At 47.3% G+C, this 122,018-nt stretch overlaps 12 protein-coding genes and 3 non-coding genes across 20 annotated transcripts; 9 read left to right on the top strand and 6 right to left on the bottom strand.

The window, feature by feature from the left end:
- The first annotated feature begins 5,472 nt into the window (after positions 1-5,472).
- trnap-agg lies at positions 5,473-5,544 on the top strand. Its single transcript has one exon. It is a non-coding gene; the product is annotated as a tRNA-Pro (tRNA).
- Positions 5,545-12,015: 6,471 nt separating this feature from the next.
- trnap-cgg lies at positions 12,016-12,087 on the top strand. Its single transcript has one exon. It is a non-coding gene; the product is annotated as a tRNA-Pro (tRNA).
- A 101-nt stretch (positions 12,088-12,188) lies between these two features.
- Positions 12,189-12,260, top strand: trnap-ugg. The gene has a single exon. It is a non-coding gene; the product is annotated as a tRNA-Pro (tRNA).
- Positions 12,261-15,993: 3,733 nt separating this feature from the next.
- Positions 15,994-19,873, bottom strand: rrp36 (ribosomal RNA processing 36). The gene is made up of 8 exons (XM_041035444.1): positions 19,644-19,873; positions 18,012-18,445; positions 17,381-17,513; positions 17,230-17,296; positions 17,029-17,133; positions 16,816-16,893; positions 16,329-16,446; positions 15,994-16,171 (listed from the first exon to the last, which is right to left on the bottom strand). Exons 2-8 carry the CDS (start codon positions 18,424-18,426, stop codon positions 16,020-16,022), a joined length of 1,068 nt encoding a protein of 355 aa, XP_040891378.1. The 5' UTR covers positions 18,427-18,445; positions 19,644-19,873; the 3' UTR covers positions 15,994-16,019.
- A 3,081-nt stretch (positions 19,874-22,954) lies between these two features.
- On the top strand, positions 22,955-39,165 carry tp53bp2b (tumor protein p53 binding protein, 2b). Its single transcript, XM_041035382.1, has 18 exons — positions 22,955-23,002; positions 28,543-28,690; positions 29,076-29,189; positions 30,171-30,247; positions 30,567-30,668; positions 32,226-32,406; positions 33,572-33,783; positions 33,880-34,044; positions 34,205-34,424; positions 34,562-34,684; positions 34,879-34,985; positions 35,122-35,518; positions 35,670-36,448; positions 36,570-36,707; positions 36,915-37,048; positions 37,316-37,482; positions 38,069-38,268; positions 38,608-39,165. Exons 1-18 carry the CDS (start codon positions 22,994-22,996, stop codon positions 38,647-38,649), a joined length of 3,315 nt encoding a protein of 1,104 aa, XP_040891316.1. The 5' UTR covers positions 22,955-22,993; the 3' UTR covers positions 38,650-39,165.
- A 406-nt stretch (positions 39,166-39,571) lies between these two features.
- On the bottom strand, positions 39,572-48,440 carry gtpbp2b (GTP binding protein 2b). Of its 2 annotated transcripts, XM_041035401.1 has the most exons (13): positions 48,397-48,440; positions 47,312-47,538; positions 46,434-46,460; positions 45,486-45,670; positions 45,073-45,184; positions 44,738-44,935; positions 44,293-44,467; positions 43,606-43,825; positions 42,887-43,022; positions 42,528-42,586; positions 41,945-42,116; positions 41,365-41,529; positions 39,572-41,289 (listed from the first exon to the last, which is right to left on the bottom strand). In XM_041035401.1, exons 2-13 carry the CDS (start codon positions 47,501-47,503, stop codon positions 41,095-41,097), a joined length of 1,836 nt encoding a protein of 611 aa, XP_040891335.1. In that variant the 5' UTR covers positions 47,504-47,538; positions 48,397-48,440; the 3' UTR covers positions 39,572-41,094. The 2 variants fall into 2 exon arrangements, with proteins under 2 accessions (XP_040891335.1, XP_040891336.1); XM_041035402.1 differs by lacking the exons at positions 46,434-46,460; positions 47,312-47,538; positions 48,397-48,440 and adding an exon at positions 45,773-45,981.
- LOC121180202 (nuclear factor 7, brain-like) lies at positions 47,434-51,339 on the bottom strand. 2 transcript variants are annotated; one of them, XM_041035413.1, is made up of 3 exons: positions 51,104-51,339; positions 48,397-50,071; positions 47,434-47,538 (listed from the first exon to the last, which is right to left on the bottom strand). In XM_041035413.1, the coding sequence occupies exon 2, from the start codon at positions 50,060-50,062 to the stop codon at positions 48,419-48,421; it is 1,644 nt and encodes a 547-aa protein (XP_040891347.1). In that variant the 5' UTR covers positions 50,063-50,071; positions 51,104-51,339; the 3' UTR covers positions 47,434-47,538; positions 48,397-48,418. The 2 variants fall into 2 exon arrangements, with proteins under 2 accessions (XP_040891347.1, XP_040891345.1); XM_041035411.1 differs by lacking the exon at positions 47,434-47,538 and having other exon boundaries at positions 48,146-50,071.
- A 629-nt stretch (positions 51,340-51,968) lies between these two features.
- ero1b (endoplasmic reticulum oxidoreductase 1 beta) lies at positions 51,969-87,492 on the top strand. 3 transcript variants are annotated; one of them, XR_005893933.1, is made up of 17 exons: positions 51,969-52,469; positions 54,978-55,097; positions 56,317-56,400; positions 56,636-56,677; positions 58,205-58,287; positions 58,676-58,749; positions 59,151-59,271; positions 59,482-59,528; positions 59,836-59,847; positions 59,959-59,985; positions 60,828-60,920; positions 61,175-61,421; positions 61,616-61,685; positions 62,046-62,132; positions 62,269-62,402; positions 62,738-63,570; positions 87,454-87,492. XR_005893933.1 is itself a non-coding variant. In XM_041035424.1 (16 exons), the coding sequence occupies exons 1-16, from the start codon at positions 52,305-52,307 to the stop codon at positions 62,796-62,798; spliced, it is 1,467 nt and encodes a 488-aa protein (XP_040891358.1). In that variant the 5' UTR covers positions 51,969-52,304; the 3' UTR covers positions 62,799-65,631. The 3 variants fall into 3 exon arrangements, 2 of the variants coding, with proteins under 2 accessions (XP_040891358.1, XP_040891360.1); XM_041035424.1 differs by lacking the exon at positions 87,454-87,492 and having other exon boundaries at positions 62,738-65,631; XM_041035426.1 differs by lacking the exons at positions 51,969-52,469; positions 87,454-87,492 and adding an exon at positions 53,337-53,464 and having other exon boundaries at positions 62,738-65,256.
- gpr137bb (G protein-coupled receptor 137Bb) lies at positions 67,116-71,365 on the bottom strand. Its single transcript, XM_041035457.1, has 7 exons — positions 70,964-71,365; positions 69,383-69,432; positions 68,935-69,157; positions 68,584-68,733; positions 68,319-68,447; positions 67,724-67,845; positions 67,116-67,274 (listed from the first exon to the last, which is right to left on the bottom strand). Exons 1-7 carry the CDS (start codon positions 71,363-71,365, stop codon positions 67,157-67,159), a joined length of 1,194 nt encoding a protein of 397 aa, XP_040891391.1. The 3' UTR covers positions 67,116-67,156.
- LOC121180182 (nidogen-1-like) lies at positions 74,345-92,647 on the top strand. The gene is made up of 20 exons (XM_041035377.1): positions 74,345-74,592; positions 80,298-80,600; positions 81,356-81,585; positions 81,741-82,441; positions 82,541-82,681; positions 83,019-83,270; positions 83,387-83,587; positions 83,679-83,912; positions 85,678-85,815; positions 86,488-86,616; positions 87,283-87,426; positions 87,532-87,660; positions 88,956-89,198; positions 89,309-89,481; positions 90,465-90,591; positions 90,683-90,854; positions 91,151-91,308; positions 91,395-91,518; positions 91,839-91,951; positions 92,512-92,647. The coding sequence occupies exons 1-20, from the start codon at positions 74,386-74,388 to the stop codon at positions 92,628-92,630; spliced, it is 4,038 nt and encodes a 1,345-aa protein (XP_040891311.1). The 5' UTR covers positions 74,345-74,385; the 3' UTR covers positions 92,631-92,647.
- Positions 92,648-95,752: 3,105 nt separating this feature from the next.
- Positions 95,753-102,018, bottom strand: tbce (tubulin folding cofactor E). 2 transcript variants are annotated; one of them, XM_041035421.1, is made up of 17 exons: positions 101,899-102,018; positions 101,537-101,660; positions 101,129-101,213; positions 100,855-101,019; positions 100,674-100,759; positions 100,399-100,498; positions 100,120-100,222; positions 99,828-99,904; positions 99,627-99,719; positions 99,421-99,485; positions 99,061-99,125; positions 97,703-97,855; positions 97,398-97,536; positions 97,001-97,069; positions 96,821-96,880; positions 96,550-96,641; positions 95,753-96,300 (listed from the first exon to the last, which is right to left on the bottom strand). In XM_041035421.1, exons 2-17 carry the CDS (start codon positions 101,649-101,651, stop codon positions 96,205-96,207), a joined length of 1,563 nt encoding a protein of 520 aa, XP_040891355.1. In that variant the 5' UTR covers positions 101,652-101,660; positions 101,899-102,018; the 3' UTR covers positions 95,753-96,204. The 2 variants fall into 2 exon arrangements, with proteins under 2 accessions (XP_040891355.1, XP_040891356.1); XM_041035422.1 differs by having other exon boundaries at positions 101,973-101,991.
- Positions 102,019-102,189: 171 nt separating this feature from the next.
- On the top strand, positions 102,190-107,353 carry rbm34 (RNA binding motif protein 34). The gene is made up of 11 exons (XM_041035434.1): positions 102,190-102,401; positions 102,950-103,106; positions 103,224-103,351; positions 103,538-103,754; positions 104,967-105,026; positions 105,244-105,287; positions 105,645-105,728; positions 105,829-105,892; positions 105,986-106,028; positions 106,120-106,238; positions 106,568-107,353. Exons 1-11 carry the CDS (start codon positions 102,379-102,381, stop codon positions 106,934-106,936), a joined length of 1,308 nt encoding a protein of 435 aa, XP_040891368.1. The 5' UTR covers positions 102,190-102,378; the 3' UTR covers positions 106,937-107,353.
- A 468-nt stretch (positions 107,354-107,821) lies between these two features.
- On the bottom strand, positions 107,822-111,468 carry tomm20b (translocase of outer mitochondrial membrane 20b). The gene is made up of 5 exons (XM_041035454.1): positions 111,235-111,468; positions 109,710-109,756; positions 108,926-109,007; positions 108,660-108,802; positions 107,822-108,487 (listed from the first exon to the last, which is right to left on the bottom strand). Exons 1-5 carry the CDS (start codon positions 111,356-111,358, stop codon positions 108,443-108,445), a joined length of 441 nt encoding a protein of 146 aa, XP_040891388.1. The 5' UTR covers positions 111,359-111,468; the 3' UTR covers positions 107,822-108,442.
- Positions 111,469-112,632: 1,164 nt separating this feature from the next.
- LOC121180203 (E3 ubiquitin-protein ligase TRIM21-like) lies at positions 112,633-115,782 on the top strand. Its single transcript, XM_041035414.1, has 2 exons — positions 112,633-112,668; positions 113,899-115,782. The coding sequence occupies exon 2, from the start codon at positions 113,908-113,910 to the stop codon at positions 115,549-115,551; it is 1,644 nt and encodes a 547-aa protein (XP_040891348.1). The 5' UTR covers positions 112,633-112,668; positions 113,899-113,907; the 3' UTR covers positions 115,552-115,782.
- Positions 115,783-117,545: 1,763 nt separating this feature from the next.
- Positions 117,546-119,507, top strand: LOC121180204 (E3 ubiquitin-protein ligase TRIM21-like). Its single transcript, XM_041035415.1, has 2 exons — positions 117,546-117,642; positions 117,774-119,507. Exon 2 carries the CDS (start codon positions 117,783-117,785, stop codon positions 119,424-119,426), a length of 1,644 nt encoding a protein of 547 aa, XP_040891349.1. The 5' UTR covers positions 117,546-117,642; positions 117,774-117,782; the 3' UTR covers positions 119,427-119,507.
- Positions 119,508-122,018: the final 2,511 nt, after the last annotated feature.

Here is a 122,018-nt window from a genome sequence, read left to right as displayed (position 1 = left end):
CTGAGCTGCGATGGTCGCCAGCGCGAGGTCAGGCTTTCCCTCCGCAGACACGCCTCCTGCGAGCCTCATGCATTAGACCACACAGCGGCTGACACAGACATGAATGGGAATGAATTTAATGACTGTACATGTGAGCACAGAGAGGAGGGAACCAGCTGAAACATTTACCGACTTTTTCAGATTCAGTTATTCTACAGTGAATACAGTTGTTTACAGTGGTTCCACAGAACCCAGCCAGAAACCCTGTTCTGTGTCTGTTATGTGTTTAAGGTCCTCTCTGTCCTCTGTCCTCTCAGACTCTCACATCTTGGATTCATGAGCAGAACACAAAGTTTTGACCACTGATAAATCACTGGCACCACTGCTCTTAAACCATCTGACTCTAACTGAATCGTTCTTACATCTAAAACAGGCAACACACACTGAACCAAAGTAATTGCCCAATCTGTGCATTATACTCTCAGAATACCACCAGTTCTTTCTGTGCTTTGTTCTGGTGGCCCCTCTGTGCTTTGTGTGGGCAGCAGCCAACATGATCATTATGCAATCTCAGTGGGAAGACGGGCTCACAGCCCCAGAGGTGCTGCGGTTAAACTAATGTGCTGAAGTGACTGTAACAGCTAGGAGGAAGACCAGCTTGGTCGGCCGGACTCAGCCAAGAACTGAAACCCGTTCAGGATCTGTCAGTCCAATCTGAAACAACACGGTTCACATGAAACTGAATCAACAGGCTCCACGTAGCCTCGGCAGAAACCTCCGAGCATCTCAGACTTTTGGATTAACTTCCTTCTCCTCGTATCTCTGAGCGTCAGTGCAGATGTGGAGGTTTATAACACCAAACTCGTTATCAGCACCTCCTGTCCCCGATGCTTTTAAAGTCCTGCAGGTTTCTGATGTTAGCTGCTGCTGTTATTTTCACGTTTCCATAGTAACAAGGGATTTTTACATCTGACAGGTGGAAATGGAAGAACTAATAATGTCCTGAAGGAGAGCCGGGCATGAGTGACAGGAGAGGACAACCTCAGATAACCCCGACGGTCTGCTGTCAACAGAGGACAAGCTGAAAGAAACGGTAATATTTATACCACGAACACACACAGGAGATAAATTCATCAACTGACAGTCAGATGTTTCTCTGTCCTCCTGAATCACAACTAAGACTGTCTTTGAGCTTCCCCAGGCAACACACACACACACACACACACACACACACACACACACACACACACACACACACTCAAACATACACCTTCCTGACTCCTCCGGTATGCTGGAGATGGGTGGAGGGGTAAAAATGTTAACTTAATAAAGACGGAGAATCGAGCTTCTGTCCTCCCCGAGGACGCGTATCCTTCCTAGAATGCAGTGCGGCTGCAGACACAAGCCCTCTGTCTGTGCCGGCGTTCCCACCGTCAGGAATCACATGATGGAGGACGGCGTGGGAACTGAGAGCTGCAGACACACTAACACAGGAGTAACCTGAACACAACACAGACAGGCTCAGTGTCTGAAAGCAGCTGCTGCCGCGGCGCCCTTCGGCAAGGCACCTCACCTCGCTGCTGAAACCTCAGACTCGCAGACCAGAACCTGTGAGCGAGTCAGTGAGTGGGTGGGTCCCTTCAGTCCCTGCAGCGGCGAGGGGACCCGCTGGCCGAGTCAGCGGCGGCAGTTTGCTGTGGTTGTTGCTCTGACTGAAGTTACAGTGATAGCAAACTGTCGCACAGTGATGACCTCACTGAAGATTAGCAGAGCTGTTTATAATGTGAGGCAGAGACAGAGAATATGCAGGAATGTGCTGTGAGTATGCAGCGGAGCTTTGATCCAGCTGGAAATGTCCACTGGACATCTGGGACACTTTGTCTTTCTCATTCTTTCTTTCCTGTTTTCTATGAGTTGATTTTAAATTTGTACGTCGGTTTTTTTCAACATGTAAACAACACGTTTATAAATTAATTAATTAATTAACTCAGCTGAATTTACTTCCCACGGACTTAAAGAAACTTTAACATACGGTTTCAAAGCCTCAGCCCATGAGAAACATTTCACCTTCGCCTTCAGCAGAAAACTCCTTTTTCCGTTTCCACAGAGTGAGAGCAGAATGAACGAGCTGCTGGATCATCTGCAGCCAGTTCTGCTAATTATTACCAGATGTTTGGCTTCAGAAACCGTCATGACTCTCTCTCACACACACACACGCACACACACACACTTACTAATGTGTGTCACAGACAGTCACTTAACAGGCATCTGTGTTCACATCCAGCAGAGAGGGGAAGACATGAGGGTGAGGTGTTCCTGCTTAGCTGCCATTTTTATACCCACCTTAGCGTAGACCAGTGGTTTCCATCCTTTTTGGCTTGTGTTCGTTCGTTTGTTCGTTCGTGACTGTAGGTGTTCAACACAACGTCATCATATCGTCCTTCTTTCTGACCCCACCTGCAGCCACATCACCAGCTGTTACCAACTGACAGCAGTTTCTGATCCGTTTCCTGCCTCTGCACTGCGCTGAGTGCAAGTCAGCTGGAGCAGTCACAAGATGAAGGATTCACGAGGATAACAGGTATGGTATTGTGTGTTATCAGTGTAAAACGTTAGAACATGGACACTGTTTCCAAAACTGGATCGGTGCCGTGATGTGTGAGAGTCTGAAGGCTGCGTTAGATCAGGTCTGGAGCCAGCACCCTGAAAAGCAAAGGAAGGCTCACAGCAGTGCTGTGGCGGCAGGTGAGGATGAACATTAGACGTGACACCATGAATACACTGCCTCTCTTTAGCTCAGACGGAGTTCAGACGCTTCAGTGAAGAGAGGAAAAGACAAAGGGCCGCTTGCTTCTTGTCCTGAAAAATCCTCAGTCAGGAGGCCACATTAGGAACCCAAATATTTTGTGGGTATCATTTTTCCATTTTGGACAAATACTCTATGTGCAATGATTCACTGTCTATATGAAAATAATCTTTTTTTTTTTTACAAGCTCCTTCATGTCTCTAAATCAGCAGAGTTGTGTATGGAACAATAAGGCACGCACAGTGGACTCTGGTCTCTGCCATATGTGAGGAAAGAAAAACAACAATCTGTGAATCGATAGCATAACCACAATCTTCAAACACTCCCGAGCTCATAAACCATATTCTTGCAGTGAACTGTGTTCCATGGTTTTTTTAAATGCACAACATAAATCATGTTCTGCATCTTAGCATACAGATTTTTAACCCACAGCCAAACAAAGCTGTCTGAGGACGACTGGATCTCACATGACAGAAGTTATTTTTGCCCTTTGCTGATGTCTCCGCTCGTGAATTTTTAGTTTACAGCTGCACATCTTGATCGCATTTTTCTTTTTACTGCCCAGCTAAACAGAAAAGGGGACGTGGGGCATCCCTGGCTCGCACCGCAGCCGAGCTCTAACTCTAACTGAAGGAGATTGTTGAGGGACTTTGTAGCTGCAGCATTCCTGCATGATAGAAACATATTACAGGGCTGAGACAAGGCCTGGGAATGGAGCCAAAGGTTTTGGGTGGGGTGGTGGTAGTCGGGGGGTGGGGTGGTGGTAGTGGGGGGGTGGGGGTGGGGGGGGGTCTGGCAGTGATCCTAACAAAACTGTTCTCATTGGTTTTAAAGTGTTCAATCTCCTCAAACAGAGCCCAGCGATTCCCTCACATAACTTTATACAGCTGCATCACAGGCACAGTGACAAAGCAGTGCTGTCAGACACACACCACACATACAACATGTTCACCGTGTCATTCGCAAAGAATGAAGGATATGATACTTATTTTCTCACTGACTTTTAACGCATTGAAATCGTCATGCAATGGGATTTTCAGTCGTTCCAAAGGCCCAGCGAGTGTCATGCAACTCGGTCAACACGTCGACGATCATGTCGGCTTTTATTTTGAGGAAGGAAAAAGTGAAACCACAATATTGCAGTTAGGTGGTTTTTCCACGACAATAGCAAACATTGTGATGGCAGAGGGCTGGGCCCGAGCCGGGTATCATAACAGCCGTCCCCAGGGAGGAGAAGAGAGACGTTATTGTCTGAGGAGGCTTTAAATTATTCATAAGGCTGATCCATGAGGCTGCAGAGACCCCCACCCCATTCCTCAGCATCTCATCGAGTCAGGTTTGTTTTTGACCGGACTTCATTTGAGTTCCATTCCACTGCATATTTTGGTGTATTATTTTTTTCCATGAGCGTTGTGGAAACAGAGGATGGTGGTAAACTGGACACGCAGGCCCAGACTAAGATCCTGTATTCTGGCAACCACATTAGGGATTTCCATGAATTCTGCTTTGGATATTCATGGTCCCCAAGGGAGGATTGATCCTTCAGATCTTGGTAGCCCCCCCTTGAGGATGAACTTTTTGATTTTCATGACGCCATGATCTTTCCTATAGGTCCACCATCAGGACAAACTTACAGCTTCACTGCTGGTGTGGCTAGTTACTGCGCTCCAAGAAAGAAGCTTGTTCTATCATCTAACAGCATCTGAAAGTCGTCACCCTTCACATATCTAACAAACGAAACCGAGGTAAGTCCATGAGGGGGAAACGCAACACACAGGAACATGAACAAACACAGGGATATGACGTGGTGCAGACCTGAGCATGGACACAGGAAACAGACGAACCAACAAGAGCACAGGGAAACGACAAGACTTAAATACACAAGGCAATGGACAACAGGTGGAACCAATTAGGGCGGGGCAGACAATCACAAATGGAGGGAAACAAGACAAAGACAGGAAGTAGAACAAGACAAGATACACAAGGGCTATGATTTCAAATTAAAACAGGAACTATGAGCAAAACTTAACAAACTAAACAAGAGTCCAAAAGTCCACAAAAGACAGTTCAAAACATAACAAAAGGGTCATGAAAACAGCCCCTCAGGGGACAGGAAAAAGATTCAAATCATCAAGTCAAGTCAAAAACATAAGAACCAATAACGATAGAAAACAAATGGCATCAAAGTTCTGAAGAACACAGATCAACATCTATCAACATCTAATACACTGTAAAAGTCATGGACAGTCACAGGTCATGTCCATGTGTGCAAACATTTAAAGTTTAGGAAGAATACGTCCTTTCCCTCTGGATTTTCATTATATCTGATCTTTAACATTTTTAACAGCTTTATTCATATTTAGACTCACATCAGCATAAAGTTGCATTGTGAAAAGGTCACCGATCATCAGGAGACCATCCCGCCCCGGACAGAACGATGACTGGCTTTGAGCTGCTTAGACAAGCGTTTACTCAGGGGAAATCTGCGATAACAGTGAGTCGATCCAGTGGAATGATATGATTAACAGGTTCTTATCAGACCAAAGCACAATAAACTGGACTGTCTGTAAATATTAGTGCAGAGAAAAGAGCTCTCATGTTCTCTCAGGGACTTCTTTTCCCTTAGTTTCCTGCACAGAAATTTTACCTAATGTGGTTCCTCTACAAACGACAACCATGGAAATCTTGGCTCGTTGGTCTAGGGGTATGATTCTCGCTTAGGGTGCGAGAGGTCCCGGGTTCAAATCCCGGACGAGCCCTTGGTGCTCCTTTTGTCCTTGAATGAAGGGTGTCTCTGATTGCAAAGTCTTTCACATGGTGCTTTACCAAAGTCTGTTCAATAAAACACATGATCTGCTAGTTTTTGTCAGAGACATCAGGTCCCTCTTCCAGGCAGATGTTTACTTCATATCAGCAAAAAGATTGGAAGCAGAGTAAAATGGCTAGCCAGTTTTCCTCAGTGTGAGACAATAAGAAGCTATGCTGGCAGATGTTTTTAGTCTGCAAACCCACAAACACTGCTGGTTTCTTTGTCTTGTCTCGTTGGTCGAGGTATGATTCTTGCTTTGGGTGCAAAAGGTCTCGGGTTCAAATCCTGGATGAGCCCTCGGCACTCTCGTCTAATATTGTCGCTTTGACAAAGCAGTGGAATGAAGGGTGTGTTTCACCCAACATACAGCGATCAGGTGTAAAACCATGACCACTGACAGGTAAAGTGAATAGCACTGATTATCTCTTCATCGTGGCACCTGTTAGTGGGTGGGATATATTAACATTTTGAGATCTGTTTAACCTAAAAAAGTCTGGATGTTCACAGACAGTTAGCCTAACACACATCACTTTCCTGCCTCCAGTCTTGTTGTCACTTTTTTTTGAAACAAGCAAAAGCAATCACAACAAGTCCTTCAGTCTTTGGTTGCTTGTCCCAGATACAGTCCATAGGAGCAGCAGGACACTGGACCTTCGTCATCCTTTGGATTCAAATCCTGGACGATCTGCTTTGAAGTCTCCGTATTTGATCTGTTAATGTGGCGCAGCCCCTTTCTGGATCCTTTCCATTCTGCTAATTAGGACGGGTGAGGAAGAGCTTCCTCCCTTCCTCACCCGTCCACCCTGTGACCTGGAGCCTGATTACAGGCCACCGGCATTAGGATGATCAGTGATGACACAGAGGTGAGTTTTAAAAAGACTGGATGTTGTGATCTTCAGATCACAGTTTTTATTTGAATCGAACCCCAGAACCATAACTGTCCTCTCCTGCCCACATCACTGTGTCATTTCAGAGCAAAAAGCCATAAAACGCTGCAGCTGAAGTTTACGGTCCTCCCATGATGCCCTGGGGCAAACAATAAGGAGCATAAGGGACTGTGGGCTTCAAAGAGCTGCCAGCACAACCAGTAATGTAATTACAAAGCTCCACTGCCTTTGAAAGCTGTTTGATCGCTGCAGATACCTGATGGCGACGCGAACGGAAAGCGGAGAATCAGACTGCTGACTGGGCGATTTTAATCCGGGAGACAGGTAACGTTCCCCTGACCCGCCCCCTCAGTAAAACATCCTCAGTCATTTCCTGAATGTTGTCCATCACACTGTGAAACAGGAGAAAGAGACATGGCTGCTGGTGACTCTACATGAACAAGGATCACCAAGATCTGCAGCGCTGTGTTGACTCAAAGTGTTTTACAGTCACACCTGATGGCTCAGCAACACGGGAACACAGAAGATACACAGAGCGAGAAGATTCACTCAGCTGGTATCTGAGTGTTTGGTTCTCCCGTCACTGGAACCTCAACAAATCTGTGACCCATTATGAGACTTAACCGAAGCCGCTTCACCTCAGGGCTTTCAGAGCGAGGGGCTTTGTGTTGGTGAACCAGGGAGGACACTGAGGTTTACCAGAGCACGGTTTGCTAACTGAAGCCTCACTGATCCCCAGAGCTCACAGCGAGGAGGACGAGGTCAGGACACTGCATATAGGATTGCATGACGCTGTGCGTGTGTGTTCAATGTGGGAGTTTCCATGGTAACCTCTGAAACAGCTGTAGAGATTATGCTGTCAGAGCTGGAGGCCGGACTCGTCTGTTCGAATCTATGATGAGGAAGATGATGATGATGATGATGTAAATCATTGTGACGCTGCTCTGTAACCACAGAGTCACAGGTTTGAACCTCCCAAAAAAACGGGGACATAATGTAACACACTACACTCACCGGCTCTCGCTGTTTACGGGTTTACAGAGGAATCAGATAATGAAACGAGAGGGTGGCAGTGGATCGTTGGCTCAGTCGCGTCCTGTAGCCTGAGGAGAGCTTTGGTTTAACAGGCAGATGGCATCACTGGATCTTAATGAAAAGATGAGCTGCTGAGCACTGAGCTGCGTTCCCAGCGGGGCGTCGATGAAAAGCCGCAGATGAGCTGGTTATTGATCTCTGAAGGTCAAAGGTGACAGCTGTGGCGTGATGGAAGTCCATCGGAGGAGGCTTTCAATTATTAATAAACTCACAAGCCTGTAACCTGACCGGGTCTTACTCTGTTCAGATTCATGTAGTGAATGAAAACAGGCTGGAGATCACTGCTGCCAAATTCAGAAAAGATTTTCTGATCTCATTCCTGCTCCCCAGACGCTGTACCCTTTATTGGAACGACCATGTGACCTCTCCTGCGGCGCCACCCTCAGGCCGAACAAACATTTTCAACCTCATTTTCAGACAAAAGCCAAAGGCGGCCAAGAAACGAGGGCAAAAGACAGAAGAAGAAGAAGAGATTCATAGAGTTATAGAGCTCTGCTTTACACTGAAACAGTGTTAGGAGAACAGTCGTCTGGTTCCCAGACTGTGGGACAGGACTGAATGCTGAAGGAAAAAAAAAATCAGCTTCCACAGGAGGACATGACAGAAAAGGGTCAGGATCCACTGATGCAGAGAATAAGCAAATATACCAGAGGAGACTGAACAGGTATAAACCACATGGTGCTCACTCTCAAAGGGCCTGACAGCTGCTGAGTGTAAACACAGGCTGTAACATGGAGTCAGACAGTAAAAGGCAGAGTTAAGACATCGACTGCTGCACTGACTCACTCTCACCTCGGCTCAGATGGCTGCAGATAAGAAGAAGAAGAAGAGGAGGAGGAGGAGGAGGAGGAGGAGGAGGAGGAGGAGTGTTGTCGTCTTTAAAGCGTCCTATGGAAACACAGCAGCAGACGTCTGACTCAGGAGAATTAAACCCTGCTCCTGGACCCATAAAGACCTTTAATGAGTCTGCAGACTGCAGCCTCCCGCTGCTCTGTCTTATCACAGCTCAGCCTTTTCCCTCAGGAGGTGTCAGGTGTCAGGTGGCTGTAGAACCGTACATGTCCAGGGGAACTACTTTTGTTTTAGCCTCGTCTGAGGAGGCTCACACACACACACAGTGTCCACATGTGAAGCTTCGGCGACCAAACGTTCATCAGAGAATCAAACACACTCCTGATTCACAGGGTTTCTCTCCTCAGCCTGTCTGAAGCACTCAGAGTTCTCTGTCCACAGTTCGAGACAAACGAGTCCCTGCTGATTTCAGCACCTGAAATCCTCACCCAGCTTTGTCCATCAGTCTGAGACACAGAGGCGGCCATATTTGTTGGCAGACCCAGATGACACAACGGTTAGCCTAGCTTAGCATAGCGGCCAGGGGAAACAGCTACCTAACAACACCTCTATAGCTCACTGCGTAGCACGTTACATCTCGTTTCTCTAACCCACGCACAAAGAGAAATGGAAAAAACGAATTATGTGCAGGAACTATAACAAACAGCGTACACCTCCGCCCAGCGTATCCCTCCACCCAGCACACTTTCTCCAGCTCTGGTGTGGGTTGGCAGATGCAGTTGGTGAGCTCAGGTTTTGGTTTTGGTGTCTTTTTGGTTTCAAATCTGGCAACGACACGACTTCAGGGAAGGAGACTCGGCTGTTTGTGTACTGGTGGAATTGTTAAGAAAACAGTCGAAAACATGGAGGAAGTGTTGAGTTTTCACGGGAGAAATCAGGAGTAAACGCCTGGCTCTGAGAATTTACAGTAAATACATCACAGATGCGACACAGCCACGTACAGGAAGTACAGGCACAGGAACGACTCAGCAGCAGTTTGTGTCCCTTTGACAAAAACTATAAACCACATTGCTGCAAAAACAAAGTTCCTGCTGAGGCTGCAGGAGGAAAAGCTTCCCTGTCAGTCAGACCGTGTGACCTTCAGCAAACGACTGGCTGCTGCATCACAGTTCATCAGTCACATCTGTGACTCAGACTGTAAATGTCAGCTGGAAACCTGAGACAGATGGAAAAAGGACTTTCATTCTTCAGAGTTAAATTAGAGCTTTTGCTAAGAAAATAAAGAAATGGATCCATCCAGTTTATAGAAACTGACACGCTTTCAGCCAAGTTTGAAACTTTATTTCCATTAGTCACTTTTAAATCTTGTGGTGCAGGAAAGAAGAATGAAAGAGTTTCAGAGATTAGTATATTTGGTATCTGGCTTCTGCAGATTTGTTGATAAAAGTCCTGTTGAATTGTCCTGGATCACAAAAATGAAATCTCTGAATTTTATCTTTGCTGTGTAAAGTCAGAAATCTCGGAGGGAGGAAGTCTTCAGATGTGACAGAATATTTTCTCTTGTCAAGATGCATCATGTGTGTTTGGCCGAGGAAGGAAGTGAGCCTCAGTTTCACCTGACAGGTTTTTTACCTGTATTGGACTTTAATCGACCGTCTGAGGCTCTTCCTGTGTTCTGCATGGTCCGTACACGGTGCTGGAAACTTGCTGATGCAGTGACTTCTTGAGTTCAGTCAACTCAGTTTGACATGCAGGAGTTTCTGCGTCTCTCAGTGTCTTTACTGCACAAACGGACTGAGTTTACGATGACAATGTCTTATGACACCAAAAACTAGCAGCTAAAAGAGGCTAAAGAGCTGCAGGGATATCAGAAACTTTTCACATTAAATTTCATTCAGAAACTGGATTTGACTGCAGTGAGACCTAAATCACCTCAAACCAAACAACTCGGGAAAGGTTTTCATTTCCACAACAGTTTCATTAAGTTCAGAATTAGATTTAATTCTAAACTACAGGGAGATTAAATCAAGGTCGACTCTCTGGGAGATTTTATCAGCAGCAGAGTTTCACTCAGAGCTTCGACTTTCCAGATGTACATGAAGGACAAAGGCTATGACGACCGGAGGGAGACAAGGGGTTTCCCATGACTCTGTAAATGTCCAGTAATGTCTTTCACACACAGTGCTGCCAAAACAGAACATTCACTGACATGTAATAAGGACACACCCTGAGTCCAGTCAGCGTACGGTGCTGCAGAGTGGACAGGAACCGTGTCAGGTTCTGCTTTGGAGAGCTTTGATGCCGATAAGAAGACAAAAGAAATGAATCGTGTCTCCTCTGTGTTGTCGTCCTGCTGTGGTTTGAATCCACAACAACATGAATGTGTCTCTCAGGCCTCTGAGCAGTGAGAGTGAGACACTGCCAGAGGTCAGGAGGTTCATTCCCTCTGTGACCAATCAGACTAAACACTCACTCTCAGTGCTGGGAAACACTTTGAAGGAAACTCTCCATCTCACTGGCTGATTTCTGGAAAGTAAAATCTCCTTTGCTGAATCCTCCTCCCTCCCTACGACCCACTGGACCGGACACATCTGCATCTGAAGGGTTTTCAGTTTCCAGTCTGTCCAAAAACTCTTTTTTCCTCTCGCCTCACTTTGGAGTCAAGCTCTGAACCAGAAAGACGGACTTCATGTTGATCAGCTGGAGTGTGGAGGCTGCACAGGACACAGGAATATTTGGGATGCTTTTATTTCTGTGTCTCCAGAGAAAGACGTTTGTGGATGAATAACATCAAAAGAAGCAAAACAAGTTGGAAACATACTATTTAAGATTGTTCCCTTATAAAGTTCGTGTCAAAATTCAGTTCAGGGTCATTTGATCCAGATATCAGTAGAAAATCCAAGATGACATCGTGTCACACGTTAGACAAAGACTCAGGAGACATTTTGAATTCAGCATCATGCCTAAGAACAAGCCTGCTGTCAATGTCCAACGTCCCCCACCACCTGAGCCACACTCTGTTGGACTACCTGGTGACTTCTGGGAAATGCAGTGCAGAAACAGGACAGAACCGCCTGCTGGGAAACTCCCTCCCTCTCAGCTACATGTGGTTTTTATTTCGACAGTTTTCTCACTGAAGTCTCTTTAACAGATTCTCTCCTTGTTTTACACGACGTGTTGCGGCGCGAGCGAGACGCTCAGTTCTCTAATGAACCGTCTGGACTGTTTCTCTCTCGTTTATGGAGTCGTGAACAATTATGGCTACAAGAAGCAATCCATAAAAACAATTACAGAGCTTTAATGCAACGCGTTAAAGTCGTTTCCCAGGCCTCACTGCGTGCGTGTTGAGCCTTTTCTGTTTCAAAAACACTTTCAAATAAAAGACTTCGGTCGCTCTCATTGGACAGGGGAAGATGACCTCATCCTCTCATGACCCAAAATGCCAGATCATGACATACATCTTTTTTTTGTCCTTTATCTTCCTCTGCTTCATCATTCCATCAAATGAAAGGAAGCCACATTTCTCAGGACCTTTGTGTGGACAGGAGCTGTGTAGCCTAGCGTAGCACAAAGCCTGGAAGCAGAGGAAAATGTCGACCCTTGTTCTGACCAGACTCGTCCTTTGGTTCGGAAAGCGTGACCCACATGGCTCGTTGGTCTAGGGGTATGATTCTCGCTTCGGGTGCGAGAGGTCCCGGGTTCAACTCCCGGACGAGCCCATGAAAGCTAAACTCTGCGTGACTCTTTATTTATTTATAAGGTCATTGTTCAACAGTTACTGACACAGTTCGGAAGAGGGGTCACACTAACTGCCTGAAGTGGCTCGTTGGTCTAGGGGTATGATTCTCGCTTTGGGTGCGAGAGGTCCCGGGTTCAAATCCCGGACGAGCCCGATGTAAGAGCAACTTTCTTTAACAATAACCTGAACTTGTTCTTATAAACATTTGATAGATCAACACGACCTTCATCTGGAGCAGTCTCTGAGTCCACCTGATGGATCTCAGTCCAGTGTTCTCTCTCTTTTAGCTCTGTGTTTGGTCTCCACCAGCTCCTGAAGGAAATATCAGGCTCTTTAGCTGCTAAACCCTGGACTGTGTTCACCAGCTGCTCTGACTGGGTTCCTGGGTCCTGGGTTCATACCCGGGACGAGTCTTTGATTCGGAACAGGCAGCAGGGGTTGATCGGATGACTGTCCTCTGTCGGGTGTTATGCAGCGCTGCCTGTTAGATCAGTCGCAGCTCACGCGGCACTAACAGGGATTAAACTTCAGCTTTTCATGGCGATGCCATTGACACTGTTGACGTTTAGTCCGTTTTCACAGCTCCTCTGTGCACAGACCTCCTCCGGCCTGCATGTGCCCGACTGGCTGCCTCTCCATTCAGCCCTCCTCTAATTAATTGAAACGCTCCGGAGAAAAGGCAGCTCATAATCTGCAGAACAATGGCCGACAAACGGAGCAGGGAGCTCGTTCACGCCGATGGCAGCCTTCAGCGGCTCGCTGCCAGCTGCAGCAGCGCTCAGCCTTTCAACCATCAGCTCTTCTGATGAAGTGCTGAAGGACTCGCACTGCCTTCAGCCTGCATTGTTTCCCCTCCTCCTTCCCAAAGAAAACAGTCACTAAAGTCTCATTTGTTGCCACTTCTCTGTGGCGGGCGTGGCGCTCGATGGAGCCCTTGTGTGTCGATAAAGGGATTATGAGGGCTTAATTGAGTGTGCTAATTGATGGGACAGTGAAAGGGGCTGAATGGAGCTGAGGGGCAGATGTGGTGTGAAACCCCTGGCTCTTTCTAAAGAATACAAATCAGCAGCAGAGGGATCTATTCTCTATAACACTCAATTATCCCTTTCACGCTGCGAGCAGGGGGCCGGGCGAACAGATGGTTTCCACACTGAGAGCTGTATGGAGGCCATCACTGCCTCTCTGGGCACCTTTTCTTCAGCTCCGATTCACCGTGGAGCGATGGGCTTTTTATTGGCTATTCATGACGCGCAGGATCTCCGTGGAACAATGGTCAACAACAGCCGCCATGAATCGGTATGAGAGCGGAGATTTGGGTTTGGTCCCGGGGAGGCGTCCGTTGTGCTTTGACACTGAAGAGAATGGAGAATGAAAACTGTGGAGGGTGTGTTCACCTGGGAAGGAGGAGGAGGAGGAGGAGGAGGAGGTGAAGAGTCGGCACACCGTCTGTCGATGCACATTTCAAGTCAAGAACAGTGAAAAGAGAAAGAAGTTCAGGATAAAGTTTCTGTTTGCGTCTGATCCAAAGGTGTTTTGTAGAACTTGTAATCGATGAGTTTGGGGAAACTTTAAAGGTGCAGCATTTAACAAAATCTCCCATGATGCCCTCCTCCAGCATCGACATTGTCTTCTCTGCGCTCAAAGAAAAGCTTGGTCCTGATTGGCTGATGTCTGTGGAAACAACCTGCAGGACGTGTTGTCTGCGACGTGACGCAGAGCGAGTGCAGGTGTGTTTACTGCTCATGTTTCCAGAGGCCGTTTCACTCTCAGCTCCATTTGTGATGTTATGTGCTGAAACTTCGCGGGTATGGAAGCCCAGAAGGGACAATACTTACATGAATTTGTGGCTCAGAATAAATCACGAAAAAAAAACCTGGACTGAAAAAAAAGCAGCGTTCAGTTCACTTTCCTCATGATGCACATGAGAACTGTCAGTGACATTTTCAGTTTAGTTTTCATTCATTATTTAATGATGTATTTCTTTTCCAAACGTGGATTTCTACATTTGAAAAGTGTAAAATCCCGTTGAGTCGGTCTGATGAAGCAGAAAGATGAAATCACACACCGACCGTTTAAAGCAGCAACATGAGTCTTTCATTACGTTCATAACAGCAGCAACACAAAAGGGAAAGTGGAGGTTGATGGAGAGGGTGGGGGTGTGGGGGCTGGGGGTGTGTTTGGGTGTTGAATGGAGCTTATTAGCTCATGAATATAAGGCCTTATATTATTGCCCCCTGCCCCGCCCTCCTGCCCTCCTGCTGTGTGGAGGCGAGCAGCTCTGATGGGATGAATGCCACCTGTCAGAGAGCAGAGAGAACAGGATTCAGGCAGCGTGGAGAAAAGCATTTAGCACTGTTCTCATTATACACTGCTAACTGACTTTTAGAGACGTCAGGGGCCCCGGGATGAGACAGAGACAGAGACAGAGACAGAGACAGCCACTGTTACCAGCAGAGAATCAGCAGCTGATGAACCTTGTTACAGATCAGATCAGGAGGTTTTCACTGATTTTTTTTTTTTTTTTTTTAAAAACCTTTTAGTTTTAAAATCTATTTCTCAAACTTGTTTTGACTCTGAGTCTCTTCGCTGTGGGAGAGCTGCAGAGTGTGTGCAGTTGTTTTCCAATGACAGACGCAGAACGTGGAACAGCTGGATTCAGTCTCCTCAGCTGGTGAAGGACTAAACACGTTAAACAGCTTCAGACGTTTTAAAATGTCAGTTCTTAGTCACACACACAGGCTGAAGCTCTGAAAGGAGGTGAAATGTTCTCATGGTGAATCAGTGAAAACACGTCGGTTAAAGAGTGAGAGCTGAAGAGGCAGTGGAGGTGAAAGCAGTAAAAGCAACTGAAGTGGAAGAGAATGTTTGGTTTTATTTTCCATTCACTGGATTTTATATAGGTTTATCTTAACATATTCATATTATTAATCTGATTTGGGAAAGTAACAGAAATTTTTATCAGCTAATAAAAGAGTAAAAACTGAGAGGTTTAAAGTATCAGAAGATGGAAATACTCGAGTAAATTTACTCAGTTACAGGGAGACGTGGTGTGGACGGGACGCTGACATCAGACAGTGACTGAGCTCGTCCTCTGCATCAGCAGCCAGAATCGACCCCGTGGCTCCCTCTGCTGTTCATTCTAACACACTGCACAGTACAAAGACGCGCAAATATTATTTTATTTTTTTTAATCATCAGAGTTTCTGAGGTGAAGCAGATGTTTCCAGTAACATCTGTACAGCTGTGACTGCACAGTTCAATCATGGAGTTTTGGTATAAAACTACTTATAAACTGCAAAAGGACAAAAGCGTGTCCGATGGCGTCTCCCATCGCTCAGACGAGCAGGAAAACAAGTTTCACACAAACTCTCCGTTCCATTCCCTTCTTCCCAGACAGGAAGCTGATTCCTGTAACAACACGCAGACTTTGACGCTGCAGAGACAGATAATGCAGCAGTTTGCTCAGTTACATTATTTCACGTAGTTTCAACTTGCTGAAAGTTCACACCATCTTTTTTTTCTTCACAGCGGCCATGTTTGTTTCCTGTTCGTCCGCCAAGTTTAATTTTCTGACACTATGTACATGATGAATTTCACCAGTTCATCATCAACGCTCAGATGTCCGAGCATCACTGAACGCACCAAGGTCATTTTTTCAAAAGAGGATAAACTTAAAATAAAATAAAATCGAGTGAAAGTTCATCCGACTTACTGACCTGCCGTCCCCGAGCTTTCAGCTGACTGTGGCAGCACAAAGTGTCTCAGCCAACACAATTAACTCGTACAGTACAACAGCTCCACCAGCAGGCTGCAACCGGTCATTACAGCCACCAAATCACTGAAGTATGGAGAATCAGCAGGTTCTTCCTCGGGTGGTTTTTTCGGGGGGGGGGGGGGGGGTCAGTGAACGCCTCACGCAGCCTTCTTGTTCTGCAGCTGCCTCGGCAGCTTCCTGCGGTCCTTCACGGCGTTCCTCTTCCTCTTCTTGCTCAGGAAGTTCTCCAGTTTGCCGCTCTTCTTCAGCTCCTGGTACTTTTCAGCCAGCTGCAGCTTCTTCTTCTCAGCTGGACAGAAACACGACAGAAGATTCATGTTTGAGTTTTTACAATGTCAGAAAACAGCGTCACGTTCAGTTTAGAATGAATGTATAAACAGTGGGACAGGAAGTGAAAGGCTGAAGGGACCGATGGAACCGGACGTTCAGCCTAAACGCGTTCTCACATTTCTTGAGGAAGAAGGGTCGCGTGCCCTGATTGGCTTGCTCTCTCTGTTGTCTCTTGAACTGCAGCTCTCTCTCTCTCTGCTGCTCTTGGCTCTTCCTCGCTCGCTCCTGGTTTTCCTGCAGAAAATCACGGGTCACACATTTAAAACCGACGCCGACACATGTACGATGCTCACACTGCGCACAGGAAGCCTGCTGCTCAGGTTCCCCACTCAGCTGAGATGAGTTTTCCAGTGAGTGTGAAGTTTTGGAACCTAATGATGATTTTAGGTGAGAGAGATGATGGAGGACAGTTTAGTTTCCCAGAGGGGACGGACGGATGGACAAGGACAAAAACGGTTGTTTTCAGCAGAGGTCTCTGATGGGACATTTGACATGGGGCAGAGGTTTCCGTCGTCCTGGACCTGGCAGGACAGCACCCGTGTGTGTCCTGATCACCAGGCTGAAGGACTGAGGTGTGTGTGTGTGACGGCAGCTGAAACTCACCATCCTCTTCAGAAGGAACTGCAGTTTCTCCTTCCTCTGGTGGCTCTTCTTCGTCCTCTTCAGCTGCTTCTGGACGACCTGCAGACAAACACCACACCAACATGGTTCACGTTCAGTCCCCCCTGATCACACCTGTGTCAGGCGGGACGCCTGACACAGGTGTGATCAGGTGACCTGCTCCTGCAGCGCCTCACGCTGTGAGTGAAGCCTCACCTCTCTCTCTCTCTGTTTGATGTCATTAATGAATCTATACGTCTTCTGGAAAATCTCAGGCTCGTATTCTCCTGACAGGTCATCAAACCGAGGATCTCTCAGCGTCTGCGGCACAAACAAAAAACACAGAAGACACCGGATCATTTAAAGTGACTCCAGCTGAGCGGAGGACCGACGCTAACACAGGCTTTCCTCACTCACTGGTTTCCTGATGGGGACGACCTGACGGAGGAACGGCGCTGGTTTCTTAGCTGAAATCTCTGTGGGTCTGAAACCACAAACACACACGGTTAAAAACAGTGAGTGGTAAAGGTCAGAGGCAGGCAGTGCCGTGCAGGCTGACGCTGGTCACCTGTTCTTGTTCAGTCGTCTCTTCTTGCTGGTCTCTTGTCTCTTGTCGCTGCCGTAGGCGACCTGGTTGTAAACTTTGGTTCCCACTTTGTTCTGTAGCTTCATGATGTCCTCAAAGGACATGTTGGACAGTTCTGGGGGGGTCAGAGAACTTGTTACTGGACATTGTTACTGTGCGTGGGTTAAATCTCAGGAGCAGCTTCAGGATGAACCTGAATCATATGATGTTTCACATCTGTGGGTCCTGCTTCAGTCTGACCTGCTTCCTCTCTCACTTCATCACACAGATAAACATGTTGCTGGTGATGTAACTGTTTCTCATCACAGACAGAAACTGCTGCTCATTTCATGCCTGATGCTGACAAAGCTTTTTCGTACGCACTCGTTAAAACAACGCTTCACACTGATCTGAAACGGAAGCAGACACATTTCCACGACCTGCTCATCACAAACAGGAAACCTTCGAAGCAGAGCGAGGGTCACATGACTGATGATTCAGGTGTTCCCCGTGCACCTGTGACTGTAAATAACCAGGAAACTAACTGGGCTCTAACTGCTCCTTTGGTCACAGCTCTTCTCTGAGTTCTATGCACCAGTTAAACACAGACGATGGAAAAGAAAAGAAAAATCACCTTTTTTAATGTCTTCTCTTGTCTGGATCTCACTGCTGCCACCAGCAGCCTCTGGCTCTTCGTCATCATCATCATCATCATCCTCCTCCTCCTCCTCCTCAGAGGCCTCACTGTCACCGTCCTCTTCTTCATCTCCCTCAGCCTCCTCCTCTTCTTCACCATCATCCGACTCTTCCTCACCACCACCTGATTCCTTCTCATCTTCTTCCTCTTCATCACCATCCTCAGACCCTTCCTCCTCCTCCTCCTCCTCTCCTCTGTAGTACGGTTCTCCCTCCACAGCCCCTCCTCTTCCTCTCTCAGTGAGCAGAGCAAAGTTCTTCTCCACGTCAGAGTCTTCATCATCGCTGCTGTTCGCTGTCCTCAGCTTCTTTGAGACCCCCGGCTCCCGCCGCTGCTTCCCTTTCCCCTTCATCTTGGTTTCTGTGGCTCAGCTGTGGAAAATAAACGAGGAAGAATTAGAGTTGATGCTGGTTCAGGACAGGAAGGTGGGTCTGCAGCTGAAGAGGCAGGAAGTGGTACAGGTAACTTCTGTTTATGTGTTGTGGAATAGACCTGGGGATTTTGGGCCTCAGTGCATTAACTGCTTCATCTGTATGACAAGGTGTTGTAATAACGCTTCCCGCCAATAGAGGCAGCACTGAGCATAATGCACTGCCGACAGTAAGAGAAGAAGAATATGGCGCCATCTTGGAATTTAAATTGTTTGTGTAAAGTTTCATGAAATTCACCTGAGCTCCGTCGGCATTTGTCAAGTTTTTGTTAATTCACACTCACCTGACATCGACCTAAATATTCCCGAACTGTTACTGACACGTTCAGCCGTCCGCTGGTGGGTTTGTATTCTCAACATGCGTCTGATAAGCAACTTTATTAGCACCGAAGTGATAACTGCGTCAGCGCTACTAACCAGCTGGTCAAACTAGCCAGTAATGCTACTGGCTAGTTAGCTAGCTAGTACTGGCTAGTTAGCTGTTTATAAACTTACGTTGCCCGAATTAAGTTTAAACACATAATGTGTCTTCTATCGCGGAGCTGCTAGTGCCGGTAAACCTTACCGGGTATTTAACCTGCCACTGTTTGATACAAGCTAATCACAATTACCGAAGTTCTCTGTAGTGCTATCAATTGTAAACCAAACTCCATGCAAATAAACTAGCATTTTTAATACGTTCGTCAGTGCATTAGCTACAGATGAGAGCTACGGTTGGATTCGGGCAATGTCGAGTGATTCCGCAGATTCTTTTACCATAAAAATCCCCATTTCATGTTTGTTTGTTTGTTTGTCTGCCAGTGTCTTAATAAAGTTGTTTACTTGGGCCGAGTGTAAAACGTACGATGGAATATTTTCTTCCTTTGCCAGTCATATATGTGCCGATTTAACAACTGTGATCATATGAAAAAGAAGAAGTTCACATTAGGAGTTTTATCAACAACGTGCCTTCACTGAAACGCAAAGAAAATGTAAACCGGCAGATTTTCCGTTCAGTCTGACTTGACGTTCTGCTCCGTAGCGAGACACCAGGAAGCGCATCAGAGTCACCGTAACCGGGAGCTACGTAACATGTCTCCCACTAAGCTTCATTACAGACTCACTCCTCAGAGAATCAGGTAAAATAAAGGTTATTATACCTGGATATCAAGAATTCAAAGTCCTGTCGCGCAGAGCTCCATTATCCACGTGCGTCCATGGCTGCAAGTGTCACTACAGTGAAATAAACAAAGCAGTTCCGGTTTCAAAATAAAAGTGTTAATGACTTGTTCGACGGTATTTGGACAATAGAAGGAGCAAATATGCCATCAGAAACTATTAGTTACATCCAGACCCAGGTTTACTATCGCCCCGTGACCAGTCGGGATATATTCCCACCTTAATGGCTATTTTTTTGTACTGTTGTATTTTGTATGTAAAAAATCACTTAATGACTTCCTCTCAGGGACACGCTGACATGCGCGGTGCTGCCCTCTGCTGGTCCGGCTCAGCTGTTACCGCGTTTTGTTTTATAGTGAAACGTTTACACTCCGCTTAGTGTTTTTGCTTTGACTTAATAAGGCAAAGGCTGGTAACTTCAGAGAAGTCTTCCTGACATTTATTATTCACTGTCACCGCGTTTGTTCCTGAAGTTCCTGAACTGACAATTTACAGTTTAACAGAAGATATAGATAAATAATTAAAAACAAATGTTAAATGTGTTGTTTTCCACAGTGTACAAAAGTTTTATGCCCGTTACATGTTTAGATTCTTCTCCATCATCAGTCCCATCGGGAGGAGTCTGATGGTCCCAGAGTCACCCTGCAGCAGATGGTCTGGCCCCCACAGAGACCTGATATCAGCACCATGGAGTCAGTCTGGGATCACATGAAGACACAGAGACACTGAGACAGACTAAATCCACTGAGACAGGTACCTGCGAAACTGAGCAGGTGTACTGAGGAGAACTGGTGCTGGTTTAAAGGTGGAGGGGGTCACAGGAAATCCCGAGCTGATTTTTTTTGCTGCACTTTGGCCGTTCAGCAATGACTGAAAATAATTAATGGTGTTAATGTTGCAGGTGTTGTCACTTTACTTTTAGAGCCTGAACGTTTGCGTGGCACAGTAAATATGAAGTGACTATATTCATCTTGTTTTCCAGCTCCAATGTTTCAGTTCAGTATTTTGTTCAGTAGTTCAGTAAATGTTATTCAATTCAATTCAATTCAATTCAATTCAATTTTATCTATATAACGCCTTCCACAATCAAAATTGTCTCAAAGCGCTTTACAGAGACCCAGAGCCTGACCCCAGAGCAAGCACTTAAGGCGACAGTGGCAAGGAAAGACTCCCTTTTAACAGGAAGAAACCTTGAGCAGAACCTGGCTCAGATGGGGGACCCTCCTGCCGATGGCCGGGCTGGGTGAAAGGAGGAAAAGGAGGAAGATAGGACAGCTAGGAATGGAGGAGAGGAGGAGATTCATCATCATTATTCATCCTTATGACGACAAACCCTCTGTTAAAATGTCGTGCAGACACAGTTACTAATGTTTTGGGGTGAAATGCACCTGGAAGCATCTGTTAGCACATTAAGTCACAGATTAATATGAATATGAAATTTTCTGCAGTTTATCTGTGACCTGGTTTCGTATGATGTGAATGTAAACACACATTTATCTCTGGACAAAGATTTGTCCGCTGTTAAAATGTGGTGTCCTGTGATAACTGTGGCTGTTTTAGGCTGTCGATCATTGATCAGTGAGCAGTTTTATGCCAGTTCTGGATTTTAATACGATTTTTACATCAACCAAAATCAGGTTTCATGTCTGTTTATTTTATTCGTTCAAATTTCATTTCCTGTGTTATTATATTATTATTTTTTTGTCAGGATCCGGATGAACAGACACGCGCGTGTTGTGAGGACATTTTTCACATTTTCAGCGCAGGTGTGTGTCTGTGAAGGAGGGGTCCACACACACACACACACACACACACATACACACACACACACACACACACACACACACACACACACACACACACACACACACGAACGGGAGAAACGAGGAGGAGTTTATTCCCGTTGCCAGGAGATCCCGGTGAACAGCATCGTCAAGTTCGAAATATTAAACCATACGATGGATAAATCGCCCTTCAGAATAAAAGCAGGTAGGTGTTTATCGTTCACTGGTAAACAATGATAGTATTAAAAACCTGACGATACAGACACAAACAGCATCTGAGCTGAAGGGTTGCCATGGTTTCTGCTTTTCTGCACATCAGACTTATGTACCTTAGTTAATTTCTCTTGAAAACAAACTTGAGATTGTCATTAATTTCCAGGCTTCATTAAGAAAAACAAACTTTTTCTTTAATTTTATTTGTTTTATGTCCAAGTTCCATTTGGACATTGTTTGTATCTGCCTGTTCAAATACTTCAATAAATTAGATTTAAGATGTAATACACAAAAAGCTATTGTCACAGTTTTTAACAGCACTCAGTCCCACGTTGTTTTTAAATAGTGTATTTTTTATTTTTTTATATCTATGACTTGATGTGTGACTGTGGGTCCTGGCCAGCAGCATCCTCACAGCCTCCTCCTCCAAGCTGAAGTCAGCTGAAGGCTTGAGTGTAAACTTTTCCTGATTTTGTTAAAACTTTACTGTTTCAGTCCCAGTGTTCGTTTTCTCTCTTTCTTTTTGTAATTATCATGTAGTGACTCCGAATTTGAATTTCACTTCATTTTTATTATTAATAAGTTTTAAAATAATTAATTCATTCTTTTTTGTCTATCATCTACCATTTATTATCAAAGGTCTATTTATCGTGCTCTGATGTAAGTGGTGTTCGCAGGTGTCACAGTGATGGTGTACTGGTGCTACAGGTGACGCTCTTATTCTGAAGAATCATAGAGGAAGTGTGCTGGCTCCGGCTGATGAGCGGTCTACGCTGACTGAATGCTCAGTCAGACTGATCCTGGATGTGGATCAGGATCAGGGCTCAGCAGGAGAGCCGCTTTGTTTTCTGCTCCCGTCTTCAAAACCGCTGAAGTTTAATTTTAAACGCCACTTCCTGCCGCCTCGCGCCGAGCCTCTCTGAGCACATCGTTCCTGCGTCTCTGCGGAGGGGACCGGGCACGAGCCGGACGGAAAGGCCCGCAGGTTCACCGCAACAGGTCGAGGAAGAGGAGAACCAATGTGATGTGAATACAGCGAAGAGGAGGCAGAAAGAGGAGGAGTGAAGGAGGAGAGAGGAGGAGGGAGGAGAGAGGAGGAACAGGAGGAGGAGAGAGGAGGAACAGGAGGAGGAGGAGAGGAGGAACAGGAGGAGGAGAGAGGAGGAGCAGGAGGAGGAGGAGAGGAGGAACAGGAGGAGGAGGAGAGGAGGAACAGGAGGAGGAGAGAGGAGGAGCAGGAGGAGGAGGAGAGGAGGAACAGGAGGAGGAGAGAGGGTTGGTGCTTTAATGGTTTCAGCTGCAGTCTGGATGCGACAGAGCGGAGAACAGCCAACATGATGCCGGTGAGTGTAACAGTTCATGAATGAACACATTACTGTCATCCATTCATGCGTTCAGGGGTTTTCATCTGTGACTCGTGCTCAGGAGCAGTTACCTTCATGTTTTCATTCGTTCACACACAGTTAAAGCTGAACCTGCGCACGCGGTGACATGTTAACGACAGAAGTTTGTTTAGTGGTTCGTTCACCTGAGGACTCAGATCCTCTGATACTGACTGAAGGGCTTTAATCTGTGACTGCAGCGGATTCATCTCAGGGAGTTTTCCTTCATGTTTCAGGCTGCGTGCAGATTAAGTTGTGATTAACGGAACTTGAACCTTCCAGGTTTGGGAGACCATTTTAATTCCAAACATTTTCTGTGTGTTTTAATGGAACTGGAACGGGAGCAGGTCTGCAGCCGCCATTTAACCACTGAGGCAAAGTGTCAGAGACAGTTTACACCCGTGGACATTTTTATTTTATAACCTGATTCCTGGATTTTTAGACAAATGAATAATTGTGTATAGAGCAAGTGAGACACTGTCCCCGCTGGGCATTTACACCTTTATGTCGAGTAATAAAATTTGCTGAATAAATGAAAAAGGAGGACATGAGGGACGTCGACCTGAGACATCAGTTTTTCTGAAAACGTGTCCATGGACGTGTAGTTCTCACGATCAACACGGTCACTGTCCCACAGAAGTTCCTCTCTCAGCATATTAATGTTATCACACCTCTGTATCTCAGGTCTGATCATTTGTTGTTCGTCTGTATGTTTTTATGATGTAAAGCTTATTATTTCATTACCAGTTAAACTGGGCCAGTTTAACCAGTACAGCCACAGAGCTAAAGCACGAGAAGCAGAGACGGGCCAGGGACCCGGCTGACCCGGGGTCAGCCGGGTCAGACCTCTGACTGATCTCAGGTGAGACAGTTTTGTGTTTGTGAGCTGCAGCAGTGCAGCAGGAGCAGACGCTCTGAGATCAGCTCTGTATATATCAGCCCCTTTAATAGAACCATTGTCTTCACTTTGAATGGAGCTGCTCTGCTGCGCTATGAGGAACAGGAGGTGACCTTTCCATCGACAGTCACTCACCTTTACCGTGTGGGTTAAACAGTGAGAGACAGGAGCGTGAGGAGGAGGAGGAGGAGGAGGAGGAGGAAGGTGTTTTTATGAGGAAGCAGCACAAAGAGGAAGAAGTGAACTTCACTTTCCAGCATCAGTGTTTACAGACGCTCTTTGTGTTAATCAGACAGGAAACTCTACCTTCCGCTTACTGACTGCCACGCGCCAGGTGAAGCAGGTGCAGATCTGTGTGCGTGCGTGTGCGTGTGTGCGCGCGATGCCTGACTGTTTCACACAGGCTTCCTTTAAAATGCAGCACACCCTGATCATTAGAGCACGTCCCCATCATCTTCCAGGCAGGGCTCAGCAGAGCTCGCGTGCTGCTTAGTAACTGTTGCCACAGTGACCAGAAACACACGCACACACGCACGCACGCACGCACGCACGCTGTTCAAGGTCATGTGGGAACTCTGTTATTTTAGTATTCCTCGGGCGGTGAGGAGCTGAAGCAGGAAGTGGACATGAACATCCTGATGCTGAGGCTGTGTGAGATCAGCCCGCTGTTCCTGCGTTACACCGCGACTTCACGCCACTGTCGCGCTGACGTCACAAACCACACAGCCCACCTCAGACCAGGTTCGGCTCGCGGACCCGTCCTGATGGCGCGGGTCCGGGTGCGGATTTGTCTCAGACCTGAGGGTCCTGACCAGATAAAACACGCCAGAGACTCAGCAAATGAAAAACGAGCTGACATCAAACTTCTGTGACTGTGACACCTGGAAATATCCCAGTGAAACCAACAGGAAGTTCTCTGGGTGTTTCCGTAGCTGCTGACAGTCTGTGAGGACACATGTCAACATTCAGCCTGTGATTGTACCGCGGCCCTGAGGTTTGGAGGCTTCTCACAGAGCTGGTCAGACTGCAGGGGCCCTGTTAGTCCCAGGGGCCCTGTTTGTCCCAGGGGCCCCACTGGTGCAGTAAACCCGTCAATCTCCTGCTTAAATAAGTGTGAATCATCCTAACGTGAGTTTATCAAACCGCATGTTCCTGTTTCTGAGGCTCCGCTGTGGATGTTGTTGACGGTGGTAGTATCCTGAACAGCAGGCAGGGGTTTAGGGCTCTGCGTGCGTGCGTGTGCGTGCGTGCATGTGTGTGTGTGTGTGTCGTTAATCCAATATTGGTGCGTCACGTGACGCTGTCGGCCATATGGCTCCAGCCGTCCACACCGCCTACAAAACATTTTGGATGTGACCTGCAGCGTGCCAGCTGCCACCACGTTTCCCGGGACAGGGACAGAGCAGACATCAGGACTGAATGAAGACATGAATCACCGACTGTCCTGTTAGGGGACATTTATATAAACTGATCCGTGTGTTTCCTTCTAACAATCTGCTTCATCAGCTTCATCTTTTCTCATAAAGTTTCAACACGTTTTGTAAATGAAAGAAAAAAGTTTCACAGTTAAACTAAATAATTTATAACAGAAGATCGTTAATGTCCTGATGCTTTCATGTAGTCACAGAAGGACAGTTCACTCACAATGACTGATTGGACAGGGAACATCATAAACCTGAGCAGACGTGTGACCTCAGCTTTACCTGTGAAAAACCTCCAGCCTCAAAACTGATCGCTGAGTGTTTTTCATGAACTGAAACAGAAAAACAAGGATAAAGCACCAGCTGATGATTAAACCGAGGCAGCTGAGGGGACGGATCAGTGGCACGAAGAGCGTCTGGAGCGTTGGACGGTCATTGTTTTGAAGAAGCTGTGGACGTCTCTCAGACAGTAGCTGGGTCCTTAGCGTCCTCCCTCGCAGCGGTGGGGGGTTGTTGGTGTTAAGCAGCGTGATGCTGCGCTAATTCCTGCAGGATTAAGAGCTGCAGCCTCAGGAGTTTCAGGAGGCCTCAGCCTGCTGGCAGACAGACAGGCAGACAGACAGACAGACAGGCAGACAGGCAGGCAGACAGACAGAGACACACAGACAGACAGGCAGGCAGACAGACAGAGACACACAGACAGACAGGCAGGCAGACAGACAGAGACACACAGACAGACAGGCAGGCAGACAGGCAGACAGACAGGCAGACAGACAGAGACACACAGACAGACAGACAGGCAGGCAGACAGGCAGGCAGACAGGCAGGCAGACAGACAGGCAGAGACACACAGACAGACAGGCAGGCAGACAGGCAGACAGACAGGCAGGCAGGCAGGCAGGCAGACAGACAGACAGACAGAGACAGACAGACAGACAGAGACACACAGACAGACAGGCAGGCAGACAGACAGACAGGCAGATAGACAGACAGACAGACAGACAGACACACACAGACAGACAGACAGGCAGGCAGGCAGACAGACAGGCAGGCAGGCAGACAGGCAGGCAGAGACACACAGACAGACAGGCAGGCAGACAGACAGACAGGCAGGCAGACAGGCAGGCAGACAGACAGACAGGCAGCCAGATAGACAGACAGGCAGACAGACAGGCAGACAGACAGACAGGCAGACAGACAGGCAGACAGACAGACAGACAGACAGACAGACAGGCAGGCAGACAGGCAGGCAGACAGACAGACAGGCAGCCAGATAGACAGACAGGCAGACAGACAGGCAGACAGACAGATGTGCTGGGACTCTCAGGTGAGGTGTGTTATGCCTTTTCAGAAGAAAACAACATACTGCTTTGGATGAGGTGAGCTACAACACCGTGGACAGATGGGGTCTGTGGCTGAATCCAGTTTGAAAAGACCTGGATGCAGGACGTCAGGTCAGCAGGTCCTCTGACACCCTGGTAACGATGACTGGGTTTTCCTGTTGGACGTTGTCTGAGCTTTGTCTCTTATGAGACCCCACTTTGCTGAGTATTAGCACATCTTTTTGTCCCTCAGACATCCCCACTCTGTACTCAGGACATATTGAGGTCTGTAACCAGTCCTGCTGACGACAGGAGGTCTCGCTCCTCCTCCCTGTTGTCGTCCTGAGGGACAGACAGCCTCACCTCCTCCGGCTGTGATTGGCTGCTGTGTTTTCTGGCCGACCTTGGCGCGGTGACTGACGGCAGTGACCCACTTCATCTGCATGAACCTGAAGGAAGAAAGCGGTGCTCCAGTTTTGCTTGTGAGCTGTATGTAGGACACTGTGGGCGTCTCACTCAGACTAATTCATCTCTGTCTCTGAGCCTCTGTTGTCTTTACTATTCTTTCTGACGGGGAGACTATAAGACGTCGCCATGACTTTGACTTTATGTTTACCAGAACGCTGGGTATTTGAGCTGTAACAGCAGCACAAGAAATCTCCCATGAGCCACCTGTGCAGACCAGCTGATGGACTGCAGCTCTTCGGACGTGGTGCTGCAGCTGAACAGCTCTGAGCCTGTGGCTGCCTGCTCACCGTTCACAGCTGAACTGATGTGTGACCTGCTGTTTGAAAAGTGGCAGCAGGAAGTTTCAGCTGGATGTTTGAGCTCCTGGATTGTGACTGTGAGCTCAGAGAGAGGAAACCCTCTCTGCCTGATTCACACTCTGTCTGCTTCCTTTAAACGAGAGATTTCACTCTCACAGATACAACAGATCAGCAGCTCATCAGCTTCCAAACTGTCCCGTTGGCTCCCAGCCTGATTTTCTGTGGCTGGAAAAAGGAGCGATGGAAGCTGTGATGACAGAACGAGCTCAGAGACAGAAACCAGGAAGGGCTGAGAACAGAAGGAGCTGGAGGCACAAATACCTGCACTTTCACTTATCAAGAAACCACGAAGGTCAGTTTGCACGAGCCCGTGGAAGAAACGGTGCTCGGATTATAATCACACCATGTTTTCCTTGTCTTTATTTACCCGCCCATGCTCATGAAAACAGAAAGGTCGAAGCAGGAAGCTCATTTTTCAGGACAGACTGAAAGGAGACAGCAGAGGAGAACCAGAGACACCAGCTCAGGACTGAAAGGTTGAAGGTTCAGATCCTCGGTGTAGAAGGAGCTCTGCAGCCTGCGACGAGCCTCTGAGCAAGTCACGCTCGTTTCCACTCGTTTCCACCTTCACTGGATAAATACAGGCTGGGAAACGCTGAGCGCTGCCTCCATGCAGGTTGGCGGGCTGTGGGAGGCCAACTGGCTCTGGGCCTGACCGCAGATACCCTGCTGGAGTAACAGATGGCCCAGTGCATCATGGGAGTTATGTCCACAAATATCTGTTATGGTCTTAAATAGCACGGAAAGCTGCCATGAAGGTGAAGAAGGCAGGGTTTGTTTTTAACTCGGCTGCAGGTTGTGTGCAGCACATCACACACTGGTTTATCTATCAGCACAATCTGTTACCTGCGTTTTTATTTTTATGTACACCACGTGATCTGTTTACAGAGGTGTTGAGCTGGTTCAAGTGTTGGAAAATGCTGCAGCAGTCAGTCAGCGGCAGGAAATGGATGAATGGATGACTGTACGAACCCTGGACACGTGATATAAGCCCACCTGTATTTCTTGTGGTGCGTCTGCTCTGTGTTTGTAGATGTTCCTCACCGTGTACCTCAGCAACAATGACCAGCACTTCAGCGAGGTTCCCATCATGCCGGAGACGTTGTGCAGAGACGTGGTGGAACTCTGCAAGGAGCCCGGTGAGGTCGATTGCTACCTGGCCGAGATGTGGAGAGGCTCAGGTGAGCTTCCGAAAATAAGAATGTTTTTGCTGATAACAAAAGCGTCCGTACTTCTCCTTCAGCTGCCAGAGCCTCAGTGAGGTCCAACTCTGATGCTGGACATAAGGTCTGGCTCATAGTCGGTGTTCCAGGTCATGTTAAAGGTGTCAGATGAGGCTGAGGTCAGGGCTCTGCACGAGCCAATCAAGTTCTTCCACACCAAACAGGGAAAGCCATTTCTTTGTGGACCTGGGTTTGTGAACAGGGGACATGTCAAAACAAAGTTGAAAGAAAACTTTTAAAAATATTATTTAGATGCAGACACGTGTCCACATACTTTTGGCCATATGTTAGTCATCAAATGTTCTTGATGTGTCAGAGTATGTTGTGTTTTCTGACCAATCAGAGCGTGTCGTTGGAGAAGGCGAGCGGATGATGGAGGTGTTGCAGCGATGGGGGCAGCAGAGGGGGGAGGTCCGTTACCTCCTGCACCATCAGAGAGCTCCGGGACGAGAGTCAGGTGAGAAACACCCCAAGTTAGGACAAGATTTCAACAGTCCACTGCGTCCCCGTCCCCAGAGGTTTGTTACCACACCAGCTGCAAAACTTTGTGACTTTTTAATTTGCTGAAGTTGTAGCTGAGAAACTGCAAACTAATCTTAATTAGTATTAAAAGAGCTCGTCAGGAGCAGGATCATCATGGAGAGATGATGACAGACAGCAGAATGTGCAGAGGCACCAAACACTGTTGGAGGAGAAGCTCCCTCCAGACAGACAGTGAACCAGCTCTGGTTAATCTGGGACTGATGTGGAGCTCAGATCGCTGAGCATGAAATTCTTTCATCAAACTTCTGCCGTCAGTTGCGTTTTCACAGTAATCCAGCTGTTTGTGTGCGCGGCGAGGCTCCGGTAACACATGGTGCAGATCAGGCCGTACAGTAACACAGGAGCGTCGGTGTGTAAATACTGTAGATGACAAACTGTAATCAGCTTAGGACTGAAGGGATTCGGGTGTGCAGCTGCTGGACTCAGGGGGTGGAGGGGGGTGGGGGCAGATTGTTTCCTCCATCACATCATGTTTAACCTGGAGGGTCACGTCACAAAAGCCTGATTTCAGAAATACTGTAAACCCTCTGCAGAAAAGACATGAGGTCAAAGCATGAGGCTGGTCGATCTGTTTTTTCTCGTCATCAAATCTCATGTGCCAAACCAACCGTGTGTTAGCTGTGGTACGACCAGTTGTGATGTCTGTGATTCAACCATTGATTTCCCAGGGTTTAGGTCTGCAGTGGACGAGGACACGTAAAACGGTGCGTCATCAGCGTAATGACATGTTTTACATCCGAGACTGATGGAAACGTCATTTAAGGGTGCTGAGCGGTGGACTGACACGCAAATATTATCATCCACAGAGCCACAACACAAGCTCTGCAGTAAATGTAAAGTCAGGACTAAAACCAACTGCTTTTTTTTTATATATAATTTGATTTTTTTTGTCCAGGTGTGTCCCGAGCCTCAGATCAGATGATGAAGAGAAACCAGGTGAAACTTTCTGTGGAGGGATGTCTGGAGAACGGGGTGAGAGACTTTTACTCAGTCAGATCAGACGGACCTGTCTCTGTGCACCCCGCACAGAGACAGGTCCAGGATGTGTTTAGCTTAGCTTAGCACAAAGACTGGAATCACAGGGAAACTGCTAGCTTAACTGCTATCTTAGAAGAAAGCTACCTGTCAGTACTTCAGAGTCAGTGGGTTTACCTGGTTTTAGCAGCAGGTAGAACTTCAGCTAATGTTGAGTGAACAATATACAGCAGACGAACAACAATGACGTGAAACAACTATGAAAACACAACAACAGATCTGTGCTGAAGGCTGTGTGTGTGTGTGTGTTTTGCAGATTTCAGCTCCTCGTCTGGATGTGACGCTGAGCGAGCTTCAGGATCTGGCAACCCGACAGCAGCAGCAGATCAACGCCCAGCAGCAGCTGCTGGCCTCCAAGGTACGACACACCCAGTGCACCCAGCGCACCCAGCACACCCAGCACACCCAGTGCACCCAGCACACCCAGTGCACCCAGCGCACCCAGCACACCCAGCACACCCAGTGCACCCAGCGCAGACAGAGTCCAGTCCTACAGATACACAGAAACCCAGCACACTCAGCTTCTGCTGCTTCCTGCACTCGCTCTGTCTGCCGCCACCACACAGTCAGATTAAATTCCCTGCAGGCCCTGAATGAATGTTTGATTTTTCACCATCTCATCTCATGCATTTTTTCACTCCACTGTCATACGTAATTCTCCCTTTTACACGACATGTCCTGCACAGCCTGCATACAATCTGCACATATTCTCAACACTCTGAATATATAGTTGAATATATGTATAAGTGCACTGGCCATTCAGACTGACTGTTATTACACTAAGTTAAACCAGAGTCAGAATTGTTTGTGTGCACAAACTCGGCCAAATAAAACTGATTCAGATTCTGACTCTGTCTCTGACTCTGACTCTGTCTCTGACTCTGACTCTGTCTCTGACTCTGACTCTGTCTCTGACTCTGTCTCTGACTCTGACTCTGTCTCTGACTCTGTCTCTGACTCTGATTCAGATTCTGACTCTGTCTCTGACTCTGTCTCTGACTCTGACTCTGTCTCTGACTCTGACTCTGATTCAGATTCTGACTCTGTCCCTGACTCTGACTCTGACTCTGTCTCTGACTCTGTCTCTGACTCTGACTCTGTCTCTGTCTCTGACTCTGACTCTGACTCTGTCTCTGTCTCTGACTCTGACTCTGTCTCTGACTCTGACTCTGTCTCTGTCTCTGACTCTGTCTCTGACTCTGACTCTGTCTCTGACTCTGTCTCTGACTCTGACTCTGTCTCTGTCTCTGACTCTGACTCTGTCTCTGACTCTGTCTCTGTCTCTGTCTCTGACTCTGTCTCTGACTCTGACTCTGTCTCTGACTCTGTCTCTGACTCTGACTCTGACTCTGATTCAGATTCTGACTCTGACTCTGTCTCTGTCTCTGACTCTGTCTCTGACTCTGTCTCTGACTCTGTCTCTGTCTCTGACTCTGACTCTGTCTCTGTCTCTGACTCTGACTCTGTCTCTGACTCTGACTCTGACTCTGTCTCTGTCTCTGACTCTGACTCTGATTCAGATTCTGACTCTGACTCTGACTCTGTCTCTGACTCTGTCTCTGACTCTGACTCTGACTCTGATTACTGAGCTCTGTTGTCGTGGTTATTTGTGAACTGGAGAACTCACTGAAGGCCTCAGTATGTTTGAACTGAAGTTCTCGATGGACCGTCAGCTGTGTGGAGGAGTGAAAGTGGGCAGAGTGTGAACTTCTCTCCCAGGCTCTCTTTTTCATTCTTCTGTTAATTTTCAGGTGAACAACCAAGCACAACACCATGAACGTCTCTGAGGAGACACTGAGACTGTGCACCATGATCCACATCTGTCCAATTTCCCATCTCACTGGATCAGAAACATTGAGCAGGATTCCCGTGTCCTGCTCTGGAGGCTTCACCTTGTGTTTGCTGGTCGTTGCAGGAGCAGCGGCTGCGATACCTGAAGCTGCAGGATCAGCAGCAGCAGCAGCACCAGGAGGCGTCTGAACAGGAGCGTCTGCGGCAGCTCAGAGAGAACGCTCACAACCAGGAGGCCAAACTGCGGCGGGTCCGGGCCCTCAGGGGCCAGGTGGAGCAGAAACGCCTCAGTAACAGTAAGCTAGGTCAGTGTGCAGGAGGTCAGGGCGTTTGGTCGTGTGGGTGGACAGAGCTGGTGAGAATGTTTTTCAGAGTTTTTATGTTAAACTGTGGCTGCAGCAGAGGAGAATCCTGCAGATGAAGCATGGATATCCTGTCTCAGATGATGTATCAGTGTTAACACACGAGTGGAAAAACAGTTTGCAAAATCTTCATCAAGGTTCATTAAGGACAGCTGGAACAAATAATCGGAGGAGACACGTCAACGGTTTCTGTTCTGGATGTAAATTTGTGATTCTGTAAACTTCTCTGAGGATTCACATTTACCACAGGGAAGGTTGTGGTGGGAAAAATGGGACTTATTCAGCGAATCGTTCATCAGAAATCTGAGCGGCATTAGACAAAGAGCGTCAGGCTTCGCTCTGCTGGCCTCAGCTTCAGCACTCAGCTGTTTACTGTTACAGGAATTCTGGGTAATGAAGTTCAGACGTCTCCTTTTGTTTTGCAGCTGAAACAGACTCACCACGTGCAGTTTGTAATCAAACAGCAAACTGTGAAATTAGCAGCAGCAGGATGTGTGCAGTGTTGTCGTTCCACAGACACGTGTGTTACCGTCAGGCAGCACAGAGCAGATTAAACTGAATTAGATCCGATGGATCTGACCCCGACTCTGGGTCATCATTATGGAAATTACAGGATTTACATTAAGCTGCTTGTCATTTCAAATGCAACTGTGACGATTTCATCCAGCTCAGCTGTGTGTGTGTGTGTGTGTGTGTGTGTGTGAGCACAGTTCAGTGACTTAGCGTCGAGCCTCAGGTTTATCTTTTACTCAGATCGTTCCTTAAATCAGAATCTTAGACTCATAAAAATGTCGGCTTAGCATGAAGTCATTTGGGGCAACATTTTATTTATGGGTCTGTATTTTCCAGCTAATTTCCTAAAAGTTAGCCGCCATTTAACGGTAAAGTACAGGAACATTTCCTACTGATATAAGGGAAATGGTGAAAGTGTTAGTTGTTATTAAAAACCAGAACAATGAAATAAATAGTTACCTGATTTGTCGTCGTCTTTTACATGAAAAAAAGGTTTGTAAGAAAACATTAATCAAAAAAGGTAAACAAACTGATACCACGGTCTGCACATGTTCATGTGTTCATGTGATCGTGTGTTCATGTGTTCATGTGTCAGTGGAGGAGATCGACCAGATGACCAGTCTGTTCCAGCAGAAGCAGAGGGAGCTGCTGGTGGCTGCAGCGAGGGTGGAGGAGCTGAGCGGCCAGCTGGAGGTGCTGAGGAGCAACAGGCTGGAGCCTCTGCTTCCTCCTCCTCCTCCTCCTCACCACCTCTACAGCACCTCCTCCTCCACAGCTGAGCTGGAGCGCCTGTACAAAGAGCTGCAGGTAAGATCTAAGGCGAGGCCAAAAAAATGAATAAATGAAGCTTCCTTTCTTACCTGTACTTCACTTCCACTGACCCGACACCTTCCTCCCTCTCAGCTGAGGAACAAGCTGAACCAGGATCAGAGCTCCAGGCTGCAGCAGCAGAGAGACAGCCTGAACAAGAGGAACCTGGAGGTGGCAGCGATGGACCGACGGCTGGCCGAGCTCCGGCAGCGGCTCTGGAAGAAGAAGGCCGCCCTGCAGCAGAAGGAGAACCTGCCAGTGAGTTCACGTCAAAAGAATCGATCAGCTAAATGGAATATTTTCAGTATTTACCATCACAATGTTTCACAGTTTCACAAAAACTAGCGTCAATCTGCAGAGATTAAACCTAACACCAACCAAACAGGCTGCAGCAGTCAAATGTTTCGGTTCCCTCCAGGTGGCCTCAGACGGCGCGGCCCCTCAGCATGGCGTGACCTCCAGAGTGGCGGCGGTGGGGCCGTACATCCAGTCGTCCCCCACAACGAGCTCACAGGGGCCTCCGGTGCCGGCCCGCCCGGAGGTTCTGGTGAAGCCAGCGTACCCAGACGGCACAGCCACCCTGCCTATGCCTGACTTGTCCCTGAAGCCGCCTCCCAGACCAGTTAAACCAGCCTCAGGTACTGAACTTTAAGTTACTCCTAAAGTTTAATTAGAAAGAAAATGAGTTTTTTTTTTTACTCTTCATCCTCCGTCCGAGCATCACGTGGACTGATGCTTACAGTGGAGTGGGTTTAATCTTCTCTGCTCTTCACAGGTTTCAACACCTCAAAAATAACCAAACTCTCTGACTGGAGCAGCTCATTATCCGAACCCAGTGGGGGGTACAGCCACTCCTCCACCCTGCCTCGCATGTCCAACCGCAGCTGCCGCAACTCAGGTCAGTCAGGACAGTCTTTGTTCAGACAGGACAGAATGTTCCTTTATTCTGTTTTTTTGTTGTGGTTAAATTCTCATTTGGCAGCACAGACACAAGTATGGACCCTGAGGAGAAGGAGTGAAGTAACTTTCTGTCAGTGGATGGAAACTCTGAACGTCGGTCCTGTGGTGATGATGATTTTTTATTTCCTGTAGGTGGTGAGACCCTCAGAGAGCAGAAGGGCCTCTCTGGGTCTGATGTCCCGCCCCCTGTCCCCTCGCGGACCAGTCACACCTCTGAAAACCTGCTCAGGGACAATCAGGTGCCTCTGCATTCTGACTCATTCTCTGTATGTATCAGGAGGCCTGCTGTATACCTGGATCTGTATACGGCAGTTTTCTCTCTCAGCTCAGTATAATGCTCTTTGTTTCCATGTCCTCTCTGTATTTCACCTTTAGGCCTCAGGTAAAGGCCTGTCCAAGATGGCGGTGCCGCCACCAGTTCCCAGTAAACCCAAACCGTTCGCCTCCTCGGGCCCACCAACCTTCTCCAAACCCCCCTACAGCACCGGCACCTTCCCGGGTAAGGTGCGGTCAGTCGGGGGCCACCTCAGGGCTCCAGGAGTCCTCTCCAGCCACAGCAACACACTCCCTCTGCCCAACAAGCAGGAAAGTCCTCCGGCCGCCGCCGTCCGACCTTACACCCCCGACCTCTCAGATGGCCCCCACCCTGTGCTGCAGAAGCCTCAGACTCTGGCGGCTTCGTCCATCTACTCCATGTACACCCAGCAGGCCACGCCGGGGAAGGGCTACCAGCCGGGTGGCCAGGGCACACTGCCCCGCAGTCAGCCCCGAGGTGATGCACTGACACAGCCACTCTGACTAATGCTTGACTTGACGTCTGTTGTGTTGCTGTTGTGTTTTTCACAGTGGAAGCGATTGTCGATGAAGCAGATGTTGGTTTTGTTGGCATCGTCTCTGACATCAGTGTCTCTGCCTCGTCACAGTGTATGGGAAACCAATCCCCACAGGCAGCGGGGGGCACCAGTCTGTCGGCTCAGACAGCGCCGCCGTGAATTCTGGGTCCTGTGTGTCTGATGGGAGTGAGGCTGACAACAGTTGCCTGAGTAACGGCGAAGGTGTTAGTGGCGATTCAGCAGAACGTGCTACCCCTCGACCTCTGAGCCCCACCAAGCTACTCCCGTTCCTGTCCAACCCTCACAGGAACCCCAGCGACGCCGACCTGGAGGCCCTGCGCCGCCGGCTGCACCATGCCCCCCGGCCCCTGAAGAAACGCAGCTCCATCACGGAGCCTGAGAGCCCGGCCGGACCCAACATCCAGAAACTGCTGTACCAGAAGACCACTCTCGCTGCCATGGAAACCATCCCCATGGAGACAGTCGGTCCAGCTGGGACATACATTCAGCCCGGGTTTCACGAGGACGGGATGGCCAGTGTGGAAGTAACATCGAGGGTCGACGACAACGCCGGCTTCAACCAGCCGCTCGCTGATAGCCCAGAGGACTGCCTGACCCCACCCCCCTTGCCCCCTCGCTCACCCATCCCTGATCCCACCTCTTGTTGCTCCCTGCGCCCCCCTGTTGAAGACAAGAAGGAGGAAGAGGAGGAGGTGTGTCCATCCGCCTTAGTCCATCAGGACCACTTTCCAGAGGAGTTCCCACCTTATCCGCCCCCGCCGTACCCCAGCTGTGTGGAGGCGGAGCAGGGAGACGACCCCCTCAACCTGCAGCCGCCGGAGGTGACAGGACAGGTCACAGTGCCGCCGGTGAGTATTATAATATAACAACGTATAATCGATTCTGACTGAATGTGGACCCTTTAAAGGGTCAGTTCACCTAAACCATAAAAAACTTATTTCCTCTCTCTCCTTCTGCTCTTTTTTTCAGGGTAAGAGGTCAATCCTCCGAAAAGCCGGCTCAGAGCGGATTGACCACGGCATGCGTGTCAAGTTCAACCCTCTGGCCCTGCTACTGGACTCTTCTCTGGAGGGCGAGTACGACCTCGTCCAGAGGGTCATCTACGACGTGAGTTATGCCCACGTATGGTCTCACTCTGTGGATCCATCAGGGAGATAATCGCTCCACTCCGACACAACTCTGGGACAAATCTACTTAAACCTTCAGAAATGCAGAACATGTGCTGATATAAGTGAACTGTAACAGCCTTAAAGCTCAGATTTGATCAGTAATCATTATGTAAAGATGCTTCTGTCAATGTCCACGTGTCTGCAGGTGGACGACCCCAGCATGCCGAACGATGAAGGCATCACGGCGCTGCACAACGCCGTCTGTGCCGGCCACACTGAGATCGTCAAGTTTCTGGTCCAGTTTGGCCTCAACGTCAACGCTGCTGACAGTGATGGCTGGTGAGTCTGAGGCGGAGCAACATCATGGTGCAGTCCTGCCAACATTTTCGATATAGCCGCGGTGGTCGCGGTTGGTAGGAGCAGTTCAAGGTCTTTTTTTAATTAACATGATGTGTACAGCTGCTAACATCTCATCCACACTTCATGGATGTATCTACGACATCTCCACTGTTCACCCCTCCTACAAAACTCTGAGTTTCCTTGGTTTCCTGGTCTGAATCACTGAACAATGTCAGTTTGAGCAACTCTTCCAAACCTTTTCTCCAGGACTCCCCTTCACTGCGCCGCCTCTTGTAACAACGTTCAGGTCTGTAAGTTCCTGGTGGAGTCCGGGGCGGCGGTGTTCGCCACAACCTGCAGCGACATGCAAACAGCTGCCGACAAATGTGAAGAGATGGAGGACGGCTATGCCCAGTGCTCCCAGTTCCTCTACGGTGAGACATCTTCACAGTTATGTAACATGTTAACAGATAATAGAACTAAAGAAGGCTGGGGTGGTCCACGATGGGGTTTTGGACCTTTCAGTAAGATCTTCGATGGTGTCAGCTGAGGGGACATTGGAGATCCCTGAGAGTTCAGGCAGGGAGACCACAGGAGATTCCAGAGTCCATGAGGGGCATTGGCTGGTTCTAAAGTGAATTTTGGAACACTTTAAAGGGGTTCCAGCGGTATTTAAAGAGCTTCCTTCCTGAATAGGGGTTTTTAGCAGAATCCAGGTAGTTCCCTGGGCCTGCAGCAGGTTCTGTGGATCATTTTAGAAATTCTGTTGGTCCAGAGGAGGTTACCAGTTCATGTAGAGGTCCGTGGGGGTGTTTTGTGGTTCTTTACGGAGTTTCAGAAGCCACCAAGGGTGCTTCAGGCTAACTCTATGAGGTTCTCTGTTTTCTTAAAATTACGAAAACTGAATTCACTCAGGTTATTCCAGTAGGAATAAGGATTGAATCACGGATTCCTGCGCCTTTATTACAGGTCTAACATTGGCATATTTAAATGGTTCTCCCCCCATCTTTGTGTTGGTAGGCGTTCAGGAGAAGATGGGCGTGATGAACCGTGGCGTGGTGTACGCCCTGTGGGACTACGAGCCTCAGAGCGCCGACGAGCTCGGCTTCAGCGAGGGAGACTGCATGACGGTGCTGAGACGGGAGGACGAGGTGGAGACGGAGTGGTGGTGGGCGAGATGTGGCGACCACGAGGGCTACATCCCCCGCAACCTGCTGGGGGTGAGTCTGTGACAGTTTATACAAACGTTTCAGACTGAAGCTGCTGAGACGCTTTGGAAACTGTGGGAAAATAAAGTAAAATAAAACGTTAAATTAGCTGCAACAGTCAAAGGAAGATAACATCCTGCTCTGTTCATTAAACTCCACAGGGAATCGAACCATCAACCCAGCGTCAGTCTGCCGTTTCCTCCATTGGCCCCTAAATCTCATCCCTTTTAATCAGGTCTAAAAGCAGCTCTGAGAATCCCGGTCCTCAGCTGCCTCATGAAGGACGCGTCAGTGCTTCATGTTATCTTAATGCTGTTGTAATGAGAAGCTCTTTCCCCTTTTGTTTCCCAGCTGTATCTGAGGATCAGGCCGCGGCAGAGGAGCCTGGCGTAACCTGACGACTCGAGAATCCTTCAAAAGACCAGAGGAGTCCTGGAGGAGGACGAGCAGACGAATAACGTGTCAGAGGAACTGCCACTGCATCTCTGGCTTTTCAGCCTCAGCACAAAGAATGTGACAGCGGACTGTTGGAGAGCAGAGACAGAAGAGACAGTAGTTTAGATGAGCACATTATTAGTTCACCAGAATTTATTGGCAGATGTTCACGTTTTTCTGATGAGTCATGTCAGTGATTGATCCTTTGATTTCCTCCAGCAGAGCAGTTTTCATTCTGTTGAACCGTGACATCTAGAAGGGGACGATTCAATGTCCAACAAATGTCCCAGAGGTTGGAACTGAACCTGGGACGTTGCATTGGACCCACAAGGCCACTGTCTTTCACTGTCATCATTAAAGTATTTAAAGGTAAAATCGCTTTGGTGTTTTTTAACTGAGTGCAGCATCAAAACAAATATTACCGTTCTAACCCAACAGGGATTTATGGGATTTACCAGGCGGACGTGTGAGGAGCCCCAGAATTAAAATTTTTTATTTTTTACTTTTTTTTTTTTTTGAAGAAACAAGAAGCATGAGAAAATAACATTCACACAAAATAATTAATAATTGTAGGAACAAGATTAAAAATATCTCCTGTGTGTTTGGAGGCTCCAGAGGAAAAGCACTTGTTTTTTATTTTGAAGTTTGTTGTGATACAGCACAGAACTTTTTAAAAGATGTTTTTCATTCAGTTTAAAATCAGCATCTGCATCGATTCACTTCGTTATTTTCCTGATATACTGGTAGATAATTACATTTTCCAAAATAAAAGCCTGATCAGGCAGGAAGCAAGTTGTATTTTCTTTTGATGGAGCTGTGGTAACCCCCCCCCCCCCCCCCCCCAACACACACACACACACACACACACACACACCTCCATCTTTGTGCTAAGGCTCTGTGGAGAAAGGACGATTTAAATAAAATTCAGTTATTAAAAATGAAATTATTTCACATCTTCTTGTGAAAAGAGAAGGAACTTAAAGCCACAGAGACGAGGTCTCAACGCGTCACTGCCACTGTAATAGTTTATTGATCTGATGGAGGGAAAAACAAAGAGATAAATCCAGTCTTTAAAGTCAAAATGCTCGGCTGCAGCGTTTGCGTGAGGCCGCCTCACTCCGACCGCTCAGCACAGCGTCCACGTCGTCCTACAGGGTCAGCAGCTTCCAGCACACATGCAGAATCAGAACAAAAAGTGCAAATCAACAGAAACTCCATCTGAACAGTAAGCAATTTCAAATGCTACACAGGATCCATGGAAAGTACATTCGATATTTAGGTTTACAGTTGCACAGAACCTCAGAAAAATTCGATTAAAAACTGCGTCAACACGTCACTGATTACAGATTTTCTACCTGAAATGACAGGATTAGTTTTTCTGCCGGTCAAAGAGCATGCAGGTTACGTTTGGCTGCATCAAACCTACAAACGTTTACATGAACGGACGCTCAACAAACTGGGAAACGAGATGCAGGCGGAGCGGTGAGGCTGTGACGAGCCGAGAACCTCGTGTCCAAACGACGAGTCGCCGCTCGATGACGAAACTTTTCATTCCCCAGAGACACATTTACACCGAAACGTTTCTCTGACGTTCAGCAACCGCGACAGATTTTCAGTCAAAGGTCTGAGCAGCCGGAGACAAAATGGACCGACGTGCGGCTGGACTGGGGTTTCACGGACTGATCCAGAGCCTCAGTAACCGGACACACAGGATTCGTCCTCAGGATTAAAACTGAATAAAGTGCAGAAACACAGAGCGTCGTCACACAATGAGCGAAAACATGAGCTCTCGGACCATGCCGAGTCCTGGACGTGTCCAATGAGTCTTTTTAAACTTGTGGACACAAATTAGTAATTTATGCTCTATGATCAATAAATCCCACACACGTGTTAATAATATGTCAAATCAAATGAAGTGTCCAGAAACATCAGTAAAATGCATCCACTCGTCTTCCTGAGTGGAGGCTGGGGGACGACGCACACTGATCACTGGAGTGAGAGACTGGCCCTGGAGAAATAAGCACCGTTCCTCAAATCCTCCCAAACCTAATCCTGCTGCCGTCTCATGACAACCGCTCTGATGAGAAGGAGCCTCTTCAATCAGTCTGTGGCACAACATCAGATTAACCGACCAGGCTTAAGTCGCTGAGGTCAGGCAGCTTTAACTCGAGACACGAGCGTCCTCTGGGAGGAAGATGGCCACGACGACGATGATGATGATGGACTCTGTAACATCGCAGCAGGAGGGAATGAGGACAAAACTATGGACCCAGGACAGATTAACATGCGGACATGTGACGGGAGAGTAGGAGGAGGAGCATCGATGACGTCCGACCGGTCAAAGTTCTCACGGAGCTCGACATCTGTCGATCCTGTGATGGAGGATGGAGGACGGAGGAGTCTCTAATGCTCCTGCAGGTTCTGATCGTGGTTCTGGTTCTGGTCGTGGTTCTGGAAGGGGGGCAGCAGGCGGCTGACGTGGCCGATGCCTTTGGTGACGCCCTCCCTGAAGAGCAGCTTGGCGCCCAGTCGCAGGTACTCTGGGTGTTTGATGAAGCGGAAACGAACCACGGCTCTCTCGCCCGTACGCAGCTCGTCCTGCAGCAGCGGAGAGAGGAGGTCACATGACGAACGAACAACCGACCACACGCTTTACGTCGCCGACACACCCACCTTTCCATGAAGGCACTCCACGGTGGCCGTCTGCCTCACGTTGCCGACGTGCACGGTGACCTGTGACCCCCGGCGGAAAGTCTTGGCGTGGAAGAGCAGGACGATGGCGGCTTCAAACTGGCAGCAGATGGTCGGGTTCATCTTGGGACTCACCATCACCATGCCCTGCAACGACCAATCAGATACCAGTGTGATCACGTGCTGACAAAACCTGCACACGGTGTGCGGTGGGAGCAACGTGACTCGCCACTTCCTGTCTCAGACTCATGGACTTCCTGTCTCAGACTCATGGACAGTGACTTTAATTTAATCAGAAGACAGAAGCCTGTAAGTCAAGGCTGAGGGACACAGGTGAGTCCTGACACCTTCATTCATTCACTGATGAATGAATCAGGAGCTGGAACGAATCTGAACTGAATCAAAGTCCCGCTGCAGCTGAGAGCGCGATGATTGGCTGAGAGGCCGACATCTGCTGATCGATCTTTGTATTGATCGACTAACTGCTTCAGATCTAAATCACATGATCAGACAGCAAACGTGCAGCTGGGTAAGAAAACTTTCAGGCCGCGTGACCTCTGACCTTGCGCAGCAGCGAGCGGTCAAAGTTTCCCAGAGCCAGCGTGGCGGCCTGTCCGGCTCTCAGCACCCTGCAGGCCGAGCGGTTCCTCTGGATGCTGCCCACCTTCAGACGCAGGAAACGGCCCTCGTCCGTCGGACCGACCACCAGCCGCTCGCCCTCCCGACACACGCCGCTGAAAACACACACGGTCGGTCTGAGGCACAGCTACACTCCTCTGAACCCCAACGCAGACCCACAGAGACAAACTCAAAGTGTTTGAGGTGTCATGTGACCCAGGAGCCTGATCACGTGACTGACGGAGATTTAGGGAAAAATACATTTGATTTCTACATTTTAATATTTTGAGAAAACAAGTTTTAGTGTTTACGAAATAACGTCGATGATCAAAATGTTACAGCTTTATTCTCCAAATCTATCCCAAAAATATTTATTACTGAAACGGATCATTTCAAAAACGCTTTTATTTTTTCGGTGGTTTGAATGTTGTGTGTCTGATAACTACGCTCTGCTGATGAATATGAAAACACAAAACTTTTTATACTTCTCAGACTTTTTGGATCCTGGATCTCTGAGGTCTCCTCACCTGTACAGAGTTCCTCCCACCACAGTCCCAACATCAGGAACCGAGTAAATCTCATCCACCTGCAACACACACACACACACACACACACACACACACACACACACACACACACACACACACAGACACAGACACACACACACACACAATGTGAATCTGAAGTCAGGTTCGTTTAACTTTTCTAAACCTGCTCTGGTGTCGATGATTTTCTACCGACATTTACACAGAGAATCTGGCTTTAACTGTATTGTTGAGTGTGAGTGTGTGTGAGTGTGTGTGTCTGTGTGTGTGTGTGTGTGTGAGTGTGTGTGTGTGTGTGAGTGTGTGAGTGTGTGTGTGAGTGTGTGTGTGTGTGTGTGTACCTGGAACTCTGTGAGCTGCTGCATCAGCTCCTCCTGCTCTTTGCTGTTGCTCAGTGGAGGGAGGATGTTCAGGAAAACCTTCAGGAGGTCCAGACTCTCTCCGGACACAGTGGACAGGGTGAAGATGGGTGTGATGCTGCGTGTGCGCACATACACACACACACACACACACAGTGTTTCTAATCATATGTTCGACTGTTGATTTCACTTTAGTCCAAATAAGAAGTTGATGTTTTGACATTAAAATGAAAAAGAGAAAAATGAAGCGTTCACTCGAGCGAGGACAGACAAATCCTCCGACAGCAGGTCACCTGTGCTCTGACTCTGCCTCCTCCCACAGCAGGTCACCTGTGCTCTGACTCTGCTTCCTGCCACAGCAGGTCACCTGTGCTCTGACTCTGCTTCCTCCCACAGCAGGTCACCTGTGCTCTGACTCTGCTTCCTGTCACAGCAGGTCACCTGTGCTCTGACTCTGCTTCCTCCCACAGCAGGTCACCTGTGCTCTGACTCTGCTTCCTCCCACAGCAGGTCACCTGTGCTCTGACTCTGCTTCCTGTCACAGCAGGTCACCTGTGCTCTGACTCTGCCTCCTGTCACAGCAGGTCACCTGTGCTCTGACTCTGCTTCCTGTCACAGCAGGTCACCTGTGCTCTGACTCTGCTTCCTCCCACAGCAGGTCACCTGTGCTCAGGTGGGTGTCCTGTAGCTGCATCACTCACCATGAGGACTGCGTGAACTGCTGCGCGGCGGTCACGGCGTCGTCGGGGTTCGACACCACCATGGGGACCTTGTTGCAGCCCGGCTGCTTCAGGACTCGCTCCAGCTGCCGGACGGTCCGGTCCACGGTGCCGCGGGAGCACAGGTCCACTTTACTGACCACGATGAAGATGGGAACCTTCAGCGCCATGGCCAGGCCCAGGTGCTCGCGGGTCGTACCGGCTGGAGAGCAGACATCAAAATAAAATACTTCATTACCCAGAAGCCATCTGACACGTGTCAGCAGAGAATCACACACTAACAAAATATTCATGGTTTTACTTTGGGTTTGTTTGTTTGTTTTACAGTTTTATAGCTTCTTGTTTGTGTTTGTTTGTTGCTGTCACTCCACCTGTGAGCGCGTCACAGCGGCTCACGTCTGACCTCTGCTGGTGGCTTTTAGGTGATGTTTTTTTATTTCTCCTCCAGCACCGGAGGCAGAACAAAAGCTGAAGACTCTTTTAGTGAACGAGACATTTTACGTACTGTGAAGACACGGGACAGACCGGATCATTGCAGTGTCTCATTGTGGACACTGATATCACCATGAAGCCACCACGTCCTGTCGCCAGAGTCTACGTAAGCACAGCTGTGAATGTTCAGTGTGATGTTGCTGCTTCCTGTGGGTGAAGTGCGTGGCGGCGGCTCACCGATGCCGGTGTTGGCGCTCACCACCAGCATGGCGAAGTCGGGGCAGTAGCTAGTGAGGCCGAAGATGGTGGTCTTCAGGTACTTGTGGTGTCCGGCCAGGTCGATGAAGGTGATCATCTTGGAGGAGCTCTCACAGATCTCCTCAGCCGTCCGGGACTCGCTGTAGTTCACAACCTGCACGACGCGACGGGACGAAGGCAACGTGTGAACAGAATCAGCGACACGCAGGATTTTACTTCAGCATCAGGTCTGTAAACTCACATGGTTTCATCTGAGGAGCTGCAGCGTGCTCAGTAAGGCCTGTGCTCATCTGCTCATTACATTTTTACATATTCATCTTTAAAGGTTTTGGCCTCAGGTGTAATCCAAATTAGAAATCATAAATATTAAAGTAAATTTGAAGGAAGTGCTCTGATAAGTGATTTCGCTCGTCGGTGGGATCACCTCTCCTTTGCTGTTGAAGCCCAGGATCTCGAAGCTGATGCTGGAGGTGCGTCCAGTCTGAATCTCGTGCAGGTGTCTGAAGAGGTTGAGCCGCGCCCTGCCGCGCCCATTGTCCAGCTCGCCCTGCGTCAGGACGCCCAGCAGGGTTGACTTCCCGGAGTCCACGTTCCCCAGCACAGCCACCCGCAGGTCCAGGAACTGTCCCGGTCCGAAACGAGAGGTCAGAGGAGAAGCATCACGTGTTTATGTTTTGTCTCTGCACAACAAATTCAAGCTCTGGGTCTCTCGACTTTCATCAGGGTGAACAGGGATGGACGTGGAGGACAGAATCTCACCTGCTGATCATCAGGAACTTTTCGAACGAGGACTTCTGCGATTTTCCGAGTGTTTCCGTCCAAGTCGTAGTCCACCTCCCTCTCTCGGAGGAGAGTGATGTCAGCCCCGACTCTGGTGAGACAGACGAGAGGAACCGAACCTGATCACAGCCTGATAGAAGAAGCACATCAGCTCGTTTTTTATGTCTTTGCATTTAATGCAGACCACTTTCAAAAGTTAACACCAGTTTCTTCGACTGAATCTTCCAGTTTCAGCTGATTTCAGTGAATTATAAAAATGATAAACAGTGATATTAAAAAGGAGATGAATATAAAAGAATAAAATGCAGTGAAGGACACTTTCTTCCTCAGTGGACACAAACCACTGAAGACAGTCACTGAGTGCTCCTGTATGACCGTATGAGGTGACCTACTTCTCCGCCATCCTCTTTAAGGTCCTGAGCGAGGCCTTCATGTCAGCCTCGGTCAGGCCGACCAGCAGGCCGTTGTCTTCCACTCCGATCTGGTAGACGGCCTCGCCGCGGCCCTCCTGCAGACGCCACTTCAGCTGCGTGGCCAGGTGCTCAAAGCGATACTGCGTGGGGTTCACCAACTTCAGCTGCAACGACAGCACAGAGACAGAAACGCGATGACACAGCAGGTAAGTGTCCACTCAGCACACAGTTTCGTCTACAATCTATTCATAGTGCAAAACAATTACCAGAGCTGAAACCATCAGTCCATATAAAACAAAGTTTGTCCTGAGGGTGACACTAGAGAACCACTGATGTCTGAGTACACAGGCTGAGAGCTGGACTGACGGCTGACACGCCATCGCTGAGCCGTTGTAAACCTTTATCAGGATAAAATGCTGCAGCTTTACTGATCTACATGTAGTTTTTACAGCCGTCCATTGTTTGATGGTTGTGTTTTTCCTCTGACCTCGGCTCAGAGGCAGCGTGAGTTAAAGTCCCGGTTAAGATAAGAAGGGTCCAAAGTCTGAGGTGGTTTTGCTGCAGGGTAATAAACAGTGTTGGGTGAAGTGACAGAGACATTGATCAGAGGGAGGAGATCACTGTCCGTTACAGAGATGTAACAATTGGTCGATTAATCACTCAATCAACCAGTTAATGGTTGTGAACCAGTTCAGGTCCACATACAGTATGAATTTTACATAAGGTCAAAGGTCAGGAACAGTGGTTCTCAAATCACATACAAAAACATTTTATATGAAACATTACTGAACAGAAAAAGGCCTGTGAAGATGAAAGCAGTGCTGCCCAGTCAAACCTTAATCCTGAAACTCCCCTAACATGTCACCACATCCTCTCAGAGACGTGTTAGAAACGTGTTCTGCAGAGTGGGAAAAACCAGTCAGTTACCTTATACTCAATGTTTCCTTCTTCAGCCTGGAAACAGACGGAGACGGAGGAGAGATGAGGTTAGTTTACAACAAGCTACTGTCAGAAAGACAACTCATCATGTTTGTGTTTGTTTCTTGTTTGGTGTGGACGAACATGACCCATCCAATGACTGTGAGTCAGACCTTATCACCCTGCATCAGTGCTGGACCTTGTTAATGCTGTAATGGGAGCGGGTTCAACATCTGTAGTCAGTGTAGTAGTCACTGTGTGTACGTGCTTTCTGGCTGTAACTGAACTGTTTTTTATTTTGATAAAGGATAGGTTATTTAATTAATAATGCTTGACTTGGATCTTTTCCTATATCAACAGGATTATCCTCTCATTTCAGCATACAGTTAATTCGCCTGGTGCCTCTTATTCCATTAGAACAACATGTTTATGCGACTGTTTGTCCATATTTCTACCACCAAACTTTAGTCAGTGGTAGCTTTAAGATTTAAACTATTCCAAATGTTGGACGCTAACAAAAGTAAACGACACACATGTAGTTGCCGAATTATTAGTTGGTCATTATTATTTCAGAAAAATATATTGCGTCTCCCTCTATGGCCTCTGTGCCCTGACTTTAAACAAGAATGTTTTTAATTGTCAGATATTTGAGTGCAGTTTGGCGGGACGTTTTCAACAGACGAGAGAACATCGTATATTGGTGACTGGGGCTCCTTAATGAAGTCTAACTCGAAGTCTTTCGGCGCCATGTCATGTTATAGATATTTTATTAGTGTGGTGTAAACAAACTGTCGCAGAAATTAGCCTGCGACTAGCTCCACTAGCTAGCTGGCTACTTTAGCGGGCTGGATGTCCCGATAATCCCCAGGCTAAAGACCGGTAGCTACCTCCGGTGGTAAATACGGTGGCGGCGTTTTGTTGTTCCTGTTGTTCTTTTTATTCCTTCTTCGCCTGCCTCGTTTGCCTCTTCTCGTTCGCGACTTTTTCGACGTCTTCTTCCCGTTAATACCGGAGCCGGAGCCCTGTCCGTGTCTGCTGTGTCCGGGCGACACTGCACCACTTTCGGACAAATCCACCATCGCTCAGCTCAGGACGTCACCGGGAGCAGCCTGAACTCACGGTAACGAAATAACATGTAATGATAACAACAGTAATAATACTGATATTAATAATAATAATAATAATGCTCCCCTTTCTAACATCACATGTACCAAAACACACGGCCTGCCTGTGTGAAGCCCCGCAGCGGAGGATGCTCTCTCCTCAGCATCATCAACGCCGCCAAGTCCGCTGCGCTAAACACCGTCAAGCTTCCGGCTATGACTTTCAAAATATTTCACCAGCAAGTTTGTTAAACGGGAAACAGACGTGAACTTCAAAATAAAACAGTACAGCAGCCGCCGAGAAACGCTTCCTTCAGTTAAAAAAGCGATATATTACTCAGAGGAATTTAACTTAAAGAGGAATGACACTACACATTGTGTTATGAAAGCTCAACATTACTTTCACTGTATTTACAAATTCTACCTCACACCTTCGGATAATGTGGATGCCTTGCAAGATCTGCACCTCTTCATTAAAGAGCATCAGTTAGGACAGTCATCAGTGTTTGATTCTGCTGTGATTCACATTTCAATGGCAGTGTAAAACTTTAATGGTGAAGACAATAAGTTCACTTCTGTGCTCAAAATGTAAAAAAAGAGTAAAAGCAGAAACTGTGACATCAGAAACAAAAACGGCTGACACACACCAACACGAAGCTTTTGTATTTAATCATTAGAGGCACGAAGTTCTTGCTTATCTGTGATCTGCTCTAAAAAATTCAATAATATTAACGAACAATCATCAGACAATATAGAATTATTACACTTTGCCATGTTTTTACAGTGTGTGTGTGTGTGTCTGCTGTCATCCTAATACTAACTGATGGGCTTATTAGGACACATAAGATTAATTTAATAAGTATATTCACCGATGCTTCATCAGAACAAAGATCAGGCAGTTTGATTGACAGGACAGATGATCAGAGGGGCGGAGTTTTTACCACCATCATTGGTACAGGGACTGAAGTATGGGTAGAGTTTCTCAGTGAAGGAGCAGCCATTAAAGGAGAAGATAAGAGCTGCAGCATCTACGTCATAAAAGGAGACCAGACCCTCCTCATAATCCACAAACACCCCCACATTCTCAGGCTGAGACTTCAGAGACAGACGGACTGGAGAACCAATAAGCACACTGTACTCATTTCCTTTTCTCAACCATATAGTCCAGTAACCATTCTGAGGAGTCAGTGTGATGTCTCCCTTCCTGTTGATCGACTCTCTGGCCACTCCTAAATTCCATTTCGGCTTCTCTTTAACCTGAACCTCAAAGTAAAATCTGCCTGAAGAGAAACTCTGCTTTCCTAAGACAAAAACACAATAAGAAAATCTCTCTGGATTGTCTGGGAGCTTCTTCTTCACATCACCATGATTTACTTGTTTCCCATCATCAGACAGGATGAGATGAGGATGAGCTGTATCAGGATCAAGAGTCACATCCACTGCATACTGCTGGACCCTCTTCAGCTCAGCCTCAAACAGCTTCTTCATGTCTTGACTGAGCGTCTCCTCCAGCTGAGCCACAGCTTTCACCACAGTCCCCTCATATGATGATGGACGGACTCTGACCTCTGTCCAGTCCTTGGTGGGTGGAGCAGCTTTCAGGGATGTGAAGTTTTGGAGGAGGTGGAGGTGGTCTTCAGAGAGTGAGAGCTGCTCCACCTCAGAGCTTCTCTTCTTCAGCTCCCAGATTTCCCGTTCCAGCTCTGTGATGAAGCCTTCAGCCTGTTTCTCTGTGCTTTTCTGTTTCTCTTCCATCTCCTTCATGAACTTGTTCAGGCCTCTGTCAACAGACTCCTTCAGAGCAGTGAAGACCTGAACACCTTCTGCGATCTTACTCTCTGCCTTTTCCTTGCTGAAGTCCACTGACTGTTTGATCTCCTGAATCTTCAGTCGTCTCTCCTGGATCATCTGCTGAATCTCAGCCTCTGTCTTCCCCAGCTCTGCCTTCTTTCCTTCATATTCTTCTTTCACAGGAACAAACTCATGTGTCTTGTGGTCTAACACAGAGCAGAGCATGCAGACACATGTCTGGTCGGTCTTACAGAACAGATCCAGAGGTTTGTCATGCTTCCTACACATCCTGTCTTCCAGGTTGTCCACAGGGTCCATCAGCTGATGTCTTTTCAGACCTGAAGCCGTCAGATGAGGCTCCAGGTGAGTCTCACAGTAGGAGGTCAGACACACCAGGCAGGACTTCAGGGCCTTCAGTTTGGTTCCAGTGCAGACGTCACAGGGAACTTCTCCTGGTTTGGAAACTTGTTGCTCTGAGCTGCTGCTGCTGGCTTCCTGTTGAGCTTCCTGTCTGAACTGAGCCACCATCTCAGAGATGAAAGTATTGACCCTCAGCTCTGGTTTTGTGTGGAAAACCTCTTTACACATGGGACACTGGGATGGGACATTCATGTCCCAGTGCTGAGTGATGCAGTGTTTGCAGAAGTTGTGTCCACATGGTATGGTGACTGGATCAGTGAACACATCCAGACAGATGGAGCACAGGAACTGGTCTTCAGATCGCAGGTTGCTGGCTGCAGACATGTCCACACACTGAGGACAAAAGTGAAAGTGAAAAGTACAAATGTAATTAAGAAATGTGTCCACTTTGATTTTCCATCGGGCTAAATGAGCAATAGAAATGAGAAATTAGAAAATTGAATTCAATATAAACATACATGTAGCATGTAGCTTTGTAGCTTTATGTGCTACATTTCACTTATTGACCAAGAGCTTGAGGTGGTGGTGAACATGTGTTTTAGTGAGCATGGAGGGATGCACCTGTAGGTGCAGCTGTTGGTACCAGAACACAGTTTTAACAACCCCCCAATCCACATTATTGAAATGATCTTATCACTGTAAAACAGAATGGCCTGGCACCTTGGTCCCTTTCTTAGGCATTTTAATGAGGCAGTTATTGAAAACAGTCATAACATCTGTAGTCTGACTTTGATCAATAAACACTGAGCAGCATGAACAGAAATAAAAGTACTCAGATTTTCTCATTTTCCATTTTTCTCTGCAACATTCTGAGGAACAACAATTTGAAAAACAATTGCAAAACTTCTACAACACTGTGCACACATCCAACAAATGAAAGATACAGTCTGGTGAAAAGTTAATAAAATTTTCCAGTTTTCTATTTTTAACTTTGTACATGGAAAATCACCATGCAATAAGTATTACATGGACCACTTTCATAAGTGGCTTAGAAATATCAGAGCATGACTTCAGGAATAATGTCAGGCACCAATAAGAATGGAAGGCAGAAAACAACTGGCAAAGCAAGGAATGGAGAGAATCCTCAAATTCTAACAGCCACCTCAGGCAGAGTGAAAGAAGAGAAAGATGTTATCTCAAAAGAAGCTTTCATTATTTATTTCATGAAAACTGAAACAAAAACTATGTTAAACAATTTTGAATTGCACTTAAATGAATTCTCAGCGTGAAGTGAAAGAGTCAAGTGAAATAATGAATGAATGGATGAAGAAATAAAAAGAGATAATTAAAAAGAAATGTCCTGAGTTGAGTTAAAGTTTTGGGTTAAACCAGCTGAAACACACTCATGTTAACTTCCGTACTCACCTGTGTTTGCAGATATTCTGCTGGGCTGTCCAGAAAGATCTTTGAACTCAGTTCAGTCTGTCTTCAGACAGAGCAGAGACTTGTCTTTAATACAGCTCTGCTGTGGCTCTGACAAACTCTTCCACTTCCGTCTGAACAACGTGACACTGAAGCTGCCCTGTACTTCCAGTCCTCTACCCAACACACTCTCCTCTCTCAGAGGTCTGCTGTCATGCTGACCTCTGCTGGACACAGGGGGAAACACATCTGACTTATGCAAACTTCAGAGACTCTGAATGAATTAATCTGCTCATTTTCTTTTCAAGTCACTGATGAATTAATCAATTTGTTCCATAAAAACATCAGAAGAAAGTGAAAAATGTTCTTGATAATGTCCCTGAGTCCAAGGTGATGTCTTCAGGTGTCTTCTTCTATTCAACCATCAGTCCAAACCCCGAAGACATTCAGTTTGCACTGATAGCCAGCCCAGTGGTTTGATGCAGACCAAATTTCTGTTTCCTGTCCCCTCTCAACTGTTTTAAAAATAACAACAAATAAAGAAATTAACGAGTTAAACAATAAAAATATCAACATTGTTTAATGCTTGAACATTTTTAAAACAATCCTTACAGAATGTAGGGTGTGTTATTGATCTCTTCTACATTAAGTACTGTGTGTAATCAACCAAACCTCACTTCATATCATATATCATGGAGGTACGTCTGAGTAATGTTATTCATTGGACAGTAAAATTAACAGCAGTCTGTATCAGACAGCAGTGGAAAAAAAACACGAATTTTCTTTGTGGTATGAAAAATAATTTTTCCAGGTGAAAGTTCTGCAGTTGGCATTTTATTTTGATAATTTTAGCCGGAAGTAACACAACTTCTTGTTTTGCTAATTTGACAGTGAAGTAGAAGCTGGTGGGCGAAAACTTATCCAGAGATGCACCATTATTACACGACGACCCGGCAGTGTTAGGGGAGCTACAACTGTAAATGTCCGTGTGAGGGTTCTCAGGCACCGGGCTGCTCAGTTCACCGGCCCGCTCTTATTTTCATAGCCACTGTTAGCCTGCTGATGCTAACTTCAGCTAGCCTGAAGCTACCGTAGTTAGCTTCCAACTCGCCACACAACAGTAGGACGAGCTCAGCGGACAGGGGTCCTGCTGATTTTTTTCTGTTTTTACTGTCCCACCGGTGCGCCGCCAGCACAGTGAGCGATGTGGAGAGTAACTTTACAGGCGTTCGGTGTTTTGCTGTTGGCCTGGTTCTTCGGGAACTTTGTTCTGGGTTGGTTTCACCAAAACACCGTCAAACCGCAAACGCAGCACAGCGAGAGCCCCAGCGGAGCCTCAGACAGCCCGGACCAGAGCTGCCTCTGCCATGTGAGTAACCTCCGCACACCGCGCTCATTTACACCCGGGGCCAGAGCGGGTTTTATCAGGCTTTAATAAGTTTCTGTCCAGCTTTAAACGGTACAACTGGCTCCACCGAGGACACCTTCTAGCATGTTCTACTGTCATCTTAATTTGACGTCACCGTGTGTTTGTGTGTGCGAGAGATGTTAGCTAGCTGCAACTCTGTGTGTGTGTGTGTGTGTGTGTGTGTGTGTGTGTGTGAACAGCAGTCACATTCAAATTGCTGAATAGTTCCGTTTTTTCCTTCTTAGTTGTTTAATGAAAACTTGTGACACATCAAGTTAAACTCACACATTACGTGACTTTTCTTTAATCCTTCGTATAGAAAATAACATTTCCAGTGTAACGTAACTGGAGGTGAGATGTGGCTTTGCTGTAGGCTCCTGTAGCTGATTTCCTTCGCCTCAAATAAATTATACTTTCGCCGTTTTGAAGCTTTACATTAAACGCAGTGGGGACGATGAAGACAAATTAAAGAAGCGTACATATCCGAAACCACGCGTTTGAACTCGGACACAGATTCAGATTTTAGCCAAACTGATGTTATTCCTATTACTAGTAGAGCGTGGTGTACTCTGATTGGCTGCTGGCGGAGCTCCCAAACCCTGCCCCCTCGTGGGAGTTGTAGTCTTTTGGTTCACAGCCAACACGCGCTCCTAACGGCCTCAGAGCCCGCAGAGGACTACAAACCGGCAGGCGCCAGCAGGAGGGCGGGGATCACTTTGACAGCTGGCTGTTTGGAGGCGCGGCCCCGGGCGGGCATGGGGCTGGAGGTCTGTAATGACAGCTCAGCCCACAGACAGAGCTGCTGCTGCTGCTGAGACACATGGGATCCGAGTTCACCAAAGGGAAGTTTTAATCTGAAGGAGTTAAGACAGAAAGCAGAAGTAGGAAGCAGGATGCTGAGAGGAATTTGCCTCCTCCTGCCTTTCCTGTCGCTCGGTGGACTGCTGCACTCAGAGGTCAGCTGTGCTTTTGTGTCATAATGAGACTTTGCAGGTGTTTCTGAAGGTCTGTGAGCAGCAGGAGGAAAATCTGACCGACAGCAATGTCAGAAAAAAAGATTTGAAATAAGAAGGAGAGGGCCATATCAGTGTTTTTAACATTTAAGCTCTTATGGTTCATTCTTGAAAGTCAAGTGTCCAAAGCTGGCTCCATATGGTTGGTCATATCTCGGCCTGGTAACTTAACTTTGGGTTTGTTTGTTATACCACTCATATACTCATATAAGGCAGTAGAGCGGGCAGTGTTATGTATTTCCATGGTAGTTGCCTGAAAAGAACAATATAATTTCTTAAGCAAAATAATTATAGGTCAGAATGTCTTTGAAAAAAAAATCTGCCTCTAAAAAATTAAAATGAACAGTTTACAAACCCATGAGCTAAAAAACAATAATTCAGCTATAACCAGCTGTAGTTACTGTGCAAAAACCTACATGTTTAATTGTTCAAGCAGCTGCTGGTGTCCACTGAAAATAAGTTTCAGTAATGTAAAATAAACACAGTGCAGACTTTTTACACACGTGTAAAAACACCACTGTGATCATGTTACATGTCAGAGCTGGTGATCCCGCCCTTTAGCTTGTTTGTATACTCATGTATGCAAATTAAAAAAACAAAAGATAAACGTAGACCAGCAAAGCTCAGGCAGAAAAAACCACCCAGTGAACAGACGAACAGATTCTACATGATGCTCAGACACCAGACTTTGAATTACTGCTCAGTAAATAAGCTGTTGGTTAGAATTTGTTCTTTCAATGCAGGTTTCAGTATCAGGAAATGAATAATAAGCCGTGTGTTTGCGTTCAGCCAGTTAAACCAGGTGTTTACAGTGGACTAAGACTACAGGTGATGGTTGGTTACCAGCTTCTTGCTTAGCTCGACACTTCACACCTTCCTCACAACAAGCTGGTGGCGTTAATGCCCCACCCATAATGCCTTCCTCTGTTTACTGAACGTATTCATGTTCTCAGATTTACGTTCGGCTTGTTCGGTTCAGTTGTCCCTCAGATCAAACACATAGCGGCTGAGTCTGAAGGTGCAGACTGTTGATCAGAGGGAGGTCTGGATTCTGATTCACCTGTGTGGGTTCAGGTAACAGTGCACTGTGTCCTCTCACGGTGGATGTATTATGGATGTATCTGCAGACAGGACAGGTGGAGACAGGTGGATGGACATGCTGCTGATGCTCATGCAGCGTGTTGTTGCAGATCAACATGTTTTGTGAAAAATAACAATAAAACTTTATTTACATGTTAATGGACAACACAGAGGGCTGAACAACAGATGCAGAAAAGAAAAGAACCCGAAGAGACGGAAGACACATTCAGGCCAAAATATGCCAGTTATAAAAACGATCACTGACTAAGCATTTAATTTAGTTTGGGTTGTTATTTGGTTGTTTGTTGTTTGGAAAGTTGGGATCTAAAAGTTCTCATTGTGCAGTGAAAGCCTTTTTCTCTCCGCTCTGCTCCAGCTCACCGGCGTCCTGGATGACTGCTTCTGTGACGTTGAAAGCATCGATGTGTTCAACAACTTCAAGGTTTACCCTCGAATCAAGAAGCTGACAGAGAGAGACTACTTCAGATACTACAGGGTGAGAGCTGCTGCTGCTGCTCTGCAAATGCTTTCTGAGCTGTGTCGTTTACTGTAAACTGCAGTGGCCAGGTTCGTACTGTATCAGGAAAAAGAATAATGTTTGGATGTGTGGGGACAGTCCGGGGAAAATGTACAGTGTATGTACAGTGTTCCTGAGCAGCCATGTTCACTGTCAGGTGAACTGATGTCCTTTAAAAACAGTCACAGACTTTATTTTTCTGTTATTTTACCATTTGAGTGACAACAGTTCCGTCCTGGTGTACACAGCACTTTGGATGGGACACTGGCTGATACTCAGATTCATGCTGATCTTACACAAACCTGTCTCCTGTCTGTGTAAATGCTTTGGTTCACTCTCTGAGTCCGACTGTGAAACAGCACAGCAGCTGCAGTATTTCTACTTTTTCCTTTAGAGCCGGTTACGAGGCTGGTGACAGAACAGGAAGGACGAGCGACGTGTTTGTGAAATATTGTGAAATACGTGGTCTGTTGCAACTGGAGTCCATGAACACACAGTAACACAAAGACAAAATACAAAGGTGTTTGCAGTGAGTTCTTAAACTGTCGTGTTAAACTGGAACTATGGGGACATTTCTGTCTATGTCTCTTTGGCTGGACAAGCTGCGACCGGCTGCAGTTTGGCCGTTGCACTTTCAGGATGAACTGATACCAACAGTTTGTGTTACATCGTCACACGGCGTTGACAGGTAGTGTTTGCACCTTTGTTGCTCGAGCGACTGACTTTTTTTTTTTTTCACAAAAGCACCTGGTGACAAGTGTAACAACGGTTTGGACAAACCTTAGCTACTTTCCATAGATGAGAGTTTAATTAAATGAAAGTTTTTTTGAAAAGTTTTTATTCTGTTTTGTTTAAGTTATTATCCGGGATGTTTTTAACCAAACTAAAAGCTCCAGTAACAGACGTCAGCCGTCTGTAGGTAAAACTGTTTGTTGTAGAGAAGGTGATTCATTACCATACCAGATACCAGCATATTTCAGCTTAAATTAGTTTCTATAAATTTGAGACCTGCATTTGTGTCTAAGCACAACATTTCAAAAATAAAGTTTATTTTATTTCTAACAGGATCTAACTGGATCCTGGAGCTCCAGGTTCACTGGACGTTAGATTATAATGGATTTAAATTGAAACTCCTTTGTTTGATCAGCTGAACTTGAACCCTGGCTCCTTCAGGACGTTTGTTCTGTCCTCTCTGCAGGTGAACTTGAAGCGACCATGTCCCTTCTGGCCTGATGACGGACACTGCTCCATCAAAGACTGTCATGTGGAGCCCTGTCCTGAGGTCAGAGGTCAAACACACACACACACATCTATTAAACCATAACAACAACGATAATAATGATATGATATAATTATAATATTATTACAGTTATGTTTAACATCAGTTTAACAAAACGTGTCAGCTTTAAGACGCTGATTAGCTCATGAAATAGTGTTTATACAACGGATCTCTGATCGTTCATTTATTTGTTTGTTTGTTTGTTTGTTTGTTTGTGGATCTTTGTTGTGTTTGACAGAGTAAGATCCCCGTTGGCATCAAGTCTGGGAACTACAACAAGGTGAGACTGAAGTTAAAGTGAGAATACAAATGTTGGGTTTTACACCACTAAAAACATTTAGATTTTGATATTTGTCCCAGCGTCTTTAGGTCCGAGCATCGTTCCAAACCCTGATTCTTAATTTTTTCATTCAGAAACATGAGAAGTTTCTATGAAATCCTTTTATTCCCCAAACATTTTCAGCTGTTGTAGCTTCTGCATGGTGATGTCTTTCCTTTATATACAAACTACAGAATTCTGCTGTCTCTCTATATACAGATATATATATCTTTTTTTTTTTTGCTGTCAACAAATCTTGTGTAAACCTAAGCCAGCAGCGTATTAGTCTGTCTCTCAGCACGTCCTGTCTTCCCTCTGTCTGTGGGACACACACTCATCCCTGGACGTCAGGTGCCTTTAACTAGTTTAATGGAGTTAAGGACCAGCTGCGTTTGTTCCAGCACTTTCTGTCTCATCAGCTGATTCACACACACACACACACACACACACACACACACACCACTCAGCTTATCTCCTCTGATAGTTTCCATGTCGAGGCTGAGGACTGAGTGTTTGCCAGCTCTTGGCTCGCCGCCTGATGTTTGTCTTGTAATGAACCCGACGTGTTTGGACATCTGCACTGGTCTCAGTCAAGGTCGAATCGGTTTCACTGACCATCAGCTGTGAGTCAGTGGGAGGGGTTAAAGGAAACATGAATATGTGCCACCTCAGCAGTGTGAGGGGAAAGTCTCAGCCTGCCTAACCAGCCCACCTGGAACTCGGCGGGTTAATGGTGACGTAACAAACACACCTGTGTGCGTCTCACAGGTGGCTGTGGTGACGGTGTGCACTGTCCTTTCTGACAGAGGCTTCACTCTGCTTTGTGACTCTTCTCCAGTTGCTGTAGACGTTGAAAAAGTGAAAGAAGAAGTGAACGCAGTGCCTCTCGCCAGCAGACATTTTGCTGTTTCCTGCTTGTGGTCTCATTGCACTCGCTCAGTAAAGCGACTGAGTGAAGTCTTTATCTGCTGTGGACACAGTGGCTGCTGCTCAACACACATAGTCTTTGATACCACTCTCGTGTGTGTAGGTAAATGAAGCTTTAACCAGCAGCTGGTTAGCTTAGCTTAGCATAAAGACTGGAACCAGGGGGAAACAGCTAGCTTTGCTGTGTCCAGTGGACACAAAATAAAAATCCTCCTTGGTTTGCAGTCTTGATGCTAAGCTAAGCTAACCAGCTGCAGCTTCATACCGAGCAGACAGATGTTAGTGGTATCAGTCTCATCTTGCTCTCAGCTCTGGCGTCCTTTCTGAGAAAACAGTAAAACATTCGAGGTGCGAGTTCTCTGTGAAGTTCATCATTTCAGTAAAACTTTAAAAGGAACCAGCAGCTCTGCACATTTCACTGCTCCACTGGGGAAGATGAAGTCAAAGGTGATATGAAAGCTGTAGAGATCATAATATTATTATTAGCACGATGTACTAACATGCTCCCTCTCTCCTTCCCTCCCTCCTTCCCTCCCTCCTTCCCCCTCCTCCTCCCTCCAGTACTCCCAGGCAGCGAATACGATGTCGGACATGACAGAGTGTGAACAGGCCAAAGAGCTGGGCGCCATCAACAGCACCCTGAGGTGAGACCACGGACGTGCTCCTGTCTGTTTTATCTGCCGGCTCATTTTCAACACGCTTCAGCAGCTGATAACAACCAGGTGAAACATTCACCAGCGTCTGACCTGCAGCTGCTGGTAGCTTCCCTGTCACTGTCAGTCTGCTGCTGTGGGAAATGTACAGGGTCATCGTTAGGAGAATTCAAACCACACACACAAGTTTGTGCTGGTTAAAACGACGACGACGCAACACACCATTAAAAACCTGCTCAACTCGCTCGGCTGTAAAGTCTAAAAATGACCTGAGAGCGAAACACCAGGAAGAACAAACCTCTGTGTGCTGGGCTGGGCTGGGTATTACATCCAATTCTTTACTGCTCCAAACTATAAAATCTGCTGTTTCCTGTTTTAGTAACCAGAGCAAAGAGGCGTTCGCTGACTGGGCGAGACACGACGACGCTCAGGACCACTTCTGTGAGCTGGATGGTGAGGATTTTTAAACTCTGACAGGAACTCTGTTCGCTTTAACCTCTTTAATCCAACGCTATCTAAAGAACTTCTGCTCAGATTTCCACTATTATTCCACTGTTCCTGACCTTTGATCAGACATCACCATGGGAACAAATTCACCTCCCACGCACAGAAATATCAAACTTCCTGATCACATTCCATTAGAGGTTGATGACCTCACGACTTTCCTTTAGCACCAGCTTCAGGAAAAACTACAGTTTTAGATCCAGATCTGATGAAGCTGTTTGACTGAATCAGTCATTTAACTGAGCATGAAGAGTGTTTGCATCACAGCAAGCTCGCTTACATGTGGCCATGTTTTCAGTCCTTTAAAGTGTGTGTGTGTCTGTGTGTGTCTGTGTGTGTGTGTGTTTTAGATGAAACCTCTCCAGATGCTGAGTATGTGGATCTGCTGCTGAATCCGGAGCGATTCACTGGATATAAGGGTCCTTCAGCGTGGAGAGTCTGGAACAGCATCTACGAGGAAAACTGCTTCAAGTGAGACTGAAACACACACACACACACACACACACACACAGTGTGTGTAAAACAGACTGTTTTAAAAAAATTTTTTGAAAATCTGTTCTTTGTCCATTTATTCTCCAACAAATGTTCAAATTTAAGCTTTTTAAATGTAAAGAAAGTCTGAATGTAAATCTGTGGTGATTACTGTGATCATTGAAGAAAACTCTGCTTTTGTGTCGACAGGCCCAGATCAGTGTACCGACCTCTGAACCCTCTGGCTCCGAGCAGAGGTGAGTCTGTTTACAGCGTACAGGGCAGCGGGGACGAGGATGCAGACACAGGTTCAGCTATAGCAGGTTCAGGTTCAGGTTCAGGTTCAGGTAGAAGCTGAGGGCAGGTGGAAATGGGCTGAATACTGAGTGAAGTGAGGAACAGGTGAGCGAGACGGTTTCATCACTCACATTTCAACAAACACAGATCTTCAACTTCTTCCTCATTTATATCAGTGAGGGCAGGCTGAGGCTGGTGTGTGTGTGTGTGTATTAATAGCACAGTCCTAACAGCTCTGTTCTGTCTCCTCTGTCTTTCTGTGTTCAGGTGATGATGATGGTGAGTAAACCTTCACTGACTTCACATGGATTTATTTTTGGTTGTGCTGTTGTTGTGTGTGTAAAAGATAAAGTTTGTCATGTCTTTCTTCTGATGTCGCTCACGTTGCAGGAGAAGGTTTCTACAAGTGGCTGGAAGGTAGGTACCACCTCCCGTTTCTCCCTCCGTCACCGAGGGAATTATTCTCTGGCATTTCACTTTCACTCGACTTAACAAACAACTTTCTGTTTCCTTTTTCTTTTTTTAACATTTAACTTTTAACCTCAAAGAGTTTCGTCTCCAGCGAAGATACAAGATACTTTAACAAGTGAAGCACTTTTATGTTACAGCTTGGTAGTAAAATGTCTGCTGAAGATATCAGTCATGTTTCCTGTCGCCGTCAGAAGCCTGGCTCTGTGAAGCTGAGCTGACAGAGCGGAGCCTCTTATCTCCTCTCTGCTTCCTCTGCACGTGTTCGGTGGCAGAGGCCAGGAAGCTTTTACAGAGAGCCGCGTGACGCGTGATTCATCTTCGGATAAATCAGACCACACCGAGAGAAGTGACGATAGTTTGGTTTATTAAATAACATCAAACATTAAATAACACACATTTACAAATCTCGAATCTGACACGGGAAACAGGACGTTAACTGGAAGGCAGTTAGAAAGACAGAAAACAAACACAGGGAAATAAAGATTTAAAAAGAGTAAAACACAGTAGAGGACAAAAATCAGCTGAAACAGAATAATACGTGTAAAGATTTAGATTCTGAATCACTGGAAACTCAGCTCCACTGTAATGATGTGGACGCAGACGGACAGGTGAGCAAATAGAACCAAACCTACCTGCATGAAAACATTCAATGGAAGGAAAGAAAGAATAAATGTTTTCAGTAGTTTGGTTGAACTGAACCTTTACATGAAGAGTGGCTTTCTTTCGGACAGTGTTAGTGAAACGTTAGCTGATGTTACTGTTAAGTCTCTTCTCGTCTCTCTCTCCAGGTTTGTGTTTAGAGAAGAGGGTTTTTTACCGACTCATCTCGGGCCTCCACAGCAGCATCAACATCCACCTGTGTGCCGAGTACCTGCTGGACGGTACGATGCCTAACCTGAGAAACGCTTCTGTAACATTAATCCTAATTCATTTAATGCTAACAGGAAACTTCCAGGTTTTCAGGACATAAATAGAGTACATAATATTATAGAATTATAGAATTAATAATATATATTTTTTTTTTTTACTTAACAGGAAAACAGAAGTGTAATGTTAGGAATCAGTACCTGCTGTGTGAAAATATTATATCAAATCCCTGAAACTTAAATGCTGTTGTCGGTGGTTGGCTCCTCAGAGGGCTGGGGTCGGTCAGTGTGGGGTCCAAACATCCAGGAGTTCCGGCAGCGCTTCGACACGGCCGAGACGAAGGGCGAGGGCACGCGGCGTCTGAAGAACCTCTACTTCCTGTACCTGATTGAGCTGCGGGCGCTTTACAAGGTGGCTCCATACTTCGAACGCGCCTTCGTCAACCTGTACACCGGAAACGCGCAGGAGGACGGAGCCACCAAAGACCTGCTGCTGCAGATCTTCAACGAGATCAAGTGAGTCCACACGGGTCGAGGCTTTCAGACGTCACTGTTCAGTCCGGCCAAGAGCTCTGTGAAAATGTTTGGTGTGCGGTTGAATAAAGGAAGGGTTGAAATCACAGCAGCTGTGAGGAGATGAAGGAAAGTTTGTCGTTTGTAACCTCAGAACAAAGGGATTGTCACACTAACAGCTTCCTTTTGTCTTCCAGAGCTTTCCCGATGCACTTTGATGAGAAGTCCATGTTTGCCGGACACAAAATGGAAGCCAAAACACTGAAGGTGAAAAAAACAAAAGCTTTAACAGCGACTCAGCATCCGACATGTGGCGTAGCAGAGTCACTGTCTGTGTGCGACACTGTTTGTTTTTGTGGTTTTGTTTGCTCTGTTTGTAACGAGCAGTGAAGCAGAAACCGATCGATCTGATTTTATCTGATCGGAGTCGAATCTTTCCAGTGTCACTGGGACAGAAGTAGAATAACTCTGTGCCATGAAGCTTCGTGTAGCACCGGGCTCAGTGTCTCCATACTCCACAACCTTTTAAACATTAGAATTCAGGAAACCAGTCACAGCAGATTTTCCTCAGAGTTTCTGCCAAACCCAAACTCCGAACTCTGTCCTCTCCTCTCGTTCATCCTTCAGGAGGAGTTCCGCCTCCATTTCAAAAACATCTCCAGGATCATGGACTGTGTCGGCTGCAGTAAGTGTCGACTGTGGGGAAAACTCCAGGTGAGTCATTGACTGTGTGTGTGTGTGTGTGTGTGTGTGTGTGTGTGTGTGTGTGTGTGTGATTGAAGGGTCTGTTGAATGAGCATTCCTGTGATTGGACAAACCGAATGAATCCCTTCGTGTGTGTTGTCTGCAGACTCAGGGTCTGGGCACGGCTCTGAAGATCCTCTTCTCCGAGAAAGAGATCAAGAACCTTCCGGAACACAGCCCGTCCAAAGGCTTCCAGCTCACTCGACAGGAGATTGTGGCGTTGATGAACGCCTTCGGCAGGTGCGCTCCTGAAAGGCTTCCGGGGAAGCTGTGGTGACGGGGAGGTTGAATATGAAATGCTTCGTTAGACGTGACAGCGGCGTGGCCCTGGGGGATGGCGCCATCAGTCAGTCCTCCACTTTGGTCCAGACTGAAATGTCTCCGCAGTTATAGGATGATTAGCCACGAAGTCTTTAATAGACAGTCGTGATCCCCAGAGGATGAATCTAAATGACTTTAATTATCCGCTGACTCTCAGATTTTTCACTTCTCCTGTGAAACGTTTCAGCATCAGGAACAACTGCAAATGTGTAAAGACCTGTGTTACATGTCACTTGTCTCTGTCTGTCCCTCAGGTTGTCCACCAGTATACACCAGCTCCACAATTTCCGCCTGCTGTTGAAGGAGAGCAGGTAACAGGAGGCGATGCTTTCCCTGGCTGGTCGGTGGCACCGGCCCACAGAGAACTGCAATATTCTGATCCTCGCCAGGGAGAAGGCCATTTCTACGGACGTCAGGATCAGCAGTGAAGTTAACGCCACGCCCACTTCAGCCATTTTTTCCCCCATAAATCTGATTTTTCCCGTCTGTAACGTCGTCCTCCTTCGTCTGGACCATGAATGTTAACTCTTCTGCCTCCTCTTGCCTTCGTCAGAACCAAACACTCTGACAAACTCTGACCTCTTCATTAAGTTTCATTTCATTTGGTGTTTTTTGGAAAGCAGCAGTTTGGTTGTGACCTCGGAACCTGAAGGAAGTAATCAAACGCGTGGAAGGAAGTGATGTAACAGACCAGGCGGACTCATGATGCCTGCAGATTAAACTGCGTTCTACAGGAAGTGACTGAGTCTGATTTAAAGCTGTCGGGGGAAACCTCACAGCTCGTTTCCTTTGCTAATCCCGCCTTCTGCTGACATCACATCCTGTTGGATTTTACACGCATGAACCTGAGTCAGAGCTTTGCGGCTCGTCTGTGAGGCTGTAGAAAGACTCTGTCCGGAGGAAGGACTCAGTCGAGACAGACGTCATTTGTCCGCACCGGCAGGACGCTGCTGCCTGTCCGGTGTTTGTGTGTCCCCTCCCTCCTGTCTCACCGCCTCCTGCTGTTTTAGAGAAGTTTGCTGCTCCTAACCTGAGGACGTGGACCAGTTTATCGTGTGTGTGTGTGTGTGTGTGTGTGTGTGTGTGTGTGGCTCATCAACAGTTGCAGCTATTGGACAATGACTTGATTCCATAGTTAAATAACCCTGCAATGCGATGGCTGCCTGGTGAGCGGCTCCTGCCTGAGCTCTGATCGGTTTCCCGGACTCTGATCGGTTTCCCGGGCTCTGATCGGTTTCCCGGACTCTGATCGGTTTCCCGGGCTCTGATCGGTTTCCCGGACTCTGATCGGTTTCCCGGACTCTGATCGGTTTCCCGGACTCTGATCGGTTTCCCGGACTCTGATCGGTTTCCCGGGCTCTGATCGGTTTCCCGGACTCTGATCGGTTTCCCGGGCTCTGATCGGTTTCCCGGACTCTGATCGGTTTCCCGGACTCTGATCGGTTTCCCGGGCTCTGATCGGTTTCCCGGACTCTGATCGGTTTCCCGGGCTCTGATCGGTTTCCCGGGCTCTGATCGGTTTCCTGGGCTCTGATCGGTTTTCCGGGCTCTGATCGGTTTCCTGCTGCCTGGTTTATTCCGCTGTTGCTTTTGCTTCGGCCGTTTTGTCTTAAAGCATAACTTTAATGAATACAGATTTATTTGATTAATTCAAACGCGTGTTCAGGTGTGATCACACCCGTTACCATCAGAGAGCAACGTCAAACAAGCAAAAGACGAGTGACCTGGTTTTATATATATATGTTTTATTGAGTTTTTATTAGTGACCTGTTCAGTTTGTTTAACGTCGTGTCTGAGACGCGAGTCGTTGGATGGAGCAGTGATTTCTAAAATCATCAGAAGGAAAGAAGAGAGATCGTTTAAACAGCCTGAACTTTTTGATTTAATATTGTTTGTTCTGAAGGAAAATGCTGAAACGTTTTGATCTGAGTTCGATAGTTGTTCAGTCAGCGCCTGGTGGCTGTTAGAGGAACTGCAGAATCATTCCAGCCTACGCGCTTTGTTTGCTCAGCAGGGTTGTAAAGTTGGAAATGGACCAAAGAGTTTTTGAGTTTTGTGGTTTGTTGATGAGGCTCTGAGCTGTTCGGGTTGGATCATGGTGTGACAGGAAGTCACGGCTTCTAACATCAGCAGGTAGATGTCAGCTGTTTTCTTTGTTTTGACCATTTGAATTAAAAAAAAGAATAAAATAAAACATCTCTGTCCCTCGTGCTTTGATGTTTGATCAGAGACATTTCTGCTGTTAAAATAAAATAAACAAACATCAGTCACCAGCAGCTTCAGCACAAATTCATCTGTTTCCTTCAGAAACTCAGACACTGTTTGTGTTTGCCCTGAACGTTGACTCCCAGGCTGTCCCTCTCCTCACCTCCTCACCTCCCTCAGGGAGAGCGGCCAGATCTTAATGAGAACATGAGGTTTCTGAGTGCTGGAGCTTGTTATGGGTCAGTACCTGGGAGTCTGCGCGGAGGGAAGGAAAATCCCTGCGCCGCTCAGTGGCTCCTGCACAGTGAGGAGTCGCTTCTTCGTCGTGAATATTGATTCTGACCATTTTTTAAATTATTATTATTATTTGGAAACGATTAGACCTCGAGTGCAACCTTTCACAGTAAAAGCCCCCACTCTGGCACAGGGAGAGAGAAGGTGTTTTCATGTAAAGCTAAACCAAATGAAAAGGGAAACAGTTCAGTTATTCGGTTATAAGTGTGTGTGTGCGTGTGCGTGTGCGCGTGCCTTCCCCTGAGCCTTGCGTGTCCTCCAGCAGCTGGACGTCCACACGTCCACACGTCCAGCTGCTGGAGGACACAGCAGCAGCTGGACGTCCACACGTCCACACGTCCAGCTGCTGGAGGACACAGCAGCAGCAGCTGGACGTCCACACGTCAGCCTTAAAACTAAAGCGCCACTTTAGAAACAGACGAAACAAACGAGCTGCAGATCTTCACGCTCTTCATGTGGAGTCCATGAAGTTTTTCTCTTTTGCTTTCAGATCTTTTATCTGCACACACACACACACACACACACGTGTATGTATATATGTTATTCATATACACGTGTGTGTGTGTGTGTGTGTGTGTGTGTCGTTGCTCCGTGTTGATGTGTGTATCTGCTGAGTATATTTATTTGAAAAGAGGAATAAATATTTCTGGACATCACTCAGCTGTTTGGCTTTTGCTTAAAATCTTGAGATGTTTCAGTCTGGATCAGCTGACTCACTCACTCACTCACTCACTGATGTCCCCGTCATTCATTCATTCATTCATTCATTCCTGCTTACACAGATACTCCACAGCTAACTGGTTTGTCTCGTCTGTGCACAGGATTCAACAAACCGGGACCGGAAGTGAATCACGAACTTCACGCGTCAAATGTTGAAATGACGTGAGTGAAAAATGATGAAATGAAAACACGTGTGTTGTCATGACAACAGGAAGAACTTGTCGTTTTATTGTTCGTCGCTTTTTTTTTTGTGTCGACACGTCACAAACACATGAAGCACAAACACAACCCGTCCCCTCGGTGAGGCTGTACAAACAACTTACAAAACCGTGTGTTAGAAATATAGAGTTTGAGCTTTTCTCTGAACGCTGTTACAGAAATGTCAACACCGCAAAACCAGGATGAGCCGAGTCTTTAAATCCGCTTTAACCAGTCGGGTGGTTCCTTTACTCTGCAGGTGGTTCAAGATTTTCATGTTAAAACATTTTTTGGTAAAATACTTTTTATATAGTTACAGAAATATTCAGTTTAACAAGACTTACAGTTATTTCACAGCTAATAAAGATAGTTTGACTTTATTAGTTTTATTAAGACTCGAGTCGACTTAGGACGTGGATGTTTTGAGATGTACATGGAGCCAACACACGAGGTGTTCAGCTGTTTTCTTATTAATATTTACAGAATATTGATTATGTTAAATCAAGTATTCGTACAGATTATGATGTAGTTAGTTTTATCTGTCACAGTCAAAACCTCAAAGAAGAGTTCAGGAATTGTTCAGGACAGGAAACGAGACGGTTTGTCTGCCGGCCTCCGTGTCTGATGTTTAATGATAAAAAATAAAATCCTTCTGTCAACATGTTGAAAAATCCTAAAAAAATCACGTTTACAGCTTCAGTTGATCGAGTTAAACATTTATTTGAAGAAAAATAAAGAATCGATCGGACTTATTTTCACTGCTTCACTGATCCTCGTTGAAACTTTCCCCAGAAATGATGAAGGAACATTCTCTAAAACATTCATCACAACATGGTTTACATACAGTGGTTCTACGGAGCCTGGAGCTTCTCTGAAGCAGGGTTCCTACACGGGCTCCGCCACCAGGTGTGCAGAGCATTTTAAATGGGTTTACTCCTGATTGTCGACCGTTTAGATTAAAGATCCCGATTCACATGCAAGATGATTCAGATGCGTTGTTACTGGATCTGTCACTGGAGTTTTTACTCGTCTGAACCGCACTAACAGGCCTGAGGGCGGCGCTGCAGTCCCACACTGAGCGGAGGTCACTCACGGTTCGTGTGAGACGATCGAAGGCCTGAATGTGGTCCGTGTGGAACCCTGTTACACATTCCGCACTGTGACTCTACGAACATCTGCATCAGTGAGAATAAAAAAAAACACAATAACTGATCGGTGTCAAAGTGCAGAGCGGTGCTGTACAGAGGAGAGGGGGGTTATGGGTAATGGTGGAGCTCCCCGCCGCCGGTGGTGGTGGCGGCGGTCAGACGCTGTTCGTCAGTGTTGGTGTGCACAGTGAAACTGCTGTGGCGGCTGCTCCAGTCGGAGGAAAGACTGTGGGAGAGAACGGAAAGGGTCAGTCATCAGAAGAAGAGCTGGGTCACATGACTGGTCACATGACGGGTTCCACGTATGTGAAGGTCTCCGTGTTTTCATGTGTTAACGTGACGTCTTTTCTTTTATGTCAGGGATTGTGAAATTGCTTCTTTTAGTGAGTGAGAAAGTGTCTGAAAAACCTGAACACAGAACGAAACTGAATCAACAACTGTCAGTAAAATACCAAATCACAGCCTGCAGCTGGTTAGCTTAGCTTAGCTTAGCTTGGACAGAGGAGGGAAACAGCTAGCCTCACTCCGTCCTAAGCTAAGCTAAGCTAAGCTAATTGGCCACTGGCTGTAAACTTAGATTGCTCAGACTGATGTTACTGACAGATATTTAACTCATTACCAATTTAAAAAACATCGATCATCTGTATTTGAATGAAGCTGAAATGACGTCCGTACCTCGCTGATGCATTCTGGGGAGGAATGCTCCACGCCAGGTCGTCGTCGCTGTCGTACCGACGCGGGTTGTCGAAGAAATATCCTCTGGAGGAGAGAATGTGGTTTGGTATCCCAGCGGAGTTCTGTGGACAAAAGCCAAGCATTCAGATCCACCGGCGAACACTGGCTGCAGAAGCATCTGTGGACTGTTCAGCACTTTAACGCAGCACTGCACGGTTTGTGAATCATGGTTTTTTTTTTTTTTTTCAAATTAAGCTTCAATAACAAGTTAATTCTTAAATTCTCCTTCAGTGAAAAATCCTGACTGAGCATCTCTGAAGTTTGACTGTTGGACACCAGACATCTACTGCACTGAAGAGGCATCAAGCTAGCTGTGATGTCATACATTTACAGGTATGCCCAGGTGACCAGCTGAGATTTAAGGTGAGCTCAGAGAAGATCTGTGGTTCTGCACCATGAAGGAACGAGAAGCAAACCAGTTTTTAAAAGGACGTGACGAAGAATTTCTAACAGAATTGTAAAGTTCTTTTTGTACGTTTTCTAAAAAGCAACTTCCAGAGGTCAGAGGTCACCTGACCCCACCAGGAGGACTGACCCTGTCTTGAGGCGGCCGTCGCACCCTGAAGAAGAAGACCACCAGCGAGGTGGGCAGCAGCTCCCAGACGAACAGAATCACCCCAAACACGATGTAACCAGCGTCTCCCAGTGACGACCGAAGGTCCGCCTGGAGACACAAAGACAGGTAAAAGGTCAGAGGTCAGGCGCAAAAAGTCATTAAAAAAAAAAAGTTTTCTCAATGAAATCCTGCTGAAGAACCAGCGAACACTTGTGTCCAGTTCACAGGCCACAGCAGCCCTCACCTGGTCTGAGACGTTGTACCAGTCGTAGTCGAAGGAGTTGATGGTCTCGATGTCGGTGAGTGCGAGCACGACCAGGTTGTAGCAGGCTCGAGACGCGTACAGCAACACCACCATGATGCCGATCAGGGTCACCTGACACACCGACGTCCCCTGCACGCACAGGTGTTCTTATTAATCATTTAATCCAGTTTTTAATTTTCTCTCTGTGATGTGATTATGTTGATGAACGTTTTCTCTCAGCGGTGGAAAACTTTCGTGTTTAAGTTTGAAGAAAGTGTTGTTCAGGTTTGTAATGGTTGTAGATTTTAAAGGTCTGCAGAGAAACCCGCGCCCTCGTCATCCTGACTTTACCTTTGACTCCAGGTAGATGTTGGCCAGTGACATCTTGGCGACCTTGTAGAGGCAGACGGACAGCGAGACGGCGCAGAGGACAAACAGGCTGTCGTTAATGGTGACCCTCACCAGGACGATGGTCTTGACGTCGGCGGCCGTCATCTTGACCAGCAGGGCACAGACCAGATTAACTACCAGGAAGAGGAGACTGACGCCCAGGAAGACCAGGTACAGAGGGAGTCTGGAGGAGGGAGAGAGCTGGTGTGTTGAGCCCCAACAAAGTGTGATCTGTAACCTACAGCTGCTCTTTAAGAAGCTAATGCTTAATAAAGCCAGTTCCACTTCAAATGCACAGTATTTGAAGTGGAACTGGCTATAGTAGACCTGATTAATGGATCATTTTTGAAATCACACCATTTTGAGTCACTAACACTTCATTTAACAGAACAAGGTGAGGTGAAGTTACCTGTACTTGAGCAGTGCAGGTGCATACTTGGACTTCGCTTTAAAGTAAACCTGGAAGAAAAAAAAAAAAAGATTACACACACGTAACCTGAAAAACAAGCTTTCCGTCCCTTCTCTGCTGACGTGAGCGCGATGTCAGAATGATCAATGAATTGGAAACAAGATTATGATCGTTCAGTTGTGATATCGGGTCAGTTTCGTGTTTCTAATCCACCAGCAGGGCGGCAGCAGGCTGCGACTGACCCACAGACTCATTTCTCTCTTCTCCACCGTCCACTGTGGCTGTTCGGAACAACTTAAAACACTTCTGATTTCCAACGAGGTCGCGCAGCACGTCGTTCTGTTTCGATTCCCAACCTTTTGGCTGAAGGTATGGAGACACTCAACACCGTTTGTAGACCCACAGTGAATGAGGAGGAGGCCAAATGTTCTGCGTGAGCTCAGCCAATATCTTTTTACTCCAGGAGCTTATATCATCGATTGGTTCCTGAAGGTGCCCTCATCAAAGAAATAAGACACCACAGTGTTTGGTTAAAAAAAAAAAACCTGCCTCGTCTCAGGGACGAGTGTTTGGAAGCTGCTGGTGAAGCTGCTTCTCTCTGGTCTGAAAAGAAAACTTGTTTCTGGTCTGTTTCAGAATCCAGCAGCTGCTGTGGATGATTGGGTGAAGATGAGAGGCAGCTGCTACACTGAGCTCTTAGAACGTCGCTGTCAGTCCATCATCATATGATTCATCCATTCACCCCAAAACAAAGACCCTCAGATCAGCTCAGTGGCTACAGGGCAGCTCCAGCTCACGTCACGTCGTCTGTGATCAAGGTTTTCTCTTCTGTTTACCAGCGGCACAGGATGGTTATACTGGTCAGACACTGTAAGCTTGTACTACCGTTACCCACCCTGAACCTGACGGGTCCTGACAAAGTTTTGGGGTCAGGGTCTCAGCTCAGATTTGGGTCTAAAGATGGGCCAGGTCTTAAAGATGCCAGGTTCGAGACTCAGTTATAGGCTGCGGTGCAGAACTTTACCGTACTGTGGTCAAACATCACTGACCGTGGAGGCTAGTTTCAGGACCACGGGTCTTTTTATGTTACTGCTCTTAGAATTTGCCAGAATTTGATTTATGCTTTTAGATCCAGAGAGTTTCAGGTCTGCTTCACCTGTGATGGCTGTGGTTGTGTCAGAGGTGCGTTCTGTTGCACCTGTAACCACACCCAGCAGTGATGTCACAGTGTACTGACCACACCCTGGAGTACACTTCTACGTCACCGCAGCAACTAGAGAGGTTAAGCCACTGGAGGTTCCCAGGTGATGTTAGGCTGCCGCTGGCTTTCTCTTCTCTTTTACCTAAATCTGACCAAGTCAGGAAACGCTGTAAGGAACAACAGCTGTGGTTTAGTTTGTGGATTCACTGGTTAGAGCTGCTCAGTATCATTACTGATCATCACTGGGGATAATCACTGAGAAAAACTGGATCACAGTCGATCCTGATAGGCACAAGTCAGTTTCTCCACCACAGATACCAGTGCCGGTCTCTGCTCTACCAGTACCAGTAACAGCACCAGCACCAATACCAGTACCTCACCTGTGCACAGTAGAGGTTCATGAGGCTGAGCGTGAAGAACTGCAGGCAGACGGGGAAGCAGTAGAGCAGCCAGAAGGCGAAGGGTCCGAGCGCGTTGGCGGTCACACAGTCTCTGAAGTAGAAGGAGAAGAGGAGGGCGCGCAGGGCGGCCCACAGCAGACACAGGAACAGGAAGGCCGTCTGGTAGCTGAAGCGCTTGTGTCGGTACCGCAGCACCAGCCAGAGCTGGGCGTAGATGAAGGTGAAGAGCAGCGAGTAGAAGATGGTGTAGGCGATGGTCAGACCCAGCTTCACATAGGGGGGGATGGCTGGCGTGATGGTGGGAGGGGGAGGGAGGTGGGAGCCGTTACCGGCGTGTTCCTGCTCCTGTGCAGGGTTCCCCTCCATGGCCTCCCCATTCATCCCCCCTGTGTTCCCCAGCAGAGGGAGGGAGGGAGGGAGGGAGAGGGGGTTAAAGACGGAGCAGCAGCCTCTGATCTGCGGCGGGAGAAGAAGAAACGTGTCTCAGCTCGTTAGACGGATCCTTCACGTCCATCAGATCCCGTCCAGACACATCGTCTGACTCAGAGAGGACGAGGAGGAGGAGAGGCACCTCCCCTCTTTTTGCCGGTGCCTTGTGGACTCCTATTGGTGGCATTCAGTCACATGACCCTGCTCCCCGGTAGACGATTGGCTGAGCAGGAGGAGGGATACTGCAGAGAGGAGAGGAAGGTGGAGGGATGGATGTGGAAGGAGAGAGAGGTGAACTGGGATCTGTGGTCCCACCCACCACACACACACACACACACACACACACACACACACAGCGTCACAGCAGCGTCACACACACAGCGTCACACACACGCTGCGACTGATACTGGTTTTCAGGGACCAGTTTCTCTCAGATGCTGGTGGATGATGATGATGTAAATGTGATCAGTATATTATAGATATTATATTATAAACATTCATGTGAATGAGAGAATGAAGGAAGCAGGGCATGGATGAACGAATGAGTGAAAGAAGTGATGAATGAATGAATAATTTAATGATGAATGTGAGAGTAAACTAAGGAATGATGAATGAATGAAAGTGAATGAATTAATGATTATTTCTGGAACGAGAAAATAAATGACTTAATGACTCAATGAATAAACAACCGACTGGCCAAATGAGTGAATGACTTAAAGTATGAACACATTACTTAGTTAATTATTGTGATATGGTGAATGAACGTATGAATAACTGAGAAATAAAGGGAGATGATGTGTATGAAGTAATTGAATAATTGGTTAATTAACAAATTAATGGCTGATTAAATGAAGTCATGAAAGAATGAGTGAATGAGCGAATTAATGAATTAAACCTTTAAAGTGAATTTATGGGTGAGACAGCTCTGAGAGGCAGGAGCAGCTGAGGAGGAGTCCAGACTCTGTCAGACAGATTCAGTGTGAAGAGCTCGTTACGTACGGTGGCCCTGTGTGTGTGTGTGTGTGTGTGTGTGTGTGTCAGCAGATAGGTTCAGACCTTCTCACAGTATCTGCAGCCGGATTCATCGGAGCCTCTGCAGCATCTGAAACAACGTTCAGACCATCGAAGCCGCGCAGTGTTCATCCATTCATTATCCAGCCTCTCACACTGGAGCCGAGCTGTTTTCATCAATGGTGAGTATCGGTGCTCGTATCAGTCAAACCCTAATATAGACCTCCTCCTCTTCCTCCTCCTCTTCCTCTCTGCAGCTTCTCTGCTGTTATATAAGATGAGGGCTGTTAGATAATGGAGGAGGATGCTGTGCAGCTCGGCTCATCTCTCTCCTGCTGAGAGATGACGTGGATTTGAATAAATAGAATCATTTAAATATTGTAGATATTTGATGCAGATCATCCTCAGGTTTAAAAAAAAAGACTTTCACTGTCAAAACACATTTTACTGCATCTGTAAGATTCCACCTCTAAATTATTATTATTATAATAGTATTGTAGAGCAGTTATGCTTCAGGTTAGTTGGATATTTGTGGACCATACTTTTCTCTTTGTATGATATAAAAAATGTCAGCTTTAGAAAATTCTTCGACTTAGCAAGAGATCAAAACAAAAGATCTGAAATCTGATCATCTGATGATGACAGAGCCCAACTCTACCTCATATTTATCAGACAGGAAGGATTCAAACACAAACACGCCGACAGGCTGGTGCAGGGAAGATGATCAAATGAAGGAAGTAAAACAGACAGGTGGACAGGCAGGTAGACAGACAGGTGGACAGACAGGTAACTAAACTCAGGTTTCAGGTGCATTGGAAAACATCAGGGACCACAGACAGCTGATGAAGGTGAAGCTCATTTTAATGATTCCTTTGCTGCTGGGTAGTTTGTGAATTTAACGTAATAATACACCACAATGTTTGTGTCGATTGTCCAGTAGTTTGTCTTATTAATCTGCAAAGTAACTGAAGTTATTCAGTAAATGTTGGAATAAAATGAACAGTATGAAATACTCAAGTATGAATGTTGTGCTGAAGAACTGTGAATGAACTGAGCTGGTCGTGAACCAAGAAGTGACTGATGTCAGTGAGTTATTGGTTATTCTATAAGAGAACTGCAAGTTAAATAAATAAATAAGTAATAACTGTATCTGAAATACTTTTAGAAGTAAATAATAGTTTTACAGTATCACAGTGACTGTGTATTAACACGTGATTGAGTAAAAAGTCAGAGCTTCTTTACAGAAACATCACACAGCTCAGTGAACGCTCAGGGACCCAGTGTTCCAGAGGAGCAGGTGGAAGAGAAAAGAAAACAAAAGGAAAGAAGAAGGAAAATGAAAGGAGGCAAAGTCGAGATGAGGCAGAGGAGTGAGAGAAGTGAAGGATGAAGTCGCACAGTTCCTGACTCTTCACTAGGTGGCGCTGATGTTCTGCAGCAGGAGCTCCTGAGCGAACCCGCTGCAGCAGCTCTGCAGGACAGTTTAATGCTGCTGTTATTAACGTAACGATCACAGATTCATTAGTTAACTCATGACTCATAACTGAGGAGCTGAGTCTGAAACTTTAAACTTCTATCAGTTCAACATGAATGAACAACCTTACACAGGTATGTTACCAAGGACTGGACCAGTTCACACAATCATGAGTGAACACCTGAGTCCATGGCGAGACCTTTATTTTGGAAAAATGTCGGAAGTTGTGAACATCAATGAGGAAAAAGTCTGTCTTTTTCGAGACCTTTATTTTGAAAAAAAGGTCGGAAGTCCTTATTGGCCGACCCCCCGGGCTGTTACTCCCGCGGCTCCCTCCTCGCTCATCCCGCTCCTTCTCCTTCAGTCCGCCGCTGTGCGCCGCCCCTTCGGCAGCTCGTGTTGGCCGCTTTGCTCGCCTCCTCCCCGGCTTCTTTTCATTGTGGAACGCCGCTGGTCTGACTGCGTCTGTGGAGCATCAGGGAGAAAGATGGGTCCCGGGTCCCGGAGCTGGTCGTGGGTCTGGTGCTGCTTGCTGAGCCTGGGTGTTTTGACCCGGGCTCTGGAGCTGGAGGAGCTGTTTGAGTTCGGAGAAGAAGCCGGAGACCAGCAGCTGTCGCCGGGCTCGGACTCCAGCACCGCGCTGCCCCTGAACGCATCACTGTTCTTCTTCGATGAAACCTTCGACAGAGTTTACGTGAGTTTAACATCCAGCTGATGTTTGTTCAGCGGGACGGAGGCTGAGTTTAATCACGAAGTTCATTCATCAGAGGAGAAGAAAAGCTGAGCAGTCAGAGAGAGAGAGAGAGAGAGAGCGGCACAAAGAATGAGTAAAACTCCAAACTCCCTCATTTCTGTCACAAAGTTTATTAACTTCACTTTAAAAGTTCAAAACTAAAAACTTTTCAAATATTACGAATCAATTCAATATTTCAGAAGTAAAATAATCTCAAATCCAGCTTAAAGTGACTGAAATTCAAATGAAGTTCGCAGTGAAACTCGGTCCTGGAGGTTTGTGAAGATCTGCTGCTGCTTTGTCTGCGAGTCATTCACAAAGAAAAAGTAATGAGACAACGGACATTTATCAAAGTGTCAAACGTTTGGTCTTTAAATGAAGGCAGTGTGAATGTCCATCAAAGTGAGGTGTAAGTGTGCGGGACAGTCAGTAAGATGAGTCAAAGTTAAATCCCCACGTGTTAAACCTGAACCTGAACCTAAATCTGAGCCTGAGTCCGGGATTAAACCCGTTTTAGATTAACGGCTGTGTCTGAAGACAAGTTGAGTTTTTTTCTTAGTGATGTTTCTGTAGGTTTCCCTCCTCTTCACTCTGACTTTTACTTAATCATCGTTTATTGATCCTCCTGATCGATCTGATCGATCTGTTCGGTGTCCTCTTCACTTTCAGTCACTTTGTCTTCTCTCTGTTTGTTGACGTGTGATAAGGTTTTTCTCGCTGATGTGCATCAGCCTAACATGAGTCCTCCTCACTGTCTGTGCCTCAGTTTCCACTTTAAAGCCTTTCAGGTCTCCAGCTCAGTGCACTTCACCGTTCATGCACAGTTCACTTCAGCTGCTTTCAGTTTCTCGCACTGCAGCTCAGATTTCCAGCTCCGTCTTCTGCACTGTGAAGTTTTCAGCTGCTGTCAGTGTTTTCAGTTTTTGAACTCAGTGCTTGCGCTTTGTGTTCGGTCTGATCGGTTACAGCTCAGCTCAGTCCTCACCTCACTCCTCACCTCACTCCTCAGCTCACTCCTCACCTCACTCCTCAGCTCACTCCTCACCTCACTCCTCAGCTCACTCCTCAGCTCAGTCCTCAGCTCACTCCTCAGCTCACTCCTCACCTCACTCCTCAGCTCACTCCTCAGCTCACTCCTCACCTCACTCCTCAGCTCACTCCTCAGCTCACTCCTCAGCTCAGTCCTCAGCTCACTCCTCAGCTCACTCCTCAGCTCAGTCCTCACCTCACTCCTCAGCTCACTCCTCAGCTCACTCCTCAGCTCAGTCCTCACCTCACTCCTCAGCTCACTCCTCACCTCACTCCTCAGCTCAGTCCTCACCTCACTCCTCACCTCACTCCTCAGCTCACTCCTCACCTCACTCCTCAGCTCACTCCTCAGCTCAGTCCTCACCTCACTCCTCAGCTCACTCCTCATCTCACTCCTCAGCTCACTCCTCACCTCACTCCTCACCTCACTCCTCACCTCACTCCTCAGCTCACTCCTCAGCTCAGCTCTCTCTCTGTGAGGATTTCACTTCCCCTCAAAGCTCAGACTGCACTTCAGCTTCCTTCAGTCCTGACACACATCAGCGTCTTTCAGCTGCTGATTTTCTGTACTGATCACGTTTGATTGATCTGATCAGTTTGTGAATTGTCTTGTGAATATAATCTGTGAGCACACTGTGTGTGTGTGTGTTTGCTCAGAGGTGTTGGATTCTCTGTTAAATATGTGAACAGATGCTGGAATGTGAGTCAATTAAAAGCCAACACAGATAAACCTTTTATCAGCCGACACACACACACACACGTGCGCGCACGTGCGCGCACACACACGCACACACGCTGCATTCCTCGGGTCATGTGACAGCTAATCCTGATTGGAGCATCTACACTCGGTGTTAAACTCAGATCTGCTTCTGCTGAACAGTAAAACGAAACGCTCCTTTTCTTTGTTTTGTTTTTTAATTGTCTTCAGTCCACGTCGGTTTTATTGTCTTGAGGAACAAAAGAAGAAAATACTTGAGTCTAAACTTGTCTTTGAACAAAGCTGGTGTCCTGCAGGACAGAGACGGGTTCTGTCTCAGGGCCTGTGCTGTGCAGAGTAGACTGTAGTTCCTCCTGTTTACAGAGTGAAGACAGTAACAGGAAGTTGGACTGATGCTGTATCAGACCTTTGTCTTTCCTCCACGTTTTTGAGTAATTCGCTGCTGAACTGTCTCAGCGCCCTGATTCGTCCGCGTCCACTGTTTTTTCTTCCCTGTTCCAGTCACTGCACCATTTGTTTTCCATCCCCCTGTTAAAACAACAGGGTTCAGACCACACAGACCTCGGTGTCTCTGCAGGAAGTGGACGGGACTCGGTGAAGGTCTCGCTCCGGTCGCGTTCGTGTTGCACGTTATTTCTGATGCCGCGGGCCGAACTCGTTTAATTGGGAGCAGACATGGAATCAGTTGTGTTGTTGGAGGATCAGTCGGTGTCTGGCAGCGTTCATCTGGACTGGGCTCACACACAGGACGGGACATGTACGGATGTTGTGTCCTGTTGGTTTTACCCCACGAACAGAGACGTCGGTCCGTGTTTCAGTTGAATCTGTTTGTCCAGTGTTTTGTTTTTCTGCATTACTGTTTGAATCAGGAAGCTTCTCACTGAAGAACCAATGGGCTCAGAGCTGAGAGCCACGGACAGGGGACAGGGGACAGGAGACAGAGGAGAAGAGACGGACTAACTTTAGTGTTTTAATGAGATTATAGATTAATGTCAGACCGAAGTGTAGATAACTCAGATTTAGATTTTTCTTCTTCCTGTTCTTTATTTTCTTTATCATGTAAAACACTCTGAATTTCCATGTGTGGAACGTTTTGTATAAAAAGGAGATTTTCAGAGTACAACGTCAGACTGGCAGCTGTCAGTGTCTCTCAGTCTTTGCTGGATTTTCCTGCTGTGAAGATCTTAGTTGGTTCCTGTGGGGCTGTAGTCTATGAAGGACCCACCCCCCCTTTCAAGTGTCTGTAACTACCCCCAACCCCCCCCCCCCCCCCCCCTTCCCAGAATGACTGGCATCCTGTTGCCTCCCCAGTAATTATCGGTCCCTCAGTGAAGCTCCCGCAGATTTCCTTTACATTCGAAGCAGCTTCAGGATCGAAAGCTCTCCTGGCTCGGCTCCAGTTCTCGCTGCTGCAGAGGTTTTTCCCCGTCGTGCACTCGATCTCTGACAGGAAGTGCAGCGTCCTCGTGGGGCTGGCACATCTGGAACGTATAGATGCGAGACATCTGTCCTCCAAAACCAGATGGCAGCCCTCAGAGTGTTTCCTGCCTCCGCTGTTCTCACACTGATAATGATGATCTCAGGGGTCGGACATGTGTGATGTCAGCGACGATCTGGCAAGTTTCCACTGAGGAGTACGTATGATTTCACTGCTGCTTCCAACAGAACATGTGTTATTACATGTTGAACCTGGTCATTAACTGCTCACACACATGTAGCAGATAAGTCCAACATCACAAAACACGAGAGAGAGAGAGAGAGAGAGAGAGAGAGAGAGAGAGAGAGAGTGTTTCAGTCCACCAATCAGGGGCTGACTCTCAGTCACCGCTGTTTAAACACTGCAGAAGAAGAAGATGAGCTGGTTCATGTTTAACTTGCTCAGGTGTTCTGGGTGTGTTTGGGTGAGCAGGTGCTGTTTCACACTGAAGTTCTGAAAAGGTACAGACGGGTCTTGAAGCCCGACAGACGGATGCAGCTTCGTCTAAATTATTATCTTTGGTTTCTGGTGGATGTTGGACGAGTCTTTGGCAGCGTGGAGCTCGTCTCAGCGCAGAGCAGCTGTTCGGTGTCTCGGCCTCTGACAGTGTTTAGGATGAACTGAGATAAGACGCAGGAGTTTATGTCCGGAGCTGCTGACGCGTTCGAGGCCTGAGTCAAACATCAGCAGCAGCACTTGTGTCCTCCGCCCACAGCGGACACAGCATGTCTCACAGTAAACACATCTCACAGCAGGTTGCTGGTTCTTTACTGAGGGAGACCTGAGTTTGAACAGGATGGAAACTTTCAGTCGGTTGTTCCTGATTTGACTGATGATCCACCGCTCAGATGAAGTTCACCTCCTGACGCCTCAGAGTAAATGTAGAAAACTTCTTTTCACACAAATGAACCGAACATGTGCTGAGGGACGGTTTCTGTGCTGCGGGACAGTCGGACAGGACACATTGTGTTTTAGTGGAGCTTCCTAACCATCGTGTATGTGTTTGAGACTCCAGCCTGTGCTGAGGCCAGTCGATGGTTGTGTGTGTGTGTGTGTGTGTGTGTGTGTGTGTGTGTGTTATTTAGTTCTGTGGTCTGAACCGAGAGGCCCCCTGAGCTGAACATTAATCATTTGAATATGTGAGGCATTCTGGGAAACACAGTCCCATAATCCCTTTGTAAATAATAATAACTGCGGCTCAGTGTGAGTGAGTTCACTGATCTGAGGTCAGAGCTGCAGGAATGACCTCTCATTCCTCTTAGCCCCACCCCCTCAGGTAGCTGCTCGGAGTGATTGACAGGACACAGCCCCGCCCTGTAGGACAGGTACCCAGACTCTGCGGGCCGCAGGTCTGTGTGCGTCAAATACATTTGCTTCAGTTTGATGAAACACAGTGTATGTGTGCGCTTTGTAAAACACCAGAACCAAGGCCAGTGTTCGAGAGGCAGGGCCCTTATCATCTCTGCTGATACTGGCATGTTGTTGTCCTGTTACTGGGACAGAAGGTGAAGCTGTTTTGTCTCGTCCTCGTCCTTTGCCTCAGACAGAGAGGACACAGTGAGGTTACGCTCCACGGTCACAGTCGACAGAGCTCTGGGCTCAGACTGTAACTGTGGCATGTGTTCAGTTTAAGGCGGATTTGAGTTAATGAGGTTAAAGAGATTCTTTTCTTCTGAGTGAAGTGGAAGTTACTGAGGAGAATTCCTGTGGACAGACACGACTGGAGATGGGTCTGTGAACAGCAGCTGACCTTCAGTCGCTCCTCGTTCTATCAACATCCAGATGAACAAATCACATCTGCGTCCTCTTCTCTTCTTTTCCAATATCTTTATTCCCTCATGGTCTCGGCCCGTAGCCGTTTACACCTCGTCCACAATAATCCCAAAGTCCTCCGGACCACAGAGGCTCGTTCCTGCCACCTGAAAAACTAAATCCACCACCTACATATTTTTTCATTAATACTTCATGTTCAGGACTCGTTGTCTCAGAATTATTAGAATAACTAAGACAGAATAAAAAAATTATCTCATAAACACGGGGATGTTTCTCTGAGTTGTGAAATAACAAGTCGTAGTTAAAAACAGACCTCAGGAAAACCATCACCCGCTAACACACTGAGCTTAATGGGGACTCTTTTAACAACAATAATCTGTCTCTAATAATCTCTAATTATAATGTAGAGTGATGCTAAGTCACAGGTGTGGGATAAGTCATAATTATGAGAAAAGAATGTTTGAGTTAGACGAGGTTTTGTGCAATGAAGACAAAGTCTTAGACTGAACCTCTGGTTGACGGGACACATCAGAGAAACTGTCCCTGTCTGAGGAAACTAAGCTGCATACACGTGACAAACACGTCAGGAACTGTTCTGCAGTTTGTTGTCACGCGTGCAGAAAGACCCTTCATTAACAGATAAACCCATAAACCTACCTCCTGTTCCAGATTAACACTAACGGGTTTGTGGCTGTTGCCGAGCCTCCGGCTGAGAGGGAGTACCTGGGGAACATGCCTGCCAGTTTCAAAATGATCGCCGCCCTGCTGGGAGACCTGGACAACAGTGACGGCCGGGGGAAGGTCTTCTTCAGGCAGGACAGCAGCCCGGACGTACGGAGTCGAGCCAGTGAGCACATCAGGCGGGCTTTCCCCAGAGACGAAGTAGTGGAGCCCCCCAGTGTCCTCATCGTCACCTGGGTGAACATGGCGGCCCAGGGGACGTCTGGACGAGGGGACGGACTGGACGCTAAGGTGAGCCATGTTGGATTTTCATGACACAAACAGAGGATGGTTTGTTTCATATCAAATGTCTGTGAAAAATTTCATCACTGTCCATCCAGGTGTTGACATGTCTCAACATGTCTGGATGGAGACAGACTGACCACCTGGACACTCAGTGAGAGTCTGTGTCCTGGATCAGACTTTTTCTTTGTAGTATGGCCCCAGACCTCCAGCTTTGGTCGGGCTCTTCTTTGCACTAAAAACCTCTTTTCATACAGGACATGTCTCTTCTACTCCTGTAGGTCTTCCTGGTCCTCCAGGACCACAGCGCAGCTGGTTTTCTTCCCAGTCTGTCTAATCATGCACTGGTTTAGGTTGAGTGTCGGTTTCCACATCCACGTCTCAACTTCTGTATTTAGAAATAGAAACAAAGACATGGTGGTTTAACACGAAGGAGGTATTTACTGGCCTAACTAACATTAGCCGCAGTGACTGCATCAAGCTAGCACACCACTGACAGAGACACAGAGGTTACATCAGTGAAGAAGCCAACCCTGAAACTGTCCAATTAACAGACACTTTCCTCCATAACATGACCATCTTCTTCCAAAGATCAGAAACTCTCTGGGTGAAGTGTCAGGACTGAAACGGTTTTCTGATGGCCAGTGGCACAACGCTGCACCTTCTATATCTTTGTAAATCACTACCAGCCAGCGTAGAAAATCAGAACTGTGCCACCCGAGGACCAGAACTGCTGCTCCACAACATCTCATTTGTACTTTCAGAGAAACACCTTCCAGCTGGTTGTGGCCTCCATGGAGTCGTCCTCCTGTGCCATCCTCTTGTACCCTAGAGATGGCCTGCAGTTCCTTTCCACATCCGTTGGGGGTGAGAGTAAGGTCCTGGAGGCTGGCTTCAATGAAGGACTTGTGCAGGGCTGGTTCTGGAACACCAAACAGGGGACGTACTTCCGAACCACCACCGACGACGAGGCCTCCATTGGGGAACTTACTGAGTATGAATCCAGTGCCTCTGGTTGACAGTTGGTGATGTTTGTTTTGTGCTTGAAAATATAAAATACACAAAATGTAATGATGTAATGAGACCAGCCACTTTCTACAAGTGTCCTTCCATTGACACTGACGCTTCTTCCTTCCTGTGTCCAACCAGAAAGACGAACTGTGGACAAAAAGGAGTTTGGGTGTATGAGATCGGTGCCTCGCCATTCTTTGTCGCCATCCTACCAGGAATGGTCCAAAGCCTTCCTGGGGAGGAGGAGACTACCACCGAACCTCCCGTGACCATGTTGCCAAGGCAGCCCGATGAGCAACAGGAGGTGGACTTCTCAACCTACGAAATCCAGACAACGATGACAACTGAAGCAGCACCATTAGAACAAGAGGAGTTTCCCGCTGAAACTCCCACAGAGTACCAACCCGTTTACCCAGAAGCCAAGATGGTCACACCAGAATATCCCAGACCACAGCCTGACGAGCCAGAGGCTGAGACAGTTACACCAGGGTATACCAAACCGAAGACTGAAGAGCTGGATTATGAGGAACCACGCCAGTTTAGGCCGGAATACCCAGAATCTGAGACGGTCACACCAACATACGCCAGCCCTGAAAGGGTTCAACCAACATACCCTGACCAAACCGAGACCAGATACCCCATCTCTGAGCCTTTGGAACCAAGACACGCCGTCACTGAACCCAGTGAACGGAGATATTCTCCAGACCAATCAAGGTACCCTGACCCTGATCCAGTCCAAACACAATACGCCAACCCAGTCCAACCAGTGCCACCCCATTCCCAGCCCCAGCACCCCCAGATTGTTGTGGTGGATGAAGATGAAGATCTGAACGTGAATGGTAAATCACTAATGCTCTAAACTTCTGTGCTTGATGTCAACAGGCAGTTTATTTTCACTGAGGCTGAGCTGATTGGTGCGTTCTTCACTTCTTTCACAGTGTTTGGGTACAATCTGGAGACCTGTGCCCACCACAGGCACAAGTGCTCGGCTTTTGCTGACTGCCGGGATTACAGCAACGGGTACTGCTGTCACTGTAGGCCTGGTTTCTATGGTAATGGGAAGGACTGCATTGCAGAAGGTGAGAAGCATTTTGGGTGATAACGTAACCAAAGGCAGATTGTATCTGCCGTACATTTCCTGTGGCCCAATCAAAAAACAAAGACTGGAGATAAGAATTCAAACTAACTTCTCCCATGGTGCATCTCATTAACCCTTCATATTTATCCTGTAACCCGTGGGAGGGGTCCTGATCCCCAGGTTCAGAATCACTACAAAGACAAGCAGCAGTTCTTCACACCTGAAACACTGGCACTGGAGAATATTTGACGTGTACTTTACTCACTGCTCTGTTAGTGGCTGTTTAAGTAGAACTACACAACTTCTGTACTAATTATCAAATCTTTGTTGATTTCCAGGAAAACCACAGAGGATGAATGGAAAGGTGAATGGCCGAGTGTTTGTGGGAAACTCGCCTTCACCCACGGTGCTCAGTAACAACGACTTGCACTCATACGTGGTGGCCAATGATGGACGGGCCTACGTGGCCATCAGCAACATCCCTGACAGCGTGGGCCCCTCCCTTCAACCGCTGTCCTCCCTGGGAGGCGTCATTGGCTGGGCCTTCGCCCTGGAGCAGCCGGGCTACCAGAACGGCTTCAGTCTAATTGGTGAAGAGACAAGTTGTTGATTGTTGTGCTAATTGCCGTCTATCTATCAAAGTAGATGAAATACAAACACATGGGTTAATGTGTCTCTGGCGGTGTTTTCTCTCACATCCATGCAGGTGGCGTGTTTTCCCGGCAGACCGAGGTGATCTTCCAGCCTGGAAATGAGCGTCTGAGCATCAAGCAGCAGTTTAAAGGAATCGACGAACACGACCACCTGGTGGTGAGCACGGAGCTGGAGGGACATGTGCCCGCCATCCCGCTGGGATCCTCCGTCCAGATCAACCCATACAAAGAGATCTACCAGTACGACAGGAACTGTAAGAACGATTAACGACTGGAACTAAAACCAATTTGGTGCAGCAGAGTTCTGCTGCGCTGGGGTATTCATTCTGCTTCCTGTCCTTCCAGTGATCACTTCCTCCTCCAACCGCGACTACACCATCACTTCCCCTGACGGCTCTGTCCAGACCAGAAGCTACCAGTGGCGTCAGACTGTCACCTTCCAGAGCTGCCCACACGACGAGGCCGCCGAGGCAGCACCAGCCACCCAGCAGCTCAGCGTGGATCAGATCTTTGTGATGTTCGACGCCAGCAACCATCTAATCCGCTACGCCATGAGCAACAAGATCGGCTCCGTCCACAGTGAGTTCAAACAGCTCTGCAGGCCTGAAATGGATGAAACTTTATTTAAAAATGGGGCAGGATGTAGAGCCTCAGGAGGTCTGGATGAATTCTCCCCAAAGAGAAACAGGCCTGATCTAAATGACTGAATCTCATTAATAAGAGGAAACTGTCTAAAATATAAAAAACATTAAGCCAATATAAAAACATTAAGCCTTAACATCACGTCAAACTTTTGACTTTTAGTGCTGCTTTGACGAGCTGATCAGTGGATTAGTCGATTCTGAGATACTGTATGAAGATTTCTGTCACGGTAAACTGAATGTCTTTGGACAAGACAAGATGTTTGGACCTGGGACGGACATTTTTCTGACATTTTATCCACCAAAGAATTAAGAAGCTTTCACCAATCGATAATGAGGAGGCGTTTTGTGCGTCCCGTCGTCCGTCAGGTCAGAGTAAAGAGGTTTGTTGTGACTCAGAGGAATGCTCTGGAACGAGCCTCCTTTAGTGCCTCGCTGGTGTTTGCAGTGGGACATCAAAGAAAGATAAACAGTAATCTGTTGGTAGGGGCTATATTTCCTCAGCTGTAAGCTGCAGAGGCTGTGAGAGCGTTGGCAGGGGGTAAAGGTCAGTGGAAAAGGTCATGGAGATACCAGCCTCAGGCCACAGTGGGGAGGAGATCCGGGGGGAAGGGCACCGGGACAATCTTCTTTTTTTTTTTTGTAAATGAAAGGGAGGGTTAAAGGTAACAGCACAGGTGGGGGCTGTTGACGCGATGCTCGGGCGCTCACAGTTACACAAGCAAACACAGCTCAGCTGGAGTCTGATGGCAAAAGGTGGAACATCTGGGTCGCGTTTCCTGTGAGGAGGAAACCTCAAACATGGAGCTCCAACGTTCAGCTGCATGATGGGAACAAGAAGACGCCGACTACATGGTTCCTGCTCGTCGAGCCTCTTTACTCTGCCTGAATCACAACAGCTGAAACGATCTCGGTTTTCTCGGTTAATCATTTGTTCCATGAAACATGAGAGAACAGTGAAGAATGTTGACACTGTCCCACAGCAGAGTGGGACGTCCTCTTATGTCTGGTTTATTCTGACCAAAAATATTCAGTTAAACTACAGTGGAAAACCAGGAAGACACTGTTTGCTCCAACAGTTTGTTGGTTAAACTAAACGGTGTATTTGGAGACGTGGCGTTGGGCGTAGGGAACGTGTGATGGAGGATTCTTTTGTTATTCATTGAAATGTAAAAAAAAGATTAAGATTTTAAAGGTGAAATTTTGTGGACAGGTTATTTTCTGTGGAGACTTGTGTGATGTTGCTGTTGATAGCAACAGGAAGCAGCAGCGGGACAGAACAGTTTCAGCAGGTCAGACACTGAGCGGACGGGACTTTCAGAGCGGAGACGTGAGTTTAAACTGCCTGAGCTGTCGTCAGACGCCGTGTTTGTTTCTGGGTCTGAAATCCACATCAGCACATTCGAGAACAGGCAGCTCTGTCCTCCCAAAGTACTGGTTCCAGTTGGGTCTGAGCGTAATCCCAACTAACTGCACCACACGAAGCCAAACCAGAGGTTGTCACGGGTCCAGAATGTTGGTCTGCTCAGGTCAGGATCTTTACCACAGGGTTTGTGGGTCAGAGGGAGAAGGTTCAGACATGTGGCATCACAGGGACTGAGACAGACTCAGGCCACGTTTGTTCACACCTGGTTCACTTACGTGTGGAGTTTGTGGTGTGTCTCATTTTCTTTCTGACGTGTTTTTGTTTTTCTTTCGGACAGGCAGTCTCCCAGAGCAGAATCCGTGTTTCACCGGCCGACACGGCTGTGACATCAACGCCGTGTGCAGACCAGGTGAAGGTCTCCAGTTCACCTGCGAATGTGCTGCTGGTTTCGCCGGAGACGGACGCTACTGCCACGGTAACACAACCTCACACCTCAGAGTCTCACGTGTGGGAAGTGGTGAAGTTCATGGTGAAAAATAAACGTGTGTATTTGGATCATAAATAAATAAATGAAATTTCAAACAGAAAACATGAAATGTGCAGCAGCACGAACAGAACTCAGTTCAGGTCCAACCGACGTCAGTACGTCACTGACCTCAGATTTTACTGTTTCAGGATAAAAACAGTTTGTTTTCCAGAATTTTATTCTTTGCAGAGTAAACAGCTTTTAGAAAACTACGCACTCTTGTCTCATTGTATGTAAAACACTAGTTTACCACCACTTATATTACTATGGCCCTGCTTTGAGACTCAAGGCGCCACTTACTGTCCAGTAAGTGGCGCCTTGTTTGTTCTGTCAAACTTCTCCTGCAGAGGTCGAGAAATGAACGTTCACACCCAAAGTGTTTCAGTCAGATTTTTTTTGTCAGTGACTGAAAATAAAAAACGGAGTTTTCCTTTAATGTGAAGTCTGAGATTTACACGATGTTTAATGTGAAATGAACATTGAACGGAAATGGTCCGACTTTCCTCTCTGCCTCCGGTGTTTCTACATATTTAGATGATTCTTCCACGATCACTCGTCAGCGGCTTTTACAGTAATATAACTTCCAGAAATCCTTCAGAACATGTTGGTGTGTTTCTTCAGATATTGACGAGTGCAGGGAGACTCCCCGGGTCTGTGGACCCGACGCCGTCTGCAGCAATCAGCCCGGAACCTTCCGCTGTGAGTGTCTGAGCGGCTTCGTGTTCGCCAGCGATGGACGGACCTGCATCGGTATGTTTACGTGTGTGTGTGTGTGTGTGTGTGTGTGTGTGTGTGTGTGTGTGTGTGTGTGTGTGTGTGTGTGTGTGTGTGTTGACAGCTGTGAGTGTGTAGTTCCTGTGTGTGACTTTGTTTGAACAGTGCCTTGTTGCACACACAGATGTTATAAACTCCGCCAAGAGACATAAACAATAAAGTTTCTGTGGGACTGTGAAAGTTTAGAAACATCTGGTGTTTCATGCTTTACCATTAAAGACGTTTCACACAGAATTACAGAAACACAAAGCAACACATTCAGTCATTTTTACACAGGTTTGTCTCTAATGATCAAAGCATTGTGGGAAAACTGTTTGTGCTCTGTGCATCGGTCCTCACTCATTCACACCTCCGCGGATCCGACCAATCACTGCGTGAGGAAAGTTACGAACCTGCCGGAGGAATCTGAGTTTCCCCAAAACCCACGAGTCTCACGCGCCCGTGGACAGAGAATCAGAAACCAGTGGAAATGAACCTCGTGGTTCTGATTTAAGCAGAATTCATTTTTTCTCCAGTAACAAAAATCAGATCATGTATTAAAGACATTAAAGGTTTTTGTTAAATTTCCCGCCACGGTGACACGTGACTCCCGCGGTTCCCCGTGTCCTCTGTGTGTCTCATGCTTTCTGTCCGGTCCTGCAGCGGAGAACCGTCCGGTGGATCACTGCCAGAGAGGAAGTCACGACTGTGACGTTCCTGAGAGAGCCGTGTGCAGCTACACCGGAGGCTCGGCCTACGTCTGCTCCTGCCTGCCGGGCTTTGTGGGTGACGGCCGGGCGTGTCGGGGTGAGTTCACGGGGTTGGGTTGATCAGCTGTGTGTGTGTGTGTGTGTGTGTGTGTGTGTGTGTGTGTTATGACTCCATCCTTGTGGTTTGTGTTTGTCTGCTCAGACGTAGACGAGTGTCAGCAGGATCGATGCCACCGCGACGCCTTCTGCTCCAACACGCATGGCTCCTACACCTGCCAGTGTCGTCCTGGTTTCCATGGCGACGGATTCCAGTGCAGTCCCGTGTCCTCAGGTACGTCAGGGACGTCAGACTCCTCCGTACCTGCTCAAACCACCTGGGCGGGAGAAATGCGGGGTGAAGTGAAAGGGTTAAAACATGTAACATCAGATTCTCCTGTTTGCGTTTGGCTGTTTAAGTTTCAGACGTGCGTGTGCGTGCGTGCGTGCGTGTGTGTGTGCGTGCGGCAGCTCGTGCAGACTGAACGTGGCTCCACAGACATTCAGAGACTAATGGAAGCTGGAAACTCTGCAGAGTATAAACATTTCTGTTTGTAAGGTGTCGGAGCTGAAGGCTGAGACCAGGTGAAGGACGCGGTTTATCAGAGCGTCAGCAGATTTCACGTCAGACCAAACAAACACACGATGACGCACAGCTGCGTGCACAGGTCTGTTCAGGGTCATGAACCATAACCATGACAACCTGAGGATACCTGAGTTTGTTTTCACACCTTTGCTTTGTTCAAACTGTTGCGCTGAGATTTTACTGAAGTCGATTCTTCTGCGTCCCGACCTGATTTTTCACATTCAGACGCTGTTCACTGATTTTACGCCTCTGGCTTTTTGTGTCTGGTGTGTTGTTGTTGTTGTTGTTGTTGTTGTTGTTGTCTGTCGGTGGTTTGGCGTCGGCCCAGAGCTGCAGACTCCCTCAGTGATTCCAGGTGTCAGCCGCTGGGAGCTGAGAGCTAATTACAGCTTCGCTCCTCTGCTCCAGAGTTTTGTCATATTTCCATCCTCTTTATGAGCAGCCTGGCCTCTGAAAGGCATCATTTACTGTCCCCTGTCAAAACTTGTCACAGCGTCTCTTACTGTAAGCAGCTCTGTCTGTCTTTGATCTTCGCCCCTCTCTCAGGGTCGTCTTGTTGTTTTCGTGGTTTGTCTTTGGCTGATTGTCGGGAGCGGCCGTGGGTCTGTGAGGACACTGTCTCTGAGACAGGGCTGTTATGGCTGGTTCGTCTCGCAGATAGCAGATACCCTGGAGGATGAGAGTGTGAAGAGAGCGCAGGCTCTTCCAGATGTGGCCGTGGCCCCTGCATGTGACCGCAGAGATGAAGGGCCTCTGTGGTTCTGTCCACAGCTCACACACGTTCATCTGCAGCTGCCACGTACACGTCTCATGAGGGAGGACGTTTCACATAAAGTGAAATTAAATTAGGAGGACAGTAACAAATGCTTCGTTTATTATTATTAATATTTTATAATTAATTATTGGTTAAATTATTAACTGATCAATAACATAAAACAAGGAAAAGTCCTCACATTTGAAAAGCTGGGACCGATGTCCACATGTCCTTTCCTTCGTGTCCTCAGAGCGGGAGCAGACTCGGTGCGAGCGTCACAGGGACAGCGCCCGGGCCTCCGCCGCCTCAGCCTCCGGTCTCTTCTCCCTCTTCCGTCCCCGTCCGGCCGCGGGTCTGTACGTCCCACAGTGTGACGAACACGGAGCCTACGAGCCCACGCAGTGCCACGCCGGCATCGGACAGTGCTGGTGTGTGGACGCCAACGGTCAGGAGATCCCCAACACCCGGACCGGACCCGGCAGCACTCCTCTGTGTGAGTCCGCTCAGTCCTCTGTCTCTGTCTCTTACACTGTCCATACACAAACACTGTCCCCACTATAAAATCACAGGAACCATCAGCTGACAACTTTCCTCTGCTCACAGGTATCAACCAGGCAGTGACTCCTGCTCCGGTGGGTCCGACGCCGCGGCCGGATGTTCAGCCCGTGGCTCCGGGAACACACCTGCTGTTTGCTCAGAGCGGGAAAATCGAACACGTTCCTTTGGCCGGATACAGCATGAAGAAGGAGGAGGCCAAACCTCTGCTGCACATCCCTGTAAGACTTTAACCGGGCTGTCTGCCTGCTGTCTGCCTGCTGAGGCCGCGTTTACGTCTGCCGTCCAACACGGTGCGCTGTGTTTAAAGCTTAAGAATAAAATCTGAAGTTCAGAAGTTTAAAAAGGTCAAAGATATTTAACTTTAGTGGGAATTGTGCTTCGTGTTCTGTCCTTTTGTTGGTTTCTGGAAACAGTGACAGAGTGAGCGCTCTTTCCGTTAATGTTCTAACTCGGATCTTTGCCGCTCCGCTCGTTACTGCAGCCAACAGGTGAGGTCAGCGAGGTGGACACGTGCGCGTGAGGCTGGTTAATGTGTTTGCACGCGCTTCAGCCTGGAAACTACACTCACACAGTACTAACAGTGTGTGTTTGTTGTGTTGTGTTGTTAGCATGCTGTGTTAGCAGCTACCACACGAACGAGCTAACTCGTATCATTTAGTTTGTTTGCTAGCCGCAGTGGATTTTGCGCAGTGTACTGTTGTTTATTGTGCAGATGCTGATTTGTGTTGTATTCCAGCTTCAGGTGATTCACAGTGTGTGTTTGTAACATAGGTAAAAGCAAATAAAGTGGCGCCTCGCGCGCTTTACCGGAGTACAGGTGTTATCTGGCCTCGGGGCGCGCGCGGTGAGGGCAGCACATACGTCATCACACGAGCGTTTGGATGTCAGAGAGAGAGACACAGACAGAGCTGGGAACACGTGACAGTAATGGCCGTTGTGTAACCACACGTGTGTGTAACGTCTGCTCGTGTATGTGACGCCGCTGAACACAGCGCGCGCGTCTTACCTCAGAAACAGTCCTCGCGCTGTTCTCAGCAGAGCTCAGCAGCAGAGCTCCTCTCTCTCTGTTGTGGGGCCGGAACTCATCGGTCAGTGTCGGCGTCCTGGAGCCGCACGGGTCGCGGACACTCCGTCACTTCGGACAGAGGACTCTTGTCCCAGATGAATGAAAGCGTCTGTCTCCTCCTGTGTCTCCCCGCAGGACCGGGTGGTGATCGCCGTGGCCTACGACTGCGTGGAGAAGATGGTTTACTGGACCGACATCACCGGGCCGGCGATCAGCAAGGCCAGTCTGAGCGGCGGGGACATCGTCCCGGTCATCACTAAAGGTACCACAGACAGAGACAGACAGTTTGATGAGCACAGTGTCGGTGACTGTCAGTCAATGAGTGCGTGAACCATGTCTCCTGTCTGCTGCAGAGCTGCAGAGTCCTGAGGGCATCGCCATCGACCACGTGTCCCGTCTCCTCTTCTGGACCGACTCCATGCGAGACACCGTGGAGGTCTCCAAGCTGGACGGCAGCCAGCGCCGAGTCCTGTTCGACACCGACCTGGTCAACCCTCGACCCATCGTCACCAGCCCAGCGTACGGGTGAGTCCCAGAGAAACCAGCTCCGTATGGATCCACGTCAATAACAGAGCTGAGCTCACAGGAGCGCGAGCGCAGGTGGGGGCGTGCTCACCTGTGACGTGTCCGTGGATACAGAAATGCTGTCCTGTAAATAAGATAAATAACACGTGACTGTTTACTTTGTCTAAGGTACAGAGCTGTTCTGTAGGAGGTAAATAACTTCTGTGATCTGGAGCTGTAGAGAGAATAAAATGGGGGCGGGGCTAAAACTGGGTAGCAGCGGTTTGTTCTAACTGGTTTGGTTCTCTTGGCTTCAGGCGGCTGTACTGGGCAGACTGGAACAGAGACGGGCCGAAAATTGAGATGTCCAACATGGACGGGACAGAGCGGACCGTCCTGGTGAATGATGACCTGGGGCTTCCCAACGGTCTGACCTTTGACCCCGACAACCAGCAGCTGTGCTGGGCCGACGCAGGTGAGAAGCACCTGGTGTAAGTGACCTTCCTCAGACTCAGAGTGAAACCGTCTGTCCTCACCGCTCATTTCTTCGCCGCTCTGCAGGAACTCGTAAGGTGGAGTGTATGGATCCTCACCGGCGGCTGAGGCGGCAGATCGTGGACGGGATCCAGTACCCCTTCGCTCTGGTCTCGTTTGGAAGGAACCTGTATTACACCGACTGGAGGAGGTACAGACACAGAGACACACAGAGACACTCGTCCACACAGTGGACAGCTTCTCAGCAGTAATAACAGCTTCATCAAACGCTCCATAAAGTCTCTGCTGCTGCTTCTCTCAGAAATAAAAACCACAAACCTTCAGTCACGTTTCCATTAACAGGCTGAGTGAACTGGAAACGCAGCTATTTCGAGCTCTGCTGTTTGACTGGAACTGTCACATCAGAGTGTTCAGTGTGTTTAACGGTGGTGTTCATCAGAAGGTGGTGAAACGCCGCTGTGTGGTCTGAGCTAAATGTTTACGGGACTGTCTCTCTGGTCTGTCACACAGGGAGGCCGTGGTCGCTGTGGACCGTCACTCACTCAAAGAGACGGAAGAGTTTCTGCCGCAGAAACGGTCTCGGCTGTACGGCATCACCACGACGCCCACGCAGTGTCCACAAGGTACGACTCGTTTTCCGTCCGATGAAACGTTACAGTACATGATAGAAGCGTGGGAACTCTGCGGCGCAGTGGCCTCAGGGAAACCAGCTGTGGACATGGAGACTCACAGCTGGCTCCGAGCCCTGAACCACACAGAGACCCAGCCTCGGTGTCTGCGTCCACCTGCTGCTTCCTCTGTAACATTAACGGGTTGATGAGTTTCAGCTGCCGGTGATGAACTCCTCCTCCTCCTCCTCCTCCTCCTCACGCTGCAGCCGCACTCAGCATCTCTGTTGAACTTGGCAGCAAGTTTCTGATCTGTGAACAAAGACGACAGCGTTGGAGGGAGTTTCCACACATATGTTCCACATGTTCACAATCCCACAGGACGTTTTAAAAAGAATGGACAATAAGACAGATGTAGGTGCTGATCTGTGTCTCTGATTGGCTCTGAGCAGACATGTGATCAGTTGGGTTAGTTTCAGTGGTGATGACCCTGAACTACAGACACAGATTCCAAAGGATGTGATTTAAAGTCGCAGCCTTGCTGTTAATCACTGTTCCCTTCTCTTCCCTCTCAGCTTTTAACTACTGCGCCAACAACGGCGGCTGCTCTCACCTGTGCCTGCCGCGGCTCGGCGGGTTCACCTGCCGCTGCCCGGACGCCGCCGACGGTCGATGTGAGGAGAGAAACCTGTGAGTGGGCGGAGCGACGGCGACGCTGCGGCTGCCGGGAGAGAAAAAACTAAACTAAACAAAAACACGCTTATCTGGGTTTTAGCGTTTTCTACTTTTCTTACTTGAATTGAACTTTTCTCCGGTGATTTCAGAGTTTTACGTGTTTTTGGCCTTTGAAAGCTTTTCAGACCTCACTGTGTTTATGATGTCACACTTCAGGTGAGACCCTACTTCCTGTTACTGCTGAGTTCAGATCTGCTTTCTGATCCTTTCGAGCAGCACGTGATCAGGTTCTGACTGATGAACTTCAGGTTTTGTTTTTCGTATTTTTGATGTAAAACTCGCTGATTTCTTACAGACGTCTGAAAGAAAAACGTGAGAAACAATCAGTTATTATTCTAGTGAAGTTTCTGAAAATGAAAACGTAGTTTCAGATAAAAACCACTTCGATCTGTCGTGTGCAGTTAAAAATGAAGAATCTCCCCCAGGTTTCCTGACTCCACAGATCTCAGATCAGCTGAACAATCAGCTGAACAACAGTGAAACTGGGGAGATTAATGAAGCTGAATAAGGTTTTTCATTGGGAAATAAATTATTCTGTATTTCATCATCCTATATGATTAAATTACAGCAGTGTTTTCTGAGCATGCTCAGTAAGTTTAGTGAGGGCTGAAAAACTTTAATACGAGATTTACTCTGTGCTGAAGCTCAGTGGATTTTTATATGAACGTGTAAATAATTACCTGATACAGACGTTACTCTCTGATGATTTTTAATTATTTTTTTTAAATGGTGCTGATGTTAGCCTGAGATCTACCTGATGATGACGACTGAAGGTGTGTGCAGGTTGTCGGGCTGTATGTGCGTCTCATGTAAACATTTACATTCAGGACCTGCATCAAATTCAAATTTAAATGCCATTAATTGTTAAATCTTAATTTGATTATTTCCTATATTTTTTGATCCAAACAGAAACGGCACTTTGCTGCAGCAGTACTGAATTTAGAAGCTGATATAAATCTCACTGTTTTACTTTTTTCATAAATTGTCCTAAAACATTTTCTTGTGAGCAAGAACCTCTGGTCTGTACCTGACCCTTCACTGTCCCTGTGACTGTATCACCACGGTGCCGCCATCTTTGTTTGCATCACACGGCTTGTGAAGCAGGTCAGAGCCTGACTGGAATCCCAGGTTTTCATGTATGAAATCTGAAAGCAGTGACACAGAGCAGCAATCATTGATCAGCCAATCAACAGAAAACTAATCAGCAACTGTTTCTTTGACAATCAGTTAATCATTTGCAGTTTTTAGCTTCTCAGACGTGAAGGTCTGACGCTGTTCTTTGTCACCACAGTAAATACCTTTGGATTTTGTGCTGTTGAGCATTTTCCTGTCATTTTAGAGACAAAACAATGGATCATTTGACTGAATAGCCGTTAGCTCCGGCCCTGTACTGAGTAAATGATGCAGGTTAGAGGAACGTTGGCTTTGGGAAACTCAGCTCAGGTTTTTTTTGTTGTTAACTGAAAACCCATCAGGGAGGCTCAGTCCAGCAGGACAGCAACACGACACTGACCAAAGCAAACACTGAGTGAAACGGCTTTTTAAAATTACTGCTGGAGAAGCTTCAGACACAATATTGTGCCTTATGTTAAGCCTCAATAAAACTTTTTTAAATACATCAGTCTGCTGTGTTTCATGGTGAGTGAATCCTCCACATCAGAGAGCAGCAGAGTCAGAGGCAGCACAGCTCTGTTCCACTGAAATCACTGAGAGCCACACTCACCCTCTGCAGCCTGTGAGGTGAGGTGGCCCCTGGCTCCTCCATCATGGAGGACAGCTGCAGACATGTTGGATTCACCGCTGGTGCAGTGGAGTCAAACAGAGACACAGAGTTAAGGACAGAGACGTCCTGAGGAAAACATCCTGAGACACGTCCTCCATGGTCCTGAGGGAACTGAACAGAAAGCAGGATTATTCCTGTGCTAACGTCCTCTTTCATATCCTATCAGTTCTGTTACATGTATATAGGGAAAGTTAATCGGTCCAGTTTCCTGATTCGATTCCCAATCGATTATTGAGTTTCCATATGACAACAGTAACCCAAACACACCATAAACGTATTGCACCGTTAAAATCAGTCAGCTGCTGAATTACTCAGCTTCTGTTTTACTGAGAAATATCTCACAGCACAGCACAGACACAGTAGACAGCTTAACTCGTTGTAGGTGTAGTCTACAACGAGTGTAGGGTCGCGGCGGAGATGGAGCCGATCCTAGCTGACGATAGGGCGAGAGGCGGGGTTCACCGTGGAGAGACAGACAGACAGACACAGAGACAGACAGACAGACAGACAGACAGACCAATGTAAAGTAGCCAGTTAACCTAATGTGCGTGTGTTTGGGACTGTGGGAGGAAGCCGGAGTACCCGGAGCAAACCCACGCAGGCAGCAGCTGCTGCAGTTTAAAGTGTTTTTACTCACCAGAGGTAAAAGCCTCCTCTCTGCAGTCAGTACCTGACACAGCAGACAGACCTGCAGGATTCATGGCAGAAACACAGGAGGTCTGCACAGAGAACACGTTATCATCTGAACCCACTCACTGATCTGACACTTCACAACACATGCTGTGATCTCACACACGTTCGTGAGGACCCTCACTCTAACTCTAACTCTAACTCTAGCCCAAACCCAAACCTAAACCCAGAACCCTAAAACCAAGTCTTACCCCTCAAACAGGTGTGTCAGAAAGTGAGGACCTGCAAAATGTTACGTCAGTGGTTCAAACTTCATAGTGCACAGAGACACAGGACTGGACATACACTGCTGCCCTCTGGTGGTCTCAGTGTTCACCTGCACACAGATGTGATTGAGCTGATGATACTCCACATGTATTAACTTCAGCTTTGTAGAACTTTTTAACCACAAAGAAAAAAAATATTTATGGAAAAATATTCTAAACTCAAGCTTCTCTTACTTGTTTTTTCCCCAGAGTTTCTGACTGTATCTCAGCCTTCTTCAGCAGAGGGAAGTCGATAAAGATCGGGACACGTAGTAAAACTGCTGAGTCGAGGAAACATCTTCATTTTTTTTTGTGCTGGGTTAAATGAAATGACCAGAAACCAACTGTATGATAATACTGGTCTGAAACGGTTTATTACACATTAACAGTTGTAACGTGTCTAAGCTGAAATGTGAACAGGGAGTTTCCACAGATTATCCAGCTCAGTGTGAACCCACCAACTCAAACTGTTCCATCTCAAACCAAAGGATCAGCATTAACAAAACAAGGCTGACACGTCTGTTTATTTCTTAAATCCTTGAACTTGTTTCTGCAGGTGTACAGCTGAGCTTGTGACTCTGTGATGACTATAAATAGAATCCATAAAGGAAGTGGAGCGTTGCCGTGTATTATTCTGAACAGTGATTTTCTCCGTGTGTCATCAGATCCAGTCTGAGAGTCACTGTTGGAAAATCCACCTCTCAGTGTGAGTCCGTGCGTCCTCTCCAACAGGGACAGAGGTGGACGGCGTCCACAGTCTGCTGCTGGATCTCAGTCTAACACAGAAGTAGCTGAAGCTTCTGTCCTGGTCCAGGTCAGGACCAGCGGACCAGCACCTGGTCTCCATCCTCTATGGAGTAAAACTGTAGAGTCTTCAGGTCGCTGTCAATCTCAAACTCTGTCCCCACCATCTAGAGAGAACATAACATTTTACCCATCAACAGAGAGCACGAGGACAAAGGACAAATGCACGTCCAATCAGCTGAGTCAGACCAGGAGGAGGGACACTGTGTCACCTTGAGTCCTCAGAAACCACTGCAGCAGCCGGACTGATCCAATGTTGTTTAAAGGCTGAAGTTCTACTGTATAAATACATCACAGTGTTTACTGAGGGTCCATTTATCATAGTGTGAGTGCAGCGGTGTGTGAGCAGCTGTTACCTTGGGGCTGGTGTAGCTGAGCTTCAGATCTGCAGCAGGAACCTTCAGCAGCCTGTACAGGAGCCCCTTCACCTTCTGAACCACCATGGTAGCTGCAGAACAGAGCACACGCTCTTTAACTCAGCTGAGAAGGATTTCCACACCCTGCTCAGTGAACAGACTCAGACCCACAGTGCATTTCCAGCTCAGGGCAGCAAACATGGTGAAGCTGTGAGATTATTATCCTGAGACTGTTCAGTCTGAGTCAAATCAGCTGTTTCTGCTGTTTCACCTGGAATTTTCTTCTCAATCGGCGTCCGATCGGCATCATCCGGAAACACAAAGGTGATCTCTGGTGAGGGGAGACAAGGACAGTGTTACCTGCTGTGGTTTTACTCTGCACAGTTTGTTTATCCGTGTCCTGTGTATATCAGCCAATCAGAGACCAGGAAGCAGAAAGAGCTGAACTCACTCAACAGCTGATTTTTCAGAGCAAACGGCTCCGGCTTCTTCAGCTCTCCTTCCTCTGGAGCTCCGTGCTCTGAAAAACAGAACGAGACGATGTTCATCAGCGGCCTCAGCACTGACTGATCATCTGTCAGTCATTTAACAGTGACTCTGTTCGTTTGTGTTCTGAGAAAACTAAAATAACTGAGTCTTTCTTTGGCCTCCTGAACTTTGGCTCTCTGCTGCCGGAGCTTCAGTGCTGAGTTTGAAAGCAGCAGAAAATGAGACTGAATTTTGTGAAAAGCCCTGCAGGTCATGGAGAACGTGTCTGTTGCAGTTTCCTGTAGCTGCCACTAGATGTCAGTACAGTCACTGATCAGCCATGTGAGCTGCGACCTGCTGTGGGTGTGAGTGAGACTTACTGTGGATGAGGCTCTGGTAGCGGGGGTGCCGACAGGTGAACTGGGCGCTGGGCTGGCTCCGCCCACCTGCCTTCAACCACTCCAATCCAAACATCTTAATGTAGTCAAGCTCCGCCCCCCTCCTCTCCTCGGGGTGTATCTGATGGAAACCATGGCAACGGGTCAGCTTGAGCGCGCGCGCTCTTACACACACACCCACCGCACGCACGCACGCACGCACGCACCCACACAAACACACACACAGAGACACACACAGAGACACACACAGAGACACACACAGAGACACACACACAGGCTGATCTCACCTCGCAGCTGTTGAGGACGACCAGTTGTCCCAGTTTGGCGATCAGCATCTGATTGGCTGTTTTGGGGTTTCCATCGCTGCTCACCAGTTTGTTACCGCGACACGAAAACTGAACCAAACTGGGAAGTTTAGCCAGCTCGTCCACCACACACCACTGAGAGAGAGAGAGAGAGAGAGAGAGGGAGAGAGAGGGAGAGAGAGGGAGAGAGAGGGAGAGAGAGGGAGAGAGGGAGAGAGAGAGGGAGAGAGAGAGAGAGAGAGAGTGAGAGAGAGCGAGAGAGAGCGAGAGAGCGAGAGGGCGAGAGAGAGCGAGAGAGAGCGAGAGAGAGAGAGAGCGAGAGAGAGCGAGAGAGAGGGAGAGAGCGAGAGGGCGAGAGAGAGCGAGAGAGAGAGAGAGAGAGCGAGAGAGAGAGCGAGAGAGAGAGAGAGAGAGAGACAGACAGATGTAATGAAGTGACTTTACGCTGCCATGCTTTGATTTTGAACGCATCTTGTTTAGTTGTCGACAGCAGAGAGAACACGTCCGTGTCCCTTTAACCTCGTGTTGCTCAGCACTGTCCAGAGAACATGTCCGTCGCTTCAGGATGTGAACACACGACCTGAGTTTATTACACGTGGAAAATCCAGCTGTGATTATGACATCACAATAAAAAAAAAGCTTTTAACATCACAAACAAACCTTTGAAATAAAAGATCAAAAGGATCAGAGACAGCGAATGTTTCGTGTCTGATCCAGGGCTGAACGGTTTTAGGAAAAGATTCATTTTTCTTTTTTTTCTGATTTGATTGACGATTTTCTTCTGAAAACTAAAGTTAAGAACTGATTTCAGATGTGTTTATGAAGCAGAAACACGCAGGAACTTTCTATAAAGTCACTGAGCAGCAGCAGTTACTCACCGGAACTTCTCCGTCATACAAACACCTGCGGTGATTCTTCAGGTGCTCGTGTCTCCGCTGGATGCTGCAGCTTCAGGTGTTGCACAGTACCTGTTTCTGCTGCTCGTCTGCGGCCTCAGAGCAGAAACGCTCCCAAATGAGCGACGAGCTGTTTTTACTGGGGATTAAACGCCGTCACTCCGCTTCTGCTGCAGCTGAAGCCGTTTGACTAATGAAGCAGCAGGTGGAGCAGGTGATGCTGATTGCGTTAGCCTGACCTGTGCACGCGCAGCACGGCAGGTATGTGTGAAACAGCGGACACAGCAGATCCTGGGTCAGTCGGGAGCACTGCAAAAACCCGCGGCTTTGGCGATCACGTGATCGCTTTGTGTGAAATCGCAGTTTGATCAGAAACCGATGAATCGATCAGTCCTAGTTCGATCTGCTTGTTGTGTTTGTGTTTGCGCTGGAACACACACTCACCTCTGTGATGTTGTTGTGGTCCAGGCTGAGAGTCTTCAGTGCTGGAAACATGGATGTGTTTGATCCTACACAGCAAAGATTCAACATTTAAACTGGACGATCGACAGTTTCACACCAACACATCACAACGTCTCTGACATGATGTGTGAGAAATCAGAAGAGCTTCACTGGTCAAACTGGGATGAGGTTACATCTGAAAATCAAACTGCTGAACGTATGTAAAGCTAACATGTTTATTTTCTGCTTTTCCTTTTGTTTCCTCTGCGTTTGGTCTTTGGAAAAAACTCAGTAATCTGTGGTTTTTATGAGCGTCAAATAAATAAACTTCATCATCATCATCATCATCATCATCATCATTACCAGGAGCAGCGTCATCAAACTGAATGACAGACAGTCCGGTCCTGGACAAGTTCAGCTGCTCCAGTCTGAAATCAAACAGCACAGAACAGTTCATTTCACCACACACACACACACACAGACACACACCGACACACACCCACACAGACACCCACACACACACACACACCACACACACACACACACACACACACTGCTGTGGACAGTACCTGGGCAGAGCAGATATACTGAGCACGCTGTCCTGCACTAAAGGGTTAGAGGACAGGCTGAGACTCCTCACTGACTGCAGCAGCCCCTCCGGCCTTAAACAGATCAAACACATCAGAGGTTCAGGACTCGGTGTCCGGGCCACGACTGAGGACACGAACACACCAGGTCCAGTCTGAAGGTCAGGTAAACGAGGACGTCACCTCTGCAGCTCTGTGATGTTGTTCTCCTCCACACAGAGATCCTCCAGCTGTGGCCACATGGGGGCGCACTCCAGGATCTGAGCAGAGACCAGCAGAGACAGAAGAAGGTGTTCAGAGAAATCAGTATAAAAAATATATACATACATTACTATAGATATATAATATAAATATATTTGACAAACTTTTCCTGTGACAGTGGAGATAAGTCAGCGTGAAAGGATCTCTAAACTGATCCTGATGATGATGATGTGTGTTGTATATTGTGTGTGGTGTTGTGTACAGAGTTGTGTACCTGTGCCCAGGTGAGGTCACAGCTGTTGAGTGCGAGGACTTTGAGGCTGCAGAAAGCCTGGCAGTGAGCCGCGGGGTCAGAGGGCAAACTCAGTCTGTTGGAGCTAAATGATAAAACAGGGTGAAATGTTCAGTGACAGGAGAACGTGTACACACACACACACACACACACACACACACACACACACACACACACACACACACGCATGCACACACGCATGCACACACACACACACACACACACACACACACACGCACACACTCGTCCGTCCATCCGCACCTGAGCTGAAGTCCCTCCAGTCTGTCCAGCTGCTGGGTGATGGCGGCCACGTCCTCCCAGCGGGACAGCAGAGTCCCACTCAGGTCCAACCACTGGACGTCTGATTGCAGCTGTTAAGGTGTCACTGAGCACAAAGACATTCATGCTACCAACAACCAACCAGCTATCACAGCCAGCCCGTTACCAGGGGAACGATTACTGTTCCAGGCCAGGTCATCACCCGAGCGACAGGACACAGAGTGAGACGAGGCCTGAGTGTCTCCTCAGAAAGATACTGGGTGTTGTCCTCCTGATTTCTCCGTCGTCTCCGGGGCCGTTCACGTCCCTGCGGCTCAGTAACACTGATGGAAGACTCTCAAAACTACAGACAGAAAAACAACACGCTGACTTGTTTCATGACGTCAGACGCAGCTCTCACAGACCATCATGCATTTCTTCCCCCTAACAGCATCGCACCTGCGCTCCTTGATGGTTCCCCACTTCAGCTTCTTGGAGGAGATGGAGATCTCCTCACTCAGCACCTCCTCTGTGTCAACCTGGTACACCTGTCGCACAGCGGTCAGGTAGTCCACTCCGAAGCTCACCTTCGCTGGGCGGACGAAGGAGCCTCCTGTTGTGTGTCTGAGAGAGAAGAGAGAAAACTATCAGAGACACAACATCCACCTGTCAGACATAAAACACCGTGAACTCATACATTTCTCCGTGTGGCTCCATGTGGTCAGAGGAGTACCTGCACGTAAAGTAACGGACTCCTTCGTGGCTGCCGCCATGTTTGCCTCTGTCGGGGTTATCCCACTCCACGCCGAGCCACAGCCCTGAACACACAGCACAAACATCGGGTTACTTTTCGTGTGTGAGTGTGAGCCTGCGATCTAACCCATCACACAGCAAGTAAACACTAAGTTTTACCAAAGCTTCAAACAGTCAAAATAAATAAAGACAGTTCGCCATCAGTCTCAACCTGGCTGTTTCCTTTAATGCCACATTCTCTCCACACCAACGACTGTCCAGCAAACATGACTGACCTCTGGACACAGACCCACAGCAGACTGGTCTGTATCCGCTGAATCTAAACAGGTGGAACAATGAGACGGTGGATGATTAAACTGAAATCTCCCTCTGACAAACCGGCTCTGACCTGCTGTCGGCGGCACCGGGCCCGCGTACCGCACCGTGGCTCGCTCCCCGCCGCAGGACACCCGCCTGCCCACCGCGTCCGCCGGCACCTCCGGCTCCGTCTGGTCGGCTCCCATCGAAGCGACCTGCCGAAGGAGAGCCGGAGAGACGCACGTTCAACCCGAGAAACACATTTTAGTTCCGCGGTTTACGAAGCTCCACAATCAGGTGTTAACATGAAGCCGTGTTAGTAGCGTTACGCTAATTTTACTTATTTGTACCATTAGAACTTTACGTTAGCTGAATTTATTCTTATACTAGGCCCCGGATGGTCAAGACACGAATAAAATATAAACTAATATAAAAACGGAAGTAAAGACTGACCGGTAACGTTTAAAGATGTAGCTGCTGACGCGTTTTAGCTGCTAAGCTAGCTCCCAAACCAAAACATCACGCACCGGAAGTGACCGATTTCAGCGTTGTACTCGTCTCCCACGAAATTTTCCTGAAAAAAAAACAAAACACCATAAATATACAGAAAAATTTCTTTACGTCTGTATAATTCTTACTGTCCCAGACCTGAAGTGCGCAGTTTAATGGCGTCAAATCAACGTTGAATTCAGGGAAACTGACGGGAACCTTTGTGTCTCTGTGACCGTGTTCCCGGTGGGATATAATTCGCAGTAGCACAGCAGTGAGCTCGGGAGGAAAACGTGTGAACGTGCGTAACTACCATGTTATTGCAGTTTAAGTTGTAGAAACCGGTGTACATGCTGTGGATAACCTGAGAAAGTATTTATTTACATTTAAAACAACAAACCGGAAGTCAGTCACCGAGTGACGCGGGAACAATCTGAAGAAGCCATGAAGAAGAAAGTTCACCACGGGTTTGTTTACACACTTCCATCCTCACCGTAGAAAATGAATCGCTGCATATGAGCGTCCTACACCGGTACTCGTTTACTTTTACTCTGAAAGGTAACAACACACCTCCACACACACTTTAATGCCAGGAAGCCACCGCAGTGCTGAACGGAAGGAGGGATCCGTCAGCCAGCGGCAGCAGAGGTGCAACAATGGATCAGTCGATCGATCAGACAACGACTCTGTTCTTACATCGGATTCTCGGACCTGACGCTGCCGAACTGAACAGTTTACAGTTCGATCACAGTGTGTTTTCTCAGCGCGGTTACGGTCTGTCTGTGGTTCTGCTCTAATTCACAGCATCTGCTGCATGTCTGTCCATCCTGGAAGACTGATCCGTCCCCCGCTGGGACCGAGCTCATTCTTTTTCCCCATTAAAATGATTTTTGGAGTGGAGACTGTCGCACGCTGCGCAGATTGAAAAGCGGCCAATTTGTCATTTGTGATGTTGGATTGTGTAAATAACATTAGACTTTTGCTCTGACCTTCCTCACTCTGTTTCTGTGCTCAGTGCGAAGGCATCGTCAGAACAGCAGTCAGCTGACTACGTGGTGGGTCAGGTGTCAGGGAGTCTGTTCCAGACGAAGCCTGCAGCCTCTGGCTCGCTGTCGGCTTTATTCAGCACCGCTGCACCAGCTGCGTCTCTTCTGTTTCAGCCTGCACCGGAGGTAAATCAAACACGAGCAGTGTGTGTGTGCGTGTGTGTGTGTGTGTGTGTGTGTGTGTGTGCGTGTGTGATCTCAGGCTGTTAGAATATCACGTCACTGAATCCTGTTTTGTGGCAGCCTGTTAAAAGGAGCACAGAGGAAAAGCAACAGCAGAAGGAAACTCCAGAGGTCAAAGGTCAGCCCAGCCACAAGAAGAAGAAGCCACCAAAGTTAAAATCAGCAGCCGAGCAGAAGTTGGAAAACAGGTGAAAACAGCTGTTCTGTCCGTGTCCGCTTCCGTTTCTACTTCCTTTCTATTAATTTTGCTTTTGTTCTGTTGTTTTTTTTTCTTGGCGTCAGTGTCTAACCTCAGTCAAATGAAACCTTCATCTGTGACTCTGAAACTCTGTCTCTTTCTCTCCGTCCTCTTCCTCCTCGTCTCCTGCTTTCAGGGAGAGCAGCCTCCAGACGGCAGACGAAGAGGAGCGAGGGCAGGAGACGCCCGTGAAGAAGAAGAAGAAGAGGAAGGCTTCAGAGTCGGGCGGAGAGAACGATGTGGAGCGCTGGGTGATGAAGAGGCAGAGGCTGAAGGCCAGCAAAGAGGAGGAGGCCGTGAAGAGGAAGAGGACGGTGTTCGTCGGTAACCTGCCCATCAGCTGCACCAAGAAGGTACAGCTGTCACACTTTGCTGTTCCCTCAGTGAAGGAGACGTTATAGTTATAGTTCAGTGTCGTTCTCAGCTTCAGTTTCTGACCAAAAACAGGCCACTGACGTAGGACTGATCGATTTATCGGTTTCTGATCAAACTGCGATTTCACACAAAGCGATCACGTGATCGCCAAAGCCGCGGGTTATTGCAGTGCTCCTGACTGACCCAGGATCTGCTGTGTCCACTGTTTCACACATACCTGCCGTCTCCCTACCTGCACGAGCTCACCGATCAGAAGCGGCGTGCTGCGCGTGCACAGGTCAGGCTGACGCAATCAGCATCACCTGCTCCACCTGCTGCTTCATTAGTCAAATGGCTTCAGCTGCAGCAGAAGCGGAGTGACGGCGTTTAATCCCCAGTAAAAACAGCTCGTCGCTCATTTGGGAGCGTTTCTGCTCTGAGGCCGCAGACGTGCAGCAGAAACAGGTACTGTGCAACACCTGAAGCTGCAGCATCCAGCGGAGACACGAGCACCTGAAGAATCACCGCAGGTGTTTGTATGACGGAGAAGTTCCGGTGAGAAGTGTGAGAACGATGCTCAGGCCCGAAGCAGCGAACACACCGGGAGATAACGGCTGCCATCACACACCGCACTGTACCTGCTGCAGCCGGGCTGCCATCCCACAGCTGTCCGTGGGAGTGCAAACAAAAAGCGTGGAGTTTTCTGCCACAGCTGCTGAGATGTGGTCACGCAGAGCGACCGAGCCGTGTCTTAGTCTGACTGTACATTTCGTAAATGACTGGGAGTTGAAAAGTGTCTGCCTGCAGACAGCAGACTGTCCCACTGACCGGAGAGGACAAAGAGTTCAGACAGTCAAAGATGCTTCATCTGTAATAACTGCTGCTGCTCAGTGACTTTATAGAAAGTTCCTGCTTCATAAACACATTTGAAATCAGTTCTTAACTTTAGTTTTCATTCCTGCATCAGAGTGATGGCGTTTAATGTTTGAATGGAGTGATGGAATTTTCCGTCATGTCTGTAAATGTTACACTGAAGCTGGATTTGAAGAAAAATGTGAATCAAATCGAATTCACAGAATCAGTCAGATCTTTTCCTAAAATCGATCAGGTCTAACCTGAGGAAAAAACAGTCTTAAACTTTCAAGCTGTTAGTTTTAGAATCTACACGTAAGAAAGTGAAGAAATCCTGATGTTGTTTTTCTGTCCATCAGACCCTGCGGAGCCTCTTCAGGGATAAAGGATCCATCGAGTCCATCCGGTTTCGCTCTGTGGTAAAAACACACACACACACACACACACACACACACACACACCAACAAACCGTTTGGTCCTGAACTGATGCAGCACCTTTATCCTCAAAGGCCAGTTTTTCCAAAGCGTGACTCTTTCTGATTCATTGGATGATGCTGTAAATCACCTGTTCATTGAAGGAACTGTAACTTCCTGTCTGACCTCCTCCCTCAGTCACATGATGTTTGTTCCCTGCAGGTCAGAGAGGATCCATCCATGTCCCGCAAGGTCGCAGCCATCAAGTACGTTTCTGTTCCCACGGTTTATTCTTCTCATCAGCTTATTAAGATACACATGAACGGAACAGGTCTGAGAGAAGAAGCGTTCACTGCCCCCGATCATCACACTTCTGTTTGTATAAACGTGAAGTGTAAAAGTTCCTTGTTAAAATCAGTTTGACAGTCAGTTAATCTCATAACACTAAAACACTGAATCCTCCACACGGGTTGTTGGTCGAAAATTAAATGTGTAAATGTAAATTTGAACATTTTTTTCAGACTAAAATGGAAAAAAAAAAATTTTCCCACCAACAGACTGAAACTGAACTACGCAGGAACATCTTCTTTCTCTTTTCTATAAATGAGGTTTTTTTTCTTCAGACGCAAAATTCATCCGAAGAAACAAAGCATAAACGCCTACGTGGTGTTTAAAGACGAGGACGGAGTCTGCAGGGCGTTAGAGAGGTGAGACGCTCGCTGTTACCTGCACCGTGTGATGATGTTGTCATAGCAACGCTGTAACTCATCATGTAAAAACGTCTTTTATTCTGACGGTTCTGGACAGGAACGGGACGGAGATAGAGAAGGACTTTCACATCCGAGTGGACAGAGTGACGGACAGCTCATCAGTAAGTCCTCAGCCAGCACTGTTGACCTGTTAATGTACAATGTGCTGAGTCAGCTGTCGATGCTAAATCCTGCCCGTGTCCTCGTCTTTGCAGCACGATCACAAACGCTCTGTTTTTGTGGGGAACCTTTCGTTCGGTGAGTCTTTCTGCTTCGTCCTCGTCCCAAAGTCAGTGACATCAGATCCGCTGCAGACAAACATCAGCTTTTTAACTCGGTGTGTTTTCAGAGATCAGTGAGCTGCTGTTTCGGCGGCATTTTGAGGAGTGTGGTCCGGTGGAGGCAGTGAGACTGATCCGAGACCAGAACTCCGGACTGGGGAAAGGATTCGGCTACGTCCTGTTTGAGGTACGGTGTCCTGCTGCTTTGTCCTCAGCTGGGGGACTTTGATATAAAGTCCAGTGTGGATGTGAGTCCCCTCAAACTAAAGCTGAGAGAGAACGGAGGAATGTGACGTCAGTTTTATGACTCAGGATATTTTGGAAAAGAAATCTGGAAAAATTATTTCTCCCTTTAGAAATAATAAAAATCTTTTATATAAAACTGAACCTTTGATTTTCTGCAGTTGAACTTTACAGACACAAAAAAGTCATGAAGTCATTATACTCAGAAATAACGCGCACGTGTTGGTGTGCTGTGTGTGAACACCTCCGACCTGTTCGTGTCTTCTGTCGCAGAGCGCAGACTCGGTTCAGCTGGCGTTGGAACTGGACGGCTCAAAGCTGGAGGGCAGGTCCATCCGGGTGAAGAGATCAGTGAAGAAAGAAAAGCAGAAGAATAAAACTAACAACAGAGGAGCCACCGGCAGGGGCCCCGCCAAGGGCCCTACAAAGAGTCCTGTGAAGGGCGCAGGGCCAGAGAGAGGGGCCGGTCGGGGAGGGGTCGGTCGGGGCGGCGTCAGGCCTCCAAAGAAATTCAGTGGAAACCAGCAAAAGGTGACAAAAGGCTGCAGCTCCTTCAAAGGAGAGATGGTGGATCCAAACAAAAAGACTAAAAAGAAAGGACTGAAGAGGAAAGTGAAGCCAAACAAGGCCGTTCACATCTGACCTGTGAGGAGATATTCAACATGTCAGTCAAATGAAAGGTTGAAGATTCGTTCTGACTGAAGCAGACTGGGATCCAGCTTCAGCTGTGGGAAACAGCCGGGGCCTGATTCAAGCAGCAGGTTTGGTTTCACTCAGTAAACCTGAGCAACGAAGCTGCACCTCATCCACTTCCTGTCAAACCATCTGGTCCAGTACAGGTTTACATTCTCTCCTGCAGCAGGTGAATGGAATAAAATAAAAAAAGGAAATAAAACGTGTCAGTTCAAACTTTTTAACTTTAAAGTTTCTGGTTTTCCTGTTGAACAGATGTTTTTTTTTTTTTTTTGTTTTTTGTTTCTTGCAAAACTTGTAAATCTGTGATTTCTGAATGGAAACAATAAATTGAACAAAGACGCAGTCGTGATGTTTCAGAGCTCAACGTTCACTTTGAGATTCAACTCTGTTCAAATCTGTAGGGAATCAGCTGAATCCGACCGATCGGAGCTACGGTGAGTGTTGAGGCTCAAAGTGAAGTTTGGATAGTTCAGTGATGACAGCTCAGTGTGAACGCTCCTCCACAGCTGGAACAGAAACCTAAAATAACCTCAGTCCACAGTGGAGGACATAGACCGAGCTGTGGACTGTGCTCAGGAGGTGAACAGGTGTAATCTGCTCTGAGATTCTGGAATCCAAAGCGTCCAATCCCAGAGCAATGCTGGGTGTTTGTTTTCACAAATGACAGCCAGGAATTGTTTGTTGTCATCTCTCATCATCTCATCCTCCAAAGTTTAAAAGTTCAGGTCTGAGGTTCGGTCTGAGCTGTCAATCACCTGCTGTAAAGCCTGGAGTCTGATCACTGGACCGAGAATATTGATCCTGATCTAAAACTCAAAAAAAACAACTTCAGAGTTTGCTCATTTTTTTATTTTTTCCTAAAGAGGCTCGTCCTCTTTAACATGAACAAAACATTTCATCACTTCTGAAAAAGTGTTTGAGTCTAGACTGAACAGAACGACAACTGATAACAAAACAATAAATACTCTGTGAAGCATCCGAGCAAAGAGAAGATTATCGTTCCTCTGTCTACGGCTGATATCATCATAACCATGAAGACGGCCGGGACAAACATGTCAGACCGTGTAAACCTGGGATACGATGCTGCTCCACCCTGAAGGAAGGAGCTGAGCGATGTTCTCAGCACAAACCCCGTCCAGTTAGTTGGTACGTACTTGATGTTGGTGGCGCAGGAACAAGCTTGTTTGTATTTCTCTGGGTTTTTGTGATGGAGATATTCTAATACCCCGAAACGGGTAATGTAAAAAAACACAAACACTACTGTCACGGATAAACCAGGAATAAAAAACTAGATCCCTTTAGGACGCCTTGGTGGGAAGCGATGGACGTCGGCCGGAGCGATGGAGGCCGAGGCGTTGGCGGGTCGTGATGGAAGGAGGAGGTCCACATGAGGAAGAGGAGGATGAGTGAGGAAGGGCGGTGGGCAGGGGTTGTTTCGTCTCAGTCCTCTTCTTATTCTATATCGTCCTCGCTCAGACTCTGTGCGCTCACGATACGCTGCAGGAAGACAAACACAGAGCTGTGGTTTGATTTTAAGTTGTGTGAAGTGAAGTTAGACCAGCTGGAGACATGCTGGGGCTACCTGAATGATTCTGGACCAGTTAGGGTGGAGTAGGGTCACCTGGCTGATGATGGACCAGTCAGAGACCAGTTAGAGACTGTGGCCTACCTGGCTGATGCTGGGCAGTTTGGTGAGCAGCATCTGGAAGACCGGCGGCGGCAGAGTCTGCTGCAGGACCTGCAGCAGCTGCTGAGGCTGACCGCACACCGCGATGGCGTTGGTCAGGTGGTCCACACCTTTCTCGTAGTCTCCTGTGAGCGAAGCAGAAACACAGCATGTCCTTTCAGACCATTTTCAGTGGACAGAGAACCTGAAATGAGACTCAATACACTCGTATGGATGAAAAGAAGGTGCTGATGTGTGGGAGGTGTTACCCTGAGCCAGCAGCTCCTCCCCCAGCTGGATCTCCTCCAGGAAGAACTTCTGCACCGCCTCAGCGTCCTTCAGGTCTGGAAGCTGCAGGAGAATCAACATTCAGCCACAGGAACTTAAACACTGTAAGGGCCAGCTCATCTCATCTCAGCCCCCGAATTTACTTGAGGTGGCCACGGTGTGTGACTGATGTGCATGCAGAGAGTGTAACCCTGGTTATTTTCTGTCTCTACGGTTTACAGATGTTCCCTAAACGCCTCATATGCAGCATTGGCCTCTGGCTCCCACTCAGTTACTGCAGCTCAGACAGGTGAGAGTCTGAAAAGAGTGAATTAAGGTGTTCTAATGTGAGATTTACCTAAACTGGATCCCAGTGATATTTCTACCTGGGCGGGTCTTAATCAAGCTCTGAGGCGAATGATTCTGATGGTCCAGACCATCAGAATCGGTCCGGACCATCAGAATCGGTCCGGACCATCAGAATCGGTCCGGACCATCAGAATCGGTCCGAACCATCAGAATCGGTCCGGACCATCAGAATCGGTCCGGACCATCAGAATCGGTCCGGACCATCAGAATCAGTCTGGTTCTTGACTCCGATCCCTGAACACAGAGACAGGACTGCAGAACTGCTGAGTAAACTTTTATTACGTGTTTGAGTCATGGAGAATTTGTTTTACTGTGCTTTATAATTTAATGAGTGTTTCAGTCAAACTGTAAAGGTTGGTTTGCTCTGAAGTGAGTGACAGGTGATCGCACCGAGATAAAACCTCAGACCGTGCTCACCTTTGCCAGGCCTGCCCTCTCCTTGGCTGCCTTCTGCTTTCTCCTCCCTGTGATAACGACAGAAACACAAAGCAGACACCACACACACCACACACACACCACACACACACCACACACACACCACACACACACCACACCAGTTAGAACTGTCTGAAGTTGAAAGCATCCCTGCTTGGCCAGGACACCGCTCCAGCACCATGAAATAAAAAGTGAGAGAAAGTCTGAGTTTTAATGTCACAACCTTCTCCGTCCGTTCACAGATCAACCTCTGGAAACGACTTCTACAAAACTCTCAGCTCTTCGGGAACCAAGTTACAGCTGCATGAAGCTGGTTGATCCTCAGTGTTAACGTGCTGCAGTGTTACTCTGCACGCAGCCACAGGTCACTGTTCCCTGAATAACACAATAATCTCCACCTGGCTGAGAGCCCAGCTGACAGGACAGGGTGTGTCCTGTCGGCTGGTCAGAGGAGAAGGACAGTCCCTCTCACTCTGTTGTGTCTCTGTCATATTTACTAACAACAAAGAATAAAGAGACGCTGCACAGTCACACACACTACAAGACCTGGGCTGAGTTCAGTCTGTGAACATTCACTCTGGCTTGTGACTGGATGGTTGACAGTTCAGTCACCAGCAGGACAGATCTGAGCTGCAGCAGGGAAGTGAACAAACAGCATCTGTGTTCATATGAAGCCGTTTAAATCATCTTTAAGAGAATAAGTAAAGGGATAATACATCAAAGAATAAACTCACACCAAACTCCACTGAAAAATCTGTCAGTTAAACACAACTTAACAAGATTTTCTAATAATATTGAGAAGTTCTGGTTCAATTAACCACAGACAGCATCATCTTACTCCCATATCTGTTTCCAGTTACTTGTTCCATTCAGTCTCTCACAGAAACACACAATGAAAGGAGCCAACGACCACAAAGTATGAATGTCAAAAAAAGGTGATACTTAAAAGGACATTCAATTCATATAAATGTTTTATAGAACTTATCTATGTACCTAAGTTCATTCCGCATTAGGGAACATTTCGTAATTAAGAAAAAAATGTCACACTGAGATGCCACAATATTTAATTCATCTCCCGGTGTTAGCAGGTCCAAAAGATGACACTAAAACATCGCAGGTAAACAAAGCAACTGTTTATAAAGCAGAAACACTTTAAAATATTATCACACATTATAAAAACTCAGGTCTACAGATACACTTAGAAAATGATTGGCTCAATTCTTTGAAGACCCGGGAAAGGCCTGAAAATGTGGCATTCTCCTTCCGTTTACTGTCTGTTTAGTCAAACATTAAAATGCATGATTTCTGAATGGAGTTCGGCATGAGAGCGTCATTAAACGAGCCATACCGGACTGTACCGGGAATACAGAGCGTTTGTGACAAGCGAACACTGTGATAAGCTCAAAGACAAACCAAACCGAACCAGACCGAACCAGACCAGGCCACGCTGGACCGGATCCGAGCTCCCACGCCTGATGAAGGTGAGGAAGAGGAGGTCAACACTCACGTTCTCGCAGCCTGTTCTTGAAGTTGGGGTCACTCCGTCTTTTCCTGTCGAAATAAATGCAGTAACCGACGAACAGAGCCCCGCACACCCCCGCGGCTATCGCGCTCGTCCTACCACCCATCATAACTCCCGGGACCCGCGCGGTTTTCGGAGGATTTCGGGTGAATTTCGTGATTTTTCTCCGGTAGTCGGTTTATGTCAAGCAGCAGGCGGAGCGGCTGAGGAGCAGGAAGGACCCGTAAGGCCCCCGCCGTTTGACAGCATGTAGGCGTTTGTAAAACGCCTGACTGAAAATGTGAGGAATAAACTTATTTAAAAATTTTTCTTTACATTTATTATTTACAGTTAATGAAACAGTAAATGACCGTTTTAGGGGTTTTTGAGTTGTGTATGAAGATGAATTCTGAATATTAGAGGCATCCGTAGACGCAAACAAAAACAACAGAAACTCGACTGAAACCAAGAATGAGACTGTAGCAGCGACAGAAGCTAAATCACAAAATTAAACGTAAATGTAAGACATTAAAAAATAATTTAATTTAAGACAGCAAGTTCCTGTCAGACAGACAGAGCAGAAACAAAGTCTACAAAACACTACAAAGAACTATCACAGAGGGACTGAAAACCACCACTGATGCTGTTAAACTGTGTTGCTCAGGGGTTCTGTGGTCACTCACTGTTTGTAGATGCACTGTATGTGTGTGTGAGAGGCGCGTGACTGAACGTGAAAGGCAGGGGGCTGGATGAGTGTGCGTGAGACGGGAGCCCGCCCGCGGGTGCGCGTGCGTGAGTGGTGCGTGAGAGTGAGTCAGCCTGAGTGACGGGCTGAAACTTTGCGGCAGCTGCATTTGGCGTGTTTACGGCAGTAACCGTTAAGTTCCTGCAATAGAACGGTCTGTTGACCCTCTCGGCTCTCCTTTCATTACATCACGTTGGTCGTTACGATATTCTTTCACCAGTTATACTACTTTACTTTTTCTACCTTTTATTTCTTTTACTTTTTTCTCTTACTCTGTTTTTGATGTTTTATGTAAAGCCTGCTGGATGATTGATCTGAATACCGTAATTACCAGAAAACACTGGTTATCACAAAAAGTGACTGTTCAGCACTAAGTCCTCAGCCTCATTCCTAATCATGAAAATGCTTTTTTCTCAGACTGTAGAAAACAGCTGATGAAATAAGTCACAAGTTTCCCTAAAGATTAAACTCATCTTCATCCAAATGTATGTTTCTGTACTCGTGTCTGAAGCTGAAGGAGGAAACGAAACCTCACAAACGGGTGGAGAAACACTGGCACAGGAAAGGTTAAACATCATGCTGATCAAATGAAAGTGAAAGTTCATCATAGCGACAGCAGAGCTGCAGTCGAGACAAATCTCTGTCTGTCTCAAACCGAGTTCATCAGGATATTCTCAACAACGGCTCAAATACTGGTGAGTACAGCTGATATTTAGTAGGGGTGGTGAAAAGAATCGATTCGTGATTAATCGCGATTATATTATGGACGATTATGAGTCGATTATTAAATTTCCAAAAATCGTTTTTTTTTTTAATACACTGCAGTGACTCCGCCAGTTACTGGCTGTCATACAGGATTTAACTGCAGGGCGGCGCTGTGACTAACAGTCATAACAAAATACCCTGTCACTGAGTCAGCACCCGAGCTTAGTGTACCTGCGAGGCCAGAGGCAACCAGCCAATCCATGCAGCTCCATTTGGGCTGAGCGCGAGCGTGTGGATGCATTTTGGTTTTCATGGCAGGAGTTTTAAACACGTCGACAGGACGAACGGTGTCTGCAAACTTTGCCGCACTGAGCTAAAGTACTGTGGCAACATGAGGGCCGCAGGTTCGAGCCCCGGTCTGAGCTCCTCTGTGGAGTCTGCATGTTCTCCCTGCGCCTGCGTGGGTTTGCTCCGGGTACTCCGGCTTCCTCCCACAGTCCCAAACACATGCACATTAGGTTAACTGGCTACTTTACACTGTCCCTAGGTGTGTGTGTAGTTATCTGTCTTTGTGTGTCGGCCCTGTGATTGACTGGCGACCACTCCACAGTGAACCCCGCCTCTCGTCCATAGTCAGCTGGGATAGACTCCAGCTCTGCCGCGACCCTGGCGGATCCAGCGGTACAGAAAACAGATGGATGGATGGATGGATGGATGGATGGATGGATGGATGGATGAGGGCTCACATCCAGAGGAGGCTGCGTGGGCTAAAGACAACTGAAGCCTCATTCCACCGAATCAACGTGCTTTCCACGAGGTGGCGACAGACTCAGCCCCGGTGACAGTTACAGCTACACTGCACAATACTGAAGGTGCTGTGAGATGTTTCTCAGTAAAACAGAAGCTGAGTAATTCAGCAGCTGACTGATTTTTAATGGTGCAATACATTTATGGTGTATTTTGAGTTACTGTTGTCAAATGGAAACTCAATAATCGTAATGGAATCGAATAAGGAAATTGGACTGATTAACCACCCCTAATATTTACTGTGTTACAACAACAGCTTGAACAAAAACTTAAAGGTCCAATCAAACAGGAAGTTCAGTGATGTTCAACTGTAGAATCAAACCGTATTTTTTCTTCATAATGTTGAAACTCAACAATAATGATTGAATTTATATTTGGAACATTGTTTTTCACACTTTGACTTTTGTCCTCAGTGTGTGGACATGTCTGCAGCCAGCAACCTGCGATCTGAAGACCAGTTCCTGTGCTCCATCTGTCTGGATGTGTTCACTGATCCAGTCTCCACACCATGTGGACACAACTTCTGCAAACACTGCATCACTCAGCACTGGGACACGAATGTCCCGTCCCAGTGTCCCATGTGTAAAGAGGTTTTCCACATAAAACCAGAGCTGAGGGTCAATACTTTCATCTCTGAGATGGTGGCTCAGTTCAGACAGGAAGCTCAACAGGAAGCCAGCAGCAGCAGCTCAGAGCAACAAGTTTCCAAACCAGGAGAAGTTCCCTGTGACGTCTGCACTGGAACCAAACTGAAGGCCCTGAAGTCCTGCCTGGTGTGTCTGACCTCCTACTGTGAGACTCACCTGGAGCCTCATCTGACGGCTTCACGTCTGAAAAGACATCAGCTGATGGACCCTGTGGACAACATGGAAGACAGGATGTGTAGCAAGCATGACAAACCTCTGGAGCTGTTCTGTAAGACCGACCAGACATGTGTCTGCATGCTCTGCTCTGTGTTAGACCACAAGACACATGAGTTTGTTCCTGTGAAAGAAGAATATGAAGGAAAGAAGGCAGAGCTGGGGAAGACAGAGGCTGAGATTCAGCAGATGATCCAGGAGAGACGACTGAAGATTCAGGAGATCAAACAGTCAGTGGACTTCAGCAAGGAAAAGGCAGAGAGTAAGATCGCAGAAGGTGTTCGAGTCTTCACAGCTCTCATGGAGTCTGTTCAGAGAAGCTTGAATAAGCTCATTGAGGAGATGGAAGAGAAACAGAAAAGCACAGAGAAACAGGCTGAAGGCTTCATCACAGAGCTGGAACAGGAAATCTGGGAGCTGAAGAAGAGAAGCTCTGAGGTGGAGCAGCTCTCACTCTCTGAAGACCACCTCCACCTCCTCCAAAACTTCACATCCCTGAAAGCTGCTCCACCCACCAAGGACTGGACAGAGGTCAGAGTCCGTCCACCATCATATGAGGGGGCTGTGGTGAAAGCTGTGGCTCAGCTGGAGGAGACGCTCAGTCAAGACATGAAGAAGCTGTTTGAGGCTGAGCTGAAGAGGATCCAGCAGTATGCAGTGGATGTGACTCTTGATCCTGATACAGCGAATCCCTGGCTCATCCTGTCTGATGATGGGAAACAAGTAAATGATGGTGATGTGAAGAAGAAGCTCCCAGACAACTCACAGAGATTTGATCTGTGTCCATGTGTCTTAGGAAAGCAGAGTTTCTCTTCAGGCAGATTTTACTTTGAGGTTCAGGTTAAAGGGAAGACTGACTGGGATTTAGGAGTGGCCAGAGAGTCGATCAACAGGAAGGGAAACATCACAGAGAGTCCTGAGAATGGTTACTGGACTATATGGTTGAGAAATGGAAATGAGTACAAAGCTTGTACTGACCCCTCAGTCCGTCTGTCTCTGAAGTCTCAGCCTGAGAATGTGGGGGTGTTTGTGGATTATGAGGAGGGTCTGGTCTCCTTTCATGACGTAGATGCTGCAGCTCTTATCTTCTCCTTTACTGGCTGCTCCTTCACTGAGAAACTCCACCCATACTTCTGTCCCTATCCCAATGATGGTGGTAAAAACTCCGCCCCTCTGATCATCTGTCCTGTCAATCAAACTGCCTGATCTTTGTTCTGACGTTCACGTTCAGTGGTAATGTTGAGTGTAAACCTGTTTGAATTTGATAAGAACTGAAGCAGCCATGTGATTATTGCTCATTATATCATTATTATTTTTCCTTTATGTTGGATTTGAACCCTTCACCTCCCATGATCCATCAGCCTCTTCAGTCCTGTGACACCCAGTGATGGATCCATCAGGACAAACACGTGTGAGGAGAAACTCTGTTCAGACCCACAACACTTTAAAATGTCATGTACATGTCAGAGTTTGCAGACGTGTTTGTCAGACTGAGTTTATCCTCAGATGTGATGATGCAGCCATAAAAGTCTTGGTGTCCTGAGCTTGGATATTATGGATAAAGACAGGTGGACAGCTGACTTTGCTGTTTCTGCATGTAATGAAATGGTTCAATTATTATGAAATTAATAACCGGATTAATAACTGGAATTTCACTCAGCAGAGCACACACTTCCACCAAGTCCACTTCCTGATGACAGTGTGGAAAAATGTCCTGTCTCACAATGTTAAGGAAAGAGATTAAAAAAAAAAAAAAAATCAGCTGTGAGAAGGAAGCTGAGCTTTGTCTCCTCAGGATTTTTTCCAAACCTTAGCTTTATTATCCTGTTTGTTCTCTGCTGTTCAGTATTGTCACTGATAGAAACTGTGTTCAATACAGAATAAAACTATTCTCTGTGGTTCTTGTGTTTGTTCTCCTGTAGACCACACACTCACACAGTCTGAAAACCTGCCGTTCCTCTCAGTCTCACCTGCAGTCAGATGTCACGACGGAGCAAAGACTTGGACCCAAACACACGACTCTGCAGACAAAATCAAAAGTATCATCAATCATTTCATTTTAACCAAGCAGCAAACAAAGATCACCCATGAAAGGGAAAAAGGCACGAAAACAAAAATACAACATCAGCCTAACGAGGAAAAATGATTGAACAAGGAGCAACAAACCAAACAAGAAACAAACGAAAACAGAACCTGAGTACGGACACGAGGACGAGAGACTAAACGTTGGATCAGTGGACGAGAGACAAGACAAACTGACAGCGAACAAAGGGAGACGCAGACAGTATATACACTCAAGGTAATGGGAAACAGGTGACACCAATTAGGGCGGGGCAGACAATCACATATGGTGGGAAAGAAGACAAAGACAGGAAGTAGAACAAGACGAGAAACATAAGGGCCAACTCTTCAAAATAAAACAGGAACTACTAACAAAACTTAAACTAGAGTCCACAAAAGGGTTCAAAACAAAAGGGCTCAGAAAACAGCCCTTTAGGGGTTACTCCTGACAGTCAGACACTGTAACGTGGATGAAAATACATTTTGTGGTGAATGAAGCTACTCTGCTGTTCAGCTCCACTGCAGATAAATCCAGAGCTGAAAGAAGAAGCATTTTAAGGAAGTGTTTTATTTTGAAACTGGAGTCTGTACCTCAGAGTCTCTGAAGTTTGCACAAGTCAGATGTGTTTCCCCCTGTGTCCAGCAGAGGTCAGAATAACAGCAGACCTCAGAGGAGAGTGTGTTAAAGGCCTGGACAGACTGCACACACCTCTCAATGTCCTCATCTCAGACACAACTGTAGGAAAGAAGCAGATCCAAGAATCACATGAAGAGGTTAGAACATTATAATACAGTTAGTGAGCTGAACTGTGGACTGATGATGGGATCACTGCAGAGCTGTAGAGGACTGGAAACACCCTGTTGTTGTCCTCTGAGCCTGAGACATGTTCTTGTTTGTGAGACTGAGCTTTTTATGTGAAATCTGTTCAGTGAACTGAAACAAACTCAGACTGTAGAAAACAGCTGATGAAATAAGTCACAAGTTTCCCTAAAGATTAAACTCATCTTCATCCAAGTGTATGTTTCTGTACTCGTGTCTGAAGCTGAAGGAGGAAATGAAACCTCACAAACAGGTGGAGCTACACTGACACAGGAAAGGTTCAACATCACACTGATCAAATGAAAGTGAAAGTTCATCAGATCAACAGCAGAGCTGCAGTCGAGACAAATCTCTGTGTTTCTGTCTGAAATTAAACCGAGTTCATCAGGATATTCTCAACAACGGCTCAAATACTGGTGAGTACAGCTGATCATATTTACTGTGTTTCAACAAACAGCGTTAACACAAACTTAGAGGTTCAGTCAAACAGGAAGTTCAGTTACATTACTTGAATCGTTGTTTTTCAAACTTTGACTTTTGTCCTCAGTGTGTGGACATGTCTGCAGCCAGCAACCTGCGATCTGAAGACCAGTTCCTGTGCTCCATCTGTCTGGATGTGTTCACTGATCCAGTCTCCACACCATGTGGACACAACTTCTGCAAACACTGCATCACTCAACACTGGGACATGAATGTCCCGTCCCAGTGTCCCATGTGTAAAGAGGTTTTCTACATAAAACCAGAGCTGAGGGTCAATACTTTCATCTCTGAGATGGTGGCTCAGTTCAGACAGGAAGCTCAACAGGAAGCCAGCAGCAGCAGCTCAGAGCAACAAGTTTCCAAACCAGGAGAAGTTCCCTGTGACGTCTGCACTGGAACCAAACTGAAGGCCCTGAAGTCCTGCCTGGTGTGTCTGACCTCCTACTGTGAGACTCACCTGGAGCCTCATCTGACGAATTCACGTCTGAAAAGACATCAGCTGATGGACCCTGTGGACAACCTGGAAGACAGGATGTGTAGGAAGCATGACAAACCTCTGGAGCTGTTCTGTAAGACCGACCAGACATGTGTCTGCATGCTCTGCTCTGTGTTAGACCACAAGACACATGAGTTTGTTCCTGTGAAAGAAGAATATGAAGGAAAGAAGGCAGAGCTGGGGAAGACAGAGGCTGAGATTCAGCAGATGATCCAGGAGAGACGACTGAAGATTCAGGAGATCAAACAGTCAGTGGACTTCAGCAAGGAAAAGGCAGAGAGTAAGATCGAAGAAGGTGTTCAGGTCTTCACAGCTCTCATGGAGTCTGTTCAGAGAAGCTTGAATAAGCTCATTGAGGAGATGGAAGAGAAACAGAAAAGCACAGAGAAACAGGCTGAAGGCTTCATCACAGAGCTGGAACAGGAAATCTGGGAGCTGAAGAAGAGAAGCTCTGAGGTGGAGCAGCTCTCACTCTCTGAAGACCACCTCCACCTCCTCCAAAACTTCACATCCCTGAAAGCTGCTCCACCCACCAAGGACTGGACAGAGGTCAGAGTCCGTCCACCATCATATGAGGGGACTGTGGTGAAAGCTGTGGCTCAGCTGGAGGAGACGCTCAGTCAAGACATGAAGAAGCTGTTTGAGGCTGAGCTGAAGAGGGTCCAGCAGTATGCAGTGGATGTGACTCTTGATCCTGATACAGCGAATCCCTGGCTCATCCTGTCTGATGATGGGAAACAAGTAAATGATGGTGATGTGAAGAAGAAGCTCCCAGACAACCCACAGAGATTTGATCTGTGTCCATGTGTCTTAGGAAAGCAGAGTTTCTCTTCAGGCAGATTTTACTTTGAGGTTCAGGTTAAAGGGAAGACTGACTGGGATTTCGGAGTGGCCAGAGAGTCGATCAGCAGGAAGGGACACATCACACTGACTCCTAAAGATGGTTACTGGACTATATGGTTGAGAAATGGAAATGAGTACAGTGGTTGTACTGGACCCTCAGTCAGTCTGTCTCTGAAGTCTCAGCCTGAGAATGTGGGGGTGTTTGTGGATTATGAGGAGGGTCTGGTCTCCTTTCATGACGTAGATGCTGCAGCTCTTATCTTCTCCTTTACTGGCTGCTCCTTCACTGAGAAACTCTACCCATACTTCAGTCCCTATCTTAATAATGGTGGTAAAAACTCCGCCCCTCTGATCATCTGTCCTGTCAATCAAACTGCCTGATCTTTGTTCTGACGTTCACATTCAGTGGTAATGTTGAGTGTAAACCTGTTTGAATTTGATAAGAACTGAAGCAGCCATGTGATTATTGCTCATTATTTCATTATTATTTTATTTTATGTTGGATTTGAATTTTGATGAATAAACCAGAGGCTGAAAATCTACATGTCCTCTACCCTGTCAGTGAAGAGCAGCACAGTTGTCATGGTAACACTGTCTCCCACTTCCTGTAACTTTTTGACTCTGTAAGCATGTTCAGTTTGATTATTCATGATAACAATAAAAATAATGATAATAATATATTTAAAAAGTTTAATATTCAATATTTACCGGCTTTCACCCACTATCCAATTACAGTTGCAGCAGCCGCTGACTGACGGAGCTGCTCTGTCCATGTAATGTCGGACTTCTTAAACAGAAAAATGAGACCAAATAAAATTGTAGCCTAGCATTCCCGCAATAAACGAACTCTGAGAGCACGGAACACACCGCAGCAGCGTTCCTAACATTAGCTGCTCCGGTCCTCTATCTGTATCAGCAGCGACCAGAAATCGGCAATGAAGTCATAAGCCAGCGGCAAAATATGCTAATACATGCTAATTAGTGCAAACATCCAGGTAAAATAGTGAGAAATTTACTTACCGAAAAAACTGCAACACACACTCCTTCGACGGTCGGTTAGTACAGTCTACACTACAACAAACCATACTGTCACAACAACCTATCCGAACATTGGCAAACAAACACGGACACTGCAGTCCCTGTCAACCGCTGGAGGTAGCCGGAGGCCTCTGGATGTAGCCGCCTAGCCCAGCCGATGCTTTAGCAAAGAGCTAACTGCCAGTGCCTGTCTATGGGCTGTCACTCAACGTAACCACGCCCTAATTTTTGTAAGAACTTTAAGCCTAAATAACACTAACACGGTTGTGGTACACCGCCCCCACAGTGGTCACAGAGGTGGAAACTATCAATAGAAACCAAAAACAAAAAAATGTACCAGGCTGTAAATGTGTTTTTTTAGGCTGTAAAGTTGGCTATTTTAACATGGGGGTCAATGGAGAATTGCTCACTTCTTTAGCCAGTCCCCAACCTACAACGCGCCCATTGGTTTGTCAGATGTGTTTCCCCCTGGGTCCAGCAGAGGTCAGCATAACAGCAGACCTCAGAGAGAGGAGAGTGTGTTAAAGGCCTGGACAGACTGCACACACCTCTCAACGTCCTCGTCTGACTCAGACACAACTGTAGGAAAGAAGCAGATCCAAGAATCACAAGAAGAGGTTAGAACATTATAATACAGTTAGTGAGCTGAACTGTGGACTGATGATGGGATCACTGCAGAGCTGTAGAGGACTGGAAACACCCTGTTGTTGTCCTCTGAGCCTGAGACGTTCTTGTTTGTGGGACTGAGCTTTTTGTTGTGTTGTTCTGTTTGTTCATTTATATTCATCTCAGGATTAAGGACATTTAAAATCAGCTGGATTTCATTTAATTTGACTTATAAATAAAATCATGTTTGTCTTAAAAAGTGTTTTCTTTCTACATGTGAAGAATCAAGTAACTGTCACAGTTTGAGATTCACTACTGGCTGATCTACAGGACATATACGCACACACACGCACACACACACACACACAGGTGATCAAAAAAAAACTTTGAGGCATTGTCTTCAGACTGCACAAATGTTGACGGTGAATCAAGAATGAACTGATTAGATTGATGCAAATGTGTTTCAGAATGTGTCATGGCAACATGGCGCCCTCCGTGGCGGACGTGTTTGCCCGCTCCGCTCTCGAGTGCCGGCTTGTCCTTCTTTTCCGTGCTTCTTGCTCTTTCTGCTGTGCACAGACGCCATGCACCGCTAACACACAACAGACAGGCACTGCTGGATATCACCAGCTCACACAGCACCGACCGTGAGCGAGCGAGGTGACCCCAGCAGAGCGCGTGGCAACCGTAGACGCAAGCGAGGCAAGAGGGGAGGGCTCCGTGCTAGGCTAACAGCTCGCGCTAGCAGACCGCCGCTGCCCAGATTCTTGCTAGCTCACGTGCGGTCCCTGGAAAACAAAGTGGACGAGCTGAGAGCCTGGGTCACAACACAGCGGGAGATAACAACTCGTGGTGTGGAGACATACGGACTGTTCCCCAGCATTGTTCTCCAGATAAGGAGTTTTTACAGCTGAAATGTCGTCCCTGCTATCTACAGAGAGAATCTAGTGCTGTGTGTTTGGCCTCTGTTTACACCCACCCCCCGCCGCGAGCCAACTGCACGGCGTCATCGGCGCGTTACAGACGGCTACTGATGGGTCAGGCAACACCGATGCGACGGCGCATGCGTCGAGCTCATAGAGCAAAACCCCGTGTCGGTGCGCGTATCGCTGTAAGAAAGTCAAGTGACCGATACAGGAAGTGTTTCGAACTGACACTGACGCACCAAACTGTTTATAAGGAAGCGCATAGGTCAACGGGATGAATCTGCCAAAAGAATCTCTGATCTTTGGCGGTTCATCGTCAAATTCATCAAGAATTATGGAATAAAAATTTGCAAAAAAGATCCCAGTCCACAAGCATCCTCATTCACAACACGTTCACTTAGAT

The sequence above is a fragment of the Toxotes jaculatrix genome, chromosome 4, assembly GCF_017976425.1.
Source record: "Toxotes jaculatrix isolate fToxJac2 chromosome 4, fToxJac2.pri, whole genome shotgun sequence".
Taxonomy (NCBI): domain Eukaryota; kingdom Metazoa; phylum Chordata; class Actinopteri; family Toxotidae; genus Toxotes; species Toxotes jaculatrix.
The sequence above is the reverse complement of the archived record's forward strand: the minus strand, read 5'-3'. Positions and strand labels throughout refer to the sequence as shown.

Excerpts from the sequence above, each read along its gene's own strand:
- rrp36 (XM_041035444.1), bottom strand. The coding sequence starts at position 18,426 with ATGAAGGGGAAAGGGAAGCAGCGGCGGGAGCCGGGGGTCTCAAAGAAG. Across the intron at positions 17,297-17,380 it reads AGACGACTGAACAAGAACAG|ACCCACAGAGATTTCAGCTA; the intron begins GTGACCAGCGTC and ends TTGTGGTTTCAG. Across the intron at positions 16,447-16,815 it reads AGTTCCTTCTGAAGAGGATG|GAAAACCAGGAGCGAGCGAG; the intron begins GTGAGTTTCAGC and ends GATTTTCTGCAG.
- tp53bp2b (XM_041035382.1), top strand. Across the intron at positions 34,425-34,561 it reads ACCAGTTAAACCAGCCTCAG|GTTTCAACACCTCAAAAATA; the intron begins GTACTGAACTTT and ends TGCTCTTCACAG. Across the intron at positions 34,685-34,878 it reads CCGCAGCTGCCGCAACTCAG|GTGGTGAGACCCTCAGAGAG; the intron begins GTCAGTCAGGAC and ends TATTTCCTGTAG.
- gtpbp2b (XM_041035401.1), bottom strand. The coding sequence starts at position 47,503 with ATGGTGGATTTGTCCGAAAGTGGTGCAGTGTCGCCCGGACACAGCAGA. Across the intron at positions 42,587-42,886 it reads AGCAGCTCACAGAGTTCCAG|GTGGATGAGATTTACTCGGT; the intron begins GTACACACACAC and ends TGTGTGTTGCAG. Across the intron at positions 41,530-41,944 it reads ACCGCTCGCTGCTGCGCAAG|GGCATGGTGATGGTGAGTCC; the intron begins GTCAGAGGTCAC and ends TGGTCGTTGCAG.
- LOC121180202 (XM_041035413.1), bottom strand. The coding sequence starts at position 50,062 with ATGTCTGCAGCCAGCAACCTGCGATCTGAAGACCAGTTCCTGTGCTCC.
- ero1b (XM_041035424.1), top strand. The coding sequence starts at position 52,305 with ATGTGGAGAGTAACTTTACAGGCGTTCGGTGTTTTGCTGTTGGCCTGG. Across the intron at positions 61,422-61,615 it reads CAGATCTTCAACGAGATCAA|AGCTTTCCCGATGCACTTTG; the intron begins GTGAGTCCACAC and ends TTTGTCTTCCAG. Across the intron at positions 61,686-62,045 it reads TGGAAGCCAAAACACTGAAG|GAGGAGTTCCGCCTCCATTT; the intron begins GTGAAAAAAACA and ends TTCATCCTTCAG.
- gpr137bb (XM_041035457.1), bottom strand. The coding sequence starts at position 71,365 with ATGAATGGGGAGGCCATGGAGGGGAACCCTGCACAGGAGCAGGAACAC. Across the intron at positions 68,734-68,934 it reads ACATCTACCTGGAGTCAAAG|GGGACGTCGGTGTGTCAGGT; the intron begins GTAAAGTCAGGA and ends CTGTGCGTGCAG. Across the intron at positions 67,846-68,318 it reads GACGGCCGCCTCAAGACAGG|AACTCCGCTGGGATACCAAA; the intron begins GTCAGTCCTCCT and ends TTTTGTCCACAG.
- LOC121180182 (XM_041035377.1), top strand. The coding sequence starts at position 74,386 with ATGGGTCCCGGGTCCCGGAGCTGGTCGTGGGTCTGGTGCTGCTTGCTG. Across the intron at positions 83,271-83,386 it reads GAACGGCTTCAGTCTAATTG|GTGGCGTGTTTTCCCGGCAG; the intron begins GTGAAGAGACAA and ends ACATCCATGCAG. Across the intron at positions 87,427-87,531 it reads TGACGGCCGGGCGTGTCGGG|ACGTAGACGAGTGTCAGCAG; the intron begins GTGAGTTCACGG and ends TTGTCTGCTCAG.
- tbce (XM_041035421.1), bottom strand. The coding sequence starts at position 101,651 with ATGGGAGCCGACCAGACGGAGCCGGAGGTGCCGGCGGACGCGGTGGGC. Across the intron at positions 100,223-100,398 it reads CTGGAGGGACTTCAGCTCAG|CTCCAACAGACTGAGTTTGC; the intron begins GTGCGGATGGAC and ends TTTATCATTTAG. Across the intron at positions 97,537-97,702 it reads TCGTCCTCAACAGCTGCGAG|ATACACCCCGAGGAGAGGAG; the intron begins GTGAGATCAGCC and ends GGTTTCCATCAG.
- rbm34 (XM_041035434.1), top strand. The coding sequence starts at position 102,379 with ATGAAGAAGAAAGTTCACCACGG. Across the intron at positions 105,729-105,828 it reads GTCTGCAGGGCGTTAGAGAG|GAACGGGACGGAGATAGAGA; the intron begins GTGAGACGCTCG and ends GGTTCTGGACAG. Across the intron at positions 106,239-106,567 it reads TCGGCTACGTCCTGTTTGAG|AGCGCAGACTCGGTTCAGCT; the intron begins GTACGGTGTCCT and ends CTTCTGTCGCAG.
- tomm20b (XM_041035454.1), bottom strand. The coding sequence starts at position 111,358 with ATGATGGGTGGTAGGACGAGCGCGATAGCCGCGGGGGTGTGCGGGGCT. Across the intron at positions 109,757-111,234 it reads CAAGAACAGGCTGCGAGAAC|GGAGGAGAAAGCAGAAGGCA; the intron begins GTGAGTGTTGAC and ends TCGTTATCACAG. Across the intron at positions 108,488-108,659 it reads AACTGCCCAGCATCAGCCAG|CGTATCGTGAGCGCACAGAG; the intron begins GTAGGCCACAGT and ends GTCTTCCTGCAG.
- LOC121180203 (XM_041035414.1), top strand. The coding sequence starts at position 113,908 with ATGTCTGCAGCCAGCAACCTGCGATCTGAAGACCAGTTCCTGTGCTCC.
- LOC121180204 (XM_041035415.1), top strand. The coding sequence starts at position 117,783 with ATGTCTGCAGCCAGCAACCTGCGATCTGAAGACCAGTTCCTGTGCTCC.